The sequence below is a fragment of the Oreochromis aureus genome, linkage group 17 (assembly GCF_013358895.1).
Source record: "Oreochromis aureus strain Israel breed Guangdong linkage group 17, ZZ_aureus, whole genome shotgun sequence".
Taxonomy (NCBI): domain Eukaryota; kingdom Metazoa; phylum Chordata; class Actinopteri; order Cichliformes; family Cichlidae; genus Oreochromis; species Oreochromis aureus.
The window spans coordinates 23888154-24010049 of NC_052958.1; the positions used below are offsets into that span (position 1 = coordinate 23888154).

The following is a 121896-nucleotide window of genomic DNA, read 5'->3' on the forward strand; positions in this document are numbered from 1 at the left end:
CCGGGGTAATGCACCATGGTAACTTATGTTATGAACCTAACCTGCTTTGGAGCAGGTTAGGTTCCAGATTAGAGATCAACAGGTATCTCTAATCTGATACCAACCAATCAATACTCAAGAAAATAGGGTCACCATTTCTGGAAGATCCTTGTGAATTAACAGTGGGAGGGTCTAAAGTTTCCCAGTAGCATGTAATGTCTTTATGTTTCCCCGATGAGCATTAATTTATTGTAACAATATTGTTCCATAAGCATTAATATCTGATCCTAAAACAGGATAATCATATCAAATTCGTACTGAAACTAGGGGTGAATGTTTTTATATTTAATCTGTACTCCAAAACCAGGGCTGGGATATAACTGATAGGTATGGAACTAAAATTCTTACTTTTGTTATGATCTGCAAGGCAGATCATGTAGAGAAGAGAGGAGTGTGGACCCAAGAGCAGACACTGAAGACTGACTTACTGAGAGAGCTTTATTTACAGTAGGAGGCAAAATACAAACAAGAGAAGAGAATGGCCATAACTTAAACTAAGAAAAACCTAAACCAGGAATGCTAACAAAAAGATGCAACCAGAGACAAAGAAGTGGGAAAAACCTGAAACGTGGGGGAAACAACAGCAGGACAAACGCAGATGAAACACATCATCTCCTAAAGCTGGTGGATGATATCACTCTGTGCATATTAGTATTGTACAGCACTTTGGTCTACCAGGTGTGTTTTTAAAGTGCTATATAAATAAATGATGATGATGATGATGATGATGACTCTCATTGGTCTGATCCAGAATGATGACAGGCCGCATACAGAGAGGAGGTGGACCGTGGAGATGAAGGTGGACTTTTGGATGAACAAATGATTCCTGCAGGTAGTGAGTCAGTGATGTAGCTCTCTATTGCCTCTCTCTCAGGTTTTAGAAAGTCTATACAGTTGACTGGTGGGAAATAGAGCACCAGGAAATAAGTTTATGCTGCAGTCGTTGGGACGGTGAGGCAGCGGAGAAAGAGCCAAATCCTTACTAAACACTTTAGCAGGATCATGATAAGCCTCGGATACATAGAAAGGTCAGGCTTCTCCATTAGTGACAGAGATTTAGTAATGGAAATACTGGGCATAGTGGACCGCAGACAGGTTTTGTAACACCAGGTACTCCAACCAGAAACGCAATTCTTAGCCCAATCGATTTGCGGATTATGATGTCTAAGCCAGGGACAGCCAACAGCCAATGGAGTACCAGGGGCATGGAACAAAAACAAGCTGACTTCATCCACATGATTAAAGGAGACAGGCTCTGAGCGAGAGTCTCAGAGCCTTTGATCAGCACAGCGCACGAGTGAGTGTGGGTCATATACAGTAATTTTGCTGGGCAGGTAAGACCAGGCAGGGAAGCATCTTGAGTGGTGAACCCCAGTATCGCCACAGTTACTCACAGGCAGACTCTTTTGGCTGCGACGGGCAAGTATCAACATAGTGTCCTCTTTTCCCACAATAGAAACACTCACCCGCCAGCAGTCTTCTCCTCCGGTTGGTTTGGGATAGCGTAGCTCGTCCGAGCTGCATTGCCTGCTCCTCCCCATCAGTTTTAAAATACATAATGTTTATTAGAGTTATGAGCAGTCATGTTAATCAACTAATATTTCTATTATTTACCAAAAATAATGGTCATCTTGGTTATTACCATTTTATTGCAGCTCAGGTAATTAGTTTTTTGTTGTTTGTTCCATCCATTCACTTCTGCTTATCCTTTTCAGGGTTGCGGGGGGTGCTGGAGCCTATCCCAGCTGTCATAGGGCGAGAGGGGTATTTTACCCTAAAAAAGTTCAAAAGGACAAAGTTCAAAATATAATTAATGAGCCGATCAAAGATGTCTACTAAATATAACTTTACTGAAAAAAGCTTATCTAACCAACCAAAGTATACCCACCTTAACTCACAAACTGACCTAAACACAAAGACACAGCAGGGTTACCTTTATAGTGTTTTGGTCATAATATTTACATACAATAGGGGAAACAGAACAAACCAATAATGGGAATTGCAATTATTATTACGTGACTATTGAAACTTAAATTTTATATCTATCTATGTGGAAGCTTCGGGGCGGGGGGGTGTCATGAAACTTTGATCCTTCTCTAATCCTGCATTGGAGAACATGAGGCAAAGACAAATTCATGGACTACACTAGTCACCAAGTTTATATCAGTGGACAGGAGCTTTTTTCCTTTGATCACTGAAAGTGTTCCTGGTTAGCTATTCTGGCTAATGGATAGCTAACCAGGAACATTGCTACAGTAAAGTGTGATGCAGTCTCTCTAAGAAATTAGTAACTTATTTGTCTGTGATTTCAGAAATGTGATCAGTATATTCTGACAGTAAAAGGTCAGGACCTAAATGGTGCACCAGGGAGGAACACTGGAACTGGCACTGTTACTATAGCTGTTGGTGATGTGAATGACAACCTACCAACTCTGGAAAAAGAGCAGGTATCCCAAATCTGGCAGAATAGGCCAGTGTCCGTTAGATCAAATTGTCCGGCAAACTGTACTAGCCAGAAAAAGAAATACATGTTTTATATTGTGAAATAGTTGGCTCAGTGTGCTGCATTCTCTAGACAGAGGTGTCATAATGCACAAAAAAACAAAACAAAAACAAAAATAGCATGTGCAATAATTTATGACTGGACACTAAAAATAAACTGCAATGTCCCTTTCACCTTTCATTCACGGTAATAACAATATAGCTTATTTCTGCTGTAGGTTTATTAAAGGATCAGACAAGATGCCTGACAGGGAATCTCCACACTTGGTCAATGGGACATATTTTGCCAAAATACTCTGCATTTCAGAAGGTATGCTGCTTCACTGTATAGATGCCGACACGGAAATTAGTTACGTAAGGGGAGTACCCTTGAAAAGAAGCTGTGGATTTGCAACCACTGGGGATTTCTCACTTATTAGTCAAGCCATATTCCTTTATACCATACTGTGAGATTCAGAACCATAAATGTAACACAACCGGTGATAGTTTTTACTAAACATAATATTGTAAACAAATTGCCTGATATTTTGTAGAGGACAAATTCATTATTTACTGTCAAGGTAATGATGTATGATTCATGATCCATCACATTGCTGGCTAAATACATCTGTACCGTCTGTATAATGCCAACTGGGCTGATTCTTACATACATGGAAACCTTCTGTATTTACATAAGTGATAATTTATGTGATAAGACGATACGCTTACCTGCTCAAAACTATTCTTGACTTGGTCAGATGTTAAATTATTTTTCTTAACCATGGAAATAATTATTTACTCATATACTTCAGGTGTCTTCTGTTGTCACGGCTGGGGCAGCAGTAGTGTGGTGGAGTGAATGAGGACCCAAGATGCAGACAGAGGTGGAGATGCGAGTGGGGTCTTTTTTTACAGTGAACAATAACCAAGGTGAGGGCAGAACTGAACATAAACCTAAACTGGGAAAAACTAACAAACAAAGCTGAAAACATATGGACAGCGAGAGATACACAGAGATGACACGAAGAAGGCTGGGAAGAGAAGGACAGAGAAAGATTGATAAACACAGACTGTAACTCCCTCCAAGTTGAAAAACGGACACAAGGCGTTCTTGATTTTTATTGGCATTTATTGCACACAGGTGCCACCAACGATGCCGTGAGAACTGTACAAACGACATAAAATAATCAATTTCCACAGTAAATTGTTCTCATAGAGAATAAACAATAAAGCACATTATTAAACAACATAAAAACACTCACAATTTTACCTTTACAAAATGTTAACATATTACACGTGACTACCATAAACTCGACAGTTCTGTCACAAACAAACATCTTATTTTCCTATCAAGACATATAAAACACAAATTGCATACCTCATTGGCCGCATTAACTTGCAGGGGTTAATGAAAACGCATCTTGCAGTGTCACTCCTTCTCACAGCTGGAAAACTTCGTTGCACGCCTCTACATAGCTCTACCACCAACTGAGAGAGGAAAGCATGCTGCCCTCTACCGAGTGTGGCGTGTAACTGAAAATAATGTCAAACCCAAACAACAGACTGAACATTGGTTCCACCCTATAAACATTCTGTAAAACCTTTAAATGTGTATTTTCAAACCAACAATGTATACATTAAATCTGATATATTAAAATAAAGTATTTTTAACTTATTTATTATAACTTAAACCATGAAATTATCTTAAACTGCATAACTGCTGCTGACGGCAGCCACACTCCCACCAATTCACTGGTGATTTTCAACTGAACCTCGTTGTAAAGGAAAAAATAAGTGTAGATAGTCTCTTGGGTCAAACATAAGTTACAGAGACAGGAGTTCTGAACTATTCAGCTTCAAGTAGGGTAACTGTTTTGTGGATGGGTCTCTCAAGATACACTGGCTTATTAACTCTTTTTCCTTGGTCATCCAGTGTCGCATCACTGATTAGCAGCTCGAGTTTCCTAATGATTCCATCCTCACTAGGGTACACCTTGGTTACCTTGGCCAACTTCCACTCATTTCTGGGTAGACTATTATCCATCAGCATCACAGTGTCATTGATCTTGGCATTTCTCTGTGTTCAGCAAGTATTCCCTTTTCCATCTGGTCCAAAATTCATTGGCTAGGTATTGCACCTTGCGCCATCTCTTTCGAAGATAAAGGTCTTCCTTCACAAACTCACCAGGTGGTGGTAAAACCACTGAAGACTTCATGGTCAGGATGTGATTCGGCGTAAGAGGCTGTGGACCAGTGGGATCATTCAGCAGGTGAGTTGTTAAGGGCCTACTATTTATGATCGCCATGACTTCATAAAGGTAGGTACGCAAGGATGAAGTGTCAAGTCTTTTGGATGAATGATCCAGAATGGATGTCTACACACTTCTAATCGTCCTGATCTGCCTTTCCCAGGCCCCACCCATATGGCTGGCAGATGCTGGGTTCATGACAAACTCACAACCTAATTGTCTTAGGCTTTCTTGGTCCATTTTCTTTACAGATTCCAAGAACTCTCGTCTTGCTCCAACAAAGTTGGTGCCCTGATCTGACCGAAGCTGTCGAACACTTCCATGTATGGCGATAAAGGTTCGAAGAGCATTAATGAAGGCATCACTGGTCATGTCGCCGAGCAGCTCTATATGCACAGCACGAGAGCACAGACATGTGAATAGCAGACCATAGCGTTTAAGTTCCTTTCTTCCCTCCTTAACGTAAAACGGGCCAAAGCAGTCCATTCCACAATAGGCAAAGGGAGGCGATGTTTCAACTCTTTCACGCGGTAAATCTGCCATTCTTTGTACTTCAGCATTCCTTCTGAATTTCCTACATTTGACACACTTGTAGATGTAAGAAGACACTGCGTGACTACATCCTAAGAGCCAAATGCCATTTGATCGCAGCTCATTCATAGTCATCCCACGTCCCTGGTGATGAACCTTTTGATGGAAGTGTTCAATCAGTAACCTTGATATGTGGGTTTTGCTCGGCAGGAACGCTGGATGTTTGATGTGTGGGTGTAAATCTGCATGCTCCAGCCGACCTCCCACTCTTAGCACACCCTTTTCATCCAAGAAGGGATTCAATTTGTGCAGCCTATTTGCACGATCTCTTGTTATTGTCTCCTTCAATTTCAGATCTTTGATTTCTTCGGAAAACAGTTCGTTTTGGACAGTAGCTATGATGAAAAGCTCTGCCTCTTTCCTCTCCTCAAGACTGGTGACTTCGTTTGTTCTGCAGATCAGACCCTTGAGCTCTTTGACACATCGCATGAGTCGTGCAATGGCTTTAACTAGCCTTATCCCGTTTGAGAACCTTGAGAAATGATTGAGCAACGAATCTTCTGTGGTCAGTGTCTTATGGACAAAAGTCTTACGAAGTTCTGGATCTTCCGCTCCCAACTCTCCCACCTTAATGTCATCAGCAGGAAGTTTATCCTGCCAGAGAAAATCTGGACCGGTGAACCAGTTGGAAGTAATTAGTCCCTTTGCTGTCAGACCCCGTGATGCATGGTCAGCAGGATTGTTCTCAGAAGTCACATATCTCCATTGGTCTGGCTTGGAACCTTCTTGGATACGCTGAATGCGATTTGCCACAAATATGTGAAACCTTCTAGCATCATTGTTGATGTATCCAAGAACAACCTTCGAATCTGTCCAGAAGAATTCTTTGGCTTGAACTTCCAACTCCCTTCTAAGCAGGTCACTCATTCGCACAGCAATAACTGCTGCTGATAGCTCAAGCCCTGGGTACTGTTGTGACCTTTGTAGGAGTCACCCTGGCTTTGCCAATAACTAGAGAGCAGTGGACTTGGTTTGAAACACTGATTGCTCTCAAGTAAGAACATTCACCATACCCTTTAACACTCGCATCTGAGAAATGATGCAGCTCATATCTTTCAACTTTCTCAAAACCTTCTGGGAGATAACAGCGCTGAATTTTGATGTCAGCCAGGTTCTTTAAATCTAACAGCCAAGACTCCCACCGTGGTTTGAGCTCTTCTGACAGTGGCTCATCCCATCCAACCTTGTCTTGACACATCTGTTGGAGTATTTGCTTTCCAACCAGAATAAATGGTGCCACAAAGCCAAGAGGGTAATAGATGGATGCCACAGATGATAAGACTCTTCTTCTAGAAAGTGGGCGCTCATCCACAATCACTCTGAAATGGAACTGGTCTGAAACAATGCACCATTTGATTCCCCTTCAAAGTAAAACAGGAAATTCACAAAGACAAACCCAGAAACACGAACAGAGCACAGGAGGGAGAACACTAAAGCACTTAACACAAGAACCAAACCCTAAGCACTAATACAAAATAAGAATTAACTTAAAACATAAGATTACACCAAAATGAAACACAAAACGCTGGGTCAACGACTCAGGACCATGACATCTGTAGTCTTTCAGGCCTTTTTGGTGTTATTCACCAAGCCACTGAATTCGCTCTTTTAAAAATGTACTGTTGATATGGCCACTCCTAAAGTTTTCAGACACCTTATGGCTTAGATGCAGTATAGTTTGAATACAAAAATTAAAATTTGTCTTAACAATAAATGTCATTTATTGTTATTGTTACTATTATAGCCTGATAGCTTTAAATATAGAAAAATATAGAAGTAAAAGCTAGGACATTTTCAACAATGGCCAATAAGACAATGAGCCTACTAGCAGACAACGTTAGAAAGATAAAGTTATCAAGATTCAGATCTAACCTTACACACTTGTCACATAAGTAAAAGTTTGATTGATTTATTTTGAAAAAACAAAACAAAACATAGAAATATTCCAAGTGGGTATTTTTCAGAGTGCAGCTGGCAGACTGTTAGTCCACAGAAATCTCTCTCAACAATTTGGTTCACAAAATTGTCCAAGGTAAGCATATCCAAAGAAACAGTGTTAAGCCACAGAACAATAGGAGTCAAACAACACTATCACAGTTAGTGCAGCAATCTGCCATCAACTGAGTAAGTTCTTTGGTCTTAAGTCTCTCTCTTAAACAGCAGCAAGGTTACTGCTCAATTGTTCATAAGTAGGTTAATAACAGGAGGACCAGTGGAGCATGACAATAGCCTCAAAATCTGTCATTTTTGGATGGGTGTCTAGCAGAGTAGAGGAGGACTTATAGGTTGAGTGTGGTCATCATCTTATTACAGTACAAAAGATGAAAGAAAGCAGTGTTAAATGTTTGTTCTGTCTACACCCTGAAGGTCGTATCCTAGTCCAAAATTACTTCAATTTATATCCACTCAAATAAACACCATAAGAACACTTTTCTGGGATTTGCCAACTTCTACAGGCGCTTCATTCGCAACTTTAGCAAGATTGCCTTACTTCTGACTAACCTTACCTCTCCCAAGTTGTTGTTCCAGTGGTCTCTGGACGCTCAGCGGGCTTTCGCTCAACTAAAGGCTCTGTTTTCATCAGCGCCTGTGCTGGTACAAGCTGACCTGGAGCTCCCATTCTTCATGGAGGTGGATGCTTCCGACTCCGGGGTGGGGGCCATCCTCTCGCAGCAGGTGGCAGGTAAAATGCATCCCTGTGCCTTTTTTTCTCCCCGGTTGTCGCCCACAGAGCAGAATTACGATGTTGGAGACCGGGAGCTTCTCGCTGTTAAAATGGCCCTGGAAGAGTGGCGACACTGGCTGGAGGGGAGCAAGTATCCAGTGGTGGTGTGGACGGACTACAAAAATTTGGTGTACCTCCAGGCTGCGAAGCGCCTTAATGCCCGACAAGCCAGGTGAGCCCTGTTCTTCACTCGCTTTAACCTTACCATCACTTACAGACCCAGATCTCGCAACGCCAAGGCAAATGCGCTGTCATGACAGTTTACGCCTGAGGCCGGGGGAGATGAGATGGACTTGCCCATCCTGCCTCCATCTTGTTTCGTCGGAGCTTTGACCTGGGAGATTGAGAGGGTTGTGCGGGACGCACAGCGACAGGAGCCAGATCCTGGCACGGGCCCGGAGGGCAAGCTGTTTGTTCTTGCTTCGGCCCACAGTAAGGTGCTTCAGTGGGCCCACACCGCCCGTTTTGCCTGCCATCCGGTTAAGAACCGCACCGTCTCTTTCCTGCACCGGTTGTTTTGGTGGTCCAGTCTGTTGCAGGATGTTGGGGAGTACGTGTCAGCTTGTCCTGTGTGTGCTAAGAACAAGATGCCGACCTCGCCGCCCGCTGGCCTCCTACGCCCTTTGCCTGTTCCCATGCGTCCCTGGTCGCACGTTGCTCTGGACTTTGTTATGGGACTGCCTCCGTCCTCAGGTAACACTGCTGTACTCACTATCGTTGACCGGTTTTCCTCATCGTGTCTGATCGTGGTCCCCAGTTCACGTCCCGGGTGTGGAGGGAGTTCTGTGCGGAACTAGGGGCTCAGGTCAATATGTCCTCGGGATTCCATCCCCAGACCAACACCCAGACGGAGTGGGCTACTCAGGCGCTGGAGGCTATGCTGCGCTGTGTCATCTCCTCCAACCAATCGACCTGGAGCGAGCAGCTCACATGGGTGGAATATGCGTACAACTCCAGTACGTCAGCGGCCACCGGAGTGTCCCTGTTCGAGGCGTCCTTGGGCTATCAACCCCCGCTTCTTTCCATCACTGAGGGAGAATTGGCCGTTCCATCTGTCCAACTCCACATGCGGCGCTGTCAGAGAGCGTGGTGCGCCACCAGACCGGCCCTCTTGAGAACGACTGAACAGAACAAGAGACTGGCCGATCGCTGCCGCACCCGGCACCGGACTACCAGGTGGGCCAGCAGGTATGGCTCTCGACCAAGCATGTTTCTCTCAGAAATAAATCTAAGAAGCTTGCTCCTCGGTTCATTGTCCCGTTTCCTGTCCAAGCTGTGTTGAACCCAGTGGCGGTTCGGTTGAGCCTGCCTCGTAACATGCAAACTCACAATGTTTTTCATGTCTCACAGGTGAGGCCTGTTCGGACCAGCCCGCTTGGTGGATTGGGACTGGTATGGTCCGGAAGAGCGTTCCTGGGTGCCGTGGTCGGCAATTCTTGATGATGCCATGGTGAGAGAATTCCGCCGCTGGCACCCTGACAAGTTTGGTAGGTCGCCGGGAGGCTCCCGTTAGAGGGGGGGTACTGTTAGGATCTGACGGCGCCCTGACCAGTTGACCTGCCAGTGTGTATATTTGTGTGCGTGTGTATGTGTGTCTCTCCTATCGCCCTGTCTTCCCCTCCGGCTCCGCTGTCATGTGTTAGGAGGTAACCTAGCAACAGGGTACCTCCGACCCGGAAGTGCTGTCGCCCGGAGCTGCCACACCTGCAATCAATCCACCAGCTGCTGCCAGTCAACTACCATCTTCAGCAAGGCTACTTAATTGTGTGGCTGAGCGACAGACAGCGCTGGAGTATTGCACTAAGCCTGGTAGTGTTTTCGAGCTGCTAGCGTTATTGTCTCATCTACGTACTCATCTTGCTGTCGTGTGTGTGTTCACCCAGGGATTAACGGAGGATTCACGGACACAAAGGAAGCAATTGGAGGAGAGACGGGCACTCACTACCACGCACGGGCTTACACGGAAGGAAGGACACACTATCACCATTGTTGCACATTTGAACTGTTGTCACCTTGCTGCACTGTAAATAAACGCACTGTCTTTATTTCTGAGCTCCGCGCCTGAGTCCACTCTTTAACAATCGTGACAATAACCAATTATTCATACAAAGAAAATAATTCTAATTCTTATTTGTAAGTAGATAGTTGTTAATTTACATAAAACCCTCACTTATTCAGATAAGTTTAGCTTTATTGCAGAACTTATTTTCAGACACAGGAAACAATGATTATGTCAACATCAAAAACACATAATTTAGTTTCTTCTGTACGAGGTAAAGGTGTGTAGAACAGACGTGGGTAGTTGATCCAAATATTGATAGTAATGCTGGTATTGGTACTGGATTGACACTAGCATGGTAAGAGTGATACACTGTCCTCCCCTATATAACCTGCATTTATAGGTTAAAGGTATCAGTATTGGTATCAACAATGCTAGTATGCACTAGTATTTTTCTTTTTGAAAACAAAAACAAAAAGCATTGTCTTAATACCACTCCCAACAACTGGGACTCAAAATAGTTCCAATCAGGCCAGGAGCCGCATGTTCTCCTTAAATTGCTGTCTGTCTAAGTGGTGTACAAAGAGTGATGTGGGCTTTATAGATATTTGAAAAACTTTCTGGGGAAAACTGGGTCTTGAAGCACAGGCCAAGAAAGGTGGGTGGCAGCAATGTTCCACTCCAGCTTATTAATCAACCAAAGACCCAGACAGAGTTTCAATTAACTTCAAAGCCTAATGGTTCGACTTGTGCACCCTGATTAAAAACCTAACAAATACAATAATTATTTGTCTATTATCCACATGGCCCTTACTCAGAGCTTCTATCTGATTTCTTAGACATTTTATCTGATTTGGTGCTCAGCTCAGATAATATACAAATAGGGTGCACAAACATTCACTCAGATACTTAAAATTAGGATTTAATCTATTATGAGACACAACTGGCTTATCTCTGTGTGTAAAAGAAAACACCCACCACTTCAATCACACTCTAGATCTTGTTCTGACATATGGTATAAAAACTGAACACTTAACAGTATTCCCTGAAACTCACTTCTGTCTATTTCCTGATAACACTTAAATTTACAATAACGGATTACATAACAGTGGGCAATACATTCACCCATCACAGTAAATGTCTTTCTGAAAGTGCTACAACTAAGTTTAAGGATATAATTTCTCCACTGCTAGAGTGGAGAGTGCTGAGCATCTCTGTGAACTCCTTCAAGACTGTTGGAAAACCATTTCAGGTGACGACCTCATGAAGCTCACCAAGACAATGTCATAAGTGTGCAAAGCAGTAATCAAAGCAAAGGGTGGCTATTCTGAAGAATCTAAAATATAAAACATGGTTTGAGTTATTTCACACTTTTTTTGTTTACTACATAATTCCATGTGTGTTCATTCATAGTTTTGATGGCTTCAGTGAGAATCTACGATGTAAATAGTCATGAAAATAAAGAAAAATCATTAAATGAGAAGATGTGTCCAAACATTTGTGTGGTTGTGTAACTAAACATCACATTGATTCAGTCAACACAAGCTGCTAACATGACACAGAAACATATTGTGGGTTCTGCAATTAATCATAAGGATTAACAATAAATTAATTAATAATACAGTGTGCTTGCTTTTTAAAAAAATTGTAACATATGCATTTATTTATAATGTTTTATATACATACACAGATATTTTACAGTCTTTTTGCCATTATAGTTCATTTATAAAATACATGGCACTTTTATTGATAATGTGGTCGAGCAGAAGTAAGTGTTTTATAATTGGGCTACAGTAAAGTATATTTCTACATAAATCATCACTTCATTGTTTTCGAATAATGTTGTAAGACTACCATAACCACACAAAATTTAAAGGTCTTCTGTGAAAGACATCATCTTTGTTTGAGTGGCATATCTAATTTTACATGGTAATGTACAACAGGTTTCTTTAAACTGTAGAGGCAATGTCGTAAAAGCTCGAGTGGGGAGGGAGCTTAGTTAAGCACAGAGGACAAAGGAAGAGGATCGGGGACGTAACAGAGAAGGCCTAACCTGAAAAACCAGACAGACACACCTCACAGTCCTTACACCCTGTGTTTTCATGTTTGTTGTAGAACCATTCTGGTTCCATTAAAATGTTCCCATCATTACTTGACGACTTACTGAGAAATCCAGCATGTGGTTGTTTTTGGCCATGCACTTAATTACACATTTTATTCAGTCAGTCTCTTTATTTGTATTTCATTGTTTTCATATTTTAGCTACTGTGATAAAGCAGATTCCCAATGTATTATAATTAATAAATTCTTCTTCTTCTGATCACAACAATTATGAATAATAAACAATAATGATAAAATATTTATAAATTAGAAATACCAATGTCCATACATTGCAAAAGAGCAACAACTATCTTAGTGTAATTAATGGAGGCACAAAATCTGGATTTGGTGAGGAAACTGATTCAGAGACATTTTTTTCCCTACTTTTGACTATTTGACTCAGTGTGTGATCATCATTTGGCACAAAAACCTTTTGTTTATGTCTTCCCAAAGATTCAGTGGACTTTTTGACAGCAAGAACCCCGCCTCATTTTACTTTTTTAATTTTCTGGGACCATGACTCATACAGACACACCTGTTTTCAAGTGAAATAAAACACCACACCGTCTCTGTCTGTGACTGTGTCATTTGCATAGGTATATGGCTATGCAGAGTGAAGCACTACACAAATGTGTACGTGTGCAGTCTTCCAAAAAATGTAGTGGTTGCAGTGGCATCTTTTAACTTTACTTTAACACTCAGTTTCACTTTAGCTTTTTCTATGTTATAACTAGGGCAGCACGGTGGCACGGTGGTTAGCACTGTTGCCGCACAGCAAGAAGGTCCTGAGTTCAATTCCAACATCAGGCCGGGGTCTTTCTGTGTGGAGTTTGCATGTTCTCCCCGTGTTTGCGTGGGTTCTCTCCGGGTACTCCGGCTTCCTCCCACCGTCTAAAGACATGCAACTTGTGGGGATAGGTTAATTGGATAAACCAAATTGCCACTAGTGTGAATGTGCGAGTTGATTATGGAGTTCCACAGAATTTCTCTCTCCTTTCAGTTCCTTTTTTCATTAGATAAATATAAGAAGTAGAAAATTTGCATGTTCTCCCTGCACTTGTATGGGATTTGCTCACTCCCTCCCTTGTCTTAAGCCATGTTTTGAGTTAACTGGTGATTCTGAATTAGTTAATCATATGAGTTAGATGAAGAAGTAGAAATGTACAGAAACAAGTGCTATCCAAATGTATGGGTAAAATCTGGGTGTTAGTCTGGAGTGCTTTGGGTGATTACTAAGACTAGAAAAATGCTATTACCTGAGCTATAGATGGTGCTATACATTGTGTGAAAATATCAGCACACCTCTTCCTGTTGGAAGAAGCCAGGAGGTTATCTTCAGGCTGTAGCACTTTACACAAACAAACCATATCTATAGTGAATATATGACAATAGCACACAGGCTTAAAATAAAAACAAGGATTAACAAGCTTCACACTCAACAAAGGCCACTATACACTAACAGAAGAAATCCAAATCATGAGGGGGAAATACTCATGGCAGCATATAAGGATATATATCTGAATGCCAAAAAAAAAAAAAGGTATATACCTAAGACTACATCACTTGTCTGGGTGTGGCACACATTATCAAACCCAGCAGTGAGCACTGTTGTTCTTTGCTTAATATTTTCATCCAACAAATTCAGGGTTGCTTTAAAATCATGTATTTTGTTCTAATCTTTTCGACACATTCATTAATTTAGACCTGGATAAACAATAATGACTTGGTAGTAGAGCAGGTCATCTACTGATCAGAAGGATGGTGGTTCAATCCCTGGCACCAGGTATGCATGTGTGGGAATGTTAGAGAACTTAAGCATAAAAAAAAGAGGAAAGTTGTAGAAAAGTGCTACTGAACTATATCATTTACCATTTATTTAAAAACAAATAGTTCATAGTGTCATGGTTCTGGGTCATTTTGACCCAGCTTTTTCTGTTTCTTATGTTTTGGTGTTTTTCTGAATTATGATTTATGTTCTGGTTATTTAGTGATATTGTTTTGATTATTGTTATTATTCAGGTTTAGTTCAGTGTCAAATCTGTCTCTCTCTGTCAAGTCCATGTCTTAGTAAAGTGTGTCTTGTTTCCTTTTTTACTTTGAAGGTTCATGTTCATGTCTGATGTCAATGTGTTCAGTTTTACTTCTCCCCTGTCTCTTTAGCCTAATTTCTCCTAGCTGTGTCTCCCTCCGGTTTCCCATTCCCTGATTACTCCCCTGTGTACATAAGCCCTATGTTTTCCTTTGCTCTCTGTCGCGTCGTACCCTCAATCTGCTGTGTTTTTTGTCTCATGCTCCGGTTCCGTTTTTCTTTTCCAGTGTTTTAGTCCTTAGTTCCTCTGTTCAGAGTTTTGCTTGTTTTTTGGTGAGTTTAATTGATCAAGAGGTTTTTTTCCCCAGCAATAAAGATGCGCTTTAAGTTTTACTTCCGTGTCCGAGTTCTGCATTTTGGGTCCACCACTCCTGCCTGCCTGCCACACAGCCCACCATGACACATAGTATGGACAGTCCCTATCTTTAAAGTGTCAGGGTACCTGGATCACTGAACCAGTGTTTTCTGTTTACACTATTTTGAGTCTATTTTATTCATTATTATGTTCTGTGTGTCTTCTACTCCCTAGAGTAGCTGCTCCTCATCGAGGAATGTGGTGGTTGTCTGTGAGGAAAAAAGAATGGTGATTGAGATTGTGATTAAGGTTTACCAGGAAGGAAAACTAATGCAAATGTGTGTGTGAAATCTAGGAATAAAAGTGGTGCAAATAAGTGTTTGTAAGGTAATGATTACTCACCTTTCTTGCCTGTGTCCTCTTCAAGGTGTTTGGGCAAATGTTTCCCCAGGGGTCCAGACACCATTTAAAGGTTCCGGGAGAGACCATTGGTAAAGAGTGTGGTGAATCTTTTTGTGCTTAGGTTTTTGGGTTTGTATAATATTGGGTTTGGTGTAAAATTAAAGTGTGATATATTTATTATTATAAAAATGTGAAATGTATTTATGTGTTTATTTATTCTAATTGCTATATTTTATACTGTGGTGGAAGGTTGGGATTTAAGAATTTACTTGAGAGTGGAAGAATGGGTTAGTCTGTGACAGCTGAACATATTGTAGCGGGCCAGGCCTGTTCGGGGTTTTGTTCTGACAGTTATGTTCTGTTGCCATGGTTACAGGTGACGCTCTCTCTGCAACTGTGTGTTTCCGGGTGAGAGAGCGCCATTTTTGTGTTGTTGTTGTTGCCACGCCGAGCAGTTTGCTAGCGGCAGTGTGCTCGCCTGTCGAATGCCAATAAACGGCTGTGCTCCCAAGAAACCTTTGTCTCCTCCGTGTCTGAGCTCGCCACATTGGTGTCAGAAGTGGGATAGCTCGCCCTCGCCGGAATGGAGAGAGACACTCAGAGGCTGGAGCAAGCCGTCGAGGAGAGCATTCGCTGCTTGGGAAGTGGGCGATTGAAGAGAGAGCAAGCGAGCGGCCATGTAAGTCCCCCAACGGGTCCCGACGGCGCGAGCACACCTTGGCAGCGGCCCGTCGCGACCGACGCTGGGACAGTGCTTCATGGGCTGCCTCTGTCGACCGACACGCCGGGCCCCCAACAGCGAGCAGTGATGCCTGCAACGCCAGCTAAGGTACCGAAATACAACGGGCTAACCCCGCTAGAGCCCTACCTCTCACAAGTACGGCATAATGGCTGGAGCGACGAAGAGGCTGCTACACACCTAGCGCTAGCATTGGAAGGAGATGCACTGCAGGTACTCCTTGACCTAGCCCCGTCAGAGCAGCATGAGCTCCAGGCCCTCACTATAGCACTCGAGAGGCGATTTGGGCAGCAGCACTCCACTGATCAGAGCAGGGAGCAGCTGACCAACTGGAGCCGTAGGCCGGGGGAGAGCCTGGGCAGCTTTGCAGCGGATGTGTTGCTGTATGCTCATCGTGGCTACCCAGAGTTCCCAGCAGCAGCCCGTGAGGAGCTTAGCCTGCATGCATTCCTGTGAGGACTTTTCCCAGAGCGACTACGCCAACACGTCCGCCTGGCCATGCCTCAGACTCTCCGTGAGGCGCTCCTTGAAGCTGAAAGGGCCAAACTCGTGCTCACCTCGCGACCTGACCAGCAGTTGCGCCCCACAAACTACCCTCAAATCAGAGCTGCAGACTGCGACAGTGAGGGGGAGGTCGCGGGGATATGCCAGCCGCAGCCCTCGGTGCCCTGGAGGCATCCCCGTCGACCGACCGACCGCTGCTACCGGTGCGATGAGCCTGGCCACGTGGCGCGCAACTGCCTGGCGCCCGGGGGAGCGGTACAGCGAGGGGACCACCGCTCCAGCTTCCTGCCCCCCTCCAAGAACGATGCACGGTGGCGGACCTAGTCGGGCACCTCAAGGGACTCTACCTGAGCTGCTGTGTTGAGGACCAGCCCTGCCAGGCCCTGGTGGACACGGGGTCCACCATTTCCCTAATACGACCTGGTGTGTTTCCTGGAACATCCAGGCCGCTTGTGATGGGTTGGTCGCCCACCGACACCCAGCTGATGACAGTGACGGGGGAGAGAACTGACATGCGGGGGAAGAAACCGTTGCGGATCCGAGTGAAGGATTTGGAGCTGGTGCACGACTTCTGGCTTGCTGACATCCAAGATCAGTGCATCATCGGCCTTGATCTGCTGACCCGCTGGGGGGCCTGCGTTGACACCGCGAAGCTGGCTATCACTCTTGGTACAGAGACTCTGGCCCTCCAGTGCGGTCAAAAGCAGGGAACCAGAGACTGCAGGCAGACGCGGCTGGTTCAGCACACCATCGACACCGGCTTTGCTCAACCCATCTGTCTGCGCCCACGCCAGCTGCCCCTCGCGAAATGGCAGGGAGAGCGGGCCCAGGAGGCACGGGGCGTGGCTACTGCTCGGGCCACAGCCGGCGGAGGGGGATGGCTCTCGTTGACCATGCAGCAGCTGAAGCAGGAGCAGGAGGCTGATGCGACGTACGTTCAGGTGGGGGCCTGGCTGGAGGCAGCACGACGCCCAGGCTGGACAGGGGTGTCGGGATAGGGGCCCGAAGTGAAGGCCTACTACTCCCAGTACAACAATCTGGAGACCCACGACGGCCTCCTGTACCGGAGATGGCAGGCCCCTGAACAGGGCAAGGATCTCCCGCAGCTGTTGGTGCCTCGGTCGCTGCGGTCGCAGGTGCTCGAGCTTGTCCACGGCTCGGTGGGGGCCAGCCACTATGGGAATGCTAAAACTCTCCGCCGTCTCAGGGGACAGTTCTACTGGCCTGGTTGTCAACGGGATGTGGAACTTCATGTGCACTGCTGTGACACCTGTACGGCACGGAAGGGCCCCACTCAACGCCCCACTGCCCCCCTGCAGCAGCATTGGGTGGGGGCCCTGATGGAGAGATTGGGAGGAGACGTCCTAGGGCCTTTCCCCGTCCCCGAGGCAGGGAACCGGCGCGTGTCAGTGGCCAGGGACTGCTACAGGAGGCTGAGGGAGCGGCCACGAGTGGTTCATGACTACACCCGCCAGGCCCAGGTCAGCGCCGCAGTACAACAGAAAAGAGCCTGCGACACCAGGTGCCGAGGGGGAGCTTTCGTGCCTGGCGACAAGGTTTGGGTGTACTGCTACCGGTTCGCAAGAGAGGGGTGTCCCCCAGGCTGTGCGGTCACTGGCGAGGGCTGGCCAAAGTCGTGGGGCGGCTAACAGAAGTGGTGTACCAGATCCGCATGCCGGGCCTAGGGCGCATGGCGGTGTTGCACCAGGACAGGCTCTCACCGTACTGCCCGCCCGCTCCAGCAGCCGCCGGGGCAGGGGATGCTGGTGGCACCCCAGGTTCTCATCCAAGTGACTCTTCCCCTGCTGGTCGAGATCAGCCTGCGCGCCGAAGGAAGACACATGGACATTTGCAGGACTTTGTGTTGGGTAATGGGGTTGTCGGGGACGACTGACCCCTTAGGTGGGGGCTATGTAGCGGGCCAGGGCTGTTCGGGGTTTTGTTCTGACAGTTATGTTCTGTTGCCATGGTTACAGGTGACGCTCTCTCTGCAACTGTGTGTTTCCAGGTGAGAGAGCGCCATTTTTGTGTTGTTGTTGTTGCCGCGCCGAGCAGTTTGCTAGCGGCAGTGTGCTCGCCTGTCGAATGCCAATTTTTCTCCCAAGAAACCTCTGTCTCCTCCGTGTCTGAGCTCGCCACAATATTTAAGGCTGCCAGTTGTCATTAGAGAGGGTGGATTTGTGCTGTGAAGAAGCTCGACGACTTAATTGTTGTAAGGAGAGGTGTATAGGAAATAAATACTTTTTGTTCCACTACACTTGCCTCGGTCCATCTCACTGTCTTTCCAGCCGCTAAGGGCCGCCCTGTTACAGGGCCGATGGTGCGATATGGCAGCCTCGCTTCTGTCAGCTGTGGCTACAACAGTGAGTGAATGAATAGTGGAATTGTAAAGTGCTTTTGATGCCTTGAAAAGTGCTATATAAATGCAATCCATTATTAGTTCAGTTAGCTTGTGCTCTTGAGTTTCAGGATTTTTTTAGTTTACGTCTCCCAGTTTAGTCACTCTTGTCTTTATGTTTGTTTGTCTCACCCTTTTTGTCTGTGTCTCCCTCCCTTCAGTGTCGCAATCTCCTTCTCAAACTTCACCTGCTCCAGAGCAGGTGAAGTTTCAGATCAGCACTCAGCAGGTGCAGAATTACATCTATTGATCTCTGACAACTGACCAATCTCTTTGGAAAAAAGTGCCATCATTGCTGAAAGACCCCTGAAAACCTATGATAGTAATATGTTATGAAGGTGTCGACTATATCAGTCTGTTAACTTACACATAGGCCAAAAATAGTAGCTCTTTTCTGTTCTTGACCAAAGCACACAAACATTCGAAAAGGCTTTTAATACTAAACTACTGTCCAACATTTTTATTATTAATAATTTTATTATTTATTACAGACATTTATACGGCTACAAAGTTTTATCTGCCCTTGTAAAATTAGTCGCTCTGCTGGCACAACACTTATTTATGGCTGGGGGGGTTGTCTTTGTTTACTTGAGATCGGGAGAGGAAGAAAGAGTCCCTCCTCCTTGATAAGCTCTGTGATAAGCCACCTCATCTCATTTCAGCTGTCACATTCAGGAAGCATAGCCTCCAGAACTCTGTCGGTTCACTTGATCGGATAACATTCGTCTGGAGTTTTCCCCGATCATGACTCGGGCTTCTTTTCCCGTGTTTGTGTTGCTGGTGTTTGCGGTGAGTTCAGTGCTTTTTTTTTTTTAATTTAAAAAGTAAAGAAGAAGAAAACAAAAAAGAAAAAGATATTTCACCACTTAACCAAACTGGTTTTGAAATGTTTATTTTCTGTTATCTGAATTCTGGAAGATGTTTCAGCAAATGAGCTGTTGCTATTATATAGAAACACGACATCATTTTCTCATCCAACTCACTGATAGTAGTTATAACTAAGTGTAACTGAAAATGTTTAGCTGTCATTGCATACTTGGCTGTGCATCTTCTATTCAGAATTGTGAAGGCACTCCCTTCTCTGGAAGCTTGAAGTATTCCATGTGAAAATTTTTCTAGATGGAGCGATTGGGTGTGTTTCTCCTGTGATGCCAATAATTTACCAGCTAGAAAGCTGTTTACCTACTTATGTTAGATTAACTGGTGATTCTAATTTCAAAAAATTAGATTCGAAAATGTAAAGGTTGTGCCATTTATATTAAGGTTACTTTCAGCTGCTTTCCATTTAGATTAATGAGAGGTATGACATACAGGGGTGTATGCGATGAAGTGTGCTGGTGTTGTTTCTATTATTTACTGCCATTGGTCAGTTGTGATGCTGATCCTGGACCAGTACTATAATAACGATATCATTTTTAAAAACTATCACTAATAAACCAACATTAATAACATACAATGCAATGATGAGCCTGAACTAGCATTATTTTCATATTACAGGAACAACACAAACATGAGGATATCAGATACACTTGGAATGTTTTTTTTTTTCTAGTTCTGGTTTCATTATCTTTTCGATGTCTGTTCCTGTTTCCTTGTCTGTCTCTCTGTTTAACCATTTAACATTAGTTTAATGTTTAGAATTTAATTACACTCATATTGTTAATTGTGTAGTTTGTGTGAGCGTGAATGAATAATGGCATTGTAAAGCGCTTTGGGTGCCTTGAAAAGCGCTATATAAATCCAATCCATCATTATTATTATTATTATTATTATTATTATATCAGAGGCAATACAAGTGATACACCTTTAGTGGTAAATGTATAGAAACGCTGAAGTTAGTAATCCTGACTAATCGATTGTACACAGTATTGGAGGACATAAGTATTGGAAGCCAAACTCAGCTCACAAACCTGTACAATCATCATCATGGTGGCAGTGACTTCGCTCTCTCTCTCTCTCTCTCTCTCTCTCTCTCGCTTTCTGTAAGTCAAATAAAAATTAAAACTTTTTCACTGATCATTGAAACATCTTTTTATAAGCACATTAAGCTTAAGGTGCTGACTCAAAATGACGATCCTTACATTCTTTAGCAATTAAATGTAACAAAAAGTAATTCATCATCAACATATGTCACAAGGTATGGGGTTGATTTTCCCTATAGTTATCAATGGGGTTTCAGCAAAAGTAGCGATTTTTAAAAACATTTATTTATGTATTTATTTATTTATTTTTCAGTTAGAGACATCAGGAAATTTAGAAAGGAACATGACCCAATGCCCCTTTTATTTAATCTGCGAATATGAACCAGTGATAATTATTGTGAATTATTCTGTGTATGAGTAGCCAAAAACTTTAGAATGTTTTAATAATGTAACTTTTTAAAGCCACAAAAACAAGCAAGGACAGATTCCGTAATCCAAGACTGTATTTTCAATTGATGCATCATTCATATCAGGATCATTAAAACAGGGCAGAAGTCCTCTATATGTAGTTAACAAACAGTTTTTTTGTGCAAGGCTTTCTAACGTTTATCCTGACTAATAAAGAACGAATCCGTGTAAACGTGAGAAAAAAAAAAACTATATCAATAAAAAACTGGGTCCTAAGAATGCTGGCATATATATAATTACTATGTCCCCAACAAATTTGAGGCGCTAGAGAAGTGAAGGACAAAAAAAATGTGGCCAGCCTAAAAAACTATGTGCAGTACATGGACAGCATCTTAAAGTTATGTCTAAAGAAGTAGGAAAAACTCAAGAAAAACCTGACGCACGAGAGATGAATCTCACACTCCATTTGGTCTATCTATTGGTCAATGAAGCCTTTTCAGAAATGGCCCTAGTGGAAGGGTGGCTGTTAACAAGTCATTCTTAAAATAGGGAAACAGCGAGAAAAGGTTGAGGTATTCTAAGTTACACAAGGAATTAAGTAAATATCAATGCTAACAGGTCTCATGGAATGATGGATCCACATTTGAAAATTCTGTCTTAAATAGTTGTACGTACAGAGGAGGTCAGGACAGAAGTAGAACAGTGAGTGTCTAAAGCCATGGTTAAAATTGATGGAATTATGAAAACAGAAGAGAAGTAAAGCCAGGACCATCTGATTGGCAGTGGCTTTATTTTTCTGTGTGACAGAAAATACCAATACACTGTCAGTACAGTAACATGATACATGGACAGAAAAACTTACAGTGAATGATGAAATAATTACCAGAAAATTCAACTTTTTTGGAAAATGGAGAGTTTATTGAACCATATGAAGATGGTGAAACCTGAAACATGAGTCAAGATGAACTGATGATCCGATGAGGGACATAGAGAAACTCGCACAATAAAGACACAGCAGGATGATCAGGGAAGTGGAGGCAGCTGTGGAATGAAGAACCAATCAGGCTTAACCAGACAAAATAAAACAGGAAACACAACACAGCGACAGAGAGCGAGGGAGGCGTGACGAGCTGGGTGGAACATACGAGAAAGCGACAACTGGGACACAAAACGGAAGAGACTAAATGAACAAGAAAGTAAGAACCAGAAAATCATATAAGGAAGCACCAGCAAACTAGAATCACAGATCACTACAATAAAAGAAAAGAAGGTCAAAAATGCCCAAAACATAAACACTGGGTCACAGACACAGGACCATGACAGTTATGTTCAGTTAACTCCTTTGAAACATATTGGTGGCCTCAAATTTTTGTTTTTAAATATTTCTTCCATGATCTCCCATGTAAGGATATTTAACACCATTTAGCATCATTTAATTGTATGTAGATTTTCAGTTAAGTAAGACTTCATGCTGACATAATAACATCTGTTGTGTTATAGCTCCAAGCTCTTGCTGTAGAGAGTCACAACTCTGGATACAGTTTGGTAAGAAAAAGAAGAGAATGGGTTTTTCCTCCAAAGCTTCTTACGGAAAATGTAGATTACACTAAAGAGAAGAAGATTGCTAAGGTAAGTCACTGATACTTAATTTTACTTTCATTCTGTCTGCTGACTTTTATTTCCTTATTGTATTATTTATTTTAGTTAAGTTAGTTACTGTTCTTACTGTCTTGGAGCACCTGTGGAGCACTAATTTCCTTTATGTATTGAAATATTTTGATTCTGATGATTAGCATGCTGTTTAAAAATGGTTTATTATTTGACAATTTAACACCACCAGCTGTAAGAATAAGACTAATTTAGTTTCATATATAATAAGAATTCATGTTAAAAACAAATTATTTAATAAAATAAATAACTTTAATTATAGTTGTTGCTGCTAAAGGAAGCACAACCAGTTATTAGATTTAGCTTCAGGGGTGGCTGTGGCTCAGGTGGTAGAGCGGATCAGCTACTGATTGGAAGGATGGTGGTTCGATCCTTGGCTTCCCTAGTCTGCATGCCAAATATCCTTGGGCAAGATACTAACCCCAGATACTAACCGCCCTCTGACGAACACATCGTTCGTCAGAGTGTGAATGTGTGTGAATGTTTATTAGTTTGCACTTCAGTTTAGAAGTGCTTGTATGAGTGGCGGTGAATGAGGCATGTTGTATACAGCACTTTGAGGACTCCGGGAGAGTAGAAAAGCGCTATATAAGAATCAGTCCATTTACCAGAGGACAATCACTTTTTTCACACAGGGACATTTAGGTTTGGATTTTTTACCCCCTTAATAATAAACACGATTTAGAAACTGCATTTTGTGTTTACATGCGTTATCTGTGTTTAATATTTAAATTTGTTTGACAGAAATAATCATTTGATAGACCTGGTGACACTAGATTGAATTACTAGTGCTCTTGCTTTTTTGGTGCATATGTGGTGAAATAATGAAGTCGTCCACCTTGTGTTTCAGATTCGATCAGATTATCAAGTTGGCTCAAATCTTCGTTACTCCCTGGAAGGTGTTGGGGCAAACCAATATCCTTTCCATGTCTTTGTGGTTGACGCCAATACTGGTGATGTTCGTGTCACTAAATTGCTTGACAGGGAAGTGATCGATACTTACAACGTGAGTAAGATTAAACAGCTGTCTAGACTATAAAAAGCATTAAGCAATACATTCATACGGTGCTTTATTCTACATAGTTTAAGAATTATCTACAGCTGTGGTGGACGTTTACAAATACTCATCATCAGAATGAATGTCATGGTAATTTTGGGTCATTTCTTTGAACTCTTCTCTTTATGTACTTATGTGTTACATGTATTTTTGACTTTTGCTGCCATGATACCAGGTCCCTCTTGGAAATTAGATTTTTATTTAACCAGGTAAAAACAGACTAATAATTTTCCAAATGATTGTACGGCATTTCGGCTGTGCAATCATGGTGAGCATGGTGGTGGTAGCACCATGTTCTGGAACTATTTGCTCCCAGTGCTGCTGATACATTGAATGGAATAATAAAGAAGAAAGACTAACTTCAAATTCTTCATTTTCACTTCAAATCATAAGTAAGGATGAAGCTTGGGCGCAACAGGGTCTTCCAAAAGGCCACTGATTTCTGAAAAATCTGTGGACTGTGCTTAAAAGCCTGTATATATAATTTGGACCAGTTCAAAGAAATAATTAAAAATTCCAAACTACCTTGGCATTCATGCCTATGATGAATGTATGTAAACATGTGACCACAGCTGTTGACCATATCGCTACGTTCACACTGCAGGCAAAAGCGCATCAAATCCGATTTTTTTGACCCTATCCGACCCATATCCGATCATGGTATGACAGTGTGAACGTCACAAATCCGATATTTTCAAATCCGATCTGGGTCACTTTCGTATGTGGTACTGAATCCGATACATATCCGATGTTTTAGAAAGCGACTGTTGTTTGAACGGTCATGTCGCATTAAATCCGTCTTTTACGTCACTGACACAAGACAGACGCCAATTATCAGCGCCGGAGAAGACATCGCGAACGCTTCCTGGCCATCCAGCGTAGATTTTAGTGAAACTGTTGGGAAGACAACGTTGGAGAAACGTGAACATGTTATTTGTACTGTATAATCTGCAGATTTTGACAGAAATCTGCAACTATCCTTTGAAGCACCGCTCCTCTCTAAAACAGCAATAAGGATAATTATTAGGTTATTTACATTATTATGTAAATAACAAAATAACTTAAAGCAAAAATTGGGAAACGTAAAGTCCGAAGTCTTTATATTAAGGCCATCAGTCAAACAATATTGTTTGCTCTGGGTCTAAACAGAGCGCGTTGTGTGTGACATCTTCTTTTGCGCATGCAGGCCGCTTTGAGGGTTCACACTAGAGTGTGTTTGCTGTTGCATGTTAAAGGTTACAGGATACCATTTTCAGTCATAGTTGTGTAAAGAAAGATGAAGTGATGGCATTTTATAGAAAAGAAGAAAGACCAACTTTACCATGATAATATAATGTTCTATAAAGATATTTTTTCCGTTGCTCACTGTAATATATAGTATTTGCTCTGATACAAAATTGGTTTCACTAACCTTTGTCACCTGAACTTGTAAAATACACCTTTACTGGTGGTAAATGCAAACGGCAAGGTGTTGTAGTTTATGTCAAGTTAAATAACGAACAACAATGGTTACATTTTTATCTACTACTCTTTCAGTTGTCTGGTGTTGCTGTGTACAATGATGGCACAATTGCAGAACACAAAACTGACTTACGAATCAAGGTTGTAGATGTGAATGACAACTCTCCAGTATTTCCAGATGTTGATCCTGCTGTAGTGGATGAGCTCAGTCCTACAGGTCAGTGGTGTGAATCTCATTCAAATTTGTAATAGTAGTGAGCGGTGTAAAACTAAATGATTGAATTATAAATTAAACAAAGGATTTTGATTTTGTAATAGTGTTTGTGTAAAAGTGATCAAATTGGTAAACTCTTTCCAATGAGCTGCTGGAGGTTACAGACAGCCTGCGTTCTGTAGTTCATGTTATTTCATTATTATTATTTTTATACATTTATTTATTGTCTAATCTTGTAAATAACAATTTTCTGTAAACATTTGTCCATTATGTAAATAGCATAATAACCTACTTAGACTGAGAATACAATGGCACACAACAGTTAGGAGCTCTTCTTGACAAGTTTGTATCATTGTTTTAAAACCAGAGCAAGACACTGTGACTTTTTTCGTTTAATGGTACAGGTACCTTCGTTACCACAGTCACTGCATTTGATGCTGATGAACCAGGAAATGAAAATTCTCAGATTGCTTATAGCATCATAGCTCAGAATCCAGCGGATGAAATGTTCTACATAGACAGAAAAAATGGATCCATCTTTGTTAAAAGGCCTGTTCTGGACAGAGAGGTATGAACTATACTAACAGTGTTCAGTTTAGACTGTATGTTTGGCTATGTGATTCAAGAAAGTTCTTTAATAACACGGGATAGTGGTGAGATATTAATCGTAGGGACATTTTAAATAGAGAGAAAAAAAAACTTCCTATTTATCAGAAAAAAAACATATTGATGATACACTGGAGCATATAGAGATCAGTGACAGCTGAAGGGGCAGGTGGAACAGTAAACCACAGCCCTCAATACAATTGAGCTTGTTTTTTATTTTGTTTTTCGATGACCTGTTGCATGCATTCCTCGGTCTCTGTGTCCTCAGAATGGGACTTTAGAACCATTATTATTATTGAACGAGCTTACTGGGGTAAACAAACAAACATCCAAGCACAAATATTCAGGATACAGTGAAGTCCATCTTACCCTATTTAACAAATCTTTTAACTTTTTGACCATTTCATCAACAATATTCTCTATTGTGCTTGTGTTAATGAAATTGCAATCATTTAACCAATTTTAGAAAAGTAATTACAAGATAACACTGATTATTTTCCTTTGGTTGCACAGGAAAATTGCCAACAACATCCTCTTTGCTAGCTAAACTCTATTTTTTATACTTATTTTCTTTATTTTTTTACACAGTTTGAAAATATAACATTCAGTTAGATCCTATGACAAAAACGATGAAACATATTGATAACATCCCAATTCTCTGTTCTAACTGCATTATTGTACAAACTTATTTTTTCAATGACTATTTTGATGTCTTTTAATTTCAGACATGTAGTAAGTACATTCTGACGATACAAGGTCAAGATCTAAATGGAGATCCAGAGGGAAACACTGGAACTACCACTATTATCATAAATATCCTTGATGTGAATGATAATTCTCCCACATTGGAAAAAGAGCAGGTACCTTTCTTCCTTACATTCCTCTATATTAACATATCTAGTAGGGGAAATACTTATTTCACCCCCTGCTGAATTTGTGAGTTTCCTATCTTAGAAAGAACTTAAAAGTATCTATTTTTTATGGTGGTTTCATTTTAATGGGAGAGACAAAATATCAACCAAAAATCCAGAAAAAAAGAACATCACTTAGATTTATGAACTGATTTGCATGTCAGTGAGTGAAATAACTGTTTTATTGGCTGAGATCAAAAAGTTATTTCAAATGGCACTGAAAACAAGTAATGTGCAGGATAGGACTGACAGAACAGACTGACAGAGGCTCAACATGAGTGAGGACGTGACCAAGAACAGATTGACACAGACAGTATATACACAGGAGGAGATTAGTGTAGAGTGAAGACACATGCACACAGCTGAACTCTAATTTCATGTTATGTGTTTCACTTACAGTATGAAGGAAGCATTGAGGGGAACACACAAGGTGTGGAGGTAATGAGAATCAAAGCAGAGGACATGGATCTACAAGGCACAGACAACTGGGAAGCTGTGTTTGACATTGTCAAAGGCAATGAGGCTGGGTATTTCAGCATTAAAACAGACCCCAACACCAATGAAGGCATCTTAATGCTTGACAAGGTACAGTCTTTTTAATTGGGAAGAAATTATGTGCTGTTACTCTGCTTTTTTACTATCTGGCAAGTGCAAAGTCAAACTTTGTGGCAACTGGCCCTCTTATGAATGAGGTAAGGATCAGAACCTTGATCACTGCATGATGATGATTGTTTCCTATAGTTGACTATGCTGCCATTCACAAGAGTGCTATTCACATATATGACGATTTGTTTTACTTTGTTTTAAATGAACCCGTGGACATTAGACTAAATTAAATGTGAACCTGCAGAGAGATGGCCACTAATTTAATTTTAAAGAAAGAAACACTGTTAAAAACTTGATTATACATATGATTAAACATTAAAAAAAAAAACTAAATCAAATAACAAAGAGACAAATGCACTGGTCCTTTAGTAATTTAGTTAGGAAACGAAAGTGAAGTGCTATTAAAATACTACTCACCCCAACTCACCCTGACTACCCCTAGGGGCACACTGGCTGCCACCAGGAAGCCCTAAAGAAGACAGAGGAACCAGGGTTAAAATTATTAGCAGAATATCTTATATAAGCACCAAAAAACCTTTTTTTTAGTTTTTAATTGTTTTTTAAAAATGCAATTTACAATTTAGAAATACAATTAAACATTATAGTCAATAATCAGTGCTTGAGAAAGAAAAAAAAAATACCCACATTTCCCCACACTCAAGGCAGCTACAGGTTAGTGTTCCTGATGAAGTGCTTCAACATTGATCTTTAAAAAAAGTGCCCTGTGTGTCTCACTACACTGATGGTAAATGGTAAATGGCCTGTATTTATATAGCGCTTATTAACTGCACTGATTAACTGCTTAAGTTTCAGTTAATCAGCTTTAGGGACTCATCTAGTCAATATTGCATTTATTGCACATGCATAACTTGGAGGGCTATGTGGAACAAAGCCCCTTCACTGAACAAGACAAAAGCCTTGTGTTTCCTAAGCACCACCTACTAATATATCCACCATTCTCAATACTGCTGCTTCTCTTAGGGGAACATGAGCTCTTGTTGACTACATAAAGAAAATGATTCAATAATTCAAGTTAAATAAAACCCTTTATTGAGAAACACAGAAAACACTTCCCAAAATCAATCTCTGCAACAGGACTGTGCAACAATTATAAAAGTTGAGTCAGTCACAGTCATTGATTAGAATTTTAATGCTTAATGATTAAAATGAACCATTGTTGTGTTCTGCTCTATCAAATTTGGAAAAATGAGGAGATTTAAGTGGCTTTAGTATATGATTAGTTATTCAATTTTTAAAATTTAAACTGTATATAAGAAAACAACATTTTGCTTTGAATTTTGCAAATCCTAATCTGGCTAGTAGATGGGGACCAGTGTTGGGGTCATAACTCTAAAAAGAAATGATGTATTACACATTACTGTTACCTTTTTTTAAAGTAATGCAGCATGTTACTTCATAACCCAACTTGTTACATTACTTGCGTTACTCTGTAACATATACTGAAATGTATTTCCGTGCAATTACCTAATAATTATGTTATATAAACCTAATAATAAAAAACAGAACTATCTGAGCTGATAATATAAACCAGAGGCTAGAGTGCCACACACTGACACAAATATGTATCCTAATGAGGACACATACTTTGCTTCTTTTGTTGTCACATATGAACACAAAAATGACAACAAATTGCAAAGCTGAATGTCACCCCAAAGACACATTAAAGTGAATGCCACAGTGATTCTACTTTAGAAAAATAAACATGTAATAATCACTTCTTTTGTTACCTGCTGAAGATCAACCTGACCTGGGGTCAGCATATGCTATGCTTTAACATCACTCAGGATTCTTTGTTAGCTTTGTTTTAGTATACTGTCTGTGGAGATGCTTGCAAAAAGAAAACGTTGCATTAGGAGTGTAATGTAGTTGTTTCTGTCCTAGATGCAGTTTGTACATTACTATTGTGCTCTTATTGTTTCAGGCAATAAAAATAAGAGTAATGTCCAAAGTTCCATAAATGCACAGGAAGCAAAAGATATTTTCTGTAATGCAAGCAACAGCATCATTGTAGCACCCTCAAGGATGGACGTACGCACGATGTAGTTATGGAACAGGGTTTATTCTGGTCTAGGCAACCCGTGAGAACTGCTCACGGACAAAACAATAAAAACAAAAACATCACATAAAAGTGCGCTCTTGTACGCAGTATGAATCAATCAAAAATCCTTAATTACAGAAAATAAAACATTTAAACACACAAACCTCGTGAGCTGACATCCAGGAGGTGCTAAATAGTCCTTTATGGCCTTATTGCCTTATCCTCCATCTTCTTTCTCAATTATTTCCACTCTTTAAACGATATTTTCTCCCTGTGTGGAGCTAACCGTGAGCTGCAGCATGCAGACACCATGTGCGCTAGCAAAGGAAAAGTGGCTGGGTGGAGACTCAAACAGCAAAGCTGTACCCTACACAGTTGACCACCAGAGGGCGCAAAAGAACAAAATCCAGACATACAACTTAACAAATATCAAATGCAACAAACATCAAATGCAAAAGACCGTTACACTCCCACCAATCACTTGTGATTTTAAAGAATAAAGTGTTGCCTATGAACTAATGAACGGCTTGTGAATGAACTATCATGAATTATCCTTTAAGCAGAGTGCGGTTGAGAATCTTCTTCCGCTTCCATCAGAATGACTGTCTTCTGAATGGGTCTTTCCAGGTGCACAGGTTTGGAGGTACGTTTTCCTGCTCTATCCAGGGTTGGATCACTCAGCAGCAATTTCACCTTCCTCACTTTTCCATCCTTTCCAGGATACACTTCAATGATCCTTGCCAACTTCCACTGGTTGCGTGGAGTTATCTCATCCTTCAGGAGGACAACATCATTGATCTTAGCATTTCTGTGCTCCTTGGTCCACTTCTGTCTGCCTTGAAGATTTAACAAATACTCCTTTTTCCACCTTGTCCAGAAAGTGTTGGCAAGTAGTTGAACACGACGCCACCTCTTACGGAGATAAAGATCTTCTTTCACAAACCTTCCTGGAGGTGGAGAGACGATTGTGGATTTCATGGTTAGTATGTGATTTGGTGTTAAAGGTTCTGGGTTTGATGGATCACATAGTTGGTCAGTAGTCAATGGTCTGCTATTAATCACTGCCATGACTTCATACAGGAATGTCCTCAGAGAGGAGCTGTCGAGTTGTTTGGCTGATTGTTCCAGAATGGACGTGAGAACACTTCTTATGGTGCGAATTTGTCTTTCCCAGACACCACCCATGTGACTAGATGCTGGGGTGTTCATGAGAAACTCGCAGTCCAGCTTCCCTAGCTTGGCTTGATCCATTTCCTTAAATGCTCTAAGAAACTCATTTCTAGTGCCGACAAAATTCGTGCCTTGATCGCATCTTATTTGGCGAACTGTACCTCTGATGGCTACGAATGCACGTAAAGAGTTGATGAGGGAATCTGTAGAGAGATCGTCAAGAATTTCAAGATGCACTGCTCTGGAGCACATGCAAGTGATTAGCAAGCCATAACGCTTTAGCTCCTTGCGGCCTTCTTTGACATAAAAAGGACCAAAGCAGTCCATCCCACAGTAGGTGAATGGCGGTGTGGTCTCCATCCGATCCTCTGGGAGGTCTGCCATCTTCTGCTGCTCTGTGCGCCTTCTGAACCTTCTGCATTTTACACATTTATAGATGTAAGATGACACAATCTTGCTGCATCCAAGAATCCAGAATCCGTTAGCTCGAAGTTCATTCATGGTGATCCCTCGTCCTTGATGGTATGTCTTCTCGTGATAATGTTTGACCAGTAATGCCGACACGTGACTGTCTCTTGGCAGGATCGCAGGATGCTTGACATTGGGGTGCAAAGCTGCATGTGTTAAGCGTCCGCCTACCCGAAGAATGCCTTGGTCATCGAGAAATGGACATAACTTGTGTAACTTGTTAACCTTGTCTTTCATCTGCATCACATCATGGTGTTGCAAGGTTTTTATTTCCTGAGCAAAGGCTGTTTCTTGAACCATCTTTATGATCGTTAACTCTGCTTCCTCTCTCTCTTGTAGGTTACTGATGTCGTGTGATCTAATCTTGTGATCCTTTGCACCTTTCACATAGCGCTTGAGTCTAGCAACTGCCTTAACCATTCTCGACCAGTCGGAAAACTTGTGTAGGCGATCTAACAAGGACCTTTGTTCCTCCACTTGTATCTTGTGGACTTGAACCTTCTTAACCTCCGGGTCACTGGTTGATAACTCTCCCACCTTAATTTCACCAGTGGGTATGACCTCTGTGGGAGAGATAATTTCCTTCATTTGAGTTCTGTAGACATAGTGAACCTTGTTGGTGAAGTTTGAAGAAGGCTGAATGTCAGGCACCACTTCCTTCACAATGACTTGGTGACTTATTCCGAAGGCATCTCCATAATCAAGACATGAATTGCCATAACCCACAATACTCCATCCCAGATCAGTTTTTTGGGCGAACGGCTGATTTTCCCTTCCAGACACAACCTCACGAGGAACAAGTGCTTGGGGGCAGTTGTACCCAATCAGCAGACCAACATCACAGCTTTGTAGTGGAGCGATCTCACTTGCAATGCATTCAAGATGAGGCCAAGCCTTAGCTGTTGTAGGTGATGGAATGTGATCTCGGTTTGCGGGAATAAAGTCTCTGGAATATGTTACTGGTAGGGAAATGGTCTTATTTGAGTAGAACCCTCTGACTTGTAGACCTGAGAGCTTGCGACAAGCCACAACCGTGTTTCTTGAAGACATGGTAGTGAGCTTTAGCTGAGTCGATTCACCTTTGACATGCAGAGCTTGTGCCGTTTCTTCAAGAATAAAGGTTGTATCGCTCTGTGTATCAAGGAGCGCGTACACAAGAATTTCATGCTCTGGCTCACCTTTGGTTGACACCCATACTGGAATAATGGAAGATGTGTGAGTGTCGTCAACATTCTGCGTGACTCTGTTAGAAGTTGCTTCACTTGTTGTTGGTGTGACACTGTTGTCTTGTGAGACGTCTGAGTTCATTTGTCTTGTCCTGTCACTGTTCTTGGTTTGATTTCTCCTTGTTCTGTCTTCCTTAGTGCGATTGTCATGAAGACATGTCGGATGTCTTTTATTACATGTGTCACAGGTCTCTCTGCCTTCACAATCCTTGGAGCGATGACCAGAGTTCAGACAGCCAAAACATAACTTCTTGTCTTGAACAAACTTTAGTCTCTCAACAATGCTCTCATTTATGAACCTTCTACACTTAAGTAGGCTGTGACCCGACCTTTCACAGTACACACAACTAGCACTAACAGTCTTTTCATTTGAGCGAGTTACTAGCACCTTTGCTCCATTGCCTCTGTTCCTTGTTGTTTTTGCCCCTTCAGTTTCACTTGGCTTCAGAGCATAGAGAGATGTTATGGGATTACAGGCAATTTTGGCTTCCCGTGAGATGAAATCTACAAATTGGCTGAAGCTTGGAAAGGTGTGAGTCTCTTCTTGCACTTCTGTAACCTTTCTGTTCCACCTTGAAGTCAGCCAATCTGGAAGTTTTGCAAGCATTTTGTGGTTTTCATTGCAGTCATTGAGCACTTCAAGCCCCTTCATTTGCGACATGGCTGTCTTACAGCAGCAAAGGAAGTCAGCAAATGCTTGAAGTTCCATACTGCCTTTAGAGCTTATCTTAGGCCATGCGTCAAGTTTGTCTCTGAAGGCCTTTGCTACGAGGAAGGGATTGCCATACCTCTCTTCGAGAACTGTCCATGCTGCATAGTATGCAGACTCTGTGCCAAGCGGAAGTAGCCTTCTATTGCCTTCCTTGCAGGGCCACTTACATATTTCCTCAGGTAATAAGTCTTCTTCAACTGGTATATTTTTCCTGTCAATCAGAGTCTGAAAGGAAATTTTCCAATCATTATATCTGATAGGATCACCACTAAATATTGTTGGCTCTGGTACCGGAAGACGACTTGCATTAAGAGACACTGCAAATGCTTTGACCAGATCTTCTGTGCTCACCTCACGTTGCGGTGTCACATTTTGTGGCGAGGAACACCGTTTCATATGCTGGTCATTGTTTTCAGACTTGATCTCATTTTTCTTATCAGATCTGTGGTGAAGTAGGTTGTATATTTCTTCATCTGAACATTCACTTTGTTCATACACCCGCTGTCGAGCCTTTGCTGCATTCAGCTTTTTTACAGTCTCAAGTCGCTCTACTTCTCTGCGCTTAGCTTCTAGAGCCTTTTGTTTTTGTGCTATTTCTGCTTCTTGCCTTTCAATTTCCTTCATATGGATTTCTTGTTCGAGCAGAACTTGGAGAGCAGCCTCATTTGCCGCAACTTCAGCAGCTGCATCTTGTCTTTTAGCCGAGAGCCTGCTGGAGTGTCTAGAGGAAACCCTTGAATGAGAAGAGAGCTTAGTGTGGTGTGACTTAACACTCATCCTGTCTGAGGCTTCTAACTTAGGCATAGACTCAGTCTCTTTCCATTTTTCATCCCTTTGACTTTCCACATCTGAGGCTACGGATTTAGATGAAGACTCATTGTCCTTCCAAAGTTCTTCATCTCGTTGAACCACCGCACTACTTGGGCTTGGACACCTTCTTACAGATTCGATAATTGTCTTTGTTATGGCTTCACACGTATCCATCCTCCGTCTTGTGTCACTATCTGGAGATTCAATACGTCTGAAGTCATCATAGGCAGCATTCACATCCTTAGAAGCACTCAAAACCTTGGTAACATGTTCTTGTAGCAGATCCTTTGAGCATTGACCATCTATAGCTCCTTTGGCATCCTTAATGACAACCTTCCACTTCTCATAGCGCACACTGAAACGATGTGCAGCCTTCTTTATGTGCTCACCGTACAGTTCTTTGCCCTTTTCCGTCAACGTACGGACTCGTTGGTTCTGTCGTGCTCTTTGTGAGGTAGTAGAAACATCATCAACTGTGCCTTCAACTGCTTGTAGTTGCTCATCTGCAGAAAGTTGTTCCACATCACCCTTTTCACTGACTTCTGGATTAGCCTCAAACTCTGCCATTGTTGGAGGGTTTTGGTTTTTTTGTGTGTATCTGACTTAGCCTTAATGTAATGGTGCAGCAGCTTAAATTTGATTTGGTAGTTGAGGAGCAAATGGATATCAATCTACATTTACTGTTACAACTTTAAAGCACAGTAATTACTGTTACTCTTTAAACATCACTTAACGTGTATACTTAAGTCACTTTACATATAAGTCACCATTACATATCTTGTCCAAGCCAGTAATACTGTTTCTTACAGAAGCTGCTGAAACCCACCATACGCACAATGCACAGGTTACTCATCACAACATTAATCTATCACTGTATGAATATCAGTCACTTAAACTGCAGAACAATGAGAAAGAAAGAAAAAAGAAATATTCCAGTCCTTTGTTCATTTATAAAAGGAAACTTGTCTTAATTATTTTTACAGTCCTTTTCGTTTTTATTTCTCTTTCTTGTGGTTAATTATATTGAGTCCTTTAACTGAGGCAACACTTATTTTCGGGGCACCTGACTTTCCTGCGGGGCTGCGTCCTTTCATCTACCCGTGCAGAGCGGAGAGTTCTCACTGTAGCACCCTCAAGGATGGACGTACGCACGATGTAGTTATGGAACAGGGTTTATTCTGGTCTTGGCAACCCGTGAGAACTGCTCACGGACAAAACAATAAAAACAAAAACATCACATAAAAGTGCGCTCTTGTACGCAGTATGAATCAATCAAAAATCCTTAATTACAGAAAATAAAACATTTAAACACACAAACCTCGTGAGCTGACATCCAGGAGGTGCTAAATAGTCCTTTATGGCCTTATTGCCTTATCCTCCATCTTCTTTCTCAATTATTTCCACTCTTTAAACGATATTTTCTCCCTGTGTGGAGCTAACCGTGAGCTGCAGCATGCAGACACCATGTGCGCTAGCAAAGGAAAAGTGGCTGGGTGGAGACTCAAACAGCAAAGCTGTACCCTACACAGTTGACCACCAGAGGGCGCAAAAGAACAAAATCCAGACATACAACTTAACAAATATCAAATGCAACAAACATCAAATGCAAAAGACCGTTACAATCATTGTAGCTGTATGTAAATTATTGAATTTAGTAAAATAACACATTTCATTACTTTGTTACAGAGTTACTTAATGTCATTACAATAATCTGTTACTTTGGAACGCATTACACCCTACAATGAGAACTTAGACTGAAAGTATTCCAAAATTTGATAAGTGTCTCTTATCTATAAAGCTCGGAGTCATTAATTTTTGCCTTCCAATATTTTAAGCTGTCACTGACTTGTTTATTCAGCTTGCGTCAAGTCCCTGTAGTACTACCCTGTAGTACTTGGCTGGAAGACAAAACTATTACCACTGTATGAGGTTTACTGGCCATTGCTATATGACTACTGCCCATTACTTTAACTACTTTTTTCAGTACATTCATAACACATAGCACAGGAGCATAACTTTGCAGGTTAGTTTATATAAAATCCATAATACCTTTTGTTTTATAATAAGCAAAAATGTATCAACAATAGCAACACTCCAATTATAAATGCATATAAAACACTGTACTGTTTCTTATGTGTCATCAATCATTTTAATTATTTTTTGAGCTAAAAGATATGTTCTTGTATCTGTCATTTACAGGCTGTGGATTATGAGGATGTAAAGAACCTTGAACTAGGCTTAGCCGTCAGGAACAAGAATCCATTAGTTGGAAGTGGAGGCGGTGCAGCAAGTGCAGCATTTGGAACAAGTGGTGGAGGCAGTGGTGGTAGTGGTGGAGGCGGTGGTGGTGGTAGTGGTGGAGGCGGTGGTGGTGGTGGAGGTGGTAGTGGTGGTGGAGGTGGAGGTGGTGGTGGAGGCGGTAGTGGTGGTGGAGGTGGAGGCGGTGGTGGTGGTAGTGGTGGAGGTGGTGGTGGAGGCGGTGGTACCAGTGGAGCAAGTGGCGGAAGCGGTGGAAGATTTAAAACTTATCCTATCAAAATCAATGTGAAGAACCAGCCTGAGGGGCCACGTTTCAATCCTAAAGTCAAAGCTATTCCCGTCTCAGGAGGGGGGGGATCCTTTAACATTAAAAATGTTATTGCAAGCTACCCTGCAATGGATGGGGATACTGGACAACCAGCTAAGGCAGTCAAGTCAGTCCACATACACATGTGTCAGCTTCTCTTTCTGTGCACAATAATAGTGATGCTAATAACTGGTCTATTTCTGCTGTAGATATGCCAAAGGCTCAGACCCTGACAACTGGCTAACTATTGACCCGGAGACAGCTGAGATCAAACTGAACAAGATGCCTGACAGGGAATCTCCATACCTGGTCAATGGGACATATACTGCCAAAATACTCTGCATTTCAGATGGTACAGCATGAATGTTGAACTCTCTTGAGAAATATCAAAGCAAAAAAAAAAAAGAAAGAAAATACTGGATTATATATGTTTGTTTCTGGTTTTACACCACAGACATGCCTGGCAAAACAGCCACTGGTACGATAGCCATCCAAGTGGAAGATTCTAATGACCACTGCCCCACCCTGACCAGCAACTTCCAGACTCTGTGCACCACAGCAAATGCTGTAATTGTGAATGCTAATGATAAAGACGCATATCCTAATGGCTCCCCTTTTCAGTTTGAGATCATCCCAGAAAACACAAAAGGGAAATGGAACGTGGAGCATCTAAATGGTGAGATGATGATTTCGATTTTGTTTCTTTTGTTTTTTTTTTTGGGGTTATATATAGTAGTTAAATAAAGAAAACAGTGACAAAAGAGAGAAAAGGTCAATACACCAAAGTTTTGTTGTTGTTGTTGTTTGCTTTGTTTGTTTTGTTTTGCAAATTTTAAAATTTCATTTTGAGATAAAAATATGGATTACAATCTGTCATATACACTCTAAGAGTAAATCTATGAGTAATGCATATACATATTTATTTCACATTTTTCTGGTTTCTGACAGACACTGCAGCTATCTTGCGGTCTCAGGAGGCTTTTTTGCCTGGTGTTTATGAAGTGGAATTTGTGGTGAAGGATCAGCAGGGACACGCCTGCCCTGAACCTCAGAGAATGACGGTCCAAGTTTGCACCTGCGAGGATGGAGTTGTGTGTGGAAAGCGAGGCAGCAATGTTCGTGCTAGCAAAACAACATCATTAGGACCTGCGGCCATTGGGCCAATACTAGCGGGCCTACTACTGCTCTTAAGTAAGCATTATGTGATTATTTTATTTTTGAATTTTGATCAGATAAAAAAGGACAATGAAATAATTATACTGATACCCGAACCATACCAAAATGTAACTCTCTTACCTAAAAACTTAAATAAATCTTTATAGGTAGGTACTGACTACTTTATCGGTAGACTTGGTCAGCTTTTAATTATATAAATTTATAATCAGCCAATCACATCACAACACCATCTATGGGGAATCTATGGAGAATAAAGGCAAGTTAGGAAAAGAGGCATAAACTGGTACTAGCAGGGTTTACCTAATGAACCCCGTGTCTCTCCCAATAGGAAATACATAGCCAAAAGTAATTACAGACCAAACTATTCTACACTTGCTACCAATAACTACCAATTTTTTTTTACAGTCATTCCTCTGCTATTGTTCTTCTGCCTATGTGGATCCCCTAAACAGTTTCCAGACCTCTTTAGTGACATGCCTGACTGTGAGACCAAGTCACACCTTATTAACTACCACACCGAAGGGCCGGGAGAAAATACGGTGAGACTGCAACTACCTTAAGTGCTGAAAACCAGAATAATCTCGGCATCGATGATGATGTCTTTGTGAAAGCTCCATCAAAGTGATTTTTAATCACAATAAAAAACTGTTCACTGTTCTAACAATTGTATGACTTTTATAGGAAGTGCCTCTACTGAATTCACTCCAAGAAGTGGATAGGAATCCCCTCCTTGTGACTACTGGCACAGTTAAAAATGTAGCAGTGGCACCAGCGGGAAGTTTTTTGGATTACGAGGCATCTCTCACTTACATTAATGGGATGAAATGGGGCACCTATCAAGATGGTTTTTCAGTGGACTACAGACAAGAAATGAGGGGTTTCACTGATTTCCATTCTGAGTTTGAGACCAGAGAATCAAGGCAAGGTGGACTTTTTGATAGCATGGCCCTGCCACATTACTTCCTGGCACAGTATTACTCTCAGGTGAGAAATTAGCTGACAACTAAATGGACAACTAAATCCAATTAAATGGAAAGTTTTAACACTAAACATGATATGTAGTAGCTTTACTTATGATGTTATGTGAACACATGTGTTAATGTTGCAACTAATAATGTTTATGTGGATATTATTCACTTTTTATTGGCTGTCATTGCCGTCAATAAATATGTCTTTCGTTATTTTTAAAATGTACTGATTTTTTTTTTTTTTTTTGTAATACAGAAGACAGCCAGTGGAGATGACAACCTTGGCGTGAAGGACGGTTTGTTGGTGTCTGATTATGAGGGCCAAGGGTCCTCTGCTGGCTCAGTAGGCTGCAGCAGCATTTTGGAGTCAGACAATGACCTTCAGTTTCTTGATGACCTCGGACCAAAGTTCAAGACTCTCGCAGAGGTGTGCAGAGGCAAGACAATGTCTTGTGATGAGAAACAAGTGCTACCCCCTATCCCTAATGCCTACATCAATACTCAAACCTCAGTATCAAGTTCGATGAGTGCACAAAAGCTCTCCCCTCCACCCAAACTGGAGCCTGCCATCTCCAAAGTGGAGCAGAGTGTGGTCATGAAGACAACTGAGCATTCTGAAATTGTAAAGGAAAGTACAGCCAAGGTGAAGGAAGAGATGAACTCAATGAAAGCAGGGTTGGCAAATCAAGACCAGATGCTCCTAATGCAGCAGCAGCAGCCTGTGTACTACACCACCACTCCTGTGTTGCAGCCAATGCATTATGTAGTCCAGCCACAGGTCCACAACACTGTGCTGCTGGCTGAGGCGCCAACCACCAACCTTCAAGGCATGGTGCTGGTTAACAACCCACAGACTGGACCTGCCCAAGGAGTATTCGTTCAAGGGCAGACACTAATGTCCAGTGGACAAGCCCAGGGCCCTGGAATGGTGCTGGTGGAGAATGGTGACACCCATAGTTGGAGTGATGGCCTGATCCAAGCTGGGAGCTTGTCTGGGTCCCAGACCATGATGGTTGTCAAAGGCAAGGCCCCTTCAGGGTCAATGAAAGTGCTAAAGGGGAGCCAGGGTCTTCTTGTTCAGGGAAGTACTCTACTGTCAGAAGGGGTCTCAGGATCTAAGAAAGTGCTGACAGTTGGCGTGCCAACTATCAGCAACAAGCAGCTGGTTAAAGAGGGAGGTCTTTCAAAGAAGAGTGAGGTCTTTGGCTCTGAAAAGGTCATCTACAGCAGGAGCAGCCAATGTACTGCCTTAAAGGCAAATCAGTAGAGCATTCACTATAGTGACCCACCTACTGGTTTTTAAGGTGACAATGGCAGATGAATTCCTGGACAACAGATGACCCTTTTTTAGTTTCAAAATAGTGTATTAATCTTGTGCTTTCAGTATTTTCATGGGAAGCCTGCAAGAGCAAATGGTGGTGGTGAAGGGTGGTGGTGAAGGGTGGTGGCGCGTGTGCGTGGAGGGAAATGCAGCTTGTGCAGCTTATCCTGGTTGAAATATAATCATTTCAATCATTAAAGAACACCCTTATTACATTTTAGTAGATGTTGCACCTTGAAATGTTGCTACTATCAAGCAAAACTGGTCAGTTGCACTTAGACCTGTGGGAATAATCAAACCATTTAGTAATCCATAATCTCCTTTGGATGGTGCATTTATGTCATCGAAGAGACTACTTTCATATTACTCATCACATCATAAAGCTGATAAATCAGAATGTGGTTTTGATTTGGAATGAACTTTGCCTCTAAGAAGACAAGTGGACCCAAACCATGACAACAAAATGCTCCCTACAATATCAGGAAATCATCTTATCATGTAACTATCAACTTTACCTGATCTTCTCTGTTCTCAAGTTAACAGTGCATTATGTGTGTGGGTATAATTGATATCAACTGTTATATTCTCATGTTATATTTTAGCTCATCACTGCTCTCATTGTCTTGTTTTATTTTCATACAATCTGTGCATTTTTACACTAATGAAAGAAAAACATTAAAATCTTTTAGCTCAATGAATTTGATTGTTATTGCTCAGCCTAGACTGATGGGTACTGCAGCATGGACAACCCAATTTTGTGAACACAATAACTCAAGAATGACGTGATGTAGCATTTAGAAATTCATACCATAGGTGCGTCTACTAAATGTTACTTACAATTTTCAAATTGATACCATAGGCATAACTACTAACAGTGAACTTGAATAATTTGGTGACCTTGACCTATCAAAGGTCAAATAGACCTTTGACAGATACAATCATGTGTGGTCATATATACCATCATGCCAATGCAGGCAACAAGACACTGTGATTAAGAGAGCTTTCAAACATTCATGTAAGGCTTAATAAAATAGGTTTGCTTCTGGTGATATAGGTATTTCCGGGCTGACCCCCCAGTCAGAGAATTATTTTTAAATTTTGGGGGTTTTATATTACATTGATAAGGATTTGTGGCTGCATTGATATATAATATCTGGGGTGTTATGTGATTGTGAAGAATATTTTTGCCAATAAAAACATATAAAATTCTAAATTATGACCAGTGTTGTAAAGCCTATACTTTACAGGGAATTGTGCCACCTTTCTGCTGGAAGTGGTGAAGGGGCTCCTGTCCTGCTGCTTTCCAGCGTCATCCAGCTCACCACAGCTGGCCAGCTTGGGGTTTACATTTAAACTGAAATTTTTGATTCAGTGTAAACCGTTTATTGGGTTAGAACACACTGATTATTTTACATTGTCTAAGTTTTCACTCTAAGACTGAAAGAAAACCCTCTGCATTCAAAGGAGCCAGCTGATCACCAGGTGACAAACAGGTGGCTTGATTACCACAGGTATGCATGGGAAGAAGGTGGAGTAAAAGTAAAGTGTGGTTAACTAATGTGCACACACACACACACAAACACACACATACACAGGAGGACTGGTGGGCTATGAAGGAACCCCCTTCTCCTAACGGGAACATGCTGGCAACCAACCATGTTTATCAACAGTTTCACTAACATCTACACAGGAAGCGTTCGCGATGTCTTCTCCGGCGCTGATAATTGGCGTCTGTCTTGTGTCAGTGACGTAAAAGACGGATTTAATGCGACCTGACCGTTCACACAGCAGTCGCTTTCTAAAACATCGGATATGTATCAGATTCAGTACCACATACGAAAGTGACCCAGATCGGATTTGAAAATATCGGATTTGTGCCGTTCACACTGTCATACCATGATCGGATATGAGTCGCATAGGGTCAAAAAAAATCAGATTTGATGCGCTTTCACCTGCAGTGTGAACGTAGCCATAGTTATGTTGATATCCCAGTCTCAATAAACATATTCCTCAATGCCTCCGCTTGCTTGTGATGTTCTACGAATTGACCAGTAGCCATCGGGATGCTGTTAGAAGCACTGCATTTAAAAAAATAAAATGTTAAACAAAAAAAAAAAAAAAAAAAGCACTGTGTTTTTTGTGGGGTTGTCTCGGGATGCATCACGGTGCCTTGCCTGGGGTTAGTTTCTGTTCTTGGGATGAAGGGTTGTGCTTGCTCCCTTACCTTCTCAAGGTTGGCTTGGTTAACCTACTTGTGCAAGCTTTTCACATGAACTTAAGGGTTTCTGAGATTTTTCCTTTAGAAATGTCCCACATATTTTATCTCATTCCACTACAAGACACTTGTTTTTAATCTAAAAAAAAAAAAACAGTCATATTCAAAGTAATCTCAATTTTGACTCTTTAGGCACTTTCTCCCAACTTTTCCTGACATGATGATGTACTTGCCATCTGCTGGAATAATGCAGCACAACAAGAAAAACAAAAATAGAAACTGGACTTCACATTAACCGTGGACTATTGTTTGACGCACACAAAAACAAAGAACTAAAAAAAAAAAAGCTAAACACAATTTTTCAAATATTTTAGTTGATTTTAATTCATTTTAGGAACACTCAATACAGTTTCAGTAAGTTTTCCTTTTTTCACAAACCCTTTTTTGTATTTATTTGAGTTAACGAAAGTGTTTATTTAGTTCTAGTTATTTTGTTGTTTTTCATTAATGATAATAACCTTACTAGTCAAAACTTGAATCCTACAGTGCCACCTTGCCAGGTTAAAGACATATTAAAGCTTAAGCCCCCTCCCCAGAACAAACCATTCAAGCATCAATCAACTAACATTAATCAATATTTTTATCTATTATCATGACAAAGATATTCTATTTACTACTTCTAATGATTTTATACAAATATAGAAGTTAGTTCACAATGATAAAAATACCAAACAAAAGACTGACAAACTCCCCTCTGGTTTTTAACTACTTGGTAAGCTTTCAATTCCACCTTAATATAAAACGATTTGGAATTTGCCACTTTGTTTGACGCTCTGTATCTCCAAGATAGTGGCAACATGGAGCAGAGCAGCCTTCCAACATTCCAGTAGTGATGGCAATGTTGGAAGCGTTGAAGCTTTCCATCCAATTGGTTTGGGAAAAATGTTCATTTCTCAATGAATATGTGAGAAATGAACATTTGTTTTTTGTGGTTCATTCATCGAGTTTATTATTTATTTATGTGTAAGTACAGCTAATAGAAGTTTATCAATTTTTTAAAAAAACCTTTTTATTAATGATTGATGTATGATTTATGTAAATCCAACTTGACATTAGATGTTTATGTTAAAACTGTTGAACAATTTTTTAAAAGATTGGACATTGATTGTGCTTATGAAAAACAGTAATGGTGACTATTCAGGATGCCTGGTTGCATAGTCACTAATGACCAAAATAAACTTGTTTCCTGTGTGACTGCATTCAACTGGTCTGACTATGTCAACACCAATGACTTCAAAAGGTGTAGAAATAACAGAGAGAGGGTTGAGGGGGACAATTTCTGTATGCTTTCCATTATCTATGCTAGGATGAAATACACCCAGCTGCATATTTAGGTATGAGGCTAAGATGTGTGATTAGCTGGACGGAGACCTCAACCACACTTTGCCTCTGAAAGATAAAGCATTCACACTGACAAGGGAGATAGAGAAACAGCAGCAGAGAAAAACAGAAAGAAGGGGCTAGTTGGCCCAGGAACCATGACAGGATCAAGACAGGAAAAAAATGTTTATGTATTGGGCCCAGATGACTGAGGCTTATAATAGGAAGCAGGATTTCAGCTTACCCAGGTAACTTCAGGGTTAATCCTTGGTTTAATCCTGTACTAAGAAGTTGGTTCAATTCTTACCGGGGTAAAGCACCATGGTAACTTATGTTATGAACCTAACCTGCTTTGGAGCAGGTTAGGTTCCAGATTAGAGATCAACAGGTATCTCTAATCTGATACCAACCAATCAATACTCAAGAAAATAGGGTCACCATTTCTGGAAGATCCTTGTGAATTAACAGTGGGAGGGTCTAAAGTTTCCCAGTAGCATGTAATGTCTTCATGTTTCCCTGATGAGCATCAATTTATTTTTTTTCCTGTTAGCATTAGAACAATTTATTGTAACAATATTGTTCCATAAGCATTAATATCTGATCCTAAAACAGGGTACTCCTATCAAATTCGTACTGAGACCAGGTGCAAATGTTTTTATATTTAATCTGTACTCCAAAACCAGGGCTGGGATATAACTGGTAGGTATGGAACTAAAATTCTTACTTTTGTTATGATCTGCAAGGCAGATCATGTAGAGAAGAGAGGAGTGTGGACCCAAGAGCAGACACTGAAGACTGACTTACTGAGAGAGCTTTATTTACAGTAGGACGCAAAATACAAACAAGAGAAGAGAATGGCCATAACTTAAACTAAGAAAAACCTAAACCAGGAATGCTAACAAAAAGATGCAACCAGAGACAAAGAACTAGGAAAAACCTGAAACGTGGGAGAAACAACAGCAGGACGAACGCAGATTAAACACATCAACTCCTAAAGCTGGTGGATGATATCACTCTCATTGGTCTGATCCAGAATGATGACAGGCCGCATACAGAGAGGAGGTGGACCAGATGTTGCACTGGTACAGTCAGAACCATATAGAGCTGAACCAGTTCAAGACTGTGGAGATGAAGGTGGACTTTTGGATGAACAAATGATTCCTGCAGGTAGTGAGTCAGTGATGTAGCTCTCTATTGCCTCTCTCTCAGGTTTTAGAAAGTCTATACAGCTGACTGGTGGGAAATAGAGCACCAGGAAATAAGTTGATGCTGCAGTCGTTGGGACGGTGAGGCAGCGGAGAAAGAGCCAAATCCTTACTAAACACTTTAGCAAGATCATGATAAGCCTCGGATACATAGAAAGGTCAGGCTTCTCCATTAGTGACAGATTTAGTAATGGAAATACTGGGCATAGTGGACCGCAGACAGGTTTTGTAACACCAGGTACTCCAACCAGAAACAATTCTTAGCCCAATCGATTTGCGGATTATGATGGCTAAGCCAGGGACAGCCAACAGCCAATGGAGTACCAGGGGCATGGAACAAAAACAAGCTGACTTCCTCCACATGATTGAAGGAGACAGTCAGTTAAACATTCTGAGTGCAGTGGGTAATATCAAGGAGACAGAACTCATTCAGGGCCGACACTTTCAGTGGTTCGGAGAGAGGAATTAATGGGATTCAAAGGCTCTGAGTGAGAGTCTCAGAGCCTTTGATCAGCGCGGTGCACGAGTGAGTGTGGGTCATATACAGAAATTTTGCTGGGCAGGTAAGACCAGGCAGGGAAACATCTTGAGTGGTGAACCCCAGTATCCCCACAGTTACTGACAGGCAGACTCTTTTGGCTGCGACGGGCAAGTATCAACATAGTGTCCTCTTTTCCCACAATAGAAACACTCACCCGCCAGCAGTCTTCTCCTTCGGTTGGAATAGGATAGCGTAGCTCCTCCGAGCTGCATCGCCTGCTCCTCCCCATCAGTTTTAAGTACTGTGAAGTACCATGAATGAAACCTTGGCATTGTCTGTGGAAAAGGTGCGATTCTATGGCCTAAAAACAAGCGCACGTTGGGTGAGAAATCTCCCACTTTTTTCCAAATCTCCCAAAATCTTCTCTGGTGTCGGCAGTGGCTGCTACTATGGAACAGGGGGAGGAGAGGGAGGAAGAGGACAGAAGGAAGCAACATCTAGCGTTGATGGTGGAGGTGAAAAAATTCCAACATTAAAGCACTGGGTCTGAAACACACCTTTAAACTCTGAATGCCTGAAGGAGCAAGTTTTTCTCTTTAGAGATGTGTTGGAGCATTTTCTCATGGAGATGCAGTTGGTCTGCTTGCAACAATAACACACGCTGAGCTGTGTTAGAGTCCGCTAGGTCCATTCCAGGCTGGATCATTCTATCAGCGTGCATGGCAAGAACGGGACCCAACCGCAGGAACTTCTGATCCAAGACAATACATTTATTTACAGTGAGAATGAACAATAGTGAAACACTTTTCAAAGACATGGCTCCAACTCCAACCCTCGATATTTACAAACGCTCCACTCCCATGACACACTCCTCTCCAGGTTCCTAACAACACAAGATGTACTGTAGAGGTTAGTTTAGTGTACTCACGACACACACATAAAGATAACTTCCACTCAACAATCCAGTGTCAACTGAAGGTCGGCCACACAGTTAAGTAGTGGCTACTAACGAGTGTAATCAGCGGCAGCTGGTGAGTCTTGATGGAAGACGGGTGTGGCTGGCTTCAGCGTGGGAAATACCTTCTGGCCTGATGATGCCCATAAACTGGCACAAGGAACGAACACACACACACACACACACACACACATAAAGGAGGAAATAGGGGCCCGGGAGGGGAGCCAACACAAAACACATAGAAAAACAACCAAGAAAAGGACGGGATGTGTTGTCCATCCGCCTGGTGAGGTCAGGTCAGTGCAGGAGTCAATAATTTAATTATAACCGAATGATGCGCTTTATATTTATATAATTCCGCATGTTTAAATTATCTTTAAAATTGTAAGGTGTCCTGTGTTGCTATGGGTTTTTCATGTTTATGAGCTTACAAGAACAATTGGGTGTGGCTTGCGTTGCATTTGGCAGGTTACCATGTGTTGCACGCATACGCTCAGTGAATGCCACACCTGCACGAAAGTATTACAGACACGGTGTTGCCTTTGTTGCGTGTGTGTAACGCCCATGTCTCTGTTGTATCTCAGTAAAAGTTGTTGGGGTTGGCGTGATGTTTTTCTTTTCCAAGTCTTAAGTAGATGCCAGTGAAATTGATAGTCGTTTGACAGCTTGTATCCAGACAGTAAGAAACTCTCCGTGCCGCCGGGAGACTCCCCTGAGACGCTTCTTCAGTCATGATTCGGATTTCTTGGCCCGTGTTTGTGTTGCTACTTTTTGTGGTGAGTCCAGAAAGACTTTGTCGGTTAGAACAGACTTTCATATGGAAAGTAGTTTTTTTTTCTTTCTATGAAACAAGCTTCATTCATAATGTGATTCTTTTGTTGCTTTTATTATTTATGTTTTTCGTCTTTTTAAAACATAAATCAATCAAAATTTATAATAGATTAAAGACAACAAATCATAGTCAAGCATTTTGAAATCTAATCACAATACACAATGAATTGTAAAATAAGCATTATCGTGATTTCAGTAGGCTATATGAAGCAAAACCGGTGCTAAAAAGCGATCGTCTGCCAAAACGTGATGTCGTGTCAAGGTATCCCACAGAGAATTTGTAAGAAATCAAATCAAATATGTCTTATAAATAATATCAAGCTGAACCTGCCGCAATTTCTTCCCCCTGTCCAAATCATGGACAAACGTGGTTTGAGAATGTTGTATATTGAGCGTTAGTTTAGATGAATCGACTTCCCGCAGACGTGATTATGCGCTTATCGGACAAAAAGTCCCCAGTTTGCTGAAATAATCCCCTCCGGCACAACGTGACAACAATAAATGATTTAAATCAATAAATCATTTTCTGTTGTAACCCAAACAAATGAACGGCAATGTAATGACATTCATCTTTCACTTTTTTTAATAAAGTAGAATATCAGCCACGACTGTTGGTTGGAATTGAGGCGGAGTCAACGGGATCCGCTCTCCTTGCCCAGCACGCGGACAGAAGGGGAAACAAATTGTGTCGGGGACAGCTTCCCTGGCAAGACCCCGGTGTTTGCCATAAAATGATTGCTCACATTTAAACTGTTATAAATGACTTGCTGATCTATAATCTGTCAAAAATAGATCAAACATATCTCTCATGAAAGATATCAAGTAATTTTGAGCCAGAGGGAGCATTCCTATCATGAAGTAGAAGCTGTAATCAGTTTTTGGAAAGTGACTGTTATATATCCTGTTATTTATCCCGGCAAAAAGTGCCATTGACATTAAAATGTCTTTTTCAGGAGAGAGCTGGCTAGCAGAAATTGTAACAAATAGACCAGAACTGTGATGTGATAAGTTACCAAGGAGGACTGGATTGATTATAATATGGCTACAATGATGCAGTCATAAAGATACTTCAAAAAGGAATAGTTCTTCTATTTTATATTTAACCCAGGGTTCTCAAACTCGCGGCCCGGGGGCCACTTACGGCCGTGTCACCCCTACTGTATATTGCTGTGAAAAAATATAATGCGATTTGGCCCTTTAAGTTTTTTTCTTAGGGAGGATTTGTTTGTTGCTGAGTGCAATGTTAAAATAATGTCTGTAAAAAGAAAAAATATATATATTTTATATGAAGGCAATATGAGCAGAGAGTACAAACATCTTGAAGGATTGAGTGTGTTAGTTAGAACAATATTATAGCAGAAGTGCTGCACCGTAGGCAGAAAGAGAGTATCAGTTTGTGTATTTGGTAGTTCACTGAAAGGCTTCAGTTAAGAGTGAGGGGAAAAAAGATTTGCACTCATGTTTGCATGTTTCTTTTGTTATGCAATATTTAAAATTTAAAAAAGCAAAACACTACATTTTTGGACATATTTGTGGGCGTATTCTTGGGGTTTTTTGTACTATTTGAACATGTAAGCAGCCCTCCAATGAGAAGACTGTGCAAGCAGTGGCCCACAGCTCATTTAAGTTTGAGACACCTGGATCTAACCCATTCATAAATCCTGTTCACTAAGGTCTATTTAACAACATAAGTAAGCATTGTACACTAAAAAACACACACAGAAAACTCTGAAATCACTTTTTTGGCAGTCAGTCGCTTTTTAGCACAACACTGGCTTACACGGTAGTTCAGCCTCTGCATTGACTAGGCCAGCTTGGACACGCCTGAGCTTTTTTCCCTTTGTACTATTTTCCCTTTTTACCTAACTAAAGTTGTTGGGTGTTGCTTGAATCGAGATGTAATTCAGATGGAATAACTATTGGCATCCAGACCACAAACTCAAAAGTAAAAAACTCTCAGAAAAAATTATGTTATTCATAACTGAATGTTATTATTATCTATAACTGTTTATTCTTTACTTTACGTTATGAAAAACATTTAGGTCACTATAATAAATACATTTAGTTTCATAGTTATAAAAGTGTGGGAAATAAGGTTGCGACCTCAGAGAGATTTCCTCAAATGAATAGAGAGTTGTTTTTAAGTGCTCTGAATGAGTTATTTGATGGCAGTAAAAGTGTACAACCACTCCTTACTTTTCTTGTCATTATTACCTTACATGCTTCAACTGAACCTTTCCAGTAGTGGCAAGAGGTGTGTCAGCTTTTGTGTTTACTGGGAAAACTAGCAGCTTTATAGCCCCTGCAAGGTGCATGTTTTTACATGCAGGGTTTAATAGCATCTTGATTTATGATTAGTTCACAATGTAGCCTGCAGAGTTTGTTGGCTGGCTGAGACGCCACAAATGCATGCATATACACATACACACACACATATTTACATACATACGTGTGTGTGTGTGTGTGGCGAGCATGTATGTGTGACAAATCAACCAAAGCAAGTATTTTTGAAAGTAAAGACCTGAAACTTTCCTGCTGTGAGTGAATCATTCGCCAAGTCATATTTTACCTGCTAAAGACAGGAAGATTGACAAACAATTGCAGACTGTTGCTTTGAAGGTCTGGTTTTTCAAACTGATATATAACAGAAACCTGTTCTTTGAACATCTCTCTGGGTTTTAAATTACAGACAGTAATTCCAAGAAATGCTTGACAAGGATTAAAAATGGGTGTTTTTGTTTTCTTTAAAGGGCTGGTGATTTCTCCAAACATGTTTAAGTGTATGTGTTGTATTTCAGGTCCAGGCTGTTGTGACGAAAGCCAAATCTGGAGACAGTCTAATAAGGAGAAAAAGAAACTGGCTTCCCCCACCAGTGAAGTTGGAGGAAAATGTGGACCACACACAAAAGACTTCTGTTGCCAGGGTGAGTCATTGATTTAGTTTTTTATTCCTTTTCACTTAATGATCTTTTAATTTTTAATTTTAATTAAATTAATTAAAATAATTTTTATAATGGTTAGAAAATCATGATATACAATATATTAAGGTTTTTAGCATTAACATACTAAGAGTTGAGGAATCTATAAGAAATCCGTGTTGTCTTTGTTGTCGTTATTGTGCTATGATTATGACATATTTGTGAATTATGCTATGTTTAGCTTTTCATCTCATTTTCAGATTCATTCAGATTTCGATGATGGTAAAGGAAATCTCAAATACTCCCTGATAGGCCGTGGTGCAAACCAAGATCCCTTCCATGTGTTTGTAGTTCACGAAAGAACTGGATTTATTCGTGTGACCCAATTACTTGACAGAGAGTTCATCAATATGTACAATGTGAGTGAGACAAAAACGGTTATTTTCCATCATGACTTCAGTGCATTCCGTATCAACAGTTTACATAAATATTTGTAACGTATTAATTACACCTAACAAGGTTTCCTATTTTAGCTTTCTGGTGTTGCTAGGTACAATGATGGCACTCTGGCAGAGGAAAACATAGACGTACGATTCAAGGTTGTTGATCAGAATGACAATCCTCCAGTGTTTCAAGATGTCTATACTGGGCGTGTGGATGAGCTTACACCGCGAGGTTAGTGCTTCGTTTTTATGAAAATTCCTCACTAATCACTATCCAGCATGTGATGACTCCATATTCCCATATGACTAATATTCAATTAATAAATGAAAACAAAGTTTTTGTTTTTGGTACATTGCTTACAGGTTGAACTTACTTAAATGTAATGTTCTATTCAAACTAAACAATGTATTATGGAACAGGATTTTTTTTTTAATGTACATCAGCTGTGAGATGGGTTGTGTTGATCAGAATACATTGGGGTTAAAGGTATTAGGAGATACTAGAACTCTTGATGTTGTCTGTGTAGATTCTCCATCATCCAGGTCATAGTAGTCTCAACTTTTGAAGATGCCACAGAGGGGTTTTGTTTGTTTGTTTGTTTGTCTTTGTTTTTTGAGAAATTAAAATGTCATTCCTTGATATGCTTACAGGGACTTTTGTTATGAAAGTCGCAGCAACGGATGCTGATGAACCAGACAATCCCAATTCCCAGGTTTTTCATACCATCATAGACCAGAAACCACCTCATGACATGTTTTACATGAACAGTGACGGGTCCATCTTCATCAAAAACAGTCCAGACAGAGAGGTATGAACTAAACCCCACACCAGTTTCAGAGCTATGTAGTTAATGTTTTATTTGATTTTTGATATTTGATGATAAAAATAATAATAATCATAATATGATTATTATTAATAAAATCAGATGTTAGAATAATTATTCAGATGTTAGAATAATTATTCTAACATCTGAATTTTAAAGTCCAATGAAAATCTAGTTTAAGACATTTTTTCAGACAGTAAAGTTCAGTAAATACATAATGTTTATTAGAGTTATGAGCAGTCATGTTAATCAACTGATATTTCTATTATTTACCAAAAATAATTATCATCTTGGTTATTACCATTTTATTGCAGCTCAGGTAATTTGTTTTTTGTTGTTGTCGTTAAATTCCACACTCTGGAATTCTGTTTTTATACATTTGGCTTTCACTAATCTCAACAAACAGAGCGAAAACTGAGACTTTCTAAAATGATGACGCATGTTAGTCGTATGGTTCAGTCATGTGACCAATTAAACTAAGATAGCGGAGGGCATTATACAGCAGTTGTTTTGTTTGCTTTCAATTTTGACAGCCATATTAAAGATGAATCAGTCTGTACATGCTCCTGATAGCTTTTCTTCAAATTCTTTAACTCTCAGTCGCTTTTGCAACTTTGTACTTTTGTGTTACTCGCACCTCATTGTTAGTCCATTTAAAAAACTCGGTGCTTTTCCTCAACATTTTACCACAACGTTTCAAAGAGCCGGAAAGTAAATAAACGACAGACAGAAATGAGGCAGGTCAAATCTACTTGCGCTTCACGCATGCGCAGTACTGGAACGTAAGCGTTTTGGGCCGTTTCAATGTGGATGCACAACTCTGTGAAAACGACTGAAAACGCTAGTGTGGACGGGGAGCTTTTTCAGACGAAAATACCATTTTCAAATCTATCCGGGCTAATGTGGATGGAGCCACAAACTGACTTAAACACAAAGACACAGCAGGGTTACCTTTATAGTGGTTTGGCTATAATATTTACATACAATAGGGGAAACAGAACAAACACCAATAACTTAAACTGACTTAGACTTGTAAATGGGAAGTTTTAGAACAAAGTGACTATTGAAACTTAAATTTTATATCAATCTGTGTGGAAGCTGGGGGGGAAAAGTCATGAAACTTTGTTCTGGTCTCTTTGTGACCAGAACAAAGAGACTTGGAGTTAGAGAAACAGTCTTGTTAGTACGAGCTCCTATGATCCTTCTCTAATCCTGCACTGGAGAACATGAGGCAAAGACAAATTCATGGACTACACTAGTCACCAAGTTTATATCAGTGGACAGGAGCTTTTTTCCTTTGATCACTGAAAGCGTTCCTGGATAGCTATTCTGGCTAATGGATAGCTAACCAGGAACATTGCTACAGTAAAGTGTGATGCAGTCTCTCTAAGAAATTAGTAACTTATTGGTCTGTGATTTCAGAAATGTGATCAGTATATTCTGACAGTAAAAGGTCAGGACCTAAATGGTGCACCAGAGGGGAACACTGGAACTGGCACTGTTACTATAGCTGTTGGTGATGTGAATGACAACCTACCAACTCTGGAAAAAGAGCAGGTAGTTTTCTTTCTTGCTCTCTTTTAAATCAACTGTGTAGTTATTTACAAATATATGCAATACATTGCTGAAATAACCCCTATGATTTTTGTTATATTCTCCACCTATAGTATGAAGGAAGCATTGAGGAGAACACACAAGGTGTGGAGGTGATGAGAATCAAAGCACAGGACCTGGACCTGCAAGGCACTGACAACTGGGAAGCTGTATTTGATATTGTCAAGGGCAACGAGGCTGGGTATTTTAGCATTAAAACAGATCCCAACACCAATGAGGGAATCCTAATGCTTGATAAGGTACTGCAGTTTGAAATGAAACAAATATCATTCTTATTATTATTATTATTATTAATCCTAGTCTTCAATACAGCATAAAAAACAAAGCAAATAGAAATCTTGATATCTCAGAGCATATGCATTTTAAACCCCAAATCTGGCAGAATAGGCCAGTGTCCGTTTGATCAAATTGTCCGGCAAACTGTACTAGCCAGAAAAACAAATACATGTTCTATATTGTGAAATAGTTACATTTTTTTCAGTTACTTAAGTCTTGCATGCCCAGGAGAGCATTATCTCTTATCTGATTGTTCTTGGTGTCTGCCTAAGATTCTGTCCATAAAATTATGAACAGAATTTCTGTATAACTTTGACATTTTCTTTAACCTCATGTACTAATTGGCAGTAAGTTTGCGAAGTATCAATGATGAATTGTTTTCATTTAACTCAGAAGACCAGTAATAAATGCAAACATTTATCATTATTATGATGAATTGTAACAGATGTTCTTTGTTTCTGTCTGTCATCTGTATAGGCTGTGGATTATGAAGATGTAAAAAACATTGAACTTGGACTATCTGTGAGGAACAAGGCTCAGCCATATGGATCTGGGACAAGTGCTGGAATAAATATTGGAGGAGGGGAGGAGGAGGAGGAGGAGGAGGAGGAGGAGGAGGAGGAGGAGGAGGAGGGGAGGAGGCGGAGGGGGAGGAGGCGGAGGAGGAGCAGGAGGAGGAGCAGGGGGAGCAACTGGAGCTGCTGGGAGTTCTGGTGGGACATCGTTTAAAACCTATCCTATCAAAATCAATGTGAAGAACCAGCCTGAGGGGGCAAAGTTTGATCCCAAAGTTAAAGCCATTCATGTCTCAGAGGGAAGCACCTCCTTCAATATTAATGATGTTATTGCCAGCTACCCTGCAATAGATGGAGACACTGGAAAACCCGCTCAAAATGTCAGGTCAGTGCATACACAAATAAGTGCACATTAAAACCACTAAAAATAAACTACAATGTCACTTTCACCTTTCATTCACGGTAATAACAATATAGCTTATTTCTGCTGTAGGTATATTAAGGGATCAGACCCTAACAACTGGCTAACTATTGACCCAGAGACAGCTGAGATCAAACTGAACAAGATGCCTGACAGGGAATCTCCACACTTGGTCAATGGAACATATTTTGCCAAAATACTCTGCATTTCAGAAGGTATGCTGCTCCACTGTATAGATGCCGACACTTCAAAAATTATTTATGTAAGGGGAGTACCCTTGAAAAGTAGCTGTGGAATTGCAACCACTGGGAATTTCTCACTTATTAGTCAAGCCATATTCCTTTATACCATACTGTGAAATTCAGAACCATAAATGTAACGCAACCGGTGATAGTTTTTACTAAACATAATATTGTAAACAAATTGCCTGATATTTTGTAGAGGAAAAATTCATTATTGCAACATAACTACAAGTCCATCACATTGCTGGCTAAATACATCTGTACGGTCTGTATAATGCCGACGAAACAAAATGGCTATTCAGCTGTAAGATTCATGTAAATAAACAAAATCAATGTTAGTTTTACTTTTTGTCCAAACATAGTAATAGCAAAACAAGTAGTCCTTGAACTTATCTCTGAAAAAATGTACATAATCAAAGGAAAAATGTTAAATTCTTGCTTTTTATTTCTTTTTTTAAAAATTTACCAGACACGCCTGATAAAACAGCCACTGGCACCATAGCCATCCAAGTGGCGGATTCTAATGACCACTGCCCCATCTTGACAAGTAACATGGAGACTATGTGCACAACAGTGGATGCTGTTATTGTGAACGCTAATGATGAGGATGCATTTCCCAATGGACCTCCTTTTGTGTTTGAGATCCTCCCAGAAGGCACTAAGGGAAAATGGCAAGTGGAGCATCTTAATGGTGAGTAGAAAACATCACCACAATTTCATGAGTGTAGTACATTCAGAGACTGAACCACCAACTGGCCAAAGAAGATGAGTGTGCACTTGCTCTGCTCTCAGTGTTAACTCCAAATTTATCTGACTTTTTACAATTAAGAAATAGACTCCAAGGATGAATGGCTCAAATGTGATTGGTCACTTTCAAAACAGTACCACAACAAACCTATTTGACGAACTGTTTTCAAAAAGAAAATTGAAATAAACAAAATTAACTTTAATTGCAGATACGGTGCTTTATTTAAGTGATTTAGCAAGGGAAAAGCAAATGGCTCAATCAGTTAATAATAATCACATAATTAAATCAATTTAAAATTTAGAAAAAATTAAAAATCTTAAATAATCAAATCTAAATTGTTGCTGTATATCTATCAGTTTTATTGAGGTTTTAGTGGACGAAAGAGAAGACACTGGCTATAGAGGATCTTCTGCTCGCTATGACAAAACTACAAAGAAATAACAGCTAATGGTTTCCTGCAAAGGGTTTTATACATCCTCTTCTCTCCACCTTTCCATCCTGACATGGCCAATATCGACATCCAGTCACTTGATGTGACATCCAGTCATCCTCTCGCCCTCTCCCTATGAACTGTCACATAAAAGTTTTGACCACTCTGTAGCAAAAGCTACTTTATTAGGGTTATCACATTAATTCACTATATTTTACTTCAATTTGCATGATTCCTTTTTACTTCTGTATATGTATATACATATATACACAGTCCAGATCAAAAGTTTAAGACCACTTGAAAAATAGCAAAAAATCATATTTTGCATGGTTGGATCTTAACAAGGTAAAATGTAGAGCTTCAACATGCAACGAGAAGAAATGGGAGTGAGACAAAACATTTTTTGAGCATGCAATTTATTGAAAACAACACTTAAACTGAAATAGGCTGTTTTACAGCTGATCAAAAGTTTAGGAGCACATGCCTTTAAAAAGCTAAATCTGTGCAAAAATGTGGATTCATTGTGATTTTCTGTCAGGTGCTCACACTGTCATAATGTTCTGATGGCAAAGGCAAAAAGAACTTTTCCTATTTGAACGTGATCGGGTTGTTGAACTGCACAAGTAGGGTCCCTCGCAGCACACCATATCACTGCTGAGGTGGGGCACAATAAGACAGTCATTTGGAGTTTCTTAAATGATCCTAAGGATTATGGAACAAAAAAGTCAAGTGGAAGACTCCAATGTTACTGGCATGACAAGCAGATGCCACCTGAGATGTTTTCTACACGCCACAGTGGAAGGGACGTCAAAATGGTCTGGGGTGCTTTTTTCTTCGGTGGAACAATGGCGCTTCAGGAGGTGCAGGGGCGTCAAACTACCGCTGGCTATGTCCAGATGTTGCAGAGACCTTCACTCATGATTGAGGGCCCTCGTCTGTGTGGTAACGACTAAGTTTTTCAACAGGACAACGCTACAGTACACAATGCCCACAGGACAAGGGACTTCTTCTAGGAGAATAACATCACTCTTTTGGACCATCCTTCGTGTTCCCCTGATCTAAATCCAATAGAAACTTTTTGAGGATGGATGGCAAGGGAAGTTTTTAAAAATGGACAACAGTTCCAGACAGTAAATGCCCTTTGTGCAGCCATCTTCACCACTTGGAGAAATGTTCCCACTCACCTCCTGGAAATGCTTGCATCAAGCATGCCACAACTAATTTTTGAAGTGATCAACAATAACGGTGGAGCTACACATTACTGAGTTCATGTTTGGAACTTTGATTGACCCCTCACTGACAAGACTGGCTACAGATACCGACTACAAAATGAAGCAATTGTCAGCCACCTCCTTTACATAGATGTAGCTGTACACCAAGAGCAAATGAGACATTGATTCACTGACCCACACCACCAGGATATACAACAGTGACATCGGAATGTCGTTCGGACTGGAGAAATGTAATCGGATGATAACGAAGAGAGGGAAGGTAGTCAGAACTGAGGGGATCAAACTACCAGAAGGCAACATTGCAGACATTAAGGACAGCTACAAGTACCTTCGAATCTCACAGGCAAATGGGAACCATGAATTGGCCGCTAGGAAAGCTGCATCCACCAAGTACCTGCAGAGTGTAGGGCACATCATGAGGAGTCCACTGAACAGTAAGAACAAGATCCGGGCTATCAACATCTTCGCCGTGCCTGTAATCAAGTACCCTGCTTGGATAATAAGCTGGTCACAGGAGGAGATAGAAGTCACTGACGTCAAGAGCAGGCAGTTCCTGACCATGCATGGAGGGTTTCACCACAAGTCCAGCACCCTGAGACTGTGTGCTACGCGGAAGGAAGGAGACTGGGGACTAGTGAGTGTCAGTACAACGTTCCATATTGAGACAACAAATATCCACCAGTACATCAGGAAGATGGTCATGATCGACAGCGTGATCAGTGAATACCTCAGGCAGCACAAACCCAAGAAGGAGGAGTAACCATCATGGAAGGATAGGCCCCTGCATAGTATGTACCACCGGATAGAGGAAGTGGCTGACATTCAGAAATTCTACCAGTGACTGGACAAAACTGGACTGAAAGACAGCACAGAGGCACTCATCATGGCAGCAGAAGAACAAGCTCTGAGCGCAAGATCCATAGAGGCTGGGGTCTGTCACACCAGGTAAGACCCAACGTGTAGGATCTGTAAAGGTGCCACTGAGACAATCCAGCAAGATGCTAGCAGCCACGGCATACATGGAACACTATAACCAAGTGGCTAGCACAGTATACAGGAACATCTGTACCGAGTATGGCCTGAAAGTCCTGAGGTCAAAATGGGAGGTCGAGAATGACAGAGCTAAGATCCTGTGGGACTTCCAGATACAGACAGACAAAATGGTGATGGCTAACCAACCAGACATAGTAGTGGTGGACAATCAGAGGAAGACGGCTATAGATGTAGCAAATACCAAATGACAGGAACATCAGGAAGAAGGGACACAAGAAGTGCCAAGGGCTCAGGGAAGAGCTTGGGACACTAAAAAACTCTCTCAGTGAGCTTCATGATGTAGTCACCTGGTTTTTACTTCACAGGTGTGTCTTGTCAGGGTTTATTTGTAGAGTTTCTTTCCTTATTGATGGGGTTGGGACCATCAGTTATGTTGTGCAGAAATCAAGTTTGTACACAGCTGACAGCCCTATTTGACAACTGTTAGAATTCCTATTATGGAAAGAACCAATTAGCTAAGAAAAGAGAAATGACAATCCATCATTATTCATGGACTGAAGTTAGTCAGTCCGGAAAATTGCTAAAAATTTGAATGTATCCCAAGTGCAGTGGCAAAGACCATCAAACACTATGAAAAAAATACTGTCTCACATGAGAAAAGGAAGACCAAGAGTCACCTTTGCTGCTCAGGATAAATTAATCTGAGTCACCAGCCTTAGAAATTGAAAGTTAACAGCAACTCAGATTGGAGCCCAAGTAAATCCTTCTCTCACCCCAACCGGTCGCAGCAGATGGCCCCGCCCCTCCCTGAGCCTGGTTCTGCCGGAGGTTTCTTCCTGTTAAAAGGGAGTTTGTCCTTCCCACTGTCGCCAAAGTGCTTGCTCATAGGGGGTCATATGATTGTTGGGTTTTTCTCTGTATGTATTATTGTGCGATCTACTGTACAATATAAAGCACCTTAAGGCGACTTCTGTTGTGATTTGGCGCTATATAAATAAAATTGAATTGAATTGAATTGAATTGAAGTAAATGTCCCATAGAGTTCCAGCAGAGACTCAGTCTCTACATCAACTATTCAGAGGAGACTGCATGAATCAGGCCTTTATGGTCAAATAGCTGCTAAGAAACCACCACTCAGGAAAAGCAACAAGCAGACACACTGAACCAGTATGGAGTTAGTTGGACCATCATTTATTTTTCAAAAGAAAAATGACCCCAAACACACCTCCAGGCTGTATGAGAGCTATTTGACTGCACTAGATGGCCACCGTCACCTGACCTGAACCCAGTTAGATGTTTTGGAATGAAATGGACCAGAGAGTGAAGGCACAAGGGCCAACAAGTGTCTCTCTGGGGCACACCTTCAGTACTGTTGGAAAACTGTTTCAGGCGACTTCCTCATGAAGTTCATTGAGAAAATGCAACGTGTGCAAAGTAAAGGGTGGCTATTTTAAAGAATCTAAAATATAAAACATGTTTTGAGTTGTTTCACTCTTTTTTTTGTTTGCTACATTATTCCATATGTGTTCATTCATAGTTTTGATACCTTCACTGAGAATCTACAATGTAAATAGTCATAAAAATAAAGACTGCCACCCAGTCCTCCTCTACTACTTCTCCTGAATCCACTGCTTCACCTCTAACATGTTGGAGATCCAAAAACCCTTCCCTGCCACCACAGCTGTATAAGTACCACACCATGTACTATATAAGGTGCACCTGTCTACCTGGCTACATCATCAGCTATACCCCTATCAACTTTATTAGACATGTTATTAGGCACAGTACAATTGTAGCCTAATATGTTGGCTACTTTGAGATTTTTTTTAGCTAAGTAAGCAGCAAACGATCAAGTACAGTACCTTTTTGTTAAAGCATATAGTTACGGCTGTATCAGGTGACCCTGAATCCTCCCTTAGTTATGCTGCATTAGGCTTAGGCTGCTGGGGGATTCCCATGATGCACTGATTTCTTCTTCAGTCACCTTTGTCATTCATTATGTGTTAATAGGCCTCTCTGAATTGAATCATACTTGTTATTAATCTCTTTCTTTCTTTCACAGCATGTCTTTTTTTCTGTCTTCTTACCCTCACCCCAATTAGTCGCAGTAGATGGTCGCCGCTCCTTGAGCCTGGTTCCGCTGGAGGTTTCTTCCTGTTAAAAGGGAGTTTTTCCTTCCCACTCATGCCAAAGCGCTTGCTCAGAGGGTCATATGATTGTTGGCGTTTTCTCTGTTGTATTATTGTAGGATCTATCTTACAATATAAAGAAACTTGAGGCGACTGTTGGATAATTAAAATTGAATTGAATTTTGTTAAGGCAGTAGCAACAATCCCACCAAAATTTCTACAGAAATTGTATAATCTAGTTCATGTTCATTTTGTTTCACATATTTTTCTGGTTTCTGACAGACACTGCAGCTATCTTGCGGTCTCAGGAGACTCTTTGGCCTGGTATTTATGAGGTGGAATTTTTGGTGAAGGATCAGCAGGGGCACGCGTGTCAAGATCCACAGAAAGTCAAGGTTGAAGTTTGCACCTGTGAGGATGGAATCATGTGTGGAAAAAAAGGCGCCAATGGTCAGCCAAGCAAAGGAGCGAAGTTGGGACCTGCAGGCATTGGGCTGTTACTCCTGGGCCTATTACTCTTGTTGTGTAAGTGTTAATTCATCCTAATTGTCATAATGTATTGGTTTTGGTTTTGGATAATTAAGAGAAGAGGGAAACCACCTTAAAGTTTTTTAAATAAACAGCTGCTGCTGACAGATGTAAGACTATGATACATTTACTGTTACTTTATTGTGCTTTATTGTGTATATAAATTATAGCTCCTTCTTTGAAGGATTACTGCACCCTCATACCTTACATTGAAGGTTAATTAAAACTTGGTTTTACAGTGATTCCTTTGTTGCTACTCTTCTGCAAATGTGGAGGTGCTGCAACCTTCCCAGACCTCTTTACTGAGATGCCTTTTGATACAAAGTCACATCTCATCAACTACCATACTGAACGTCAGGGAGAGAACACGGTGAGAATTGCATTTTCTTCACTGCACTGAAGAATATTGGCTAATGTGGTGATGCCTACATGAAAGTTGTGTCAAAGTGATTTTTAACTTTGTACTGACATGTACATTTTTGGCGCAATTATAGGACGTGCCACTACTGAACTTGCCAACACAACTGGATGGAGATGTCCTAAATGTAGCAATGGCTCAAAAACCTGTAGCAATGGATGCGGTGGGCAGTTTTGATTTCGCACAATCTGTCGGATCCATTAATAGGCTGAACGGGGCTAACTACCAAGGTAGTTACAGAAAAGAAATTTGGGGCATGAACCAACCGGATCCAGGTGGTTTCTACTCTGAGACTGAGACAAGAGAATCGTTGGGAGGTTTAGGACTTTATGATGGAATGGCTCTGCCAGACCACTTTTTGGGGCAATATTACAATCAGGTAAGAAATCTCATGAGTTGGAAAGGTTCAGTAGCTAATGAAAAGCAAAGCAGAGATTTGAATTAATTATAGGGACATGTTTTGATCAGCCCTTAAGGCTGAAAACTTATTTAGTTGTTGATAAAAATTCCTTGCACATACCAAGAGTTGACATGAAAAATACTATCTGAATAATGATTTCCTTTTTACTTCAACAGAAAATCACTGATGGAAACGACAACCTTGGCGTGAAAGACGGTTTGTTGGTGTATGACTATGAGGGCCAAGGGTCCTCTGCTGGCTCAGTAGGCTGCTGTAGCCTTTTGGAGTCAGACAGTGATCTTCAGTTTCTTGATAACCTTGGACCAAAGTTCAAGACTCTCGCGGAGGTGTGCAGAGGCGAGAAAATTTCTTATGATGACAAACAAGTGCCACCTCCTGTGTCTAATGTCTATAACAATCCCCCAACCTCAGTGTCAAGTTCGGTGACTGTACAAAAACTGTCCCCTCCACCCAAACTGGAGCCAGCCATGCCCAAAGTGGAGCAGAGTATGGTCATGAAGACAACTGAGCATTCTGAAATGGCAAAGGAAAGTACAACTTCAGTGAGGGAAGGGATGAATACAATGAAAAGAGGGTTGGCAAATCAAGGCCAGATGGTCCTAATACAGCAACAGCAGCCTGTCTACTACACAACCACTCCTGTGTTGCAGCCAATGCATTATGTAGTCCAACCACAGGTTCAGAACACTATGATCCTGGCTGAAGCACCAACCACCAACCTTCAAGGCCTGATACTGGTTAACAACCCACAATCTGGACCTGCCCAAGGAGTATTTGTTCAGGGAAACACTCTCATGTCCAGTGGACAAGCCCAGGAGCCCACCATGGTGCTGGTGGATAACAGTGGTGCCCAGCGGAGTCATGCAAACTTGATCCAAGCTACAAACTTGTCTGGCTCTCAGACCATGAAGGTTGTCGAGGGTAAGGTCCCTGCAGGGTCAATGAAAGTGCGAAAGGGGAACCAGGCTTCCTATGTTGAGGGAGGTCCTCTACAACCAGGAGACCTTCCTGGATCTCAAAAAATCCTAATGGTCAGAGAGAACGTTGTTCAAGACGCAAATGGTCTGCAAAAGAAGGCTGAGGTCTTTGGCTCTGAAAGAATTCTCTACAAGGACAGCCAATCCACTGGCTCTATGACCAGTAAGTTTGGGTCCTCTACTGCTACAGTATCCGCTGGCCCTGTATCCCACAAAGTACAGGAGAAATTCACTTAACTGAGAAAGGCAAAAGTGCAAACTTTTGGCAAAGATATGTTCCAGGTGTATTTTTATGACTTCACTATGTGCATATGAGGTTACTGGTGGGAGGTGTGCTGCTTAATCTTCTTGCATGCTACATGGAAACATGCAAAAGATCTCTGTAATGGTTTAAATGTTTAATAGTACAGATAGTAAATGAAATGTTCATTGCAAATTGTTTAATATAGTATTCAACACATTACAATAAATACTAGTAAGGTAAATGTCTTTTCACTTCTATTGCCTTTTGTCCTGTCTTTTTTCTGGTGTCTTCTCTTTCCCCTCATTACCAACTGGTCTCAGCAAATGACTGCCCCAGTTTGAGCCTGGTTCTCCCAGAAGTTTCTTCCTGTTAAATGGGATGGGGTTTTTTTTTCCTGTTGTTGAATGCACTTGCTTTAGGGGTCATGACTGCTGGTGTTTCTAGTGTAGGGTCTTTACCTTACAATATCAAGTGCCTTGAGACACTGGTTGCTGTGAATTGGCTCTAAATAAATAAAATTGAATTCATGACTACAAATATATAACTTTGTTATAACCATTATTTTAACTTGTTTGTTTTCTTTCTAATATGGAAACTTTATGATGCATGTGTATGTTAACTGGACTATCTGAGCCTGAGAGAGTGACTGATGGGACTACTTCCAGCTTAAAGATAGCTGGCTCCTTACTAACACTGTGCAACTATAGCCTCCAAAATGGTCCTGCTGTGGTATAGGGAAAATCCTATTTTGCTCTACTTCATACCAGCTTCAACTGGTTTGGCTTTACCTGTAGCTTTTGTTGTTGTCTTGAGCGGGCTGATGTTGCACTGTTTGCTAGATGTGGAAGCACAGGGGAATTCCTAAGATTTATATTCCTAAGATATGAAGCAATTAGAAGTAAATGTTGGATAACATGGGGACCCTGTTTTGTGTTGCATGTTCACACACTTTCAACTCAGTCATTCATTGACATTTTTCAGTTGTTTGAATGTTGTATTAGGGTTTCATTCATTTCCTTTTGAATGTGTAATTTTTAATGGTTAGAAATTGTAAAAACTAAGATCCATTTATTACCATATATTTGAACACTCATGTTGTGGCCTAATATAAATGGAAAGGCATGTATTGTGGAAAAACATTTATGCTTAAGATAATAAAATCTTTGGTATGGAGCACTTAAAGGTCTGCAAGTGTTTTATGTTCACTTTTCTCCGTGTGATAGCATGGTTTTATATCACGTTGAGCTCTGAAAGGAAATTTGTCTGTAGAAAGTTCAGTTCGACATTTTTCTATAATGAATTCAAATTTGGAATATAGTGAGTTCATTTTTGTTATTTAATTATTTAAAATATATTTTTTTTAATATTGGTAAATTGACTGGTTCATAGCACTTTTCATAACACTCAAAGAATATCATAGCGTGTTGCTATGCTTTCTTTTGGGAAAATAAATTGAAAAGGCTTCAAACACTGATAAATAAACACAATAATAACAGCTCCTTTACATGTATTGTCCAGATGTAATCTTTGTCTACTCAGGGAATAAACTCACAACATCATGTAGACACCAGACTGATAATGCAATGCATCATGACCTTGAATCCAGCTAGTTTGTTTGTTTTTTCCCCTGTCTTTGTACAAGGACGTTACAAACCAATAGTATGCTGAGGTTCGATGAGTTGAATCACAAATTTTCCATTACATTTCCATCCTTTCAATCATTTTTTATCACTTTTATAGTATAAAATTTGGATGCAAAATATAGGAGTACTAATAAAATTAAGCTTCCAAAAATGTCAACGCTTTCACACCAGGGATTAAGATTAATTTGTTCATTCATGAGAAACGTGACCAGTTAAGAAAGCCATTTGGTGCGAGACACCTTTATCAAAATCCATCATTTGTGTAGTAGTTATCACAAAGGAATTGTAATATTTACTAGGGAAATGAGGATCTGGCACAGGTTTGTCATGTATCAGGTACCAGAGTCACTATAAGTCTAGCTGCCATACAGATTCTGCATAAGTAATTTGTTACTGAAGTAGTTAGTTCTACTTCTACAAGTTATTTTTGATAAAATCAGGACTAGGGAAGGGTAGTTGAAACTCTCAGCAAAGGAGTGCCTTGAGTGACTGATACACACTGTTTGTGATGTTTGGTGAGTCATGTCAATGTTTATCATGCGTAAAAATGATTAGAAATGTCGCACCAATACTCACTTTAAGTAAAAACAAAAAAACAAAACAAAACAAAAAACTCTTTAAACAGGTGTGTGTGTTCCATTGCTGATACCTCACTGGTGACCAGGAGTCTCACTCTGCGCATAACTTAGTTGGAGCTGGACATGCTCTTGTTGATGAAGGGCACTTTTTAACCCTTTTACTTTTCATTCCAATGAAGCTGTAGGTGGAAAGGGAAGAGTACATCATACACCCTTGTTGTTTCAGACTTGACACTAAGACAAAAGTAAACAAATACAGAGACAGAGACCAGAAACAAACAAGGAGACAAAACTGACTAAATAAAGGAATGCAGGGAGGACACACAGAGACTAAACATGAGAAGGAGAACTGACAAAATTAAACAAGGAACTAAGAACTAGAAATGATTATCTATAGTCTGATTTCTCAGACTTTTTAGACTTTTTTTAGTGCTCAGCACAGATAAAATAATTATTGCACGTGATTTTAACATCCATGTAGATACATACATATAGGCGAGCCTCCGAAACCTTATCACATGGTTGATTATGTCTAGTTATGTGTCTGCATACTTATCTTCAGTGTGTGGCTTTTATTCAAACTGTGAAGCACTTTGTATCCCAGTGATTTGAAAAGTGCTATACAAATAAATGTATCATTAATATAAGTATTTTATTTTTTGTCAGCAACATGTCAGCAATCACCAAGCAATGCTTTTTACCTGCACATGGTATTAGTTCAATGAAATACATTTGTGGTTGATCAAGCAGCTTTTCTTTGATGGATGAGCTACCCGTAGAGTTTTAATACTTGTGCCCGTATTGTTAGTTGCACAAACCTTACTAGATTTGTGAAACCTTTGAGAGTAAATTTGGAATCCTGACCTCTTTTCCTCTATGGAGCCGCACTTGTATTTAAGACAGTATTTAAGACCAGCACTGACTACTACTCTTCGCCAGATCGTCTGCTACCCAGCATCAGTTCTCGGCTCACTCATGTTTTGGAATAGCTTTTGTATTGTTACTTACTTTGTTCTATCTCATCTCCAGTCAGTCCCACAGATCGCCCTCACCTGTCGCTTGCAGCAATCCACAGCCTGGCCGCTAGTCTTCTCTCAAATACCTACACCACATCAGCTCGAGCACAGACTCCATTTTCACTCTCACCTGCCTGCTTCTCTGCTAACTCACCTGGACTTCTGGAATGGGATCACCTCCAACTCACCCGGACCTGCTCAGTCTTGCCTTTCCCCATTCACACACCTCCACCTGCAAACAAGTAAGCTGCAAGAAAAACTCACTGGAACAATATCAGCAAAACCTCAGTTTGGCATCGCTGTGACTCTCCTTTCTGACCTCCAGCTTGTCATTCTCATTGTCACGTCAGCTCCATGTACTCACTCCTGGAGCCCTGTAACATAATCATGTTCATAATGTCCAAGTTTATAAAATTATCTCTTGACATTTCATTTGTTTTAGTGCTCAGGTTCCACACCTATTGTTACCTGCACTGTTGTATATAGCTCTTTCACTCATGCCCCTGTAAACGGTCCCTGCACCTTTCACTCGTGTTCAATTGTTTAATGTCAAGTTTCACGTCATTGTAAAAAAAAATCATTCACATCACTTTCCGGGCTTCTGTGTGTTGAATCTGCATTTTGAGTTCACTCAGCCTGTCGACCACACCGGCTGTGACACAGTCTTCACTCCATGTCAGTTCAGCCTCATAGAAGATCACCATTGTAAGATAAGACGACAGATAAGATAACTCTTTATTGTCATACCTAGTACAATAGTACAACGAAATTGGAAACTGTCCCTTGTCTGCACTAAGCACAACTAAACACAGCTTAGCACAGTAATGTTAAAGCTGATTTTTTTAAGTGCAAGAAAGGTATGAGCAAAAAAAAGGAATTACTTAATAAAATAAATAAATAAGAAAAAAAAAAGTCCAGGGAGGTAGCCAATCAGGTCAGCTGTTAGCATTGCTTAGGGCTATTGCCCTATTGTAAAAGCTGTCCTTGAGTCTGTTTGTCTGCAGAAGCAGCAACCTGAATCTCCTGCCAAACGATAGCAGTTTAAACACCCGGAGCTCTGGGTGTGTGTAATCCCGTAGTATGGTGCGCGCCCTCCTGAGACAGCACGTGTTGTACAGGCCCTTTAGGGAGGGAAGAGGATGTCCAATGGTTTTTTGGGCCATATTAATGACCCTTTGAAGTGCCTTTTTGTGTGCCATGGTACAGCTAGAGAACCACACACACAGATGCAGTCAGCACACTTTTAATGGAGCAACAGTAGAAGACAATCAGCAGCTCCTTCTTCAGGTCCATTTTTCTGAGGATTCTCAGAAAATGGAGACGCTGTTGGGCCTTCTTTGCAACCGCTGAGTTGTTTGAGCTCCATTGGAGGTCTGTTTCTATGTGCACACCCAGGAACCTGAAGCTGGACACCCTTTCCACGCAGTCCCTGTTGATACTCATGGGCTGCAGCACGGGCTTCTTCCTTCTGAAGTCGACTACCAGCTCTTTTGTCTTGGTGGTCTTGAAGTCCAAGTTGTTGTCCACACACCAATCTGGCAGCCTATGAAGTTCAGCTCTGTATGCTGTCTGGTCTCCCTCAGAGATGAGCCCCACCACCGTGGTATCATCTGTGAACTTAATGACTGCATTGTCTGTGTGGGTACTGACAGAGTCATGTGTGTACAGAGTGTATAGTAGGGGACTCAGTACACAGATTTGTGAAGAGCCAGTGTTAAGGCTGAGGGCTGAGGAAAGATGAAGACCCACTCGAACTCTTTGTACACCGTCAGAGAGAAAGTCTCTGATCCAGCAGCAGGTCGTAGAAGGAAGTCCAATATCCAGCAGTTTTACTATTAGTCTGTCTGGGAGTATCGGAGTATCGATAAAGTCAACAAAGAGCAGCCTGGCGTAACACCCCTGTTGTTCCTGGTAGGAGATGGTGATGTGGAGCGTTGTAGCAATGGCGTCTTCGGTTGATCTGTTAGCTCTGTATGCGAACTGGAGCAGGTCGAGTGTGGATGGCAGGCAGGACATGATGTGGCATCGGACTAGTTTCTTGAAACACTTCAGTATAACAGGTGTGTGAGAGCAACTGGTTGGTAGTCGTTGGCAAGTCGTTGTGGGACAAGTCATGATGGAGAATACTGAAGATCTGCCAAAGGCTATGTGGTTTCTATTTAGACGTTCATACGCATGCATCTCAACTACCCCAAGCTCATGAAGAACACTTTGGCACCATATGCAGCGTTCAGTTCACAGTAAAAAAAAAAAAAAGTGTTGGGCCTCGAGTGAGGCTATGTGATTCCTTATTGATTGATGCAGGCACTGCGTTTGCAACTTTTTCTCACCCATTAGTCCTTCTCCATACACCTGTAGCTCCATTCGAAGTTTGGTAGATTGTTTTGTGGGTATCTTCTTGTATCTTCTAGTTGGGGCTCTGCTCATAACAGATCTTAAATTGTGAGAGGACATCGGTCTTGGTTACAGCCTTGGTCTTGATAGTTGTTTGTTCTATATAGCATAAATCACAAAGAAATAAAGAGTCGCTCTTGTTTTTTGTAAAATTGTCAACACACTATGTCAAATTGGATTCATGTTAGTGAAAACAGTTCCAGTAATCAACAGTAGTGAGTTTCATATGCAAGAGGGTTAGGGCCACTGGGGAAGAAAAGCGGGAACAGCACTATACCCTCCTTTTAACACTACACTGGAGGAGGGTCTTCTCCAAACTGGAGATGCCCAGAAAGCTCCAGAAGAAATGTGAGCCAAAATCAGACCCAAGGCCTCCCTAGACTGTTTTGACCAAACGCCTTAGTGTCCTGTTTAGGACACATAATAAAAAGCATTTACTGTCTGGGTGTGGTGCCCTTAGTTCATTTGGATTTTCTGAGTGAGCAGAGAGACACAGAAGCTGTTTTTTGTTTTTAAACTTGAACCTTAAACTGCTTAATACATTTAAGAAAATGCACTTTGAGCATATTTGTCTTCTCTCTCTTTCATACATGAACCCAACAGTCTACAAGTAAGTTACTCTTAGAACAGCGAAGGAGAGAAACTTTAATGAAAATTTATGGTCAGATATTTATTATGTATGTATTTACTTTGATCTTTAAGCACATTTTCTACAGTTTGTCAGCAGCTAAGAATGTGATGTTTTCATGGAAGCAGTAAATAATATATAGACATACTACAGCAGAACCGAAAAGAGATATTAAGAATTTGTATTTTGAAGTAATACAAAACATAATAAAAGAAATTAAATTAGAGAGAAGTTATGCATATGTGTCCAGTTTTAGCTGCAAATATTTCAGTTTCTTTTATCATTCCCACTTTTACATGATACAGTTGTGAGAACTCTTTGTTCCTCCTTCAAGGCCACCTGCAGACTCCCAGTCTGATACAGGACATACGCACACACATGCAACCATGTACACTGACAACAGACACACACGCACTCCCTACCCAACTCCACACGCCTTCAACTGCTTATCTCCTGCCAGGGTCAGAGGGAAAATCTGCGTGTCTCGCACTGGACTCTGGCTGCAGGACCGGATGTTGCCGTCTGCCCTTGGCCCACTCACTCCCCTCACCCACCATGTTTGCTTGTCATGTGTCCTCGATGGCATGATTGTGAATATTTATCCGCTTTATGTGCTGAGATGTTTTTTTTAGTGTCCTCAAACTGATCTCCTGGTTGGAGCACAGTCTGAGTATGGTCTTTTTTTCTCCTCTTGCATGTTGTGTATTTTTTCATTGTTTTTTTCCATCGCTACCTATTCTGACCTGTCTCCCTCATTGTGATGGTTTTGTAATGTATTTTTGGTTGGAATGGCTCCAATTTCACTGCAGGCAACTGCAGTGACAAATAAAAGCGCATCATCATCATCATCATCATCATCATCATGAGTTGTGCCGTTACAAAACAAAATGAACAGGTACATTGTTTACCATATCCAAAGCCGTTTTCACCAGATCCAAGCTCTCCAACTGCATGACAGAAACCTTCAGGTGCAACAAGAAGAATGATTACTAATCTATAATGATCTATAAAATATAATGAAACTGCTCTTTTAAGCTTTCTCTAATGCAACACGTGTTGTGTGAAAGTTTAGCAAATACATTTCTAAGTAAGGATTAAGACTGATTCATCCAGATTTTATTTTCTTATTAGTTCTGGGCTATAACTGAACATTGTTATAATACAAACATAGACACTACACAGTTCAGTGCAGTGGTCAAGGCCTGTGATAATTCAGTCATCTTTTTGTCATACCAAATTGTCATTCTCAGGTGTAGTTTCAATCTAACGCCTGAAAGAATTTCTTTTTTACTGACAGAAATTATGCTTTTTTATTTGTATGGTTGCATTTTTTCAACCATTAGCACTTGTTTTATCTCTATACCATAGATGACCCTTAAGGAATTTGTGACACCACAATAGCCATTGTTCATGATCTTTAACAGTGAGTCACTAATGTATGTCACAAGGCTGCATGAGCAATAAGTCTGTTTTAAAAGTTGAGTCATTCTTGTAACATACAGCTTAAATGGCTATGAGAGAATGTTTCTTGTAAAATTTTTCTATTGTGGTTTTGAGTATGTTAATCAAACTCTTAATCCATTCGAACAGGCCTGAAATCTATAACCTAATCCTTTACCTTTACTAGTTCTTCTGGGGTAAATGAAAGAAATGATTACATGTGGCTTGCATCTATGAAATTAAAGGTTATGATCAGTTAATTTAATTGACAAAATATATTATTTGACTTTACAGGATAAAACATAACCACAAGGTAAATAATGCATTGTAAGTGAGAATGTAAAAACCACGCAATCAGAATCCACACATGAGCTCATTAACATGGAAGAATGCCATTTATTTTTCATTTCAAAAATTCCTTTAAAGATAAACATTTAATAATTATGTGAACGGTGTCACACTTGCCGGCACTGTTCTGTTACATTAGTGCTGGGATTCTACAAATAAATGTAAAAGTAACAAAAGTTTGATGTGTGCTTCTCATAATTTTAGGAATCATATTTTGGAATCATATGATGAAGCAGCCTTGTATGGGACAGCTCACAGCATAAGTATGGCAATGAGAAGAGTTTAAAATAATACTGAAAATTAGGCTGGAGGATTAGGTGTTGCGATTAAGCCCGATAGTTTTGTCAAGACAGCTGAAAAAAAAAAAGCTTGGAGATGTAGCTAAAGTACTAAGACATGGAAGCCTGCTGATAGCCGTTAAAACGGAAGAGCAGAAAAATAAAGTATTAAATGCTGAGATTTTCTGCAAAAAGTGTACGAGAGAGAAAGGAAAATATTGCTCGAATTTAAACTGGTGCAGGGACTAATCACAGGTATCCCAGTAGATCTAGAAAAAAATCAGACAAAGTATTTCTGGCAGTGAGGTCAGGAGGACTAAAAGACTGTTGAGAACAGTCAAGAGGGGAAGAGTTGACACTGTGTCTGTAATGCTGGAATTTTAAGAACCAGTTCTTCTAGGTAGAGTTAAGACAGGGTCTATGCGTTTTCCAGTAAGACCGTTTTCCCTGCTCGTCTTTTTTTTTTTTTCTGTCCACACTCCACACCAGTTGGTGGCGGTAATGCACCATTTTGCTGTTTGACAACCGCCAATAAATAATACAAAAAGAAGAAAAAGACACCAAAGAAGAAATAAAACTGATCGTTTTCCGGATACATATGTCTGTTATTTGTCGGGGGTTTGAAGTGGAAACCTTTGGTCAGTATGCTGCTGGTTTTGTCTGAGGAACATAAAGAACATCTCTCGTTCCTGCCGCAGGTTGACGCCGCAGGTTAGTAACTAGCGTGAGGGAGGATAGGAGGTGCAGAGGATCAGGGCTCTATACTACTAAGCTCGTTCTGCATAACCAGGATATCCTTCTGTTATCTAGATACACTTAACCTGACATTGACGATCAGGATAAATGGTCACACGAAGTTGGTTACCAGCTCGCTGAGTTAACCCAGGGTTTTCCCTGCGCGTTTATATGAAAGGCGTGTTGTTGGCAGCATCAGGGTGGTCATGTGACTCTTCTACCACAGAAAATGATCCCTATGAGTTCCATCTGGTTCAGGTTCACTGGCATCGGCAGATTCGTAGTGTTCACCGAATGGTCGTCTCTGTCTGCCAGTGTCTCATCATGCAGTTTAACAACATTAAAGACCTCGGCAAAAAAAGGTCTCCATTTCCAGCTGGTGCACATGGTAAACACTGAGCAGCAGATCAGTCAGAAGCCATAAATTTAAGGAACCGGGCTGAAATAATCTCAATAATAATAATAATAATAATAATGATCTCAGTGCCATAAACTCATTTATTGAATAAACGTATAATAAAATATTACACTTACCACCTGGGATTAATTGTTTAAAGATGATTTGCTTTTCACAATAATCATGGACTGTCTGTGACCGATTAACCTGGGTGGGTTTCCTGAATATGTTCGCATCTTGAGAGGATGATATTCAGTCTTTTGAGCAAGAGAACTATATTACTAAGGTGCACAGCTACCTGTTCAATTGATGTGTGTCATTAAATCTATTTCTTTGAAATGCAAATTGTCCAAATCCTCATCAAAGCAACAGGTTTGCTTATAAAGTCAAATGAAGTTATCTCAGTGTCCATCGCTCCCTCCTTTTAAATCCCATTTGCCATTTATCCCAGGTCAGTCACTGTGAGGGTAAACAAAGCTCCAGCAGGTCTGTGCTGGGGAAACGAGCTACATTTGTTATTTTGTGCTGAATATTACAATGACATTATTGCGGGTTTCCTGAATTAGCAGCAGCTGTTGACAGCTGACTGCTGAACGGGATGTGTGCAGGTAAACTGATATACAAAATAATATACAAACACTCCTGTGACAATGCAAAGCACAGATTGTGCTTTAGTGGTTTTAGTAAGGTACAACAACTTGCAATTATAACATGTATTCCCCCCAGGAGAGCAGCTGTATTGCACTTGTCTATGTGCTTACATCAATTTAATAAAATGTTATAAATTTGTTGTAAAGTGGTTTGCTGCCAGAAAGCAAACAGAAAAAAAAATTGAGCAACAAAAAGAAATGATATAATTTTTTCAACGTTTGTTCATCAGGGACACACAAAGACATTACACAGTGTAAAAAAACACTTTAGACCTTCCTACTGTCTGCACACAGGGGTCTGAGGGATATTCCAAGAATGGTGACGCTATTTCCTGATTGGTCACTAGGCAGTGATTTCATATTTGTTGATCTCTATTTGGTGAACTAAACCTGCTCTGAAGCAGGTTATGTTCACAGAATAAGTTACCATGGCGATTTACTCTAGTATCTCTGTCTGCATGGGTACGCTCCAGGTACACCAGCCAAGTCCAAAGTTTCCCTATGACAGACTGGTTGTCTGTTGCTCTGTGTTAGTCTTGTGATGTGTGTGACCTGTCTCTTGCTCCCTCGTGACCCTGAGTTGGATAAGTGGCAGAGAATGGATGCATGGAATCTTAACAGAGTAATCCTCAGTGGTCGAATGGAACTAAGAACATTTAAGTTCTGTAATTAAATACAAATTCTGTCTACGTGGAGTATCTCCATTTGATTCAGTCTAACACTTTTACTTCAGTAAATCACAAAGCAAACGTTGTACTGTTTATCACACACAGTTGGTTCTGAGTTATCTATATATCATTCGTGATAATGATGCATTTATGTTTTTTAACTTCCTCAGTGGTGGGAGAGTTTGGACGCATTGCGCTGGAGTTTCTAAGAAGAGGAGCTAGTCCAAAGGTCTATGAGGGAGCAGCTAGTAAGACTCTTCATCTTTTAGTGCTTCTTTTCAAGCATATGTGACTTCTGTGGCTCATTAGTGTATAGTATTTGTTTATAAGGTTTGTTTTACTGCAGCAATCTCACACTGCCTTTTCTGAAATTCATATTAAATTGTTACATTATTTCGTATACCTTTTTAAGTTAGTACAACAATGATGCTAATATTGTTTCAAATATTTAGTCTGCCTTTTAGTCCATTTAAGGATTAAAATCTAATGTAATGAGTTTGAGTGATGAGTTTCCCTATTCTTGGTTACATGAATAGGGAAACATTGCTGGTTTCGAATATAGGTCCCTTCATTAGGAAATTGAAGGACAGATCATAGAGTCTTTAAAATGGTACAAGTCTGCTCTGGTGCTGGGATAATACAGTTGTAGTTTACGTGTTGTCTAACCAGTTTATTATAAGGTAATAAGAGTTGAATTTCATTACTGTGACTGCTAAAGAGAACTGGACTTTGTTACAGCGTTGATACATAAAATAATTACTTGTGCACTACCTCTTTTAAGTAAGTTTATGATTCATGCCGTTATGGTTGCAGGGAAACTCTGTGTTCCTGTAGAAATGGTACAGCATGGAGTGGAAGGCCTGATGTTCCTGATGACAGAGAGCTCCAAACACATGGTGAGGAATACTTACTGCTCACACATTGGATCAGTGAACATAGATGAATGTGCAGTTTTGCCCTGAACGCTGTGATTATATGCTCTTTTTTTCCCCCATGACGTCCATGTCCCATATTTAGTGTGGCATTTTCTTGGTTTCTGCCCTGCATCATCATGAAATACTTAAACACGACAAATATTTCACCAGCTAAGACAAAAACTGTAAACAAATGTGAGCTCTCCCAAGAGTCACAGCTCTCTCGCTCTCTCTCTCCCTCTCTCTGTAGATATCTGAAGTGGATTTCCTTGATTCCGTGTTGGTTTTGGGCTTTAGCGAAGAGCTTAACCAGATGCTGTTACAGGTGGTTTTTAAACAGTTTTATTTAACTGACTTTATTTAAACAATGTGTACTTGATTTAAATACTGTATAGTCTAAGTTTTAGTTTTGTTTGTTGAAGTTTTGTTTAAGCGGTACATTGTTTATCTAAGCAGTGTGTCTGTCAGGATGTTGAATTGGTTATCTTTTGGTACAGCTCTACTTGCAGCACCACAGTCAGATTCGCAGCATCCTGAGTCATCTGCCGTCCAGTGTGCCTGCCTACCACAACCTGGAATGGAGACTTGATGTCCAGGTGTATTGTTTCTAGATCATTTTATTGTTTGACCATTGTGGGTACATAAAGTGGGAAATACAGGATAGTACTTATGTGCAATTGTTGCATATCACACTCAACTCTGCAGTCTTTTTTATTTGTATGCGTGATATTAATGTATTGGATGTTAAATGTTTCCTGAACTCATGGATCAAGACACTTGACTTACCTTGAAGGATAAAATTATATTGAAGGGTATACAAGGTATACTGTTTCCCCTGTTCCTCACACTAACATTGTCCAGTCTGGTTGTGTGTGTGTGCATGCGCGCGCACTAAAAGTTATAAAAATGCATATGTTAGTTTTTAAAAACTGGGAAATATTTTTTATATAAAGAATTTTATTTGTGTATATTTTATTTAGTTAAATTAGTTTCAAGCTAAACTGACAGAAGCTGTGTTCAGCAGATTATTGTAAACTGTAAATTATTGAGATAACCCTGCTGAATTGCTTTCCATCATCTGACCTTGTGATGTATGGTTTTATATCAGGTGATCATTATTAGGTGACACTGTAAGCTTACAGGTGTGTAATGCAGAACAGAGATTTGCACTGTAATCTGAGCTACATAGACTGGTTTATATTTCTGTCAGTAAGCAGTATTACTAATATTCAGTTTTCAACTATTTTCCCTTTCTTTGTCTGGCTCTTGCTATTATCTTACCGTGTTTTTTTTCTGCTTTTTCTGTCAGTTGGCCAGACGTTCAGCCCGCCAGCAGTTCATTCCTATGCTTACAATGCGTGTCCACCTAACCAGAAGTGACGGCCACAGTGACTTCAACTCCAGGATTCTTCAGACAGATCCCAGTACCCTTCTGCACCTCATCTCCACACTGGAGGCCGCTCTAGCTGCCATGAAAACCAGTCATGCTCGTCGCATATTACGGAACATCAAATAATCCCCCTGTACAATGTGTGCCTTCTCTCAATTGCAGCCTTTATACCTGGGAAACATTTAAGTAATGTCTGTATTGTGCAGGGCAGAATGTCACCTTTCTTTGGACCTGGATGTTAAGGCTATATTTTTTACTGGCAGAGGTTTTTTGTATGCCAAGTTGTGATGTATGGATTGTACAGAAAGTTACCACAGTGCTGGTGATACTGAATTAAAGTGTAATATACAGTTGAAACTTTATTTTTGTGGTTTGTGACGACCCCGCTAAGGCAGACTGGAATATTATATGGAAGACTGTCATGACACAAATAAGTCTTGAGAAACTGCAAATAGACAGTAGTCGAGCATTGGAAGAAAACTATGTGATGTGTTAATAAATTAATGTTTTTGTTCTGCAGGGTTGTAATGGTTTAATAAGTATATCGATGATTTGCTAACCGCATGATGGTACATAAATCATAGATAAAACTCGGGAAATTGGACCGTGTTCAACGTTTTTCTGCATCAAGTCTGGCTACCCGGCCAGAACTTCAGGCTCTGGAAGTTCTAGAGCAGGGTCTAGATCGCTACCGAACAAATGGAACGGAAAAGGAAGTGACGTATTCCAGCATCACCTGACTGTCGGCCCTTCACAGGAAGAAGGCTGGCGTATTCAACATGGCTGCGGTCTTCTGACATAGGAGTTGTCTAAAGTAATGCTATAGCCCGGCTTTCTTAATAGTACACTTGACTCCGTTCATTGTGTTAAATAGTTTTGACTCTGCTTCGACATGGCCCAGTGTGTCCAGTCTGTACAGGAGTTCGTTCAGGACTCGTTTGTCCCGATGGTGGCCGTCTTGTGCAGTGAAGAAGCTGAGAGAGTGACTCGCAAAAACAACCTAAATTTTGCGGAGCTGCTGAGGCCTTTCTGCAGACTTACGTCTGAAGGTATGAACAGCTATTCAAAGCACACCCTCCGTCCTGTTTTCAGCTTCGTAGCTGGTAAAAATGAGGAAAAGGTGCTTAGGAAAATAATGAGGAAAGATGTTTTGCTGCTCGCGGGGCTACGACTGTCGTTAGCTCCTCGCTAGTAGACGCTTAGCAGTTTGGCTCGTGATTAAGCAGCTATGCCGCCCTGCTTGTTGACATGCGAGTGCAAAGTGACCCGAGCTGGACAAATTAGCATTTGGTCTTCTAGGATAGCGTTTCAGTCAGCAACTGAACAGTTCTGTTGGCGGTGACTTATTAGACCCAGCACATAGTAAACAAGCTAACAGACTACTTGGAGCACGCAGCAATTGTGTTAATTGTCATGTTCAGTACAAGTAAAGCCAAGCGAAGATGCAGCTAAATGTGTTTAAGCTACATATTATAAGTTTTTTGACTTACATTAACATTCTTACTAATGTATAAACGAAATCTATAGGATATATACATTTTGTTTGATTTTCACACTTGGGTAACGTAAAATACGTAAAACTGTACGATAGCAGTTTAAATTGTATAGCTGAGTAAATATTAAAGATATGCCTCATTGAGTTTTTCACAGTCAACAATCAGTTACGTGCCATTACCAGGTTTGCTGTGTCTCTCAGCACAGTCTCAAGGGCAGGAGGAGATTCCAGGAGACAGGCAATTACCAGGGGAAGTTTTCTGCAGCAAAACAGTGGAAGAGAGATTCATGGAAACGTATAAGGCTGTCTTTGATATACCTTAGTAATCATTGCTGTAGTAATAACTTTTGATAAATTTTCACATTGCACTACTCTGAAATTAGTGCTTCCAAATTAATACATGTCACACAAAAATATAAAGCAACACTTTTTAATCTAAATTATAGCATCAGTTCAGGCAATCTTGTGGGATATCGATCTTGTCAGTTAAGCAGCAGACGAGCTATTGATTTCAATTCGGTATTTATTTAGTGCTATTGCTTTTTACCTGTTTGCTACGGTTGAGAGATTTTGCGCTGCATTCCATTTATGCATATTTCTTATAAAGGGGACACTTCTCCATCAGTGACATTTTTATGTATATTTTCTGGTACTGTTTGATTGCCATGCTGTGAATTACTCTTTTTTTCCTTTAGGTCACATCCGAGATCCCAACAATCAACTGCAGGTTGTGAAAAACCTGCGTATCTGTGTCAACAATTTAGTGACAAGTCCAACAACAACATCTACATCTCCGAGCCCTGCTCAGCGTCAGCTACTCAGTGATGTGGTGTTATCCTGCCAGCCCCAAGAAAGTGCTGTGACTAATGTGGTTATGGCAGGAGATTATGAGCTCAATTTCAGTGGTAAGGACTAGTACTTAATTGGAAGGTGCTGATAAAATGTTAACAATACAAAAATATATTTAATCATTATTATTGTAATCAACTATAATTGGCTGGATAGTCAGTTAAGGACAATAAGTAATCAATTTCAAATTTTTCAATTTTTGATATTTCTTATGAGCTTAGATGCAGTGTTGTGTGTGTAACTGTTCAGGTTATGGTAGTTGGCTTTTATGATTAGAAATAACTGTAGATGTGTCTCAGAGCTCACTTCTCTTAGGTGTCGTTCATATGTCGACTTTACAGCTCAGTAATGAAAAAAGTACATCAAAGCGTAACTGTACTCTATGCTTACTCTGTGCTTCAACCTACTAGATGACTGTGTTAAAGCTAGCACCCCCTGGTACAGTGTCTGGAGAGAAACACTGTTGGAAATCAAAACCTCCAAGTACAGCTCAGGTATCACTATCTGCTAGCCCATGTGTGGATCGCTATAGATCTATAAGATGTGTCACACCTGTTTTGGTCCTTACCTTCCAGTTCCCTGCAGTGTTAATTTTGACAGAACATTTTTACTTAGTTTTAGTCATAGTCTTTTAACTAAAATGTAATTTAGTTTTAGTTGTAATTTAGGCATCTACATTTGTGTAGTTTTAGTCTAGTTTTAGTTGACAAAAAACTGATTAAGTTAAACAAAATTTAAAGTATAAAATCTTCTTGTTTTTTACTAGTGAGAGTTGCTCTAAATTATTTACAAAGATTATTATTTTCTTTGACAACAAATGTGTGTTCATGTGTCTACTGATTTTTTTTTTTTCTCCCAAGTATTCACAATTGTTCACAAGAAATGGGAGATAGCTGAAGTAAAAGAGTTGCGGAGCACCGCCTCATACCGTTTGTCCAGGGCAGATTAAACTCGAGAATGAAAACTGATAACATGGCTACAAAAAAATCTCAGATGAGTTTTAATCTCAGTTACTTTGACCTCAGGGCCATTTGAGAAAGAAGTCACGGAGGATTTTTGAAATAATATAGGTGTGTCTGCTAGGAGCCTGAGGGTACCACTGGATGAAGCCAGTTATTTTATACATACATTAAGAATGCCAGGATTATAAAACTGTATCAATGACTAGTTATTTTAGACATTATGCCAGATGAAAAAACAATACAGCAAAAAACTTACATGTACTACTTAATCACACTCATCACATAAGTGTAAAAGTAGAATTTGTGGTTAGTTACATTTTCAGATGAGGAAGTGTAGACTTTTTTTCTAGAGCAAACAGTGAGTGAATTAAGGATATTTTGGTCAAACGCATATTTGATGGCCTAATTTGAGTGAATTTGTAACCGTTTCCGAGTAAGTATAATTATTGTTATTTACATTTGAGCCCTGTGTAAATGATCTTTTAAAGTATGTGAGCTGTGAAGGTCATCTAGTACTCATGACTGAAATGTCACCTCACATGATGGTTTTACTGGTACATGTGGTAAAGGAATGGCATGTTCCCCATTGGAGTTGTGTGATTAATCCACTGTTAATCCGGTGCTCTCTGTGTGCATCATCAAAACACCAGATGAAGGCATAAATTGTTCCAGCGATTCTTAAGGCCAAGGCTCATTGAAGCTGCTGTGTTGACAAGACATTTTATCTTTAGTTTATCATCCATATTTTTAAACAAAAACATTCAAAAGTGGTTATCTTTTAATCTACATGTAGTATTAGAAACTACCTCATTTTTCTGGCTTTTTTTTTTTTTTTTAAGTCTTTTTTCTATTTTGCCTTTTTTCTATTTCTAGTAACCACGCCCTGGTTTGAAGCCTACAGGGAGAACTTCCTGCAGTCAATGCCTGCCTCTGACCACGAGTTCCTCAATCATTACCTTGCTTGTATCCTTTTAACAGCACACAGATCTGACCAGTGGTCAATATTCTGTCGTCAGCTCTTTTTTTTTTTTTAACAGAAGAGCTGACAAAATGGAATTTAGAATCTTTAAAAATTTTAAGACAAGTTTTTTTTCTCCTTTGTATGCTTATGCGTTCTGTTATCGTAGTATTAATAGTAGTATCCTTACATGTAGTCTATTTATTGTTGTATCCTTCACATGGTTCTGGCAGGCCTGCTAGTGGTATCATCCACTGAGGCAGTCCCTGTGGAGCAGTTCCTCAAGCTTTCTCAGGAGCAGCACAGAATTCAGCACAGTGGAGAATACACTAATCCCAAGTGGTTTATTCCTAACACACTCAAGTACTATGTCTTGCTACATGACATGTGTGAAGGGGATGAACAAAGGTACCAAAAGAAACACACAGTTCCTTTAAAATTCATCCACCACATTTTGATAATCTTTCATAGTGAAACTACTCCAGAACTAACAATGTCAAATGTTTAAAAATAAATCAACTATATGTAATAACTTTAAATAACTGTTGAATTCATTATGCTCTAGTAAGTGTAAGCTGTTTTGTCCTCAAGCAGTATTCTCCCTTTATCTCCAGGGCAGATTTGGTTTATGAGGATATGAAACAGAGGTATGGGTCTCAGGGCTGCTATCTGTTGAAAATGAACTCCCGTACCTTCTCAGCTAATGTAGATGAACAAATTCCAGATCCCTGGAGTCAATACTTGCACAAGAATAATCTTCATAACCAGGTAAACATTGCAAACTCCTCCACGTGCACTGGCTGTTTTATATATTCCTGCAACAAGTAGTGCCGGTGGACACGATTCTGCAGTATGAAAAGTTTGTTGATGGCAGGGGAAAGTTTGTTGGGTAGACTACAAACCAAAGGAATCCAGTAAAAGCACAAGTTTTATGTGTGTGTTTCTCAGTTCACCTTGAGGGGTAGTTGTGACTGAATTGTGGTCAGCCCAATCATTACTAGTACTTTGAACTGTTGCAGTTGCCTGATTGTTCAGTTTTGTTCTCTTTTTCCAAAGATTTTACTTTGGTTTATATAGTGAACCTGTTTTTGCAGGATGTGTTTGATGATCCAGCTCCAACTGTGAACAGTGCTGCTGTAGAGACCATTATTAGCAGACCTGAAGTAGACGGCAATTACTCAGCTGAGAAAGGTGAGTTAATTTAATGCTTCTTTTGTAAACCGACTTAGGGAGATTTTTGCTTCTCTGCTCTTCAGTTACAAATAATCTAAAGGTCACCATTTTTTCATTCAACTTGCTTGGCTATATTGCACTCATTGTGCATTTTATAAATGCGTCTTCCTTTTTGCAGCTCCATTGTACCGCTTTCCATGTTTTTTAGTTAGCACCATGTATTCACTGTGTTGGTCCTGACCAGGTTCTTTGCCAGTCATGCTAGTCTCGATGAGAACTAAACCCGTTTATATATTTTTGGTCTAACGTTATCAAAGACCATCCTGCCAGTATTCATCAGGCTTATTGTTGTCATCTTTGGTGGTTGAATCTTGTGATTTGGCACCAACAGCAAGGTTGAGCAGAAGGGCACCAAATTTGTTCGTAGAGGTTGACTATGTCGTATGTTTTATACTGTTTGAAACACCAATTTCCACATAATCATTGCACCAGTACTAGTTACTTTTCTGGGTGCATAAATGGTGGTACTATTTTATATTATGTAAGGTTATTGTTATGAGTTTATATTTTACACTATTTCCTAGCAGATGAGATGTCCAGTAGCTTGGAAAGGCATCCTCTCCAGCTGGACAGCAGCATGGCAAACCTGCACAACCTCAGTGCTGTACATGCGGACCTAAAGAAAGGTGCTAAAGATTCAAACAGCCCAGCCTGTGCTGCAGGTAGCCATGGGGCTTGTCTGACCCTGAACGACCATGATTACATAAGACAGTTTATCCAAGAATTCACCTTCAGAGGCCTACTGCCACACATAGAGAAAACCATCAGACAGCTGAATGATCAGGTACGACTCATTTCTTGACCCTCAACATATTGTTGTTTGTGATTGCAATGTAAAATTATACTAACTATATTAACTGTTTTAGAGAATGTAGTTTGTTGAGCATTATGCTGAAACAATATTTATCCTTTTTTTCATATTTATGCCCTGTAACTGTAAAATTAATCATAATGGCATAATTTGAGTTTATGGCTTGTGGGAGTACACTAGCCATTTCAGTCAATTCTATTGTTTCCCTGACTTCTCCCAGCACTTGGAAACATGATTTGCTTCCCTGTCCACAGCTAGTATCCAGGAAGGGCCTGAGTCGGTCTCTGTTCACTGCAACAAAGAAGTGGTTTGGTGGAGGAAAAGCTCCAGAGAAGAGCATCAGTGAACCAAAGAGCACATGTGGCCTTCTGTAAGCTCCATTGCAATGCACTTCATTCCCATAAATGAAGCCCATGCAACACCCTGTATATTGTATGCAGTGCCCTTGACCCTTCCCTTCTGTCATACCAGATATCCCCCAGAAGCCCCAGAACTGCAGATCAGGAAGATGGCTGACCTGTGCCTCCTGGTTCAGCACTATGACTTGGCTTACAGCTGTTATCATACTGCCAAGAAGGACTTCCTGTCAGACCAGGCCATGCTTTATGCTGCTGGGGCACTGGTGAGAGCACACATGTTGGTATACACCATGATCTGTCTGCAGACCATGAGGATATTAGAACAACTTCTTATGCCTTTTGTTGTAAAATCTCAGTTCAATTAAAACTTTACAGTGATGGAATATTCTGTTTTGTTAAGTGTTCTAGAGAGCAAAAAGAGTTGTATATATGACCCACAGTAAACAGGGAATAAATCAGAGTTTAGAATAGAGGAAGCTTTTGAACTCAGCATTACAATATTAAAAAGTAAATTCAAAGTACTAACAAGTTCTAGTACAAAGTAATACAAGTTCATAACATTTAGCATTATCTAAAGTCAGCCGTCAGACAAGAGAATTAACCTCATAATAGACTCTGGAAATGTAACATTATCAGTCTTTTAAAGTGACTACTAGCATTCAGTCACTCAAATTCAGACACTTTTACCTAATATATCCTATGTATCGCGAACAAAAACACAATAATGATAGAGAGTGTTACAGTACACATAAATACAGGATTTTCCATACAGAGGTCTAAACTGCTCTTGTTTTTAGTCTCTGTAAAGTAATTATAACATTCACATGCTGTTAAGATTATTAGGTGTACATATCTGAGATATTTGTACATTCTTCTTTTTCAAGATTATACTCACTACAGTGAGCTGACAGTAGTGTTGTATTACTTATTTAAATGGTAAATAGACTGATCCTTATATAGTGCTTTTCTACTCTCAAAGTACTCAAAGCACTCGAAGTAAAAGATTTTCAACTGTAACACAAAGAATATGCCGCTTATGTCTCAGTAGGTTGTCAGTCATCTAGGTCATGATAATCTAAGGAGCTTTGAAAGAAAGCAGGTGGACGTCTTTAAGTTTCTTGAAGACATCTCACCTCTCATTCAGTTATACAAACCAAATGGTGGAGAGTCCCAGGAATTAAACCCTGGTGCGTGTTGTCTCTCAAGAGCGTTGTCGACCCACTGTTGATCATGTGCCTCATGAGTCAAGTTGTGAAAAAAGGCATGTGGTTCATTACCAGCAGAGATTTTTGCGACGTCACTCACGCTGTCATGTGACCTGTTGAGATCACCTGACACAAGATATGAGTGAGGGTTGAGGCGCCTGGGAAGGGATCTCACTGTAGATGGCAGACTGTTGGTGTTGTAAGCCATACCCTCTGTTCAAAGATGGTCGTTTACAGTGGACGTGCTCACTCGTTTTCAAATCATCTTCAAGAGGAACACACATGTAAAGAAAGCTCATAAATCAAGTGGTTATCCCAACTGGGCCTTCATCAAATCAGCTTGGATGAACAGGAAAGAAGCTCAGAAACCAACTAGGGAGAAACAGAATAACAAACGGAGCACCGTTGTCAACCATTATCTAGCAGGTTTATCAGAGAAAATCAGGAGAACTTTCTCCAAGCATTACATCTAAGTGCACTTCAGTCCTCACAACACCCTCAGACAAAAATTGGTTCATCCCAAGGACAGAACTCCCAAACACAAACTTAACAACATAGTGTATGCTGTGCAGAGTGCTCAGACTTCGACAGGACAAAAATTAGCTGTACATCTAAAGGATTTCACTCTCTGAGTGGCTTACAATACCAGCTGTTTGCCACCTAGACTGAGATCCTTTCCCAGGCACCTCAACCCCACTCACATCTTGTGTCAGATGATATCAATGGGTCACATGATAGGGCAAGGCAAGATGTCTCAATGGTTTCACCCAAAGCCTCTGCTGATTGTGATCATGTCTTTTTTCAGACCTTGGCTCATGTGCCTCCAAAAGTTGATTCTGTTCATCTGAATGTAGCATTTTCAGTGGGAGTTTCGCCATTTGGAGCAGCTTATCATCAAGCATGTCTCTGTACATTGCTTCAGTCTGAGACTGAAGAAGTCACTTGGATGAGTGACTCCCACTCTCATTCTCCCACTGAAAATGCTACGTCCAGATGAACAGAATCAACTTTTTGGGATTTACTTTCCTGGATGAATGTGTATGCATCAAGACCTTGGCTCATGTGATGAGGAACATGATAAATAGTGGGTCAACGACCCTCATGAGTGACAGCTCCATCTAGGGTTTAATTAGATGGCACCATTTGGTTTGTAGAGTTGAAGAAGTGTCTTGGATGAGAGGTGAACGTCTTCAAGAAAGAAGTCCACTTGCTATTTTTCCAAGCTCCTTAGGACATGGTTCTGAATAACGATATTTATTTTCCTCACTTTTATTTTCTATTCTGTTCCTTGATACTATCGCTCTTTATCCTTGATCTATTCATTCTGATGATTTTGTAGGAAATGGCTGCAGTGTCAGCATTTCTGCAGGGTGGAGCCTCGAGACCTTATCCAGCACACTACATGGACACCGCAATACAGACGTACAGAGATGTCTGCAAGTATGACTGATGACTAACTAATGACATCATCTATTTATTTCTAGTGTTTTAATTTGTGTTTTAAAACTGCTACTACTGTGTAGTAATGTAAATTTTCTCCAGTCAAGTTGCAGAAATATCTGACAGATCAGTGGAAACTTTTTGAGATGAAAAATGAATTTAATCAGTTTTGGAATGAGGCCATAACATATCAAAATGTGGAAGAAGAAAATGGTTGTGAATACTCCTTAGAGACTGGATATTGTTTTGTTTTTGTGTGTTTTTTTTTTTTTTTTTTTTAAAGACTCCATTAATGAGAAACTTGTAAAATTACACTTTTCACTTGTTTTTCTTGTAAACAAAAGGATGGTGCATTTACTGAAGAGATTTTTTTGGGGAGAAATTTTTCATCACTCCAAGTGACTTCTTCAGTCTCAGCTGACTGCAGGTTTCCCCAATGTTATAAACAGTACATTTGCACAGTGACTGAAACTAGCACCACTGAATGAACAATGGGCTGTGATGTCAGTTTCATGATCATTTAATATGCAAGTTGTCATGACCAGCGACCAATGATCATTGATCAATGGCGTTGGGTACCATTCACAGACAGTTGGGGAATGGCTGCAATCACAGCATTGTAAGATGGTGAAAGATGCACCCTTAGGCCCCCTCCTCGATTCAGAGATGGTCTTTCCCTTTTCACATAAATGGCCTCCTTGACTCCGCGCTCACACCAGCGTTCCTGGTGTCTTCCAGAGAGCTGTAACATAATATAAGAACATTGTTTCATCTGCCTCCATAATGACATCTCTCACCTTCTCAAATCCAAGGTGTTCTGGATGTGGTGTTTGTAGCCAGAAACTCAAAACACAACAAGCCAGAAACTTTGAGATGTTGTAGGTGATCGAGTTCATCATGTAGACAATTGGTCTTTTTAGGATTTTGTTTAATATGCGACATAATGTACAGAGATGGTGTACAAACAGAGGGGTACCAGCATCTGAACTGGAACTATTAGCATCTCTTCTCCTGATGGTATATTTTCCCACACCTCTTTACAGGAACATGGTGCTGGCTGAGCGCTGTGCTCTACTCAGTGCTGAAATACTCAAGAGTCAGGGAAAATACTCAGACGCTGCCACTCTTCTCATTAAAATGACCAGTGAGGTAAGGAAACTATTACTTTGAAATCAACTTGGGGTGCAGTTATTAAGAAGAGTGTATTAAATTAGACTGCATTAGAATTCTTCTTGAAACTTAATTGAGGTTTTTAATTATTGTTTTATTTTTCTGGCAGGACTCTGATTTACGGAGTGCTCTGCTGCTGGAGCAGGCTGCCCACTGCTTCATTAATATGCGAAACCCTATGGTGCGCAAATTTGCCTTCCATATGATTCTGTCTGGTCATCGTTTCAGCAAAGCAGGACAGGTGAGCCTTTTCTGCCATTTTTGATCTATCCTTCCATTTTACACCTGCATTGTATTGTGATGTAAAAATGTTCCCTTTTACACCTTTTATTTAAAAGATTTCATTGACTTATGGGCAGGACTGAACTTAACAACAAAAACAAACAAGCTTTATTCGTCACATACACAATCAGAGTACAACATGCAGTGAAATGTTTTGTGTCCGAGCTGCGGACAGGCTGCAAACATAGCCGTGCCATTCCAGGGCTTGGTTTTTAGCATGGGGGGGTCTAGCCAGGACCCTTAGTGGATACTGGGTGGGAATCAAACTTGCGACTCCCGCACGGTGTGTAGTGTTACCACTACACTATCAACAGCTAAAATACTCTCAAGAATTTGTGTCTATTTAGTTTTAGTCACAAAGCATTTTCTAGATGATGTAAAACCCAGATAAGAGTTGATTAGTTTATTTATATATTAATCTTAAGTTCTTGCCTACTTTTACTTGACATCTTGTCATTGAGAGTAAATATTCCATATGAGGTGTACATTGGGTGTATTGCATAGAACTGAATTACAGGATGCAACCTGTAATAAAAAAAAAAAAACATACATCCATGTCCCCACCCTCACCAATGGTCACGAGCTTTGGGTAGTGACCGAAAGGATAAGATCGTGGATACAAGTGGCGAAAATGAGCTGTGGCTGGCCTCTCCCTTAGAAATGGGTGAGGAGTTCAGCCATTCAAGAGGGGCTCAGAGTAGAGCCGCTGCTCCTCAACATTGAATGGAGCCAGTTGATGTAGTTCAGGCATGATAAGGATGCCTCCTGTGTGCCTTCTGGATGAGGTGTTCTGGGCATGTCTCACTGGGAGGAGGCCCCGCGGCAGACCCAGAACACGCTGGAGAGAATATATATCTCTCTACTGGCCTGGGAATGCCTTTGTGTTCCCCCGGACAAGCTGGAGGAGGTGCCTGTGGAGTAGTAGGTCTGGGCTTATCTGCTTAGGCTGCTGCCCCTATATTTAATGGTTTTTATACACCGTTATCGCAATAACATGTGTACTCCTGCGGTAGATAATAAATGGCCTCATGCTAACAGCAATCAGCTCATCTCCTCTTGTGTTTGTCATCTTCTATATATTTATATCCTCATGTTTTCCCTCTGTCTCCCATCCCTTCTGCTGTTTCATAATGTAGAGGAGGCACGCACTACGGTGTTACTGCCAAGCCATGCAGGTGTATAAGGAGAGAGGGTGGTCTTTGGCAGAAGATCACATCAACTTTACAATTGGGCGTCAGTCCTTCACACTTCGCCAACCAGAGGATGCTGTAACAGCTTTCAGACAAATCCTGATCAATGACAGCAGACAGACGGCTAAACAGCAGGGCGCCTTTCTCAGAGAGTACCTCTATGTTTACAAGGTAATGTAAAAAAGTTTTCTATGATTTTTGTCCCGTTTTATTTTCAAAATACATACTTTATCAATGCCCACTTTTTGCTGTGATACACCACAATATTGTGTCCAGCCTTATTTTTCCTTCCTAAAGCTTTTATATGGGAGGTGGATAATGCAAAACAAGGTCCATAGGAGCACAATGGCTATATTTAAGTGAATAGACACTATATTTCATTTCAGCAATTCAGGTGATGGGCAAGAAAGATTGCTGCTGACACTTCACAACATAAACTGTTTATGACATTTCCCTGTGGCAGGTGGCTACAGGCCATCAGAACCAAAACCTGACAGCACAAGAACAGTTTCTTTCCCCAGGCTGTCAGACTACTTAACAACGCCCTCTCACCCTGCTCACTGCTTAGTTAATGTGTCACGATAACACACTTACTTACTCAGGCTACAAAAACATTCCACAGTGGACTTGGTACAAGCACTTTGCATATTATGTTCTATCTACATTTTATAGAATTTTAATATTAAAATTAAATATTGTGTTTAGGTAGAGTAGAAAAGTGTTATAAAAGAACCAGTCCATTTTACTATTTGCCATTCAGTTCATTAAATTTTATTTGGTTCCAATAGGGCTGCCACAAACGATTATTTTGATAGTCGACTAGTCATCGATTATTTCTGCAATTAGTCGACTAATCAGATCATGCATCCATTGGACGTAAAACGTACAGTTTATTTCACCAGCATGCATCTGCTCTTATATAACTCTCATTAGCTTACAGCTTGAAGTGTTTAAGGTATGTGCTAACCAAAAATAAAGACAAGATGATAGTTTATTAAATTTTAATGACATTTGCAGATTGTTTCGGTGGAGTTTAATAAACTCAGCCGTCTGCTCCTTGCTATCTAAAATATAACAGGACACCGGAGTATATTCTCGAGCATTTCACACTTCTGATAATCAGTTGTCTGCTTGACGTTTATTCAGCTGTGTAAAAACTATAACTTTTCTCAGCCAAACCGATTTACTCAGGAACAAATAAAATACTAAAAAAGCCAAACAATATCATTTTTAAGTTATCTAAGTGACTTATATATCATGTTTAACCTGAGTAGCCAAAGATGGCGGTGGGTATGAAAACGAATTGCCGGGAGTCCGGTGTTCTCACCGGCCCTAGTGAGCCTTCAACCCCGGCTAGCTATCGAGCTGGTGGGTAACAGACGTCTCCGAAAACGTCGGAGCGCTTTTGAGAATATGTGATGTCTTGATAAACTGAGCAGATATTTGAGGTTAAACAGCTACATTCTGGCCTGAAAATATGTTAAACTTTATTTTGTGACTCAAAAAAAATAAGAGTAATATTAAAACTAACTAGCTGCTGCCATTGTTGACAACTGCGCTGGGCTGCGCTATGAATTCTGGGACACAGCTTCTTCTTCTTCGGGGTTTAACGGCAGCTGGCATCCTTACACATGCAGTGCTGCCATCTTCTGTTTCAGTCCGTTATTACACTCTTAAATCCTACTACTTATTCCTGCGTCTTTGGGATCTTACAAAGCTTCAAACGACGTGTCGACTATTAAATTAGTCATCGACGATTTTAATAGTCGATGTAATCGTGACTAGTCGACTAATCATGGCAGCCCTAGGTACCAATTCACAGTGACAGATTATTATTATATTATTATATATTGTAAGCTGCCTGCTGTGAATGGTTGGGGTATGAGGAGAAGAAGGAAACACGGAGCATAGACCAATGAAAAAACAGAAATTATTTAGGGAACAATAGACCAAAGTTAATAAAAAGCAGTAGTGGCATATAAGCAGCATTACTATGAGATGGTGACCTGATTGCACCCTAGTTTAATAGCTTTATCACAAAGGCACTATAGTTTGTTTTGTCAAAGTTGCACACCAACCCAACATTAATTATAGTGATGTTACCGAGTGTTATTGCCTCTGACGTCAGTTACAAGCATACCAAATCTGTTTATCCTTATCCAGAAGTTTTAAATTAGGTTCTGTGTCTCTGTGCTTTGGTCCCAGGAGCATGTAGCTTCACAAAGTCTAAGAATGTCATTAATAAAGGAATATATATAATAGTTTTTATCTGTATATGATGGTGAAAATTTAAATTGGAGATTTTGTGTGTAGCACCTGGTGTAATCAGTTACATTTCTGCATTTTGACCTGGTTCAGAAAAAAAACACCTTTCAAATCTCTTATGTTTGCATGTTATTTTTTGTTTTGTTTTGTTTTTTTGAAAGAGCGTGTTGGGAGGAAATGAAGTCAGCCTTCCCCAGCTTCCTCTGCCCTGCATCCACAGCTCAGCCACAAGAGTCTACTTTGGACACGAACGCCGCCTTGCAGAAGGTAATGCATTGATATTTATAACTATAATAACTAAAGAAGCTACTCACAAGCTTCAAGTTTCTATTTTCATAGTGTTTATTTATTTTATGCTTTTTTAGACTACAACACACACTTCTATATACACACAGTATTTATTCTATGCATTGGGTACTTTATCGGTTATGGTGTCATATTTGCCATATTTCGCTCTCAGACTGCAGGCTTACATGTTATGTCATGAGAGCACTAAAGCACAACAAGCAAATCAATTTATTTTATGGTAAATGAACTGGTTCTTATATAGTGCTCTTCTACTCTGAACACTCAAAGCACTTTACACAACTGTTGCTAGTTACTCTAGGAGAGCGGGACAGGGTAGTACAAGGCAGCAGGACCAGTATCTGCTTCTTTGTACAAGAAGGAACAGGATCACCACTACCAGAGCCAAATTGGCCCCCCAGCAGGCCACCAGTGTGATGTCTGTTTCTGATTGCTTGGTCAAAATTAAAGAGTTCATGAAAGTGGTCTGACAGCCCAATGTCCTCTAGTGGGCCCTGTGTTTACCTGCCTGGCACTGTGGAGCCTGAATAACAGATTTACCAGGCCCACCACTGGCACCCTGTGGGTCTTTTTTGTTTGTTTGTTTGTTTTTTTGTTTTGTTTTTTTTGTTTTAGTAGGTGAGAGCAGGTTCACCCTGAGCACATTACATCTTTGAGTGTGACCAGTTTGATGGATCAGTAATAGTCTAAGGGGGCATATCCATGGAGAGATGCACAGACCTCTACAGGCAGCACGTAGAGGTCTGTGAAGCGTGTATCGAGGCTTGCTTTGATTACGTATGCAGTGACGTTCGAGGCCTCGCGGGCAGTCCGTACCATGTGACTGATTCAGGAACTGGCCGGTTTGCGCCAGATTCGAAATAAAATGGGCAACAAAACACAGCTGATTTCCCCCATCACATTGTGTTGTGGAATTGGATTACCTACGTGCTACATAGTTACTTGAGCATTTCTTCTTCGATGGAACCAGCAAGGAAGAGATTTTTTTTTTTTTTTTGATCTCATCTCTTCTAATAAAGTATGCACACAGTAATAAATCACAAATGATAAGTACCATAATATAAATAAACAACACTACAGATCCTATAACCTGATTTATGTCTTTTAGTTTATTAAAAAGCGAAGCGCCACACACTAGTTTGTGTCATTATCCAGATGTACATAAGCGTGATTACACAGTTACTAGGGGCGGGTTTTGATTATCGATTAAAATTGATTCTACCTTGGATAACGTGATATCGATTCATTAAAATCCTGAATCGATTTTTTTAATATAAATTTATTTTGCCCGAAACGCCAGAATCTCAGGTTAAACCTCACAAAATTTCAACAACCACCAAACAGCTAAAACAGTAAATGAGAGCAGCTACACAGATTCTGCACAAAGACGTAAACACAAAGCGCGGACACCCGACGGATCAGAATCAGTGAGATGTCGCCTTTGTCACCCGACGGCACGGACACGGACGGCACTCTCTCTCTTTCACACACACACACACACACACACACACACACACACACACACAGTACACTTCAAGAACAGTTTCCCATCTAAAAATCTGTTTTCTGCATTATTCGCTTGCTTGTTACGTACAAGTCTACCGTTGTTTACAGCGCTGTCGGCCGCCGTTTTTTTCCCGTTTACTTACTTCCGAAAAGAAAACCTAATTTCTGCCGTTCAGTAGGCTACTGAACAAATTTAAACTTTTTAAAATTATGCAAAATTGCAAAACGCTTTGCTGTGTCTCTAAAACTTCTGTAGCTTTGCTCTGCTTCACTTCAGCAGTTCATATGTTGATTAATGGTTTTCTTTCGTTTTTGATCTACTGCAGAATATTTTTATAAAATCGTTTTTCTGTTTTATCCTCAGCTACTTTGACACAAAGGCATCTGCTGTGATGCTTACACCTTTGATAAAGTCTCGCAAGTGTCAGCTTTCTTTTTATAGATATAAAAATATGGAGATGTACTGATCCATGATCTGAATTATAATATTTTTGACTGTCTGAGGCAAAATTTCCCTGGATCGAATCAAATCGTGGATTGAATCCATTCGGGACCTTGTGAATCGGAATCGAATCGATTCTAGAAATCAGTGACAATACCCAGCTCTAACAGTTACACAATCATACCAAAACTCTCTCCTGATAGTTTCCACTTTCTCTTTTGTATCAGACATACTGAGACAATATTCGGGATAAATAACCATGAAAACAATTTATTTATTCAGTTTAGAGGGTTACACATCACATCATTATAATCACAGAGCCTGGTTCACTTGAATCGTCCACTTGATGGCGCAGTAGAGCAAATGAATCATCACAATGCTTCGAACCATGAGTTGACCAGTTGGATGGAAAGTTTCAGTTAATTACGAGGTTTCATCTCACCATCACTACTAACTACCATTAGATATTGGGATGAAATTCTTGGACCTATTGTCAGGGGTGCAGTGGGTCCTGGGTTCCTCCCAGTGCATGGCCAGTCTCATGTGGCTAGGATATAAAACGGTTCCAGGAGGGTGAAGGAAATGATCGGCCTGCCCTCCAGATTAACCTGACCAAAATACGATAGAACACTTCTAGGACATCATGCTTTGGCCCATCTGATGCTCCCAGGTTGCAGCATCAGATGGGCCAGTGATGGGTCACCACTAGGTCAGTGATGACTGGTCCAAATCTTGGAGATCTCCCAGGACACTATCTGTCGTCTCTTTGTCGTCTCATGCCCTAATGTTGTCAGGCATGCATACAAGCACATGGGAAGCATATAGGCTGCTGCAGCACAAAAACAAACATGAATTCAGTGCTTCTTAGATTTGTTTTTTTTCTGTGAATCATAATCTGTTGTTAACCAAGAAAATAAAAGTAGAAAACCTTGTGAAGGAGTCCATTTAAAGTTAAGATATCCAGAATTATTGTGACACTAGTGTTCAGTTTGCAAATATTTTTATATATTATGACCATTATGGATCCTGTCTAAACCCTGTTTTCAATGCAAAGCGTAACATGAAAATATAGAGTGTACATATGATGCTGACATACCCGAGCAGAGGTTTACGGTCAGACTTTTTACAGCAAAATTAACTGTTTTATGTTTTTGGTTTGTATTTAATCTGATATTTGATCTGTTCAGGAGAAAAGCAGGCAGCCACTCACGTGTCACTGGACCAGGAGTATGACCAGGATTTGTCAGCCATGTGGTGCCATCTAGAAGAGCAGCTTGTAGCTTCTGCAAACGGGGGTGTTGTCCCAGGAAATTTTCAGCCCACTCAGTGCTGCCTCAACAGTCAGACAGACAACCTCCGTCATCCCCTGGCTGTGGTTGAAGGTAAGATTTGTTCAGCACAAACACAGGAACTTTAAAATATTTTAATCTTTTAATATTTTAACTTTTCTAGTTCCTGACAACTCAAAGCACTTAATACTACAAGCCACATTTAACCATACATTCACATAGAATTTTATTCTCTCCACTTTACCAATGTCACTGCCATGGCCAAAATCACTAGTTACCTAACGTAGTACCCAGAGAAAACCTATGAAGGCACACAAAAAAATATGTAAACTTGGCACAGAAAGGCCCCAGTCTGGGTTCAACCAGGAAAACTTCTCACTGTGCATGACTGTGCTCACCTGTATCATTACTGAAACGTAAAGTTTGAGCCATCCCATCACTAATAAATTGTGCCCACACGGTATGCAATCTTCTTCGTCTTTACAGAGCCGATCATAGTGGAGGTGACATTCAGGAATCCTTTGAAGGTTTCTCTGGCCCTGTCAAGCCTCTCGCTCCTGTGGAGGTTTACTGTTGACGGTTCATCTTCATCAAATGAGATGACAGAAGAGACCATTACCAATGAGGAGACCTCAGCTGTAGGGGTGGGCAACATGAACAAATATGCTCTTAGGAACTGTGATTTATTTTCACCTTGTTTTTAGGTCTAATCTTATTTTTTCTCTGAACTGTTCATTATGTGCTTCCTCTTGCAGATGACACAGAAAGATGATATTGTCACCTCTGAGACCATCCAGGAGTTTCATTTGGGTCCAGAGGAGACCAAAATGGTAAGCTGGTCTCTAAATGTAAATTCATGGATCTTTTTTCAAAAGAATCTTTTCTGTTTCATAATGCTGCTACATTTTTTTGACAGTTCTGACCTAGTGTCGGGAAATACAAAGAAAGTCAGAACATGTTTTTGCATTCACACGAGGAAGAAGGTTACACATTGTGATAATCTTTGGTGAATAAAAGTGACAGCACAAACTGAATGCACTTTGGTGAAATAGGCCTTTGATGCTCAAAAAGTATTCACATTGGCCTCAGAAAATCGTAGAGAGTATTAAAATACTTTTACAAGTCTTTAAAATATCTGCCAGATACTAATTAGGTCTGTACTCTCTTCATGCAAAAAAGTCGATTCTGTTCATTTCGACGTAGCGTTTTCAGTGAGAGAAACATTTCGTCATTCAGCCAAGTGACTTCTTCTGTCTCAGCTGACTGCAGATTTCCCCAACCTTATAAACAGTACATTTTTATAATGACTGAAACTAGCACCACTGACAAACAGTGGGCTGTGAGTTCAGTTTCTTGATCATTAATATGCAAGTTGTCATGACCACTGATCAAAGACCATTGATCGGTTCCATAGAAGAGGGGCCTGAAAACTGAAGGCTCTGCCTCCCATTCTACTTTTAAATACTGTAGGAACCACAAGTAAGCCTGCAGTGTGAGAGAGAAGTGCTCTAATGGGGTGATATGGTACTATAAGGTCATTAAGATAAGATGGGGCCTGATTATTCAAGACCTTGTAAGTGAGGAGCAGGATTTCAAATTACGTTCTGGATTTAACAGGGAGCCAATGACGAGAAGCCAATGTAGGAGAAATATGCTCTTTCTTTCTAGTCCCCGTCAGTACTCTTGTTGCAGTATTTTGGATTAACTGAAGGCTTTTCAGGGAGTTTTCAGGACGTCCTGATAATAATGAATTACAGTAGTTCAGCCTAGAAGTAATAAATTGACTAGTTTTTCCAGCGTCACTCTGAGACAGGTTGTTTCTAATTTTAGAGATGTTGTGCAAATGGAAAAGAGCAGTCCTACATATTTGTTTAATATGTGCATTGAAGGACATATCCTGGGCAAAAATTACTCCAAGGTTCCTCTCAGTGTCACTAGAGGTCAAGGTAATCCCATCCAGAGTAAGAATCTGGTTAGATACCATATTTCTAAGATTTTATATTTGATCAGTGGTTGTTGATGAATGGTTGTGATAATTTGCATATTAATGATCAAGAAACTGACCTCGCAGCCCATTGTTCACCAGTGGTGCTAGTTTCAGTCATTGTGCAAATGTGCTCTTCATAAGGTTGAGGAAATGTGCAGTCAGCAGAGACTGAAGAAGTCACTTGGATGAGTGACAAAATGTAATGCATAGTGCAAACACCACTGAAAACACATCCAGATGAACAGACTCAACATATTGGGATTTCCTTACCTGGATGATTGAGCATGCATCAAGACATATACTCTCTTTAAGCCATCAAATACCTAATGCTAAACAGAAATCCAGTTATTTTGTGCTGATCACTTTGATCTCAGGCCCGACTCAAGCTGCTGCCACACAGAACTGGTCAGCTGAACATTGTGGCTGTAGTGTACAACCTGGCTGCAGGCTCCTCTGGCGAAATGGCTTCTAGCACTGAAGGTAAATTCGACCTCATGTCAACTCATATGCTTTATTATCATTTGATGTAGACAGAATGTTTTTCCATTTGCATTATGCATTACATGGTATTTAAAAAAAAAAAAAAAAAAAAATGAAATAAAATTCCAATATGTTGTATATTTTTTTGTCTTGCTGCCAGTTAGAAACCACATTGATTTCCTCTTGTTTACAGACCAGCAGACTCTAGATTTGATGGTTCGTGGGAAACAGGACTTGAACATCCTTGGCCCACGTCTTAATCTGACCAAAGAGGACAAGATGTCAGTTCGGCACGGTCCTGATCGACGTCTGAATCCCATCATAACACCACCTATGCCCCTGATGGAGGTAGGACTTATTCTGAAAACCTTCATGGATGTAGTCATCATGATATCAGTTTACTGGGTTTTAGATTCTGCATGTTGAAAACATTTTTTCTATGTTAGTTCTATGGAGTCATATGTGGGAAAACTTAGATGGGAGGGTAGAGTGTGAAGTTAAAATAATGCTAGCAAGCTTTGCTAGAAAACAGAAACTATAAACACACATACACACGGATCTAACGGACAAACATATCTAATTCGACAGTAACATGCAATGTTAGTTTTTTGACAGGCTGTATCATACATATTATGAATATCTGTCACAGAATTCAGTTCAAACCCGAAAAATGACATCTACACTACAGACACAGTGGAGAGTTTTAGTTCCAAATAAGGCTCAAGAGACACATACTGGCTACTGTTGGAACTTGTAACACAGCACTGGTCAGTCAACGCTCCTGTCCAGATGGATAAACTATTAAAAAACAATTATGAAAAAAAATTTAAAAAATTTCATTTTGGTTTTTTTTTTTTGATTTGTGGATAATGACTCAATTATGATTGGCTGGAGTCTCCAAGCCTTAGAAATGTCTTTTTAAGTCTTTCCAGGTGGATAGATATCAATGATTTTCTCCTCTGTTCTTGAGTTTCTTGACATCATGGCATGATGTGTTGCATGATGATGTTTTAGCCTACTTAAGTTTGTTAGACATGTTCTATTGAAGTGATTAATTGATTCAACAGGTTTGGTTTATTATTGTTAAATAATGATTTAAGCTGTGGGACAATCATTTTTTCACATAGGGCCATGTGGGTTTGGACAGCTTTCTGTCCTTATAAATCAAATCTTCTACCAGAAACTGCGTTTTCGTTTTATTGTTTACTGTTATCTTTGTCTAATATTTAAATTTGATGATCTGAAACATGTGTAACAAATTAGCATAATTAGAAATTAGGAAGGGGAAAAATACTTTTCCCCCTCCCCCAGTAGCAGCTGGGCTTTAAAACAGACTTCTAATGAACCTCTACTTAAATATCTATGCTTTCAAGTGTAGTTTCACTTATGTGTGGTGATGCTGCAGTATTGCTTTCTGTTTATTACTCTGTGTGTGTGTTTGTATTTGTACGTCAGGTTTTTTTCCTGCAGTTTCCCACTGCTCTGCTGTGTGGCGAAATCCGAAAAGCATATGTTGAGTTCTGTAATGTCAGCGGTGTTGCTTTGTGTGGCCTGCGAGTGGTGTCCACACACGCCGCTTTCTTTACCTTTGGCAGCCAGGCCACAACACCCCTCAGCCCGACGTCAGCTGAAAATTGTTCAGCTTATAAAACCTTGGCCACACCTCTCCAGCGGACCTCAGAAGCCACTGAGAGTCTGGTTTCAGCTGATGATTTCAGGCAGCCATCTGGTGTGATAGAAATTCCAATAGATGGCAGCATCCTGCAACCAGGGCAGTCCACTCAGCTGCCTCTCTGGCTGAGAGGACCAGACCAGGAGGGAGTCCATGAAATCAACTTTCTGTTCTATTATGAGAGCGCAGAGAAAGGACTCAAGATCAGGTAAAAATTGAAAATTAAGCATTTTTGTGAACTGACCTGTAGGCATACATATTATTTCTCGGTACATATTAGTATTTTTCAAAGAAACATGATCAGCCTGAAATGTAACTTGCATAAATTAAGGATTGAAAAAGAAATAAACAGTCTATATTTGAAATGATAGTTTTAATGGAGAGAGATAAAATATCAACAAAACAATCTAGAAATAAACACGTTACATAAACTTTATAATTTTATTTGCATGTCAAGTGTTTGGTCCCCAAGCAAAACATGATTTAGTACTTTTTCTTTTGGAGAAACCCTTGCTTGCAAACAGTGCTTTGTCAGCAAGACTGCTTTTGACCCACTCCTCTTTACAGAAACTCTAAATCCTTCGAGTTGTCAGGCAGCAGCCAAGAAACTTGAACTTAAGCTCCCTCTACACATTTTCTATAGGACGGAGGAAGAAGATTGGCTTGGCTACTCAAAAACTTTAAGCCCTTTTTCCATTAGTACCTACTCAGATCGGCTCGCCACATTTCAACTTAGATCGACTGATTTTCCATCACAATCAAGTATCACCTAATGTGCATGGTCATTGATATAGCAACACGTCCGAGCGTCCCGTGATGTAATTAGTATGAGACACAAACGCTATAACGAAGGTGGACGTCAAGCCAACAATATACCTGCCGCTCGGTCTGTGGCTTTTGATCAGAGTCAAGGGGATCATGGAGTTGTTTTTGTTTGTTTGTTTGTTTTGGTGTTTTTGATTTGGGTTTTGTTTGTTCGGGCCTTTTTCCTTGTTGCTGGGTTTCAAAAAAATGGCGGTTTTGAATTTTGTGAACAAAACACTCTCATGACTCATCGAGCGACGCCACTGACCAGCCAATCGGTGGCATGCAGTCTGATGACATCACATTTTAGTACCGTTCGGATCGCTTGGAGCCACAGCCGTGCAGGTACTATGACCTTGCCCCTTAGTGTATTGAAGTCATCCACGTTTGGGTCATACTCAGCATTTCTTTTCCTCCAAATGGTGGTTCAAGTTGCTCAAGAGCTCGATTTTGGTTTCATCTGATTATAATGCTTTCTCTTAATCATTTAGACGTTCGCTGGCAAACTTGCGATGGGCCTGTACTTGTGCCATTCTGGAGCAGGGCAAATTCACGGGTGCTGTAAGATTCAAATTCATAATGGAGTAGTGTGTTACCAATGGTGTTCTTGGTAATTCTCCTCCCAACTGCCTTTAAATCATCAACAAACCTCTCCCATGTATTCTTGGGATGATCTATCACCTTTCTCATGATCATCCTCATCCTGTTATTGCAAGATCTTGTATAAAGCTTCAGTTGAGAACAATCGATAGGTGTTTTATATTTCTTATTAATCACACCAGCACTTGTCAACTTCTCACCAGGCTTCTTGCTTCTTCCAGTCTTGTGGATGTGTACAATCTTGTCCCCGACATCCTTTGACAGCTCTGTGGTCTTGCCCATTGTGGTGGAGAGCTTGGAGTGGGAACGAATTGATTTGGTGGACAAGCTGATGTCAAAGATGCTGATCTTTGCGAGCCAGAACTCTGCCTAGGTTGTAGGGGATCAAATACTTTGATCATTCAATGTCACCAAGTTTGTAACTAGGGCTGTTCGATATAACGATATATATCGGATGACGATATAAAAACGTCTATCGTTTCATTTTACGCTATCGTTTGTTTCGTGGTGTCGCAAAATAAAATGTTTACAGCAATATTTTTTCATTATTTTGATGGTCACTGTAGTGGCTATATTAATTTCCTAAAGTTCTCTCTTTCTCTTATATTTAATATAACCACACTACAGACGAACAAGCGCTTGTTTTTATGCAACAACGACAGTAAAACCACCTCGTGTCCGCTTGTTTATTTTCCACATAAACCTTTCACAATAAAGCTCAAGATCCTGTTGAGACTTTGCATCTTTCATGTGATTCAGTTTATTTTGAAGAGTATTTACGGATGAGAAGCAAAAAAGAGCCGTCAGGTGCTAAAAAATAAACCTTAGACTCAAACGTTAGAACAGGCTTTTCCCCGCAGCACGCTGTGTAATAAATACTCACAAAGAAAACGGCGGCCGTTACAACCTATGTCTAAAAATGTATCGTTTCATGCATCAGTTAAAACACTCGACTCCAGGTACGCGACGCCCAGCTGGAAACACTTCACGCAAGTCGAGCTGCCCGACATTCACATAATTTACAGAAAATGTTACATTTTTGTGATTTATATCGTTATCGGACGATAGATGTCTTAATATCGGGATATGAGATTTTGGTCATATCGCACAGCCCTATTTGTAACTTTTATGTAATGTATACAAAGTTCTTTATACGTTCTGTGTGACAAAGTCTAAAAATCATATCCTTATCTGGGTTAAACATGGCTATTTTGGGTACACACATAGTGAACTATGACCTTAACAAAGAAATGTATTTGTTTTAGTTTGCTGTGTGTGGGGTCACATAATGGCACAAGCCATAGTTCAGGTTTGTGTACGGGTATGTTTGTGCTGAAAGTTCTCATAATCCTCGGGAAAAAACAAGAAGGCTTTCTCTTTTCCCTCTCTCCGCATGTAAAGTCACCGGGTGCTGCGCCATACAGTATTTATCTGTGCTAGTCGGTCTTTGAGTATACAGGCATCAGCCTGTCGCAGCAGTGTTCCTCCACATCACTGTCTGGATGAAAAAGGCAGCAGTGGAACTCTTGTATTTATTGATGTGGAGAACATCAATACGGTGAGATGCTCAGAATAGCACACACCATTACATACCTAAATCATGCCTGCTGCACAAATAATGATTGAGCATTACTCTTCTCACAGAATGAAGGTGGTGTGCGAGAGTTCCACATCGTTCAGGTCTCGAGTAGCAGCCAACACTGGCGCCTTCACAAGTACATCAACCCAAACAAGGATAAAGGTGAGGTCTGGTACACCGGGAGATTTGTGCTTCATTTCATTTAATGGGCTAGTTCAGTTTCTCCATACAATGTTAGCATGATTGATGAATACAATTTTCTATGGTGAAGTTCAAAGACTCAACCCATTAAAAATTATTGCTTCTAGAGCAGCAGCTGACCGGTTCTGTGCCCATGAATTTTAAGTATTTGTGATGAAGCTAGATCTCCTTCAGAGGTTCAAAATCACGCCTCTTTCACTTTTATTTTGGGAAAGTGGATCATGTTCCAGAGTCCACACTGCCTACAATGACGCAAGATCTTGCATCAAGCTCCAGTCAAGAGCAATTGAATGGCTATGCAAACCCCAGTGAAAAGGGTTACATGAAGAGGATGTGGGACCTAAAGATTCTTTGTCACTGAAGATCTACACTAATGGCGAAATGACTAATAGCTTAATGTTCCAACCTTTGGATGAAGGAACTGCTATTGTAACCAGAGATTGATGAGGTATGAAAGAGGAGCCAGGATGTCAGGTCAGGGGGGGAAATTATTATTCAGTCATTATTCCCACCCTCTGAGATTGGATACCCAAGAACTGGCGCATTGAAGACGTGGATTGTGAGAGCAGCTGATTTAAAAGAAAGGATCTTTCGGGCCACCCTTCAGTACCCTCTGAAGGACTGCTAGAAGATATGAATGAATTGCAGATAGTTCTTGTTGTGACCATCACTGAAACCAACCAGATAATCTACACCACAGCAGCAGTGATCACTGAGATCCTTGGCTACAAGTTGAATAGTGACATGGAGCAGACCTCTCCATGGAGAAGGAGATTGAAGGCCAATATCAAGGCAGCACTAAGAGAAGTTAGCCAACTATTAGAGCTGCAGAAAGGTGTGATTAAGAAAAGAATGTCTGAGAAGTACAGCAAGCTGCCCATACAGGAGGCCAGACATTCAAGACAAAGTCTGAATCATAAACAGTTGGACAGCACCAGTCACCGACATGATTCACGCCTACTTACTGAAGGAGCTAACGGCACCCATGAGCGCCTGGCAGTATAAGATGAGATAAGATAAACCTTTATTAGCCCACACGTGGGAAACTTGTTGTATCACAGCAGAAAGTGGACAGTGCAAAGTTACAGTAGCAAAAATTAAGAAAATCAATGGAATAAGATAATAAGAATAACATACTATATACAACAGAATAAAATACTACGTTGTCAGAGAAAAAAATATACACTTAGACATACACTTATAAATGAACCAGCTGCTAATGGATGAGTTGCACCTGGAAAGAATCCCCCAGAAGGGACCAGTCAATATATAAGCGATACATCGAACCTCCTGTCAGGTATCATAGCTGCTAACATGAACAGGCACATAGCTCAATACATGAGTGAAATGGCAGAAATACCAGTTACTAGTAGATAAAGCAGGCAATTAAGGCTGTAAGATCAGACTGACCAGTCTGTGCACCACCTGGACTGATTACAAGAAATCCTACGACTCAATGTCTCACACATGGATCCTGATGAAGAGCACTAGAGGCCAACTTTAAGGAAATTGCTTAAGTTGCCAGCAAGTACCACTGACTACCGTTTGACTAGATCAATGAATATAGTCTGTAGAACAGATTAATCAGTATTAATCCTTTAATTTTAACTTGATTGCTACACATAAGGGAAAGGAAGCCAGCTATGCACTGAACAAGACCTGCACTTCTTTTATATGGATGACATCAAGAGAAACCTAAAGTTATGTCCTTTAACTACTGAGGGACAGTAACATGCAGGACTTCTTTATGAACAACAAACTTTTTTCCCAGGCTAAATGAAGATCTTTTGAATTAGTGATATGTCATTTTCTCTCCACCATACAAGTTATCTCCTTTAATGTTCATGTTTGACAGTTATACCAGGAAGTCAAGTACTTCTGATTTGGGGGTTTCTTTTTCAAATGATCCACAGTCTCCACAGTCATGCGCAGCGACGATGTAAACGTATTAACAAGATAATCCGACCTCTGTACAACTAGATCAGGTAGCTGCTCCACACTGTTGGCACATGGCATTAAAGAAGAAAACAGTGGAGGAATTATATTGTTAAACTTAGTTACAGCACTTTGAGAATGCTGTTACATTTTCAGTGTCTCTGGCATATGTCAGAACAAGATCTAGAGTGTGATTTGTGAGAGAAGTGAGTTGAGTCTAATAATGGATTAAATGCCATGTTGAGCCTGTCATTTTCAGTATGTACATGGATGTTAAAATTAACCACAATGATTATTTTATCAGCACTGAGCACTAAACCAGATAGAAAGTCTGAGAAATCAGACAGAAACTGGATATTGATATGTATCGTAACTTTTCTTTTTCTTCCTCTTCTCCTCCAGAATGTAAACTTGGCAGCAGAGAAAGAGCCAAGCTGTGTTTTAGGGCCGCACGTTGCAAACCCAGTGAAGGTACTTTGAGTGAAACAACAAACCCCATCAGTTAGGTCATTTTCAGTGAGCACAAATTTCACAGTTCTCTGTTATTTCTAGCTACCTCTAAGGCTGTAGAGAAGTACACATTTTCAGACCTGAGTTTGGGAAATGAACAGGTGAGTAGAACACACACACTTCACAATATACAATTTTCTGTTATGGTTGTTTGTTCTCATGCTTTGTCATAGTTGTTTTTTGGGGATGTTTTTTGTTTGGTCCCAAAAGGTTGATTATTTTCATCTGGACGAAGCGTTTCCAGTGGGAGAGACTGAAGAAGTCACTTGGGTGACTGACGAAGCGTTTCTCCCACTGAAAACTCTACGTCCAGATAAACAGAATCAACCTTTTGGGATTTACTTATCTGGATGATTGAGCATGCATCAAGACATTTTTGCCTCTATGGTGTTTGTTGTAAAACAAATTTAAAGCTAGAAGGAACCATTTAGAAATGTTTGTCTACTTCTATGTAAGCTTTTTAACAAACAGTAACTCTTTCTGAATTTTGTGGAATTGAAAACGTATTGTCAAGAAAACAGTGATGTAGCAGCATTATTTAATTCAATATGCTGTCTAACAGTCATCTATTAATGTATCATTGAGTTAAGGAGGAACGTTGGCGAAGTTCAGTTGTGCCGATGTTTAAATTTCCTTTAACTGACTGGCCTGCATGGAGAGAGGGTCAAAGTGATGGAGAGTGAATGGTGCTGTCTTTGTCTAGATCATCAGTTCTACCACACCATGTGGGGATTTCTTCTTCCGCTGCCTGACGTTAGAAACTCAGGAAGCATGCGGAGCATCATCCAGGATATCATCAGTCAGCAGGAGTCAAGGCTCCGTACCCAGTGAGAACAGAAGTTCAGACCTGACAGATATTGCCAAGGAGTGCAGTGAGCTGGACCTCAACATAATTGTCATTTGGAAGGTAACAGAGTTTATAGATACATGGATGGATAGATATGTGTAGCACTGTAGATATTTACAGATAGCGAGCACCAGAGTCTCGGTTTGCAAGAGCAGTTTATAACTGGAAATCCTAAAATACAAACTACTGTAAATGTTAAACTGCTGGCTTTTTATGGGAAATAAAACACACAAAAATATACAGTTAAGCCCATAATTATTCATACCCCTGCCAAATATTGACTTAAAGTTACTTTTGTTCAATATGCAAGTTCTTTTTTGAGCAGAAATGACACAGGTGTCTCCCCAAAGATAATAAGACGATGTACAAGAGGCATCATTGTGGAAAAAATATTTCTCAGGTTTTATTTATATTTTAGCAAAAGTATCATGTCCAGAATTATTCATACCCTTCTCAATAATCAATAGAAAAAAGCCTTTATGGCTATTACAGCAATCAAACGCTTCCTATAATTGCAGACCAGCTTTCTGCATGTCTCCACAGGCATTTTTGCCCATTCATCTTTAGCAATGAGCTCCAAATCTTTCAGGTTGGAGGGTCTTCTTGCCATCACCCTGATCTTTAGCTCCCTCCACAGATTCTCAATTGGATTCAAGTCAGGACTCTGGCTAGGCCACTGCAAAACGTTACTGGTGTTGTCTGCTAACCATTTCTTCACCACGTTTGCTGTATGTTTTGGGTCATTGTCGTGCTAAAATGTCCACTGGTTCCCAAGGCCAAGTTTTTCTGCAGACTGCCTGATGTTGTTGTTGAGAATCTTCATGTATTGCTCTTTTTCATGGTGCTGTTTACTGTGATTAGGTTCCCTGGTCCATTGGCTAAAAAACACCCCCAAAGCATTAGGTTCCCACCACCATGTTTGACAGTGGGGATGGTGTTCTTTGGGTTGAAGGCTTCTCCATTTTTATGCCAAATGAAGGCAACATCATTGTGACCAAATAATTCAATTTTTGTTTCATCTGACCATAACACTGAAGACCAGAAACCTTCTTCTTTGTCCAGATGAGCATTTGCAAAGGCCAAATGAGCTTTTGCATGCCTTAGAAGTGCCTGGAGAAGTGGCGTTTTCCTTGGTCTGCATCCGTGGAACCCAACAGTGTCCGTTGGACTGTCTGCCTTGAGACATTGCCACCAGCAGAGCCCAGATTCACCAGAATGGCCTTGGTGGTGATCCTTGGATTCTTTTTCACCTCTCTCACTATTCTCCTGGCCAGCACAGGTTTCACTTTTGGCTTCCGACAACGCCCTTTGAGATTTTCCACAGTGCGGAACATCTTGTATTTTTAATAATACTTTGCACTGTAGCCACTGGAACTTGAAAACATTTGGATATGGCCTTGTAGCCCATTCCTCACTTGTGAGCAGCCACAATGCACAGCTGCAGGTCCTCACTGAGTTCCTTTGTCTTAGCCATGAATGTCCACAGACCACCACCAGAGAGAGCTGCTGTTTTTCACCTGTTGGGTTGATCAAAACAGCTATTTCCAATTAATCAGGGTAATTAGGATGCTTTAGAACAGCTTTGACTATTTGGAATGGTATGGAACTTTGGATTTTCCCAGAGACTGTGACAGTTTGTAAAGGGTATGAATAATTCTGGACATGATACTTTTTGCTCAAATGTAAATAAAAGCTGAGAAATATTTTTTTTCCACAATGATGCGTCTTGTACATCATCTTATTATCTTTTGTGAGACGCCTGTGTCATTTCCAGTCAAAAAATAACTTGCTAGTTGAATAAAAGTAACTTTAAGTCAAAATTTGCCAGGGGTATGAATAATTTTGGGCTTAACTGTATATAGAATGCACATTAATCTATTCATCCAAATTGCAGCCAGAAATGATCGTGTGGTCTTACCACAGTTTAGAAATGTGAAGTGCTCTTATTTTTTGAATATAAGTTGATCCAGCAGGAATAGTTATCTTAGGGGTGGCTCGCTGTCACGGTTTCACAATCTCAGTTTTACAGGTTCACAGAGCAAAGATGTCCACTCGGCTAAAACAAACAAAAATCAGGTCAAATCCTCATTCACAATTAATCAGAATAGATTTTAACCATAAAGGCCGAAGTTGGACACAAGATTTATTATAAAAATGCATCTGTTCTCAACTAGCTTGGCTGTTTAATCTCTTTCCGTCACGCTGGTTTCTGCTGTCCACACTACACTCTTTCTCACACTTAGTGTTTTTTTCCTTCCACCAGTGAGTGGCGCTGTGGTTACAATGATTGCCAGAAAATGAGATAAAGGAACAATACACCAAAAACAAAAATACAAGTCACCACCACCAATGAAATCATACATGCTCACACTCATTAAGGGATCATTCTTAAATGTGCAATATACAATTCACATTAGTTCATATTAACCCTGGATGGATATTTTGATGGACAATAACCACTTTGTGAGTGTCTGTCTAACTAGGCTTATGTGGTTGAGGACAACAAACAGCTTATCCTGGAGGGCCAACTCCATGTTGCACTGCAGACCATCGGCAAAGAAGCCAGTTCTTTGACTGCTAAAGAGGTACAGCAAGCACACACTGCCTCAATCCCTCTCTTTGTTTTTTTAATCTAGTTTCCAAAATATTGAACAATGTACATGTATTTTTCTAAAATGAAACTAGCATAAGAAACCTAAACTTAATCCCACTATTGATGATTCTTAGAAATAATACAGAACTTGAAGCCCAAAAGCTAATATAATGTTTTATTTCAGGAGGGTTTTACCTTAAATATTTTATATAATGCTGGTATGATAATTTTTATTTGTTAGATCAAGTCTCCTATAATAGTGTGTGTGTCCATCTTCAGGAAGCTCAGGAGATGGTGCTCCTCAAGTTTAAATCAGACCTGCCTCCTCCAGTCATTCTTCCCTCTGCAGAGTTTTGTCAGCTCATCAAAACCAATCTACACTACCCTGAAACCTGCACACACCCATTTGTGCAGGAAAGGTGAGGCACCTGGCACGGTCTTGTTTTTCCTAACACACTGTTTGGTCCAAGTGATTACAAAAGGTTATTAAACGGATGCATCTCTCTGAAACGTTCCATCAGATTTAGAAACGTATTTTTGGGATAAGAGATGGGGCAGAGTACCAGCAAAGGTTAATGTATAGCTGTCACACTAGGAGAGCCCCCTGGGATCCATAGAGTTAAGTTAAACTCAAGAAGTTACTCCAGACTGAACTAAATTATCTCATCAATTCTGTTTGGCACTGTGTTGGAAATGAATTCTTTTGAAGGTTTGCATAAGACCCTTAGGCACATCGACGAACACAGATTTCCTTTTTGCAAATCTTTATTGTAACAATAACCGTGAAGAACCACCAAATGAGGAAAAACATTCAATTTTTAGGTGATCTCCTTATTTTCTCAAGTTTAGGATTGTTTTGTCATCTTTACTGCTGGAAAAAATAGAAAGAAGACTGCAAAGTAATTAGTAAAGCAAAAGGCTGCTAGCTGGTTAGAGTGAGGTAGAAAGAAGAGAGAGGACAAATAATAATATAGGAGAAAGACGAAGGTTAATGGTATGCAGTGATGGTTACACAATTAAACCTATGGAGAGTCAAAAGAGGTCAGTGTACATATTCAGTGGAAGCTCCTTAAACAGCCTTTGTCTATAGCAACATAAGAGAAGGTTCAGGGTGTTTTGATATAGCTATAAGCACATAAAGCATTATCACAAAGGAACATTAAGCCTTGCCTATAATAGAGCTTGGACTTTATTCTGTCTCACATATCCAAACTCGGGATCAAATATATGATACTATGGGTTTTTAAGATATGATGGTGGCCGATTATTTGGGACTGTTTGGCTTTGTTTGGATTTTTAAAAATAAACTGATCAGAGAATCTCTTTAGAAATTAAGACTTACAGTTTTAAAATGTAGTTGTACGGCTTATAATAACCACATGCACAGAGCAGTTCTTCAGTGCCATCCTAAGACAGGATAATAAGGTGTTACCATGTTTGGCAGTATTTAGCATTATTACATTTATCCATTCCATCCTCTGTTTGTAGACCTTTATTGTTTGTTTAGAACTTTTCCTATTAGCAAATATTTTTTCTGTTAATAAAAAGCTGCTTTTCTCTCTGTGCCTAGTCTCTGTTTGGTGCCAGTTACTCTGACTCTGTCCAACTGCTCCTTGGCTCAGGTAGATGTCATCATTGACTTAAGACACAAAAGCACCAGGTAAGTTTCTTAAAACAAGATGTGTTCCTTCCTCACATGATTGTCTCCATTTTCCTTACAAAGTAAAAGTGTTGTGGACAGCAGATTTCACTTAAATAAGACTGACGTCGCATGTCTGTACAGGAGGAATGTTAGAGATGTAGACATACAATACATGTCTAAACTGTTAAATGTACAAAGTGGCTTCTAGATGTTGAAGCCACTAAGTGTGGGCACATGTAGTGTATGTAGCAGCAACCAAGACAGACTGAGGGAACTGTAAAAACTAATGTTTTCACACCCACAACTCCTTTTTTGCAGTCTGGTATCTGTAAATGCAATAAATGACCACAATAATGACAAAATCAAGGTGATTTCTTTTTTAATACAAAAGTCCCTTAAAGTTACAGAATACTGTAGAGCGATTATGTCTTTGGTCATTTTGCTCTTTTTCAGTATAAAATGCAGTTGATACATACAGTGGCTTGAGAAAGTATTCATTTTTCATATTACTTCAAGATATTTTTTTTTATAATTAAAATTTAGCTCAAGTTTAGATTGAACTCAGAATGACCATGAGAAAAATGGTAGAAAATCTGAGTCACAGAAGTATTCAAACCCTTTGTTGTAGCTCCTAATTATCCTGTGATGCATCCTGTTTGAGTATCCACTAGTAGAAAACTGAAAGAAGTCAACTCTCTATAGAGCATCTCAATTAAATTGCAGTGATACATACCTTAGGACCAGGATATAACACCTTTCTAAAGCTTATAGTGTTCCCAACAGTACACAGGCCTCAATAACTGAAAAAGTAGACCATCAAGACTCGATTGAACTGTGTGAACAAATTGAGTCAAAGAGTATTTCTTTGGTTAGTTGATCCAACAACAATCACAGATACTTGAGTGTATATCGTGTCTATGTTGATGGCAAAATGCATATTTCAGTTTTGTGTGCAGAATGTGAAGATGGTTTCTAACATGAGGTCAAAATAACACATTTTTCTAATATCAGGTGATAAGTTGTGGCCTCTTAAATGTAGCACTTTTTCAAAAGTACTTATTTTTTAACACAACACTTATATTTCTTCCAGCCCAGAGTCCCTGGAGGTCCACAGCTCATTTGCTTGGGTGGGTCAGACCCAGTACAAGCTGCAGCTAAAGCCCAAGGAGGTACTGTGTCTAACACTGCAAGCCTGTTTCCTTCAGGCGGGAGTCTACAATCTCAACACTCCCAGAGTCTTTGCCAAGCCATCTGAGCAGAGCACCATGTGTGAGACAAGTCAGCAGACGGCTACTCCTGCTCTTATAGTCATCAGCGATGCCTGAAACAAGCCCGATGGTCTTCAGGCACTTCTAGACTCTGTGTTTTAACTCCATTCAAGGACCATTGACATTAAATTCCTGGATAGACTGAGCATTTGTTCCGTCAGTTTTTGCAATACTGTAAGAAGAGCTGTTTACATCCTGAATTGTACATCTTTTTATTCAGTCTGCAGTCCTTTCAAAGGCAAAATGGACACTGACGACTGAACCGCATTTGCTGCCCATTCTCTAAGTCTACAATTTCATTATGCACACGTTGTATTTTGTTTCTGGACCAGTGAGTCAAACTGTGTTTAACCTCAACATATTGTCATTTAGCTCTTGTATGCACTTGAATTGAAATCTTTTCTGGAAATTATGTAATTTATTTATATATAACAAATTGGTTGTAAATAGAAAATAAAAGTCTAATGATACTGTAAAGGAATAACAAGGTCATTGCATCTGTTTTTTTTTTCCTGGCAATTTTGGACTGCAGCAGACTGCATTATAGAACCAAATATTCACATGTGGTTATTTGCGTAACTATTTTTAAAATTGGCATGTTCAATAATGATTTATCGAAGAGAGTTTGTAGCACATAATCTGGAGTACACTGACACAACACAAGACTTTGATGGCAGCTTACAAGACAGAGTACAATGAAATAGCGCTTTTATTTTTTAATCTTCATTGGTAAATTATCACACCTGAAGATCTCTTGTCTGTGTTACAGCAAATTGCTTAGTTATCACAGTTTAATTTGCAGTAAAGTCTTGATTCAAGACAGTTGTTAGAAAATTATTAGAAGTAAAAGTTGAAGAGAAACTGACTTGCTCTGGTAACCTGGTTTATAATAGGTTTACCACCTTAATTACGAATGACATGGATAATAACAATTTTGTCAAACAGTTAGTGTTACAGTTGCTTTTTCAATTAATTTCTTTCTTCCCTTTTCTTAATTAATATTCATACGTGAGTTGGTGTTAATGAGACATGTAAATCCCTGCTTTGAAGAAACTGGCCAAATTATTTTCACAATGAAAGTCAAACAACAACCATAAGTTCTCTTTAAAGCTGTACATAAATGTGCTTCTTTGGGTCACTCCACCGAGTATCAGTCTCCTTGTTGGTTCGCGAGTGGTTCATACTGTGGTGATCGTCTGTAGAGAACATAGTGCTGAGTGATGAAAAGGATGTCAAACACAATGGAGAACAGACCCAGACCGAACTTTGTAGGATCACCAAACACCAGCTTCCACTCATCTGAGGATCAAAAGAAATACCGAGATACAGTCAAAATGCTCCAGTGCTCAGATCAACAGTACAGGTTGTAAAGTAGATGCACCTATTTTATCCATTTAAAAATCCTAATTCTTCTCAAGTTATCACTTCTCCATGCCGCCCACAGGGCGAGGTGACGACAATACCCCATCAGCCTCTTATAGCTGAGGGGTAAAATAAGCACAGTAAACAGTTGTACTTTTCATGTCCTTTCTTTCCGCCACTGCAGAAATCCTGCTTATTCCATAGGTTTCATTAAATATTTTTGTATGTACAGTAAACAAACTACTGTAATTACCATTGTTATAAGACTGGAGAATCATCTGGAGAATGCTGAAGAATCCACCAGTGAAGTCCAGTAACACATTGCCAATGCTCCATCCTTCAGTACTCTGTCTTTTGTAGTTCATGTATGCCTGGAAACACAGCAGGAAAGCCATCAACTGTATTCACTGCTGATAAAAATGAATATGGCATAGAACATTTAAGACTTGTACACTGCTCAGAAAAAAAAAAAAAAAAATGAAGCAAGACTCTCAAAAAACACATCAGATTTCAGTACCCAAAGGAACCCAGGGCCCACTGTACCGGCATAACATCTTACAATGGTCTAAGGATTTCAGCCTGTAGACGTCTGTGCATCCCTCTATGGATATCTCTCCCCACTTCATCCTATTCCTCCTTGTATGAGCAGATACTGTTTCTACTAATGGGTTCAGGACCATCTTGGGCCTTTCTTAGTAACTGCCATGTCTCCTCCATGAACTTGAGACTGTGTGCAAGAAACAATAAACCACATATTGATGTCCCATCCTGGAGGAGTTGGACTAGCTGTGAAACATCTGTAGGTTCCAGTAGACTGAACTAATAGCAGTACTCTGTACTATACATGTAAGGAGGAACAGGACGAACACAGCCAGAGCCCTAAAAATTGACCTCCAGCAGGCCACTAGTGCGAGTGTCTTTGCTATAGAATAGCAGATTTGGCAAGTCCAATCTGTACTCTCACTTATATCAGGTGAAAAGAGGAAAAAAAATAAAATATCAGTGGCCTCTGTCTGTAAAACCATACCTGTTATATGGAGGTTGTCTCTCTGTTGCCCCTCTAGTGCACCTGTTGTTAATTACATTAACATCAAACCAGCTAAAACTGTTTAATAACCCCCTGCTAATTAACCCACCAGATCAATTTCCCAATTTGATGATACACTCTAATTAAAAAGTGTTCTTTTTTTAGCAGTGTATTAATCAGGTTAGATGTGAACATTGTATTTCTAAAATGTGTTTACTGTAATAAATCTCTGTAACATATGGCACCGTTACTGAAAAAGAAATGTAGATAGATGCACCACTACCAGTGATGGTGGGCATCAAAACACATCATTAAAATCGATGGAACATCTAACAAAGCAAGATTTTTTTTATATGGTTTCAGTCTAGTATTCATTATTTAATGTGCAAGTCTGAGTCTTACCTGTGGTACATATTTGATAAGAGTCACTGCTAGTTTAATGTAAGAGAAATAGTAGAGGTAGTCCAGCCAGGTGATTTTTTTGGCTACAGCAACAAATAAGCTGATCAAAGCAAACATCCAGCCAATCACCAATAAAACCAAGGCCGTCCGAGAGACTCTCTGTCCACCCCTCTGTAAGAAAAAGGGCACACAGCATTATACACCCGTCCTGAGTCTGAGACATCCTGCCAAACAAACTAACTCTGTGATAAAATGGATTTTGAGAGTCATGTTGTATTCACAAGTCTTAACAATAAAGTTATTACATTAAATTATTCTGCTCCTCTGCTTTAAGTATCTTAAAGCAGAAAGTCTTTAAGTATATGAAATGACATACACATACCTCATACACAGTAGCCTGGCTGATGTAGACCAAACACAGCAGGACAGCATGGAGACTGAAGAAAACATCATTAGCATCCACAGGGTTGATTCCATTAGGGTTCCTCTTCAGAAACTCCTCCTACAGGAGGAGCACACAGTAGCTTAACAAAAAGTATTATGTATGTATTATGCAAAGCCTAATGTTATTCTATACAAAGGCAACAGCCATTAGGTGGATGGTCCAGTGTAGTCATGAAAAACATCAACTGATCATCAAGAAATGCCACAAATGGATGGAATGTCTTCAAATTCACAGACAGTTGAGTGAAAAGATCGTAGAGCTGTTCTCAAGGAGACATGGTGCCTGGCAGTATGTTAAATACAGCTATAAATCTAATTAAGCATTTAATTTTCAAAAGTTTCTCTAGACTCATTGGTACTGGCTGGTATCCTATTCTTCATGTGTATAAACAATGGAGTGTCCATTCAGTGGATGGGGTTACCTTTATATAAGGTATCCAGAACAGTCCTATATTGAAGACGCTGTAAGCAATGAAACCCGTCAGGTTGAGAGCCAGGAAGTCAAAGTTGAGACCTACAACACTGAAGACAAACATGTGAGTTTTAATTTTGAGTAACTTTCATTTTTTATCATTCTATGAATTTCACACCACATTAAACCCAACACACAAGAGAGACTGGAGAGAAAGACTCAGGGCAATCAATGTCCTAGACTCTCCCTCTCTGCCCTGTGTCAGATCTTTTCTTGATCTTGCCTCTACTGATATTGTGTCTAGACCTTGCTCCTGTGCTGCCATGCTCAGTGCCTCTGTGCTGTCCTTTCAGTCCAGCTTTGTCCAGCCACTGGTAGGATTTTTAGATTTTTAAACTTCTGCCTGCCAACAGTACACGCTGTGCAGTGCCCTGTCCTTCCACGATGATTCCTCTTCTTGGTTCCTCTTCTTGCTCGGGTCCTTTTTTAGGTTTCTGCTGCCTAAGGTATTTAACAAGCACACGATCACTTGTGGCCATCTTTCTGATGCACTCATGGCCCTTTATCCTGAATAGCAGTTCTGACACTCACTAGTCCTCTTTCCTTCTGCTTAGCCGACAGTCTCAGGGTGCAGGACTTAGGGTGAAACCCTTCATGCATGGTAAAAAGCTTTCCTGTCTGGAAGTCAGTGACTTCTATTTCTTTCTTTGGCTCTGACAACTAGGTTAGGCGTAGGTGTCGATTGCCTGGCTCTTGTTCTTTCCGTTCAGCTTACTCCTCTGGTCATGATTTATTCTCTGCAGGTAGTTGCAGCTTTTCTATAGTGGCCTCTTCCTGGTTCTCATTTGCCTTCCAAGGTACTTACAGCTATCCTCAATTTCTGTAATGTTGTCTTCTAGTAGTACAATCCACTCATACCTGACTACCTTCACTCTTTTTGGGCTTGAATTGAGCTTGATATCTATGTAAAGAAGCTAATATTTGCTCCATTCTGTAGTCTGTATCCGTAGCCAGTCTTGTTAGGTATAAATCATGTCAAGGCCTGGTTCTGTCTAACTTTTCAAATTTGAAACCCTTTCTTGGGTGTCTGATTACTGGATCATGTTCAGGGAGGTTGCTGTGGTCCAGTAACTGCCTGTCTCTTTAAATCTCTATGCTCTTGAAACTGTACTGGGAGACAACAAACCTTCTGGCACTGGCACTGATTTATGTATTGATGTACCGCCTCATGCTACCAGTAGTGATTTACTTTAGCCGAATGCAAAACTATTAAAAACAAAAGATGAGGGGAAAAAAAAAATCACAACCATTTAGACAGACGTCAGTATAACTACAAAAAAGTAAGAATGATAAGAAAGAAATCTATAAGGACAGATAAAAATTTTAAAAAACTACCTTTTTCTCCTCCAGTTTTCGAAGGCTTGTGGATAAAAAGACACTGACCAGGCCAGAAAGTAAATCCAACCAATGACTTCACTAATTACGGACAGGACATTGCTATGGACAACTATGAAGCGGATCCTGACAGGCACACTGGAAAAAAAAAGATATAGCTTATGGACACAAAGAAACTGGACAGTTAATCAGTTAAAAAAATAAATAAACTGGCAGCAGACATCAGCCACCCTCTGGTAGATCCATCCATCTCATCGTGAGCATCATTAGCTCTGAGCAGTGCAGAATTAACAACTTTCTATCATTTCAAGCATTAGCTTATAACCATTTTGAGATCCAGACGTTTTGCGTGACAAAAAGGGACAAAGAAACCACATTTCAATGTGTTTGTGCTCTGCTGCTTAAACCAATGTTTTGCAATAGCTTGTACAGTCTGGAGAGAATTAAAAACTTAACAGGAGATTCACTGGCATCAAGACTCAGTTTATAAGATTTGGACAGCAAATTTGAAGAAGAAAGTGATTATTTTCTTCGTGCTGGACTGATACCCACCTGTTGAGCTCTGTGCTGTTGGTAACCAGATATGTGGTCACCTGACCAACATCCTGGGCTGTCACATTAAAACTGACAGCGGTAGCTTGTACTGGCATCATGACCTAAACAAAAAACTCATAGATTTTGGTCTCTGCCTACTGTCACAAATACATTTTGAAAAAAAAAATTTAGTTTCATCATACTTAGATAACTCAGGCCTGATTTTGTCTTATAAATTCAAAAAACAGCAGCAAAAGAGTAGCTGGAAATGCACAGGAGGAACTGGAACTGGCCTATCATAATAGTTATGGACTGCATCAACCTCTGAGAGGCTCTTTTTATACCCAATCACTCTTTAACCTTTCTGTAATCAGAGGTGTTGTTGTGTTCATATTATGATATTACAAAGCTATTAAAAAAAACAAACATCCATCCTGACTTCCTCAAAAGTATCCTAGTTTGAAATGTTTTGTTGCCTCATATGCAGCATCATTTTTTCATATTTGGTTTCTTACCTCCTCAGGCAGTGTGATTATAGACGAGTAGTTTATCTTGGAGCTGTATGTTACATTTAGGTGAATCGCAACTGACTGGTTGAGAGGGGAACTACACAAAGACACAAAACGCAAAAGGGAACAATACAAATGTTAACGCTCGCTCTAACAAAGCCTATAATAAATGCCAGTAGTAACACATTTTAATTCATATGGGTATAATATCACTTTTCTTTGGTTCTATCTGCTATGTAATGTAGATAACAATGGATTTAGAAAAGAAAAAACAGAAAGGTTGCTGATGACTGTGAGATGAAGTTGTGTATACTTTAAAACTATGATGTAGCTATACAAGTCTTACAAATAATTCAATGTGTAGTACAAATGATAACTACAATTATTTCAATTAACCCAGAATCCAAAAAGGTTTCCCAGTATATAACTGTAAATGTATTACATGCTGAAAATACTGGTACCGTATACAGAACCGTTTTATTGCAATTTTAACAGGCTTTCTATTATTAAACACACAAAGTACACTTATATATATCTACACTGGTAATATGGCTTATCTAAAATACTAAGTATTACCTGGAAGTAATAACGACGACATCTTTAGAGTATTCCTCAAGTGTTACAGCCTGAGGAGCAAACAAACTCAATCTGGATTCTGAAGCACAAGCAGGGTGTTGGAGGGCAGCGTTAGTGTTAATTTCACATTTTATGTATTCTTCTGCATTGAAATTGATTCATTTAATCATAACAGTTCATCACCAGACATGTTGGTCAACATCCAGAACACCAGCAGCTGAGCAGGCAGGCATCTCCTTCCCAAACCTTGGCCTGTCATCTCTGTAAAATTATGAAAACCTAAAGAAAAGAAAGCAGCCAGAAGGCACTGGAAATCAGAGCTATCCAATGCAATCATAATTATAGTGTAAGACAAGATGATTAAACAGACACTTCAGGTAAAAATTAGGGGCGGGCGATATATCGAATATACTTGATGCATCGCAAATTTTGTATCGTGATATATCCTCATATCGCCCAGCCCTAGTAAAAACTATTACTGAAAACACAATATAGGCTAAAGATCATTTAATGTCTATTATTCAAAGCCAAACCCTCTTCCAAAAGTCACAGGTAGAAGTAAAAAGGTCCTGTTTGTTGTTTCATGTTTTGGTAACATTAATCAGATAAATATCTGTGTTCCAGGTTACCTGGATTTCATGTTAACTAGTTAGATTTGTTTACATATTTCACACTCCGTGTTCCAGATGTTGCATCTGCAGATTTGTCAATTTCTGTGAGCAGGCTATATCATAGTTTATTTGACCTCACAAAAAAGAAGACTGCTATTCCCACGTCATGAAAATGCATATAGGTGTCAATATTATCTTCAGACAGCAATCCAAATTAAGATAAGTGCAAATAATTATAATACAGCTGCATTATCTCATTATATTGTATAAAATAAATAAATGTGCCTCATCATTCATCACACCTTTCATCACATCAGATAGCTGGGCTGTTTGTTTGTGTGTGTGTTTACCCTCAGAGTGACTTATTTGATTTAAAATCGATAGGCATGATTTAAAAAGAAGACACTGAGCAGTGGATCACTCATGATGGAAACGAAAGTTTATCACTGACTCAGTTTGGAATAATCTCTTTCCAGTTGTCTGGTAAGTAAATGCTGTGTATTTCAGCACGTGCCAGAGAAAGTTTAGAAATGGAGCTGTAGTGCCTACCACTGATTTCATTGACTTCACCAACAAAAGTGATAACCAGCAGGTACTCCTAAATGCATGTCCATACATTGTACGTGTAACATTACAAAACAGTGTTTTGGTCAAATATACTGTATTAAATGAAACTCGTTGAGCTGATTCATACCTGTGTAGCTCAGTAAAATAATTCACAGTTATCTTCCTTGATATGCTGCCAACCTGCTTGAAAAACTACATTCTTCTCTTTTGGCTATATGGTGTTACTGTCAGCCTGAAGGCTTCATGATTTAGTATAACTGCCCTTGATAAGTGGTGATAGTCACAGTCCACAGTCAAAAACTTTGCCTCTGTCCTAAAACTCTTCACTCAGTCTTCATATGGAGTGTGAATAAACTGAACTGACGGAACTTCCCCCACATTTCAGAAAAATCTAGGGGATGTACCACCAGGAAGTTTAATACAACTAACACTGTTAGTATAGAGAGGGTTTTATTTTTTGTATAGAGCACCAAAGCCAACTTTATATAGAGCAGACAGGACAAACTCATCTTCCAAGGAATCAAATGCATCAAATGAAGTCTAAGAAAATAACAAAGTTGTCAGAGATAAAGCGATGTCTTTATCTTACCTGTTTGGTCTGGAAGAACACGTACGCACAAATAATAAAGCAATAGGTTTGAGTTAACTAATGAACGAATAAATCTTTACTCGAACATATGAAAACTACTCGACAAAACACCTCCTCAGCTGTACTTCCCTAACAGATCACGGGATATCTTCTTCGTCCTATAACACACGCTCCTCGGTGTACTACTGCCCTCCGCAGGGTAACTCAGCTATAAAGATGAGTAAAGATGAGTTGGTGCTGCTGTTGCAAATATAAAAGTGGATTGAATTGCTTAATGACGTTCAGGAACAAGATGTATTTTATGTTATTCAATCCCCACTGCAGCCAAGTCAACATACATTGTCAGATCGGCATATATGCAGCTGCTATATTTGTTAGACAAAAATGCGCTGTGAAACCAGCAGTAACCCTAACCGTATGTCCTTACGTTAAATAAACATGATTCATTTACCGTTTGTCGTCTCTATTCTGAATTGACAGCTCCACACAAGGCAGAATTATTCTAGAGTGCGAATTATTAAATGCGTACATTTAATAATTATTAATTAAATGTATGCTAATCTGATTGGTACGCTAAGATGACTGAACACCTCGGCGCATTAAGGAGCCAACCCACCACCACCAGGTTTGACTTTAATGTCATTTTAGTTACGTCAATAATTATAAAATACTCATTTGGGAAGCATGAGTAACATCGTACATCAAAGCTCAATTTTCCCAAATCGTAACAGAAAACGAAAATCAGAACCCCCTCGCCCCGGAACGATTCCGGGCCATATACTGTTTCACTGGGACCTTTATTATATCAACTCCTGTGTCCGACCTTCTATTGAAGAGTTTCCTGTCACAGTTTAGCAACCTTTACAGTGCTCGACATGTTTATAGTCAAACTTTGTGCTTCACGTGGTTCGTTATCAAGGTTAGACTGCTGGATTAATATTTTACAAATATAGGCATTCTAAGATTATTTATGTCTTTTGTTGGTTTTGTTTTTTAAACATTAAACCCTCTCAGTTCAGACGAAGAGTCATTTTCAAATTCCGTTCAATCCATGAGTCTAATGTTAACGTTATATTTGGAAAAGATAAAAGTGTTGCTTAGATTGGATTTGTCCGTGGCATGCTTTTTATGTGTCTGTACTGATTTTGTTGTGTTCGTCTTTCAGTATAGGCAGCTGTGTTTGGCCTTTGTTCACCCGTTCACATCGGCACGGCCAGGCTAAGCTACTCCACACTCAGATTCCTCAGCTCAACTCTAACAGAGCGTCAGTTGCATGCTGTGGTCGGCAGAGATACGAGAGGGTGTATCCTGTGATGTTAGTCCGTCCTGATGGGTCAACAGTCGGCATCCGATACAAAGAACCCAGACGCATCATTATGGTTAGTTTACCATATCTAAAGCCAGTAATCCAAACCATCAGTCAGTAGCAATTGTATGCAAATATTCGGACGTCTAGCTAAGTAAATCCTTAGGAAGTCCGCTTTGACAGACCTTACAGACTGGAGCCACATAGGTCTTTCTGTTCTTGATTTAGCCAGTGTCATGCTTGCGTACCACAGTGGGTTCCTACATATTTCTAGGCTGTTTCTCTCACATGACATGCTTAATCTGCCACATCCTGTGGAGAGCATGTATGCCTAGACCATCTGAATGTTTGATAATGAGTTATAATGAAAATGTCAAAAAAAATGTTGCTTTTAAACATGACAAAGCTTCACAATATTTTTTTAAGCTTATGTTGTTGTCAATATCAGACAAAAATCAAAAGAATAACTCTCATAAAACATTGGGCACACTGCAGAAGCTGAGATCCCCTGGCTTGCTGTTTGTCATGAGTCTTAAAGATGTGCAGTCTCAAAGCAAAAAAGAAGAGATCATGTAAATTACGTCATCACTGTTATTTTCTAAGACTTGTCATTTTTCAGCTAGATGACTTCATGAGCATATATGAATAATGTATGGGTTTGGGGGGGGGTTTTTGTTTTTTTTACAGTTAAAGTTTTTCCAACAATCTACTCTTTACAACCCAAACCCAGCCCTCCACATACTAATAAGAGGAAAGCAGACTCAATAGATAATAAAAAGAATAACAAATTGCACAGGTCCTGTAGCAGAAGCCAGTGAGCATGTCGCTTAATATTTTGCTTATGTGAGCTGATGTGTTGTTTTTAATTTCATTGTATTCATCTGTTTTGAAAGATGCCGGTAAATCTGTCTACTCTGTCAGAAGAGGAACGTCGACTACGGCAGAAGAAAAGAGAAGTGAAGAAGCCTCAAAAACAAACAGGAGTCCAGTATGAAGATGATTTCAAAGTGGACAAATATAGCCACTTGTGGAAGAAGAAATAAGAGTTTTATATGCAAATGAAAAGCATACTCATACAGTATCCATAAAAAATAAGTTATGTGTCTGTGTTTTGTTTGTTTTTAAGTGATACTGCAAAATGTCAGGGATCACCAACTGAATTGTAATTGAGTTGTACTTGGGTAATGTCCACACCAGTTCAGTTTTTAATCCCCCTTGAAACAGAGACCTCTGGAAATACTGCTGAACTTGACAGTATTTTAGTCTGTAAGGCAGAAACAGACATTTCAAAACAGCAGACTTTGATTGGCTCCTTGGATCTTAGTGAGTCCTTTCATGATTTGGCATACCCATCACATAAAAGAAAATGGCCTTGCCTATGGCTACTGATGAATTTTATATATTAGTTGCTGAGCATGCCAGGGGCATTTTTGCAGTGAAAGGCAGAGTTTTGTTATGCTACCACTGCATGAAAGAAGCATAGAAGGTATGTGTCCGTGTATGCTTTCAGACATGTTGGTATGAGCAGTAAAAAAAATATGTATGTTGCTGTTCCCTTATTTTCAATAAAGTAAATTGAAAAGTTATGTAGACTCATACCCGTTGGTTAAAAATAGAAGGGTAGGGGTTCTCATCAGGAACAACTTGGGTTTCAGTGACCTTGTGTTCTTCCTACTTTTCCTTCCTATTATGCTGTATGTTATATTCCCTGTTTGTGGTAGTTCGCAGAGTCGTTGTCAGGTGAAGGCAGTGTTAAAAAAAAAAAAACTTGTCTGTGGGCTACTCTTGGTTGTGCTGTTGTTAGTTTGTCAGTCAGCTGCAGAGAGAAGTAAAGGTATGTTGTATAAAGACCTTAAGAGAAACAAAGTGTTAAGAACACAAAAAAAAAGAAGTCTCCACTCAAACCATTGTCTGTACTTTTATGGTATAAAGTACACAGTATTTGATGTACAGGTCATGCATAGGCCAGCGACATACACCTGGGATTTTAGAAAAATGTACACCAGCACGTAGGTGAAAAACCCCTGTCCATCTGTCTTATTGGAAACCTATATGGAGACGGACACATTTGTGGGGCTGACTTTTAAGCAGATGTGCAACCCACTATATAGCAACTGTCCCTGGAGTTTAGCTTACGATTACTATTGCAGAACATTTAGGGAGCATTCCTTCAAAGATCCAAATTTGGAGAATGTTCTAGTAATGTTCCCTGAAAGCTAAGATATCCTCCAGGAAATGTACCTTGGAATTCTTCTGATTACTTTTGTAGAACATTCCTAGAACATTCTCCAAAAACTGTAACCTGCAGGGAACATTACCTGGAAGTCCCATGAAGGTACTACAAAACTATACTTGTTGAAACATTCAAGCAACGAAGAACTAAAAGTTTTCTGAAGGCTACATTTATAGAACGGTCCTAAAACCCATCCATTCACTTATCCTTTTCAGGGTCGCGGGGGGCGCTGGAGCCTATCCCAGCTGTCATAGGGCGAGAGGCGGGGTACACCCTGGACAGGTCGCCAGTCTGTCACAGGGCCAGACAACCATTCGCACTCACGTTCACATTCACACCTAGTGGCAATTTGAATTATCCAATTAACCCAGGGGTGGGCAATTCCAGGCCCCGAGGGCCGGTGTCCCTGCAGGTTTTAGATCTCACCTTGGGTCAACACACCTGAATCACATGATTAGTTCGTTACCAGGCCTCTGGAGAACATCAGGACATGCTGAGGAGATAATTTAGCCATTTAAATCAGCTGTGTTGGTTCAAGGACACATGTAAAACCTGCAGGGACACCGGCCCTCGGTGCCCACCCCTGAATT

General features: G+C 40.2%; 7 protein-coding genes and 1 long non-coding RNA gene across 10 annotated transcripts; 5 read left to right on the forward strand and 3 right to left on the reverse strand.

The window, feature by feature from the left end:
- The first annotated feature begins 19280 nt into the window (after positions 1-19280).
- Positions 19281-41156, forward strand: LOC120433908 (desmoglein-2-like). The gene is made up of 15 exons (XM_039600946.1): positions 19281-19400; positions 22442-22570; positions 23460-23615; positions 25203-25344; positions 25746-25909; positions 26673-26807; positions 27258-27443; positions 36109-36301; positions 36404-36602; positions 36685-36827; positions 36930-37151; positions 37424-37666; positions 38057-38190; positions 38333-38635; positions 38876-41156. The coding sequence occupies exons 1-15, from the start codon at positions 19356-19358 to the stop codon at positions 39884-39886; spliced, it is 3405 nt and encodes a 1134-aa protein (XP_039456880.1). The 5' UTR covers positions 19281-19355; the 3' UTR covers positions 39887-41156.
- Positions 21834-35690, reverse strand: LOC120433909. Its single transcript, XR_005608832.1, has 4 exons — positions 35228-35690; positions 34973-35110; positions 27882-27933; positions 21834-21982 (listed from the first exon to the last, which is right to left on the reverse strand). It is a non-coding gene; the product is annotated as an uncharacterized LOC120433909 (long non-coding RNA).
- Positions 29556-33204, reverse strand: LOC120433907. Its single transcript, XM_039600945.1, has 2 exons — positions 29688-33204; positions 29556-29570 (listed from the first exon to the last, which is right to left on the reverse strand). Exon 1 carries the CDS (start codon positions 33094-33096, stop codon positions 30079-30081), a length of 3018 nt encoding a protein of 1005 aa, XP_039456879.1. The 5' UTR covers positions 33097-33204; the 3' UTR covers positions 29556-29570; positions 29688-30078.
- Positions 41157-46504: 5348 nt separating the features above from the next.
- Positions 46505-63562, forward strand: LOC116320827 (desmoglein-2-like). The gene is made up of 15 exons (XM_039601309.1): positions 46505-46952; positions 49806-49931; positions 50186-50344; positions 50459-50600; positions 51020-51177; positions 52615-52749; positions 52860-53045; positions 53560-53659; positions 53715-53982; positions 54091-54233; positions 54730-54951; positions 60075-60317; positions 60560-60690; positions 60815-61117; positions 61315-63562. Exons 1-15 carry the CDS (start codon positions 46908-46910, stop codon positions 62371-62373), a joined length of 3420 nt encoding a protein of 1139 aa, XP_039457243.1. The 5' UTR covers positions 46505-46907; the 3' UTR covers positions 62374-63562.
- A 7678-nt stretch (positions 63563-71240) lies between these two features.
- commd2 (COMM domain containing 2) lies at positions 71241-75819 on the forward strand. The gene is made up of 6 exons (XM_031740578.2): positions 71241-71416; positions 73326-73403; positions 73969-74051; positions 74320-74394; positions 74567-74665; positions 75379-75819. The coding sequence occupies exons 1-6, from the start codon at positions 71350-71352 to the stop codon at positions 75583-75585; spliced, it is 609 nt and encodes a 202-aa protein (XP_031596438.1). The 5' UTR covers positions 71241-71349; the 3' UTR covers positions 75586-75819.
- A 372-nt stretch (positions 75820-76191) lies between these two features.
- Positions 76192-109902, forward strand: trappc8 (trafficking protein particle complex 8). 3 transcript variants are annotated; one of them, XM_031740530.2, is made up of 30 exons: positions 76192-76508; positions 77650-77859; positions 78214-78297; positions 79639-79728; positions 79957-80131; positions 80338-80491; positions 80818-80914; positions 81481-81740; positions 82022-82137; positions 82239-82389; positions 84671-84771; positions 85815-85920; positions 86051-86182; positions 87360-87584; positions 89840-89945; positions 93120-93314; positions 93708-93865; positions 93977-94051; positions 95583-95688; positions 95882-96036; positions 97144-97568; positions 100166-100322; positions 100409-100505; positions 102882-102950; positions 103032-103090; positions 103693-103896; positions 106320-106421; positions 106709-106848; positions 108000-108089; positions 109162-109902. In XM_031740530.2, the coding sequence occupies exons 1-30, from the start codon at positions 76352-76354 to the stop codon at positions 109394-109396; spliced, it is 4431 nt and encodes a 1476-aa protein (XP_031596390.1). In that variant the 5' UTR covers positions 76192-76351; the 3' UTR covers positions 109397-109902. The 3 variants fall into 3 exon arrangements, with proteins under 3 accessions (XP_031596390.1, XP_031596391.1, XP_031596394.1); XM_031740531.2 differs by having other exon boundaries at positions 81484-81740; XM_031740534.2 differs by lacking the exon at positions 78214-78297.
- A 123-nt stretch (positions 109903-110025) lies between these two features.
- Positions 110026-117922, reverse strand: ctns (cystinosin, lysosomal cystine transporter). Its single transcript, XM_031740535.2, has 11 exons — positions 117768-117922; positions 116184-116279; positions 116001-116079; positions 115431-115521; positions 114934-115037; positions 114382-114519; positions 112997-113096; positions 112513-112632; positions 112131-112301; positions 110955-111072; positions 110026-110638 (listed from the first exon to the last, which is right to left on the reverse strand). Exons 2-11 carry the CDS (start codon positions 116257-116259, stop codon positions 110490-110492), a joined length of 1146 nt encoding a protein of 381 aa, XP_031596395.1. The 5' UTR covers positions 116260-116279; positions 117768-117922; the 3' UTR covers positions 110026-110489.
- Positions 117923-118571: 649 nt separating this feature from the next.
- mrpl55 (mitochondrial ribosomal protein L55) lies at positions 118572-120659 on the forward strand. The gene is made up of 3 exons (XM_031740544.2): positions 118572-118686; positions 118933-119146; positions 119967-120659. The coding sequence occupies exons 1-3, from the start codon at positions 118643-118645 to the stop codon at positions 120114-120116; spliced, it is 408 nt and encodes a 135-aa protein (XP_031596404.1). The 5' UTR covers positions 118572-118642; the 3' UTR covers positions 120117-120659.
- Positions 120660-121896: the final 1237 nt, after the last annotated feature.

What these genes read in the sequence shown, in the direction of transcription:
- LOC120433908 (XM_039600946.1), top strand. Translation starts at nt 19,356, where the DNA reads ATGACTCGGGCTTCTTTTCCCGTGTTTGTGTTGCTGGTGTTTGCG. An exon ending in GGATGAGCTCAGTCCTACAG is followed by an intron (nt 25,345 to 25,745) that starts GTCAGTGGTGTG and finishes TTAATGGTACAG; the next exon opens with GTACCTTCGTTACCACAGTC. An exon ending in TGGTGGAGGTGGTAGTGGTG is followed by an intron (nt 36,302 to 36,403) that starts GTGGAGGTGGAG and finishes GTACCAGTGGAG; the next exon opens with CAAGTGGCGGAAGCGGTGGA.
- LOC120433907 (XM_039600945.1), bottom strand. Translation starts at nt 33,096, where the DNA reads ATGGAACTTCAAGCATTTGCTGACTTCCTTTGCTGCTGTAAGACAGCC.
- LOC116320827 (XM_039601309.1), top strand. Translation starts at nt 46,908, where the DNA reads ATGATTCGGATTTCTTGGCCCGTGTTTGTGTTGCTACTTTTTGTG. An exon ending in GGATGAGCTTACACCGCGAG is followed by an intron (nt 50,601 to 51,019) that starts GTTAGTGCTTCG and finishes ATATGCTTACAG; the next exon opens with GGACTTTTGTTATGAAAGTC. An exon ending in GGGCCTATTACTCTTGTTGT is followed by an intron (nt 60,318 to 60,559) that starts GTAAGTGTTAAT and finishes TTGGTTTTACAG; the next exon opens with TGATTCCTTTGTTGCTACTC.
- commd2 (XM_031740578.2), top strand. Translation starts at nt 71,350, where the DNA reads ATGCTGCTGGTTTTGTCTGAGGAACATAAAGAACATCTCTCGTTCCTG. An exon ending in CAGAGAGCTCCAAACACATG is followed by an intron (nt 74,052 to 74,319) that starts GTGAGGAATACT and finishes CTCTCTCTGTAG; the next exon opens with ATATCTGAAGTGGATTTCCT. An exon ending in AATGGAGACTTGATGTCCAG is followed by an intron (nt 74,666 to 75,378) that starts GTGTATTGTTTC and finishes TTTTTCTGTCAG; the next exon opens with TTGGCCAGACGTTCAGCCCG.
- trappc8 (XM_031740530.2), top strand. Translation starts at nt 76,352, where the DNA reads ATGGCCCAGTGTGTCCAGTCTGTACAGGAGTTCGTTCAGGACTCGTTT. An exon ending in ACGTACAGAGATGTCTGCAA is followed by an intron (nt 84,772 to 85,814) that starts GTATGACTGATG and finishes ACCTCTTTACAG; the next exon opens with GAACATGGTGCTGGCTGAGC. An exon ending in AGTACCTCTATGTTTACAAG is followed by an intron (nt 87,585 to 89,839) that starts GTAATGTAAAAA and finishes TTTTTTTGAAAG; the next exon opens with AGCGTGTTGGGAGGAAATGA.
- ctns (XM_031740535.2), bottom strand. Translation starts at nt 116,259, where the DNA reads ATGACAGGCCAAGGTTTGGGAAGGAGATGCCTGCCTGCTCAGCTGCTG. An exon ending in TCTGGATACCTTATATAAAG is followed by an intron (nt 112,633 to 112,996) that starts GTAACCCCATCC and finishes CTCCTCCTGTAG; the next exon opens with GAGGAGTTTCTGAAGAGGAA. An exon ending in TTATCAAATATGTACCACAG is followed by an intron (nt 111,073 to 112,130) that starts GTAAGACTCAGA and finishes CTGTGTTTCCAG; the next exon opens with GCATACATGAACTACAAAAG.
- mrpl55 (XM_031740544.2), top strand. Translation starts at nt 118,643, where the DNA reads ATGTTTATAGTCAAACTTTGTGCTTCACGTGGTTCGTTATCAAG. An exon ending in TCACGTGGTTCGTTATCAAG is followed by an intron (nt 118,687 to 118,932) that starts GTTAGACTGCTG and finishes TTCGTCTTTCAG; the next exon opens with TATAGGCAGCTGTGTTTGGC. An exon ending in AACCCAGACGCATCATTATG is followed by an intron (nt 119,147 to 119,966) that starts GTTAGTTTACCA and finishes CTGTTTTGAAAG; the next exon opens with ATGCCGGTAAATCTGTCTAC.